Here is a 144,179-nt window from a genome sequence, read left to right as displayed (position 1 = left end):
ATTAAAAAAGAGTCATAGTCATGAGTGAAGCTGTTCCGGAGCGTCTTTAACTGCCTATAAAATGCAATATTAAAAAATCTGGTTTTTCTAACTGGTTCCACCATTATGACCTTGGGCCACTTACAGCGTCTCTGTTTCCACATTATATTGTCCCTGAAACAATTCTAATATCATGGAAACATTAAAAATGAGTAACTGCTGCAATATCAGTAGCTTTGCCACTGCAGGTATGCACCTAACGAAGCTTTAAGATGGAAATAGATGGTGCTAGATTTTTATCCAAATATATGTATGAAATTCAGCATTGTTTTCCCCAAAATAGGAACGATAGCATCCCACTCTGTGATGGACAAACAGCCTTTTTTGGTTTATGAAATCAGCTGTCAGTAACATACGGTCCTCTACCAGCACAGGAGAGCTGTTGGCTTCCTTACCGAGAGACCGACGACACAACAGCTTAGTTGTGTCCCTCTGCCGGAGGGCTTTTGCAATTCGTAACTATCACGTTGCTGATCATCAGGCTTCTGTCTTCACTTACAGTCGGACTCGGCAGGTACAGTTCCACCGCCCCACTGGAGGTCACTTACCCCAGCACGGTCCCGCAGGGTCACGCGTACAGTCCTCCCACTCTCATCCCAGTTGCAGCACGTGTGTTCTCAGCTGTGCTGGTTCACAAAGTTCAGCAGGAAATCAGCGAACGGTCCCATTGATAAACCGGGAACTTTGCAAGGAAGAACCATCACAGTCCCCTGCAAATGTGGGGGGTTTTAATCTTGTACAATCCTAAGGAATAGATATACTAAACATACATGTACGTGATACTGCACATTAAAGGGTAAACGTGTGTATAACTGCCCTTGATATTTCTCTGTTATTGCTGTGATTTTCCAGACACTAACACAAAGGTTCAAACAGGTGATAGAAAAGAAGACAACTACTTTTACTGTTAGTTTTTTTTCAATTTATCGAAGTAGTGTACTCTTCTTTCAAATAGAAAAAGACAAATAAATCAGAAGCTTACTTAGGCACACACACAAAAAAATTGAAGGATCAAATCGGCTTTAGGTTTGTTTTACCTTTTCTATCCTAATCCTATCGTAGAAGTGGAAACTTTTCCCCATGCAGTTTCCTAGCATAGCTTTTATAGTGCAAAAAGTTGAAACTCAGGCACCACTTTAGCCACCAAAAATTGAAACCTGTCAATCAGAAGCTATTAATGATAAAAAACTCTATAAATATAATTGTGAGCCTTTGAGCAAATACATTACCAAGAGAGAGATCTGAGACTGATCAATCAAGCATTTGAAAACCTCATTTTTCACAAAGTGAGTTTCATATAAATGGAAATGAGTCGCTGTGGCAGTTGACACCGCGTGGGCGGCGGGCACGTGCGGCACAGGTGCTCTGGAGGAGGTGCCTTGGAGGCTGTCCAGCGTTGCACAGCAGTCCGCCTCCGGCTGCGGTTTCCAGCAAGTGACGGTGAGCCGCCCTGGCGTGCAGCCACGGCGCCTTTGGTGAACCTCCAGTCTCACAGAGTCTGAACTGCTGAGCAGAGAGGAAGTTCATTCAAACACAGGCTTGCCCAGGCCAGTCAGCTAAACCATTTTCCCTTTGGTGCCAGCTCGCTGTTTTACCAAGGCTTGGGGACAAAGTGACGTAAAATTCAATGCCTGATTGACGTTCAAATTATTTAAATTTCAACATACAAAAGATGACTTTTCAAATGAGAATTCCCTGCATTTAACGGAGAATTAAGAACTGGTTCATAGCTCCTGGAAGCCTGAAAGGCCAACCTCACAGGGAGTTAATTAGACACTGCAAAGGTGAACGCAGACCCTGGCGTTTTCTGTTCAATGCAAGCATGCCCATTAGAAGACTTTAATGTATTTATCAGTCAGCCCAGCAGGTCGACAGTGGTACTCTTTTTGTATGTACAGTAGACATCAGCTGGCTAACGTCACGACCATTTTGAAGCAGCCGGATATGGGCCTACGGAAGCTCCCCACAGAGAGCCCCGATTCCATGTATTTGAGCGGAGGCTGCTCTCCTAAAGGGTATTCCTCACTTTCTGCAGACATGCTGGTGAATCGGCGTAACCGTGTGAGCAGATGTTCATCGTTTCCACTGAATCCTGGAGTGGACAGCACAGCTCCCTTGAGGTTGTGCTGACAAGATTTACACCGCCACTGGTGGCGCGTAATTGCCGTGGACATTCAGAGTTTCTGCATGGGGCCCAATATCTGAGAGGCTTAGAGGCACAGCAGCAGAAATTCAGGCTTTAACCCGGCAGAGCAGCAGAGAAAAGGCTGCATGGGGGAAAGGGACTTTTCCTCCCCTGGGTTTTTGTAGTGCAGTCTGAGAACAGCACTAATGGCTTCCAGCTCACTGCGGAACTGACAAGCCTCCTCCCCATCCAGCTGAGATGGACACGGTGCAGATGGAACACTGAAGTGCAGGAAATTAAAAGTCACATTTCAAAAATGTCTCAGATTTCACTACTTGATTTTCAGAGCTTGTTTTTTTCTCTACAAATCTAAAGTGTACTTTAAGTATTCAGTAGAAAAGCAGGTGTTCAGTCCTCTTGAATTCTGAAAAAGCAAGTGGCTAAAATTGGATGCCTGTAAAGTGAGGAGGACCTAAAAATGAAGGTCACATTTGAAAAGAGGAACTTCACTCATTTGCCCAGAGTCCACTATTAAACTAATAAGTGAGAACGGTTTGTTTCCCATGTTTTCCACATGTATAGCTGAAATAACTTTCTCTTTGATGTACATGGCAGAGGAGGACTCAGTAGCATACTCTCCTGGTCACAAACCCATCAACGGGGCAGCACTAAGCAGAAGTAGTTAATATGTTATTTTTGGTTAAAGCTCATCACCTTTTTTCTGGAAGAGGCAGACACACATTCACCAGACTACATTAAATCTACCAGCCCTGCACTGAAAACGATCGCTTTCAAACCGTCCGGGCATTCCTTGCTCACATTGGAGCACAAAAGCTTTCCCCCAGCTGGAAATGATCAGTATGGTTATCGGGCGCTACAGGTGACATGACACAGATCCGTTTTGTACAGCTTGTGATAAATGCCTCACTCTCACTGTCAATATTTTGATATCTCCCGAGATGAACACAGGGTTCTTCAAGTGCCAAGAGAAGCACCAGCTATCTAAGGAACCGAACACTAAGGATCTGTAGGAGGTTGTACGTTTGCAGCTGTGGACACACATTTCCATCACCAGGGAAGCTGGAGCGACAACTCAGCCCCAGCTCTGCGTTGCTGACAGTCTCCATCGGCTGAGGAGTTCATCCAAATCGGTGAGCAGGGGCCATAAATGACACACAAGAATTGTTTTCTTCTCACAGTGGAGAATTTTCTTGCTCTAACGAATCCTTGGGTTTGCCATCTTATTTAAACTGATAGCAATGATATTCATCAGACTGCTAAATGTTAGTAGAATGTTTTCTTTCACATGATAATCATTTCAATGCCATATTTTCATGGGCCAGATGGCATTCCTTATGCTTTTATTTCTCAGAGATAATATCTACTCCAAACAATCAGCCCAAACTCCACTTATTTCAGCAATCTCACACTAGCTTTCAAAAAACCCAACCAACCAACCAACCAACCAAAACCCAAACCAAACCAAAAACCACAATGCATCTCCTTTCCTGAGCCTGTTGCAAACATGTCATCCTCTTACTGAATTGCATGCAGTCATTGAAGTGTATTACACTTGGAAAGTTTCTAGCAAATGGGATGGTTTTCCTTTGAGCCTTTGTAAGCATATTTTGGAACAACAGCTCTCAGGAGTGAAACACAGAAACTGCTCCTCGGAATAGCAAAGTGAGCGGTTTCCGTCACACTCCGCACGCTCTGCACCTTTATACTGCTTAGTCACTGCAGGTTGTGCGCATGCCGTTTGTTTCCAAAATCAGGGAGGAGGGAGGGAAGTATCCAGCTTTACACAGTGTAAGAGTGAAGGTAGAAGGTAATTTAGTCACAAACATTTCCATTTTTCTATTACCAAGACTACTCGTAGCTTCTCCTAGAGTATAATTTATGATCAGGAGACTGCTACAACAATGTCTTTTACATTTATATATTTCATTTGCATTGTATTAATTTAGACTGAGACTTTTTAAGCTCTTCAGCTGTAGCTCTAAGCTTAAGTGACTTGAGAAGCCCACATTTTCAGAAACATTCAGACCTTTCACATTTATGGTTCGCATTGTGTCTACTCTGGACGACGCAGACAGTTCAGTCCAGTGGATGGGACGCAGCTTTAGCCCGCTCCGAATGTAACGCAGTTAATGCAGTTACATCAGCAGGACCTCGAGATAATCAACAGTGCCTTACATTAGTTTGGGAACAACATTAGTGAGGCCAGCTGGTTTCTAGACCAGACGTGATTCACGTCTGGCTAGTCCGGAGAAGGGCAATAGTGAACCACAACTCTGCGCCCCTTACCACAGTAAATTCCAGAGTCCTCAATCACATAAGCCACATAATACCAAATGGGGCCGTTCTTTTTTTCTCTGAACGTGTTTGAGAGAACAAGTACTTGCCTCCCTTTCAGAAGACACATGATGTTATTTCTGCTTCTAGATTGGATCACCACTACAACTCTGCCTATTTGAGTGAGTATATAAACCCTCAAAGCTATCTCTGACACTTTCAAGATCCCTGAGACACTGCAGCAGTGATTTGCAGCTCTGTGTACAGGGGGTGCACAGTCTCATCCCTTCTAACAGGGATAAGGTGGTGCCTGATCAGAAGCAAAAGCAGCAAAGTAGATGGACACTCAGCAGAGAAACTAAATTAATTATCCGTGTTGCTGTTTGCGGCAGTAAACATCTGGAGGGTTCTTAGAATGGTTCAATTATTTGAAAAGGAAGGACATGAGAAATTGCATCAGAATTAATGCCCAGAAAAGGACACAAATGATAAAAAGGAGGTGGAAAATCAATATGTCCAGAAAATTTTCCTCTAAAAGATAAAAAAAATGCAAATATCAATTTGTTGAGCAACTTACAATGAGGATTTCGATCTGTGTTCCTGTCAGAACAGCAGCGACGAGAACGATCAGTGTTGAAGTCCACACAAAATAATTGCAGCTTCAGAAGGCGCTGACAGGAGGAGGCGTGGGCTCGACGGGAGAACAGCCATTCCGGTACAGAGGAACTACGAGCACAGTACTGAGAAGGTCTGCAGGGAATGACTTGCCCATGCAAGCCAAAAAGCAAGTGTGTTCTTACACAGCGCACAGCTAAACCGCAGGCCAGGACCGTTCTGGAGACACAAGACCAGAAGGAATAATGACATAAATTTACAGGAAATGCATCCATGAGTTGCTAATACACACACCAGTCCATATCCCGCTCTCAGATCAGGACGATCAGACTGTTTTCCAGGAGCCTGACCAGCCACAGTGGGTTAGTGTGTTGGGAACAGCAAACTGAACGTTCAGTCTGACCGATACCTTACACGTGTTCTGCCTCACACCGGTAAGTTGCCACCTGGGCCACACGTAGGCAAAGAGAGCTTGCTGATACCACTTAATATCTTATGATTCACATTAAATCTGCTTGTTGTTAAACTTCAGCTGGTATTTCTGGTAAAAGTATCACCAACAGCTCTTTCCAATCTAAGTCAAATATGTAATTAGCAAGTCCTGGTCTCCACAGATCTCGAAACACAAGACAGCAACCCATGTAATAAATGCGCTCTGGTCAGCTCCATCAGGTGACGTTGCCTTCGCTGCCTCTAAGCTGAGCCACAATGTCGTAAGCACAGCAGATCGTTTTAACATCAGCTAGAACTTCTCCAGTGCAAGTTCAGAAACTGAGAAACCCTATTTAATAAACTTGTAGGGGAGTCTGTATTAAATAGTTCATTGAATTCCCTCCTGATTCTAAGTGGAGACTGTTTCACCTTCACAGGATTCAATGGCTCCGCCTCTCCCTCATTGGCGTGACCTCTGTGCTCAGCTACGGAGTTCAAACTTCAGATCAAAAAAATCTTGACTTCACTCTTTTCCTCCTGAATAAAGCGTCTCTTGTATAATCCGCTCAGATTTCAGATTTTTTTTTTTTATATAGAAGTTGTTTCTTTTGGGGTTTGTATTTCTTTATATTATTTTTATTTAATGCTACATCCAACATACTTTGTAACTTCTTTCGGGAAAAAGAAATATAGATAAATTATATATAAATTATAAAGTATCTATCTCCTGAAAACTTTTTGTTCTTTCACATCTATGCAAAAACATCCCTGCTAAAATACTAAATTGCAAATTGAAAACACTGGCAAAAAACCTACTGGATGCCAGCAACACACACTTCCGCCAGGCTGAAAAATGCAGCACATACAAAACAAATTGCAGTTTAGTCATCAATAAGACGTACCAGCGTAAAAAGAAAGGTGCGATGCAAATGGCCGATAATAGACACTGAAGAAATTAATGAGCCGGTGGAGTCAGAGACATCGAGAACGTGCTCCTAAAAACAAATGCGGAAAAGAAGAACTGCAAGCCAGCCATGTATTCGGTGCTTTGTACAGGTAGTACAACCAAATATCAATGCATGAACAGAAGACATGCCTCTTAATTCTCTATGTTATGTTTAAAACAGAGCACTAGAAGATATATTCATCCTACCTGACTGTGAGCAAACCAGAACTGCGTGACCTGTAATATAATAAAAGAAGATGTAAAGAAGATGTAAGGCAGCATCTTGACAATTTTAAGAGTTTCAATTCAACAAGCCCGGATAATTAGCTGAGAAGCTCTCTGAACTACTGACAACTATTTTTTAACAAACCTAAAAATCTAAGGAAATCCTCCACTACAAAATATTCCCAATGTTATCGTAGTGTTTGCAACAGTGAACGCGGTGGCTGGAGAGCTGGAGCCTGGCCAGCCTGCTGCCAGCCTGGGACAGTTATGTGCAGCTGGCAACCCAGACTCAATCACCACCAATGCCAGCCAGCAGGCAAAATACAATGACTGATGTTTCCCTAGCACGTCGGTCCTGTGAAAACAACCTGTCCTCTGTTCAGAAAAGTGCACGGGCAGCCGCGCCGGTGCAGCCTGCTTGGCCTTCTCCAGGGTACTTGACTTAAAACAAGGTTTGCTAATTTTAAGTTAAAAACATTTAAAGCAACAGATCCTGGATCTGATTCATGTCAAGTGGATAAATTCAAAGCTAGAGGCAATGAATCTCCCAGCACGGTTTTAGCTTTGACTGATTCTAACAGTGCTGCACGTCTTCTTAATGTGAAAGGATGTAGTCTGAAAACTCTGGGCCATTTTTACTGTTTGAACAGCTAAGACTCAAGGTACAATATGTGCTAAAAGAGCTGATCTTTGAGATAGATTGCTATTACTTTTCAAAAACGCTCAAGTATTTAAAACTCGCAAGCAAGTCAAGTAAAAGGAAAGACACACAACAATATAACTAAATGGTCAAACCAAATCATTGCCACATACACTCATGGTGCTATTTTAATTAAAACTAAATTGAAAGTGAACTTTTTTCTCAGCCCAAGCAATACTAGTTGTCTTTAGCCTGGCTATTTTTGCAATAGTTTTTCCCAGAAGAAAATGGGGGGTATGTTTTTTTCTAATAAGAAATAATCTATTCTTTCACCTCAAATTAATTCAGAATTGATTGATGGGAAAATTAAACCTTGGACGGAAAGCAATTGTGGATTTTTTTTAGCCAACAGGGAAATGCTCTACAAAATTATGGTGTGCAGAGGCAGCTGTTGCTATGGAAACTGTTTTGCAACCTTAAATGTGACAGCGAGTACCAGGTGTCTGCTGTAATGAGACTTTAAGGTAATTACGAAATGTAAATAAAGTTTGCTGCCAAAGTGATTTAGTGACAAGGATGGATCAAAACCAGGTATCATCTCCGGGCCTGAAGGACAAACCCCTCTCTGGATGACAGGCTAGGGAGAAGGTGCAGCACGGTGATGGCCAAACATGGGCCTCCAAAGAGGCCAAGTGCTGCCCGAGGGACGGAGCCAAGCTGGGCCACACGGCAGGACTTACAGAGCACGAGTTCATGGTCAGCAAGACAGACACATCTCTGGGAGAAAAGAGACACAGAATAGCCACCTGCTTCACCTTCGGTCACTCACCTTCTGCGACACGCGGGAAAGTTCATTTTGCTCTCTTCACCAGCTGGAGTTCGGGGATCCCATGTCCATGGCTGGCTGGTGAGCAGAAATCGTGCCCTGTGACACCAGGGGTCCCAGGGAACTGGAGGAGAGGCTGAGGACCTGCCAGCTGTTTAGATGCAGTTCTTGCTACTCCGGTTTCAATCCCTTAGCAGAGAACTCACACGCCCTGCAGCAGGGACTCCTGTTTTCACGGCGGAGGCAGCGTGAAGTGCCCACACTAACTCACTTCCACCGTGTCCCACGGGTCCCACGGGGACCCAGCCTCTCCAGTCCCGCGCGGCACGCCTGCAGGCGGCGGAGCAGCACGCCAGGCGTACGGGACGCACAGGCTGCAGGAGCCACCGAGCCGCGCCGCGGCTCAAGGGGAAGCGACGCGCCAGTTCGCAGGGCCCCACATCCAACAGAGCTACAAGTGTACGTTTCCTTTAGTACTGGCTCAGCTTCCTTAGGATGCTGAGAAACAGTAACAGATTGTTTCCCCCCGTGCCCTGCCAGTATTACATATCAAATTTAACCTGCTGCTCTTCTGAGTTATTTTAGAAGACTATGATGCATTTATTCCTACATTTCAGCGATAGACTTCAATTTCCAAGGGTCAGGTTCTCAAAACACACTTCAGTAACTGGCATTATGGAAGCTACTCACATGAGCATTGCTGAGTCAGAGACCAAATCTGACATTGCTGAGAAGTCAATTGAATTTTCTCTAAATCAGGTCATTTTGGTAGATAAATCTTTACACCATTTACCTTGAATAAGGCTCTGGAAAGTTCCTCTTCTGAAATCAGACACTTTAGGATTCTTAGCTATTCAAACAAGTGCTCAGAAATTCTGAGCAGGTCCCTGTTCACAGGCCCGTCTCAGAGCCACGTCTCTCACTCAGGGGAAGAAAAGGGTTGCCGGCAGCACTGACTTCATCGCTATCAAGGACATTCCACTCCAGGCAGTCAGCACCATGGGAAGCGCAGGTCCATCTGCTGCCACCCCCCGCGGCACAAACTGACCGCTGCTTCCAGTCAGCGAGTGCCTGTGTCTAAGAGAAGCCCTGCAAGTTACACCTTGTATTCCAGACACGGCACCAAAGGAATGTGCTTTACAGCACAGTGTCAGAAAGTCAAGTAATGGCAACCTTGACAAAGAGCCAACACTAAAAAAAGTAAAAGCCTATTTGTATGTCCCTGTAGTGCTGACAAGGGAGGAGCGGGCGAGGAGGAGCTGCAATGGAGCACAGCTATTTATCTCAATTATTGTCTGCTTTTCCTAAATCAGTTTTGACAAGAATTACATTTCATAATATCTGTTATTCTCTCAGCCATGTTCGGTTTGTTTCTCTCTCTCCATATGAGCGAGTTCATAGATTTCTCCCTAAATGACGTCTCCTGCCACCACTGACAAAGAACGAGCCCTGAGCTGGGTGACCCACCAACACCCACACCTGGTGTTCTCGCGAAAGGGCAACCACACGTGGTGCTTTTCCCACTGAGCAGGGGGTGCCCGAAAGGAAGGCGTTTCTCTTGGGGAGCGCTGGGTCCACTGCACAGACAGGAGGTCTTATCTGCAAATTAGTCACACGATTTTAATAGCACATAAACAGTCCACAATAGAAAAAGCAGGAACCTACTAAAGTTAATTTCTGCCTAGGCAGTTTTCTTTAAAGAGAAAATAATTGTTTTCAAATTGCTGTTGTAAATTCCTAAAAATGTTCTCTTACCTCAAAAGCATCGTGACTCTTTCTTGATATCTTTGTCCTTTGTGGAGTTACAGGGCTCGTAAGCTATTGCATATTTGATTGCTTCCATATACAAAGAAATAGAACATTTTACATCTTCAATATCTAGAAGTGGCAGAACTCTGAGAGAATTACTCATAAATTAGGCTGTTTTGCTAACTGGGGAAACACACCTTTCTACTGTGATGCTGTCAGGAACACAGCTATAGGGAAACTTTGATACAATCCTGAGAAGAAAAAGGCTTTCAGATTCTCTTGCAGAAAGAGTGAGATATCCTAGCACACTGTATATTACATCGCCACCTTGAAGATACCATTTGGTTTAATGCAGCTATGAGGTTTGTTCTCCTCTTTCTCTGCCTTTCAATTCCTCGCCTGGTGGAGGTTCATCCTGAAGTAAAACCACTAACAGCAACAATCATTCCTTACATTGCTTTGCCTTTCACGTGGCAATGTTTTTCAACAGGGAAAAGCTATAGCTTTGCCCTAGCCTTTCTGTGCCTTAAATGTTCGAGCATTGCCATGACCAGAGCACCTTCAATGGCAATTTGGTTTGTTAATTTAGTTTAGCCCCTTAAGACATTTTTGTGCCGCAGGGTTTTTCATTTGTAACGGTGAAAAAAATACATAGGAGAAAAATATACATAGCTTTATGTCCAGCTACTGGTAGGAACACCAATTTCTCCTTTCAACCACACCAGTTATCATGCTCCAATAAATGAGAGTGAACACACTTTTCACTTCTTCGACAGTTTTCCATTTGTTTTGTTATCTAGACCTTGATAATTCAGTAGGTCTCCAGTGTTTCAGGAGGACGAGATCCAGAATATTATCACTGAAGAAGAATGAATTATGGCTGTTTCTGCCTTTGTTTCAATGTTTTTCCAAGCCTGTTTGATTTTCATAACCAGTGCCACCCAATCTCAAAATATACTCTGCTTTAAAGGACTTTAGATACGTAATTCACACTGGGCATTAAATGTTAAACGGCAGAGAGAAATTAGAGTGTTATTCAATGATAGAGAGTGAGAAAATATTTTTAAATGTTATTCAGTGCACCAAGAGTTTTATAACAGAATCGTATCGATCGTAATTATTTATACGGTATAATTAAGTTCAGCAAGTCATCAAGAATGCAGGTCATTATTGATACATTAACTAGTCCTGAAAGTGAACGCAGAAAACTGAATACAGAATAACCATAACTGACTATGAGATGACCAGCTCAGTGACCCAGCCTGATAGCGAGTACCGCACTGGAAGCCCTGGAGTAACTACAGATCGCAGAGTTGAAAGGCAAGAGGAGGATGAAAACTGGATCTACAAAAGGCAGATTGTGACCTGATCTTTTTTCCTCTTCACTGCTGGAATGGTAAGTCTACAACTACAACACAAAAGTATAAAACCCTCTGGAAAGTACCTGGTTCTGCCCGACAAGTTCTTTGCTAAGGGCAGAGGTCATCGTCTGGAAGAAGAAATTTGGAGGCACACGGAGTGTAACGTAAGGACAGAAAATTTCACATAACAGAAAACAAACAACTGTGTTGGACTCAAAACCAATTTCCTTTTTAAGTGGATAAACAATGACACCATGTTCCGCAAAAGAAACAGCTCTGTTGTTGAGAAGACGTCTTCTATGCAGTTCACAGGCCATATTTCAACATTTTCTTAGTGCAGATAGACACTCAGAGCTCCCACAGCACTGACCGTTCGCAGTTGCGCTTCCCTCTGTACTCACCAGCTCCTATGAGCCCGTGCAAGATGCTGTGGGAAAGATCACACGCTTCAATATCTGATCTTTCCCTTGGGGCATTTCTGCCACTTTGTTTTGAGACTATTCTCATATTTAATTAAACTTGCCAGACGACATTTAGATTTGCACATTTCAACCCATATAAATTAGAAACATAAATAGAAAACACTGAAGCATTCTGTGTGTCCTCCAGCCTTTTGTCCCTCTCGACTGCCTTTCTGCAAGGCAGTGTTCTCTGCCAGTGTAAAGCTTCCCACGCGGATTGCAGTTTTCCTCCCAAATATTCCTCCTAAATATCACTTACTGGCCTAAACTTTCAGTGGTTCATCAGATGAATTAAACTCAATTTTAGTAGAATTTAGGTTTCTTAAAACACCTTGCTCCATGGAAACATTTTATCCTAACATTTCCAACAGAGAAAGAAAAGCCAGTTTAAGGAAGGACGTGCAAAGTACAGAAGGCAAAATGGAAAGACAAAACTGCTGTTTGTACACGGCCTGACAATAAAAATCTAACCATCTAAATATGAAGCATAAATAACATCTGTTTCGGTAGCGCTGCACCCCTGACAAGGAACTGCGTATAGAGCAGCACGTTTCACAGCCTGCCCTTGCCATACGTCGCACATCATTGTCACACTGCGCAGACTTGGAGTTTTATTAAAGGATGAAGCGGTCAGAAAACATATTCCTGTGCATCACGACTTTCTCTCACGTGGATTATGGTTCTCATTACTGTTATTCATATTCCCAGACAGGAACTATTACAGCAGTCAGATACCGAAATGCACATAAAAATCCACATCCATATTTGCCAATCACAGCAAAATAAACAGAAGTTACACTGAATTGGTTGTGATGAATCAACAATTGGTAACGTTTCATACAGCAGAAAATGCTGGCTCACTGGTTATCGGCACAAGATTCCTGAACTAGGAAACTGGAAAGACAACTAAAGTTAATCTGGAAACTCCAGGTCAACCAGACCAACACTTGAAATTACGTCTTTGAATCCCAGTTTGTTACTGCCTCCAGAACTGGAAGACAATGCCAGTGGCATAAATGATGTAAAAAATGGCCTATATTACCTGTTAATCTAACTTCATTGAGGTAAATTAAACCAATCTGAATCTGCTCCAAGGCTTTATCACTTCAGGCCTGTCTTTTTTAATAAATCAAATATTATTAAAGAGACAATTCAATAAAGTTACAGTGGGGATATTTGGGATATATTTAAAAGCTCACAAGTTTGTGATTTCACTTAAAAAATAGATAACATGCTCCAACCCATTAGAGAGGAAGAAAATTCAAGTAAGGTGATTTGAATTCATAGATTTGCTAAGTTTATAAAATAGATTTCAGATGGATTTGCTTTCCTCATTGATGTATAACTTCTAGTAATGCCTTCAGTGAAGATCTTTCATTTATAATAATTTTAGGTTTCATGTCCTTAACCCAGAGCATAAAATTAAGATTTCTTCAGACTCATTTTCCCTTCTGTATTTTCATGAGCAACCTCCATTGGAAGCACAGAGCTTTCAGTCGCTCTGCTTGCAAACAGAGTGTGGACCTACCAAAATTTCCTCCTTCATATCCAAAGCATTTTAATGGAGAAGCCAAAACTAATATTATTAGAAGTATAGTAATGCCTTTGTCTGAATGCTGTCTGTTTCCTACAGCCGCTTTCTCCACATGCAGAAGATCCACAAGGATGCAGCTCATGTCACTAATGCCATTCAGCAATGACAGTCCCCCCGACCCTTCCCACCTGCACTGGCTTCCCCTGCTTCCTCTGCGCTTTCGTGCGCTGGACAGCTGGCAGGTGCGCGGGGGGGCTATAAATAGCCGTTTCCAGTCATTCTTTCCCTGACCTTTCTCTCCCGTTCCCGATGTTCCCCCTCAGGGTGGCCGAAGGACGATCTTGTCAGCAGCTTTGGGATGGACTCTCTTCTCTCATTTACACTCTTTTTTATTTCCCCCATGCAAAAATCTCAATAATACTTTCCAATGGAATTATGCATCATCGTTTGATTCATCATGAACTAGTGCTCTACATGCAACTTCCAAATTACAGCTTGTTTATACACCCACTGCACACAGCCTCAAAACAGCTTTGCTCTTTTTCCTCCCCATTGCACTCTTTATACCCTTCCCGACCCTGTTTCCTATGGCCAGAAAGAAATTGAAGACTCTCCTGTAATATTTTAGAGTTTCTATTCATTAAGCACTGTTAGTGTATGATGATTTGTTTAAAACGTCCCCTACTTTGTTTTCTAAGAAAAGAATATGCACAGAAAAGTGCATAGAACCTGAAGTGCATAGAGGAATCAGTGAAATCACCATCCCTTCCACCTCTTCCAACAGGACTCTTGAGTGAGAAAAAGCCTGGAAGCCATAGCTTGCAATTAGGAGTGTACTGCTATGAAAAGTTCAGTACATACAAAACTTTGCAACAAACCAATGTTTTCTGCTGCACGCACTGCCCGCTCTGTTTTCTGACTTCAATAAAAAGTAACAGTGCAATATTCTTGAATAAGACCTTAAAACCAGAGTTATTTGCAAATTTTATACAGTAGCTATAAAGTGTAACTCTTGCAAACTTAACCATCAAAACACATTCTTACTATAAAACTATACTACACACAGTCACCTTTTCTAGTGGAAAGCTTATTCAACACTGGAAGCACAAACAGACATCAGTTTCGAACCACTTAACATGTTTGAACAGTCTGTGGAAGCAGAAGTCAGAGAAACGCACTGTAGATGATCCTGGTGGAGACAATTGGTGTGAGGACGAGGGAGCTTACAGGTGTAGCTTGGAAAAGTTGAGTGAGGATTTACCTACCGATTCACTCATTCTTTGATGAATCCATTTATGCTGCACCCACTCACACCAACAGCTGTTAAACATCCAACCGGGGACGGCATCCATCCAACAGGGGGTTGTGCAAACCCGAGCTTTTAGTCCCGTGGTCTGTTCGCTCCTGGCACGGGCTCTGCGGTATTTATACCAGGTGTGCAATACGTAGCCAAGAGCAGAAAGCCCATTATCAATGGGTGTAAACTTGCAATACAGGAAAACAAACTTTCACCTTAACAATATTAAGTGGTCCACAAGTGGAAGGAGGCGGGAAGTCACTGATACATCAGGCAAGACTCACAACGTGTGTCACGATTCATCAAATACAACATTATGATTTTTCCATTAATATTAAGACAGTAGTCTGAGAGGAGACGATAGATCAGCATTTGTCTATAAAAATGACCTGATTCTTTTTTAATATGTACTCAGCAGTTCAATTGACGTCAACCAGATCTTAACCTCTATTACTTAAATGTATATGTGGTCTGCAGGGCGAATGCACAGTGTAGGTACCATACTTGCCCAGCTTCTTCGGGAATTAAGGGGGAAAAAAACTTGCAGAAAGTAAATAAACCTATAATATTTTCTTTCAAAGCTCTGGATGAAACTTCAGCTGACAGCTTAATCCTGACAAAAGTTACTGTAAATGTCTGATATTTTCTTTAGTTTCATTTCACATCTCCAAATGCTTAACCTAAGTAAGAGTCTGTATACTCTGAGCTTCTTTAAAGATTGCTTCTAGCGTTCTCCAGAGAGCAAGTTTTTCTCCCTAGGACTACACAGGCTGATGGATGATGACCTTTTTTACAGTAAGACCGCACGTCAAGTCCATTGGTATAAACCAGCATGTTCAGATTCGGCTTCCCCTCTCAGCTGATCAATACAGCAGGATGACAGTTCGCTCTAGAGAGCACCATAGGAGTTATGTTTTCTGCAAAACTGTTTTAAGGCTACTTTATAATGAAGGCAACTCCTATATTTCTTCAGTTTTGCAAGACTTTTAAATTCACACATCTTTATTGTTCAATTTCTTGAAATATCTGGTTTTAACTCCTATAGTAGTGAAATATTCTGAATGGGAGACCTTTTGCAAAACTATAGGTGTGTTACATGGGTTTAGAGCAGTGATTCATAGAAAAGGTTCCTTTTATTGGGGTAGCAAACAGCCCAACAAGACCTCAGGGAATACGTACAAGAGATGACATTCTGCCCAGGGAATAAAGCCTGAGGACTTGACATTTTCTCATCATTAATATTTCATAGAGCAATTTCTAAAAGTCGGGGCACCAGTCCTTGCATGCTGGCCCAGCTCCAGCTTTCGTAATTATTCCCTGACAGCTTCAATTCCCCTTTGACTTTGAAATATGCTCCTGTTCTTTGTACCCTCTCACTACTGGAAAGGCCGTGGTGTCTGTTGATGCACAGCCTGCTCCAGTTCCTCACCAAGGATGGTCCATGAGGTGCCAGGGGAACCAAACGGCGCTCTCAGTCATGCTCAGATATTTCCATTGGAGCAATGGGATACCTTTCCTCCCAACCCTCCAGTGAGGGGAGCAGGACTGTAAAGTGCTGGTGAAAGAAGCCATGAGGAAGAAAAGAAAAAAGCCCCTGAAATCTTTGAAGTTTAGTTCCCAGAGCAGAAGGCATGGGAAGAGCGAGCTGAGGAGCTGGCTCCAGAGCAGAAGGCATGGGAAGAGCGAGCTGAGGGGCTGGCTCCAGAGCAGAAGGCATGGGAAGAGCGAGCTGAGGAGCTGGCTCCAGCGCAGAAGGCATGGGAAGAGCGAGCTGAGGGGCTGGCTCCAGTGCAGAAGGCATGGGAAGAGCGAGCTGAGGAGCTGGCTCCAGAGCAGAAGGCATGGGAAGAGCGAGCTGAGGGGCTGGCTCCAGAGCAGAAGGCATGGGAAGAGCGAGCTGAGGGGCTGGCTCCAGCGCAGAAGGCATGGGAAGAGCGAGCTGAGGGGCTGGCTCCAGAGCAGAAGGCATGGGAAGAGCGAGCTGAGGAGCTGGCTCCAGAGCAGAAGGCATGGGAAGAGCGAGCTGAGGAGCTGGCTCCAGCGCAGAGGAAGGAGGACGGCATTTCAGGTTAGTCACTGTCCATAATTCTTCCAATGGCTTTGCAGAAAAGAAAATAATCCTTCAAGAAACATTAGTATGTGAAATCAAATTATAATATGAATAAGAGTTTACTAACGTAATCTAAGCAGACTTGATATAGGCTGTGCAATACAGTTGTTACACAGCAGTTGTCTTCTTGTTTTTCTCCTCAAGCCTTATGCCTTCCTATTTGTATTTCCTCTGCCCATCCTTCCAACCTCCTTCGTATGACTGCTTTAAAAACCCATGTGCAAAGACTGGCCTCTCTACTGGTACAGAGAACCTTGGAGTCAAAGCTCCAAACTCTTCCAGACATAACTACAGCAAAAATACATGCAAATTTGAACATAATTATGTTTCTTGCACTAGTGGTTTTATTTGTTTTTTAGTAACAAATTTAATGAAAATAATATTAGCCACACAAAAGCCTGGAAGCAGAAGGAAAACTCCAGAAATTACCATGAAGTTCTGCTTTGCCCTTTGGCCCTGCCACAGACAGAGCCTGGATAATCGCAACGTGCTGCCAGATTTCACTGTAAGATTTTAATCTGCAGATAGAGAATTTGGAGTTGCTTAGATATGATGCAAAATACTCCTGAAATGCTCCTGCCGTTACCTGGAAGTCACCTTCTCTGCACAGCAGTAACCTGCTTTGGTACAACCACAGCCCTTACACTCTGCAATATAAGACGATCAGTTAATCTGTATCACCTCTGTGAAAGAAATAATGTTTTACAGACAAAAATATGGTCAAAAAGTTAAAGACCACACTCTACTGCTTTGCACAGTATCTTGCAGAACGTAGAGTCTCCTCTGCAGTCAGCAGCACCACTCGCAGCACAGAGCCTGAGCGTGAGGCAGTCCTACACGGCTGTCCCGCACCTCCGTGACCAGACCTCTCCCAACGCCTGCCTCCTATGGCTTCATCCCTGAACTGTGCCTCTTAAGAGCTTGAAATATTGATACAGTTTTATGTATTCTAAACCATTGTGGAAAACCTACAACGATATGCATACAAAATACCAGTCATAACAAGAAGACAGAAAGGCCATTCACAGGGGCACCGCGGTTAGAAGCAATAGCACTGCTGAACAAAGAGTGGCTCCTGGCAGATGTAACTTCATCTCAGAGAGTTCTGACAAGGCCATTTGACAAAAGACGTGAACTCCAGAACCACAGAGCACAGGGTAGGGGTCCGTGCAGCCCTCCCAGAAGCCTGAGAAACCACCTCACAGAAACAGAGACAGTGTTTGCAACGCGCAACTCAGGAGTCTCTGTACAGCCACACATGATTTTTAAAGTGTCCTCCTTGACTTACTGTTTTCTCAGATGTATACAAAGAGTCATAAAATAAAATCCTTAAATAATTATTTTTTATGCTCCTTCTTGAATACACACTTTGACGCTATCTAATGCTAGAGCCATACTAACTTGTTCCACCTTGAAATGCCAGTCTGTATATATTGCAGTCCAATGCTTTGGCTGATGATCAGGATGCTTCCACCAGCTGCATCCAATGTTTGCATTAGTTTTTCACCTTTCCATTTCACTTCTTCCCCTGCACCAATAACCTCAATGTTTTTTCTATGACACCCAGTGCTGAAATGACCTTGGGATTTTTTGCAGCTTCCTACCTGGGAGAAGCACATCCCACAGCCCCAACCTTTGGTGCTCTCAGCAACGTCAGGTGAAGAACACTGCGTCTCATCAGCCAGGCAGCCTGCATCTGCTAACTGCAGGCAGAGCCAAGCGCTCACAAACAGGAGAGGCTGCTAAGCCAGAATCGTTGTGCAAAGTTTTCTGTTCACATTCTTGAAAGGTGAAGGATTCTGGACATTTTCAGAGAACATTAACAACTAAAGAGCAACACCAAGAAACCTGTCTGAATAGCTGACTTCACCATACCTGCAGAGCAAGTCCACCTTGTTACAGCTCCGTGTGTTGATAGCGAGTGCAAAGCAGCTTTCATGTTTTTGACACCTAAAGTCGTTACATGATAAAAGAGAAGTAATTACTTAACATTTCTCTATGAGGTGCCATACCCAAGGGATACAGCCGTTATCTGTCACTGGATCTCTAGTATCTTCTTTAATAGGAGTTTTGGGGGAGGGGAGGCCACCAAAAAGGAGCACCTGAAAGAACTAATTCCCTGCCAGTAACCTCAGCTGTTCCAGGTGTGCTGCTCGTGTGATTTTGTGTCCTGTTCTCCCTGCCGACTCCCTGAGCTGAAGACACGACCGGACACAACATTCCCACACATCAGCACGTAAGACCTCTTGTGTATTTTAAGACTGTCTCATTCAAGGCCTTTGTTGCCAGAAGCAATTCCCTTCAGCAGCCTGACACAGGTGACAGGTTTCCTTCAACTGAAATACTATCAAAAGGTACAGTCTTCCTCAGTCATCAGTGTGTTTCTGTCTGCAACATTGCACTCTGCCATGCGAACCAGAGTAACAGGCAGTATTTCCATGGCACTGATCAGCAGTACTGACAGAGTGATGGGTAACTAAAAGAATATTGGTGTGGTCTTGTTAATTTGACTTATAAATGTAATTGAAACAAATTAATTACATGGTGAATTAGATACCTCCCCAACCAGGATCAGTGAAGGCCCCTTAATCATCTGGGCATCTGCAGCAAACAGCTCCTGCACTATGTGTTCCTCATTCCCATCAGCGTAACTTCACATCATTTTGGCTTTCATTAAACAAAAGTTACCATGTCAGTGTCTCCAGGAACCTGTGAACAACAAAGCGAGGTAGCTGCAGCACCAGGAATTCGGAACAAATGCCCTGGAGCCAGCGCCAGCAGCGCCGCCCTCGGCCGTGCAGCTCACCGGGGCTCTGCCTGGCTACCGCCGCCTTGGTGCAGAAAACCGCCAGCTGAGGGAACTTCACTTCCCAAAAGGGTATCGAGAAAAGAAAAAGCAATACTCCTACCTAACTATGAAACTAAAATAAATGTGCCTGTTTCAACATTATTCGGAACACAAAAGAATCAAAGGTTCATAACATTAGAATCGAATCTGATTTCATTCATACAGAATTGCATGGTTGTTGGCTATGTTAAACATCATAATTCACTAGATTCATTATTAATTTAGTAAATTCAGAATAACAGTCTCAGAGTGGATAAAGGTCAGTAATTTAGCAACTAAATCTGAGTGAAAACTAAGCAAAGCAATAAAATGCCGTGGTGAGACGCGAAGCACGACTGGCCCTGAAGCGCGCTGGGCTGCGCGGACGCTGCCTTCTGCAAACGCCGCGATGAACCGTGCGGCCTGCTCCCCGCCCTCCGGGAGGAGCCGGGGAAGTCCAGCCCTGATGAATACATGCAGTCGTTAATGACGTATTTTTTCTGTTCCAGACTCACAGACTTTGGAAAACAGCCACTGTGTTTGAACAGCCTGCAGTATGTCACAGAATATAGAAGTATTATAAGCTGAAGTAATTGTCCTCAGAAAGTAGGGCTGTTTGTATTACTTTAATTTTCTTTTTGAATATTTATAACTATGCCACTAGTGCACTGTAGTGTGGATGAATGATCTGTATTTTATATTGATCTTAGGGAACTCGGCATAGGCCTTCTTTAATGTATAATTAAAAATTAAAACCTTTAGGGGAGCTTTTCATCTGACAGTTTTCTTCCCCCTGTCCTGTGCCAGTAATTAAGTTCTGTTAGCACATTCATTTTTTATAAGGACTTGGTTTATTACAATTTTCTTCAATTTTGTTGCCACAAAACACCAAACACTCATGCAACAACTTCCATTTTAAAAAGACCCTGCACAGTAATACGGATAATGTATTCAAAAGCATGTGTTATTACCGAGCTGTATTCTCTGAAAATCTGTACTGCATGTCCATCTGTCTTTACACGACATCTATTACAGGTACAAGCTACAATCTGCAGAAAGAAAAATGTAGATTTCATCGATCTGAAATCCACCTTTTAAGTTTAAAGCTGCCTGGTCTTACCTAGTAAATTCAGCCTACATGGCTGACAATAAGAAAGGACTGATACTGCGATACGACACCCAGTTACCACGTTGCAGTCAGAGACAGCTGCTAACCAAGTCTCAGTACGTCTTGTGCAAGAGTGTTCGTCCGTGCTGCCCCGACGGGACTAATGCTGCTCTTCGTATCAACGCGGCACTGGCCATCGCTGAGCTCAGAGCGCTTCGCTGGGGCTGAGCATCGTTAGCCCCGTTTCCCAAGTGGCCAGGTGCAGCCCAGGACCCAACTGTAAAAACAAAACGCCCAAAACCAGCAGTTTCTCCAGATTCTCACCAAATATCGTCACATTAGACTTATTAATACGCAGAAACAACAGCAGCAAAGTGCCTCAGCAATGTCAAACAAGCAGGGTATCGAACTCCTTTACGGCCTAAAATATATTTGACTTTCATCTCTGCTTGTCAAATCAGAAATCATTAGTCTACACTATAAAATCTGGTGCTTGGCGCTTCCCGCATTGGGGTGGAGGCCTGGAGGGAACGCGGCCGAGCAGATTAATGGACAGGGATGGACAGATTAAAATTAAATGACCTGAGAACAAACTTCTTTTTCTCTTCCTACCATGTCCTTGCATAGTGCTTATTTCCACTGCTCTGCACTTTCTAATACAGCAATTTTCAGTTCCTCCAGGTTCACAACAGACTCGTCCAGCCTATGAACGGCCCCTGTGGAGCTGTCCCCTCTCAGCCGCGGGACGGGCCTGGGCTGCTCTGCTGCTGCAGGCGCCCCTCCCCCGCCCGGCACCCAGCCAAAGCCACCTGGGAGAACAAAGCACCGCACTGTACATGCAGTTCTGACACCCCTCACACCTGCAAAAAGTTATTTCTGGCTCTGTAGCCCTTTGTGAACCAGCGTATTTCCAAGTCATCCAGTGAGGGAACCCTCTCCCTGCTGCGGTGCCAGTAGAAATGCTGCACTTACGCTCTGCCCCTCTCAGAGCCGTAGCCCAGGAAAGACGCCGCACCTGCACGGCCGCATTGAAACATACAACAGTGGAAAAGAAAGAATGCAACACTCCTTTCTGTATAGGCCACACGTTCCCACAGGGATTAACACAAGCTGTGTAAAAGGTATTATTTCATGGAAAGCGATACAGCCCCCAGTCTCAATTATAACAAGCGCCATTCTACTATGCCCCTTTACATTACCTCTACTCGTGACAAACGCATGCTTCCGCGGTCAAAAATACTTTCACAGCACTGCAGCTGGTGCTGCTTTGTTTCACTGGGCCTGACCAAGCAGCTCTCATGGGGAAATTACACTGAAGCAGAAAGGAGAGTGTGCGTGTCGACCCAGTGAAACAAATCTCTGTGCTTTTATTTTTCTTCTAGACAACTTCTACATTCTGCTGCTTCAATGTCTTTTTGCATGACCCAAAGATCCTCGATCCCAAAGGGACATAAATTTTGGCAACTTTGTTTTCTGTTAGCTGTTAGTGTGAAGACATTGGATTTTTACTTTGATCCATCAGAAGAAAATCAATCTTTCTGAAGAAAACCAAGGAGACAAGTGTATACTGACAATCGCTGTTCTTTTGACTTTTTCCTGTTCTTCGGAAGGCAGCAAATGCCTCATCCTACTGTAACACTACTTGCATTAAAAACCAATATTCTCCTAGGTTTTCCATCTTGCTACTTAAGGCAGATTCCCTTTTCTGTTAGCTCAGGCTCTGCAGTGGTCTCACCACATGTGAATGCAAATATTGCAGATTTTCTGCCCAGTAATCAGCACATGACTGAGTTATAAATCAAACCTCAGATGGACTGGAGCAGAAAACCTTTATTCGTGAAAAGGCTTAAAAACTGTAAAATTCAGAGTTGAACCTCGTGTCCAAACTCAGCCGTTTGTATATTCCCCACACGGAATCTGAAGCAGGAACCTCCTGTGAATCTGTGGCACAGGGATCGGTGCCTGGCAGTGAACCCGGTGTGTGCGATCCACACTGTGCGCAGGAGCGGCCCGCCCTGGCGCGGCAGCAGCTGGTGCAGCGCTGTGCTGTGCGCCACACACGCGGCCGCAAGGCGGGCGGAGGACGCTCGCCCGGCATCCTCGCCCTCCCCTGTTCTGTCCAAGCAAAGTCGTCACATCTTACTTTCCTACCTGCCAGTCTGCTGCCAAAGTAAGAAAACAGAGAAAAAATACTTTCGTCTGGTTAATAACCCCAATCTCAATTAGAAAACTTGGAAAATGGCCTGAGGTAAAGTAAATCATGATTCAAAAATTAATTTGCACTGGGAAATATGCAGAAACCAATATATTGTCAGTACATTTTCTCACATGAGTGTGCAAAACTCTTATTAAATTGAGAAGGGAGAGAAAAAAAAATCAACAAGAAAGTATATGAAGACTAGTTATATCAAGTCATCATGGCAGATATTGTTCTTTTTTCCCTGGGGTCAAACAATGAAGTTGATTTAAAAATTCTGTTCATCTACCTATATTAAAACTAACCATCGAAACCACGTAATCTCCCTCAAATTAGAGCCTCTTTGGTAGTCTCTCTGAAGAGCAGAAGCGCAGGCATTGTAACTGACACGTCAACAATACCATAAATGGCTTTTCATCCTGTAGAGCTGACAAGGATGTAATCGAAATTCCATACTTAAGAGGCAAGGCAAAGGAAGCAAGACAGCTGCTACAACTGGTTCTGCTAAAAATAAATAAAAATAGAAAAATAAATGGAAACAACCTCTCTAAGAAACTGGAAACAAGCCCCCACAGGGAAGGAAGTGGCTCCACTGACGGTGGCAACAGTGTCACAGAGAGTAATGGCACCTGTCATTCCTCTTGGGTACTTGCAAAATGAAAACAAGAAGGGTGTTTTTAGGGAACTTTTAATGTACACACTCTAGAAATCTCACAGGGTCCTTAAAATCTGCTCACTTAATGCTCATTTTCAGAGTGAAATCAGAAAATAGGAGCTCAACAAAACGGACCAACAGACCAGTCTCTCTCTCGTCTCGTCCAGTTAAGGACTGAGTGAGAGCAGCTCCAGATTCCATACTCTGGCAGTGCTGTGACCGCCCCAGTTTCCTGGGGCGCACTCCCTGGGTCTGGGTGCCGGGTGCCCTTTGCTGAGGAGTCCGTGTCAGACACCTCGGTGCTGCCCCATGGAAGCAACCTGCCCCGGCCCCGCGGCCCTGCTCCACGGAGCACAGCGAGGAGACAAGTCCAGCCTGGCAGGGACGGTGCTCTTTGCTCAAAGTGGTACTGCTCCTCAACACACATAGGCAACAATTTTCCATCAGAAAAATGCCAGTCCAGCAAAATTCTGCAAGGACGAGTCAGTGCAGTCAGCTCTAGTGACTGAAGCTTTCTGGCTCCCTGCCCTCCCGCCTGCCTCCTTGCCATCCCATCTGTCCCAGCTCTTCACAGCACTTCCCGGTTCCCGGCAATCAAACTGGTGGCCTGGAAGTGCCACCCTGAGCTGACATTCCCAGGGCATCATCCCCACAAGAACGGCAGGCATCGCGGGTCCCCATCGATTACTGTCATGGTGGTTGTTATTTCAATAGAAACATACCTTTGGAAGAGCCGATGAAGCACATGCTGGGTGTCATCAGCAGGGCTTCTGTCTTCCATTACACTAAAGCCCAGAGTTCCAATATAAGCAGCCAGGGCCAGGGGTCCTCTCAAGAATACCATTCATTTCCTCACTAGACACATGTTTACAATTAAAAGACATGTTTACAGCATAATTAGCTACTGTCAAGACTTCATTAACTACTGTCAAAACCAGAGAAAATTAGAACTATTGATGTCTTGTACAGTGATTTCTAAATTTTTTTTTCATGGAATAGGACAAGAGGGACAAATGTAACAGAGAAGAGGAAGGGAGAGGAAAGATTTAGTTCCGAGAAAGAGCTTTTTCCCTGGTAACTAAATATGCTTTATTATTGACATGAGACTTACAGCGTGGTTTACCGCACATACAATGTATATGTTCACTTCAGTCTAAGTACAGTTTTGACTAGCTATAGGAAATTGAGAATCTCACTGTGCCTCCTATAAGAGCAGGGAACCGGGATGCAGTGCAACCAGAAGAGAATATTCAGGATGGCCGCGGTAGCTTATAGATCTCCTAAATCATTTTCAGGGGTGGCTGTCTGATTAAAAGAAGAGTACTTTAACTGTGTAACAGAAAAGTTTTCCAAATGAATTTACTATCAGATCAGGTTGTGGCTGGACAGTGAGCCCGTTTCACTGGTGGTGTTACACGGGTGGTGTTACTCAGTTCATGACAGACACATACGTTTGTTTCCTCCGCAATGCCTCTCTGCACTGAGATGCCCTGACAGCCGATGCTCTGGCTCCTGTACTTCCCAAAAAAAAAAGAAAAAACCCAAGAAAACCAAAAACAAACAAACAAACAAAACCATGAAACAACAACAAAAACCCAACACCACCAAAACTGGATAATATTTCAAGATGTCCCCGCAAAACGTAAGCCCTAACAACATTCCGTTCCTTTTACATTCTGGCAGGAAAAGCCTTTGGGAAGCCATGATTTTTTGTTGCAGAAAAATTACCTTGGAAAGAAGCTCTATATATCTAGTTCTTTTTCTCACTTAAAGCAGTGCTAACATTAATGCCCTTTGTTGTTCTTCCCGAGATTTCAACTTCCGTTAAACCACACTGGCACATGTAACAAGGTTAAAGTCCCAAAAATGTCACAAAGAGAGGAAAATAAAAATCAAACCAAACGTACTTAAAGATCAGCGTGAACATCCATACCCTCGTGCAAATGGAATTGCTACAGCTTGTGCAGCCTGCCTTTTGAGTACGCGGTTTGTTCCCAGCCGCGCAGCTGCCTTGTTTTCCCCAGAGGGGTTGCCCAGGAAAGGAGAGCCTTGCGTTGCCATTGCTCCCGAGGAACACACAAACCGTTTTATTAACTGTTCTTCCTCCAGTAGCGCGGTGGGCAGGGAGACCAAAGCATGCTTTTATACCCAGCCTAATTAGATAACTACCTTAACTGAGCCACTTACTATTTCATTTATTTCTGAAGCTGCTAATGTTTATAGCACTTGAGTGATTGCACAAAATGGATAAAGAGGACCCAAGGATATTCTAGTGCAACTATTAATTTGCCATGCTACAGACTTTGCACGACTTTGGGATATTGATTTATGTTGAAAGGGCTATTTTCATTGTAAGAGCTGCAAACCCTTTGAGAGCAGCCGGGTTGTTTGCTCTCCGGACGGGGCGCTGACAGTCTGCCCAGCATCAGCGCTGAGATTTCTCTGGGAGCCAGAGCAGAGCCCAGATGATTTAATCAAGAACAGTGCCATTATAGTAGTGCCAGACAAACATTAGTTCTAGTGATTCATAGAGCACCTCTGCTGTCATCTTACCGCCCATGAAAGAGCCATCAATTACCTGCTAGCAGTTCACGAAAATAACTCCCAGCTTAATTGCAAATACGTGTTAAACGTTCTCTGAATCCAGCCACTTGAAGTTTTACGGAATAAATTTTCACTTAGCTAGTTTTTCATCTGATGACAAATCAGTTTAAAAAGCTTAGTATTTTCCTAATGCTTCTAGAAGCTGAGTCTCATTAACATCTCGGTAATGTGTGCTGCAAATTAACCAAAACCTCAGCAGTAGTAATAGAAAGGGCTGAGGTCGAACACAGATCAGTTGATTGATTAAATACCAGTTTATTTGCAAGCACTATTGCTTCAGCATAAAATAAAGCTTTTCTCCTATTTTATTATTACTACAAGTGAGAGAAGCCTAATTAAATGTAATTTAAATTACATTAAATATAATTTAAATTTCACTTTTTAATAGCTAGTAGATTATAACAAATAAGGAAAATAAAATTTACTGGATTTCTCTGTATTTTATACCTGAATTTAAGCTATTCACATTGCTTATCTGATGTCAGCTTCAAAAGAGAGAAACACCGAGGTGAGCCAGAGACAGGGCAAAGACACAGGCCGTCACAACAGCGCTGTGTAGACAGCCGCCCGCAGAAGTGACTTTCCTCCTTTAATCTCCATTTACAAAACATCAGTAATGTTTAAATGCTGCTTCCTGAGGGCTTCATAGATATAGTGCAAGATATTTGTGCAGACCACGTTTGAGTTTAGCCCTTAGAAACAATGGCTTAAAATGGTTTCATTATTTGAAATTATTTGTAATCTTCAAACTTAGGAACTTTCCTCAAAAAAAAAAAAGAAAAAGAAAAGGAGTAATTGAAGTGTCAATTATTGCGGTTACAAGTGGCTTCATTCCAAGATACTGCTAGAATAAAAATCCTTAACAAAAATGCTTGTTTCAAAACAGTGACCAAAATTTCTGGAGAATGAATTTCTTCTTGGTTCCGTCTTTCAAGCTGTCAATGAAGTTCCAGTTCTACCTGGCTTTGTCTCGTTTTCCACGCCAGCGCTGTCCCGCCACCATCGCCCTGCACACAGCGTCTTACGAAGCGTGTTCCCAGTCAGAGTCCACGGGCGGCCGGGAGGGCAAGCTGTCATCGCGCCGACTTGAAAATACTCAGTAAAAATGGTGAATATTTTTGTTGAATCAGCCTTAACTGAACTATTTGAAAATATTGGATAAACATAGTTTCTTTCTATACTCTCCAGATACGACCATCAGTCAAGGCATTTGGACCGGCAGAACCAGTAAACACATGAGGAGAGAGCCAGAAGTATGCATTTAAAGATAAAGATTTCTCGTTTGTAATTACGGCCTCGGACAGGACTAAATGAGCCAAACTTCAGGGAGATAAAATAGTTTTTAAACCAACATCCTAACAAGCTCAGTATTTTTCCTATTCCTAGAAGGAAACGCGATCCCTGGTTACACATACAGCTGGTTTAAGGGCAACCTGAGGAAGATGCAAACAGAACACAGAAAAGCAGTCATAAGGAATTGGCTTGCTCTGCATTTCTTCATGTGGCAGTTAGCAGAGCAGGAGTTGACAGGTGGCTGTATACACCTCTAATTTGGTGCTGTGCTGTTGGTATTCCCAGAAGGTTTCTATACAGTTTCCTACTTCAAAGAGTCACATTACACTGTCACTGGGTAAAATTTGCTACATTAAAAGCCTTTTCAGTGAAACAATAATCACTGTTTGCCGAGACAGTCTCCCACACGAGTCAGCACAGAAGAGAAAACATGCTCACCGTACTCTAATCTGCTTTAAGCTGCCATGTAGTCATCTACATAAATCAATACACCCAAATAGACAACAACTGTTTTCACTTCAACATATGCATAAAGATGGATGCACAGTAGCCCTGCTCCTGCTTATTAAGAGCACTATTTGCAGTCCTACAGTTATGAATCTGTCAGTTAGTTCAGTAGAGAAACCTGCATCTGGAGATTTATAACTACAGGACAGAATTGTCTTCAGGCTGCAACGTCGCATTCAAGGTTTCAGATGTGTTTTCAGGGGCTAAAAAAATAAAAAAATAAAAAATCTTGCTTCCTAATTTCCGTAATTTCCATAGCAGATGCCAAACAGAAACAGCATCTCAGAGTGTTCGACTTCATGGAGTCTGGTGTCTCAGACTAGATCAGCAATCCAGAGTATTCATTATTATTACAGATTCAGTGGCATGTTTTATCATGGCTAAGAGGTGTTCATGACGATGACATGCCCTAGTTCTGATCAAAGACATTATATCCCTGCTCATACAATCTTTCTGGACAGTTTCATTTAGACAGAGAGCTCATCCTTGCCATAATCCAACCTATAGTATTGTGGACTTTATTAATAAGCCACTGTGGTGCACTCCAGAGCCAGCTGCTCACTAGCAAGTTAGATGATTTTTATCTGCAACTTGTTTTTAGAAAGACCCGTGGCAAACGGCGCTGTCCTTCCCTGTTCGGCACCCGGGTGCGAGCGCCGGCAGCCGCTGGCTGCCGTCCGCCTGGAGCGTGGCCCCAGGGCAGAGGCGGGCAGGCCGAGACTTGTGCTCGTGTTTCCGGGAGTCCCCAGGCGCTGCTAGAGCTGAGGTACCGGCACAGGCCACTCATTCCTGCTCATTTGCTGTAGGAAAGTTTAATTAGGAAGCTTTCAAAAGACATTTTAGAAGAAACGCAAGCACTTAATGTTCAAGTGTGCCTGATGCTCTTAACACTTGCCTGTGTATCTCCACGTTAAGCACAGTGTGAATCCAGAATTCCCAGCTCAAGAGAAAGAACCTTCAAAAATAGGAGCACGCCTGATCCTTGACTTGAGAGGGCCAGGAAAGCACAGAGTGTCCAGTTAATTTAATCTTTAATACCTGTGCTATCTTGGTCAGCCAGGACAGCAAACCACAGCAACTATCTGATAGGTGTTTTTCAGCTCCCACTCACCCTGGTATCAGAGTGACATACTCTCCAGGCTCAGCTCAAGGAAGAACCAAATACATATTGTTGCCATTCAGCAACCAGAGAATAATTACTTTCAGGCAATAGCCAGTAGGGGTTTTCAAGAAAGGGCTATTGAAAGCCCTGGATCATCGTCTGAGTGATCTGAACAAATCTATCTTCTCCTTGTGCTTTGGTATAGCCTTGATTTCTATGAGATGTGAATTAAATGGACTATTTTACAGGGGAAATGTAAAGCTGTGCAGAGCTCTTAGCCACCATTCTGCAGAGCTGCCAACACCTTTCCCTCTCCCAATACTTAGCAGGAGCTGGGAATCGTAGGGCGGGCATCAAGGACCACAGGCAGGAACAAACCAATACAGGATTTTTTGCATGTTCTTTGCTCTCATACCCGCTGACTCTGCAATGCCAAAAGCACGTTTTGGTATTGCCAGGACTTTTAGCCTTTTCCATGACTTTACAGCTCACCCTGCTCTAACTTAATTCTAAGGATCAAGATGAACAGATAGATGATATTTTGCATCACAAGCAAAAATTGATTTTTCAGTTTTTCAGATTTGATTTTTGTGACCATTACCCCCTGTTGTGAGAGGTCTAGCCATGGGGAACTAAGGAACCCCCTGAAGTCCCAACACATGTCCCACTGGGCATGGAAGCAGAGCACCAAACTACAGACTTGGTATCAAGTCTTCTTGTTGTTCACTAAAAGCCTTTGGATACAGGGAGCTCCAATATCTCTGCCATGCAATGATTAACGTGTTTTCTGACACAATTTTCAGGTGCCAGCTTACAGGGGCAGTCAGAAGAGCAATTCTCCTTCACCAGGAAGTGCCAGCCCAAGCAACCTTAGGCGGCTTGAACAGAAGCTATCCAATGTCAAATAAATTTCCTTGGCAGCTGAATAATTCCACTCTGTCAAAGAGGAGGAATCCATTCACCTGTCCTGAGTCACCTTGGTGGAAATGCCCAAGGACAGCAGCGGTTTTTAAATGCAGAGTTGCAGGAAGGTCTAACCACATGGCGAGTATTAGATTGTTTCCTGCACACTAGAAGCAGTTGTCAGATTGGGGTAGGAACCACAGATGAAAGTTTGGCCGCAAGCCTGGAAGGTGAAGATCATTTGTAAGCCCTTCTAAAACAAGATCTGAATCAAGATTACTTCGCTCTTATCAGTCTGGATTGTTGGGTTTTTTCTATAGTGCACTGCTTTCACCTGATTTCACAGGTAGAAAATAACACTAAACTGCAGTGGAAATACTAGACGGCCAGATACAGAGCCTCCAGAATACCCATCTTGCATTAGCACACAGTAACCCCCCATTACAGAACTAGAAGATAGATTGTTCAAAATATGAAAAACTAGAAGGCCCAAGATAAATATCAAGGCCGGTGATCATCTGTATTTTTTAGCTGAGCATTTCACGAGCTCTGGAAGTCTTTGTTGTTGTTCACTGTTCTCTATGAAGCTCCACTTTGTAATGAGGGACAACCGTGAGATCAGTTTGGTACTTCAGCTTTCAAAACAAAGAATAAATCATTTTAAAGCAAGAAGCCCTTTTGTAAATGCTGTATGTAAAGGGACTAAAATCCGCTTGAGCATGCAAAAATATCTAAAAGACATGACCGTATTTTAGACACAAATCTAAATGCCAGCGAAAATGAAATTAGAAAGCAAGTTCTATTATAATTATCTGCAGAAGAAAAACAAGGCAGACTGTTGCAATGCTGAGGCACCAGCTGGTTCACAAAGAAACTCTTAATCTAGACAAAGATGTCAAGAAGGCTTGAAAAGATCTGCAGTAACCTGTGGTCTGCATTTTAAAAATCAATACTCCTTGACTTAAATCCCCTTTGCAGGCACACAGTGGGACACCACACTTTGATCACTTTCCTATAACAATCAAAAATGCTTTGTCTGTATAAATAGAGTTGAGCAATTTTTAATCTCTGGAAGAGCACAATCAACAGAAATTTCCATTTGTGAATCACTTACTACGGAAGAGCTGTACTGTACCAACCTGCTGATGGGGAGGGGAGCTCAGATCTGAAATCCGAGCCCTACTTTAGATGGATGGAAGTGAATTTCGCACATTTCATATCAGTGTTTTTCGGATCTCCTGTTCTGACGCACAGCAGTTTCAGGATCTGCCCTGTTAAGCTACAATATTCATTTCCCAAGCACTGAAATGTTCAGACATATCATTAGTGAAGACAGGAAGGTGAGGCCAAGAATTACATTGGAAGATGGAGTGGTATTTCTGGTTTATACTCTTCCATCTCAAAGATACACAACACAGAGGCTGGCATCCTCATCACCAATTTGAAGCTCCGCTTAGCACTAGTTATATGAAAAGAATATTTTCTGATTGTAGTTTTACCAAAATGCAGAAACCTAGAAAATCCCACACCCTCATTGTCTGAAGTCTTTCAAATCCATCCAAGACAACACGGCGCCCTCTGCAGGGATGTCTCCCTATCACAGCTCCGGGGAGCGCACGTCTTGGAGTTGCTCCGCAATGGAAAAACAAAGTCACTTCTTAGCATAAAATTCTTTCTGCTGATCTTTGAAAGAACACTGTAAGTAGCATAAGCTGAAAGGAATACATAAACTAAATAGAAATAGTCTCTTTTAAAAATAATAATAGTTTTATTTTGTCTAAAAACTTGGAATTCTAGTAGATGATAATATGCAGTTCTAAATTATTTGCTACATTAGTAATGGAATTAAAGGAACAAATAGAACGTATATAACTGCTACCTAAGCGTTTAGACTCAAGGGATGTTTGTTAATAGTTTTTACAGGAATTTCACATGATTAATTGTTATTACTCTTGGCAGGAACAAATACCATTACAAACTGAATTAGCACTTAGAAAGTCAGAAAGGAGATTAAATCCCACATTACCAATTTGTACCAAGCGTTTCCTTCCCTGGCACCTGGACACATACACTTAAAGCCATAGCACTAAAACACATAGCCGCAAACTCACAGGTTGTAACGCATGCAGCAGTTCAGACACAGCGTGACAAAACTTGTTCTTAGCCTACTTTTTCACACAATGGAGAAGACAGAGATATGAATTATTTTTCATTAGCTGCATTAGAAAATGAGTTTTTAAAAAGTATTCACGAGAAGTTAATTCTTTTAAGGGATTTACAAACATACATGAAATTCTACTCAGTGCTAACGTAAAACTTACTGAACTTCAATACTCACATTGAAGCGAGGCCACGTTGCAGTAATACATCACAGTAAATTTTGCCAGCAGACAGACTGATGACAGTGACAGGAGTTACCTTCTTTCTGAATATGTAAAACCCCGACAGAAAACCAGAAGTTTTTATCTGAGGAAGCAAGGAAAAAGATTAATAAAGTTGTTATTTTCCTTCCTTTGTGTACAGTACAATGCAGTGGCATGAAAACCCCTTTAAAATATATCGCTGAGCAAGAGGAGATGTCATCACAATAGAAGTTAGTTTCAAGATCACAACGAAGTATTGTTTGCTGAGCTGTTGTGTGCACAAGCACAGGCGCATCGCAAGAAGAGCCAGAGGCCAGGAACGCATTGCAAAGAGCGAGTTTTATTTCAGTCACCGCCCTGCTGGGGACCTGTGAACTCTCACCCGCGCTCCCGGCAGCGGTGACGCCGGCGGGACGCAGGCGCCGGCCACTTCGGCGCTGCGGGAAGATCGCCAGGCCGGCTGCGCTCACCTCTATTTCGAGGCTTAGCGCAGGTGCAGCCTCTTGCTGTGCTCTGCTCTTTCTCACAACAAAGCAGGAATCTCAGACATGATAAGGTACTGTAGGGTTTCTCTCAGGCCTATGTTATCTAACACAGAGGTTCTACTTGTCAAGCACACAAGGTCAGTAAAACAATTAGTGTGATGTATGTGCTTCCTTTATACCCCAGCTGCGGGTCACTTGAGCATGTTTACCCTCCTCCTCCTCACCCAGTCTTCCGCAGTTCCCATACAGCTAGCTATGCCCTGCATCAGAAGCATGGCAAATAGATACATGGATTTTATACACGTGTGCATGCATGTGTAATAAACAAACGTGTCATGGTCAGTTTGCTTTATGTAGCAATTCTTTTATTCTTTTTAAAGTACTGAAAAGGAAGGTTCTAGATATATACTCAAACTATTTCACTAGAATTCCACAGCTCAGGAAGAGTGCAGCAAACATCTGCTATCTCATCAGATGAGATCTCACCCTGACAAGCCACAGAGCATAATGGAGTTAATAACCCACGTGGCAGTGCTCCAAAAGTAAACCTGGTGAATTTGTTTACAACCTCCCAAGACTACCAGCAGACTCTGGCCTTGCAGACAAGATTAAAGGAAGTACTGCCATTATGAATATGCAGCCTTTCAACAGTTTCAACATGAACGGGGGCAACATTTCATTGATATTTTAGGCATCTAGACTTTTTCCTAATATGCAATATCGTTTTCTCTTAAGAGAAAACATCCGATTTTTCTACCTTTTCACAAAATGCTTGATGGCCCCGGCAATCCTGGGTCCCCAGCAATCCATGGGTTCTCTGCCTTGCCTTTGCTAATGTGTTGGGAAGAACAAGCAAGAAATCTTAAGGCAAGAGACTGGATAGGTGTTGTTATCCCAGCAGATCTCACCCCCAGCTGGGTACTGCAAACTGCTCTGAGCATAAGCCTAAAAGATGTCAATGCCTCAAGACTCCAAGATGCAAGAGAAGGTTATCACTGATCACTAGTAGGGAAGCTGCAGCTATTCATTGTCTCCTGAGAGGACAGACAGCCATGCAAGAGTGGGTTAAGAGAACAGGGACACTTTCCTGACAGCTGTCCTCACACAGCCAGTGTCAGCATGAGAAGGATAAGCCATGTCCACAACTGCCCTCTCCCCTAAGATTAAATCAGAAGGGAAAGAACACTCTGCTGCACAGAGCAAGAGGGGAGAACGAAAAACAGAGAGAAAAAGCAGATTCAGCCTCGCTGTCCCACTGGACAAAATCATTTCAGGAAGCGAGGAATGAGAAGCGAATCGGCGTCATGTGGTGCGTCCCTTCGTGAGGGGCTGCAGCACAGACTGGCTCCTCGGCTGCGGCTCTAAGCGGATTCAGCTCCAACAGCAAGATAAACACGGGTTACACAGAGCGGCGTGTCTGCTGCACTGCTGATGAGGAGCAGGCTTACACACTGCATTACAGTAGAAAAGTGAGTGATGTTTCTCTCAAAACCTACCGCTACCAACATATTTTGATTTCAGATATTCATTAGGCAGGAGGTTATCCATTACATAAACGAAACACTGACACAGTTCAGCCTTCCCTCTGTGTTGCCATTGCTGCTTCCTGGCACTGGGAGCCTTCACCAGGTTATTTCAGGGTAGTAGCTGTCTCCTGTGATCACAGTTTGCTGCAGGGGGGATACGCTCCAGGGACTCTTGCCCTGTGACAAGGAGTAAAATTCAAGAATTAAGCTGCTCTGATGCTCAGGTTGATGTTATAGGGAAGGCAGATTTTCTTGCTTTGCTTCGAAGCAGGCTTTCATTGGTTTGTTAGCACAGCATGTATTGAGCCATATGGCCTCAGGTCCCTGGCTTTCACTTGATAATTAATTTTAAAGAAAACCCAATATCTTACCCTCTAGCTTTCAAAATCTGGACACAGCAACCCAGATACACCTCAGGGAACTGTATGATTATGTTCCCACAAGTGTGTGTTTATAATTAGGAGTACAGCCTGTAATTTACCAAGTGAACCGCTCAAAGTCGATTTCTCCATTGCCACCAAATAATATTGCCAGCCAAGTCCCTGGTCACCAGAGCAATTCCAAAATGGGTGAGCAGGCAGCGCCCAAAATATTACAGTTATCTGGGCTCCAAGTAGAGAAGTTCACCAGGAATTAGCCATGTGTTAGAAAATGGACGCAAAACCATTTGGAAATGAAATGTATACTTTCATTCCTGATAACCAGCTGAGAATCTAGTACGCTGGTGGAGCTGCAGATTCAATTTTCTTTGCTTGTGTCTTTTTCTGACTTGAGGACAGAGACGCGCGAGCTCGGTGCAGCTGCTACGGAAGCAGCAGAGCGTGGCTGTTCCGGCGAGCTGCAGGGCACCTCGGCCCTTCCAACGCAGCTCCGACTCCGAGGGCCTCTCCCACTATCGCCCTTCTCCTTCCTCCTCCCCACGAGAGACCAGAGCCAAACACTTTCTCTGGCAGAGAGTACAACAGCCGGCACTGACACACCCACGTGCATTTAACAGAAACTCTTATCACAGTAAGGCCAGTTTTCACTGAAGCATCCTGACATACAGAAAAACCCACTTTTGTTTCCTTGAGAGCAAGATGAATATTACCATTCCCATTCTACACACAGGGAAAGAGAAGACAACTTTCCACCACCCTGAGCACCCAGAGCAGGGCAGAACGCCAGGAGGAGGCCCCAGAACGGCTCTGCAGTCACTGAAAACATCATGCACAAACGGTCCCGTCAATAATTCAGTCTGGACAACACACACACCACCACAGTTCTGCTCAAAGCCTCCCTTGGGCTCTGTTTGTCTCTTTTGCTTTTAAGTTTTCTCCATTCTATTTACCTCCCCCACCCCCATGGCTCTTAGCTGAATCACTCCAAATTTGGGCACACAGATTACATGGTTTTCCTCCATAATTTAGGATGAAAACCATGCTCATTAGAAGAACCATATGGCCTGTTGACATGACTTCTGCAGTGCTCACTAGCATTAAGCATATAAGTCATGCTGAGAATGAGATCATAAATTTAAAACCAGCTTTCAAAGATAATAAAAAGAGCTGATCCATTGTTGTGTGTAGATACACCTCATTAAAAATATATTTAAAAATAAATAAATAAATAAAGGAGACATTTAGAAAGGCTTCAGTTACAGCTGCTTATTCTCCTTACTTGCTTCGTAACTTAACCCAATTCCACAGCAGCCAGCCGCTGGAAGTGTGCGGGCCAGGGCACCGCTCTTTGACCTTACAGGGACACAGACAGAATACGGCTCTGTCTCCTGCAAAACTTGTTACCATGTAGTAGATAAAGCGTTCAATTAACGTGTTACATGGGACTTGAGAAGCCAGCCATTTAGTCTAGATGGTAATGAGCCCTGCATATCTATCTCACATATGTACGTTTTTTTACTCCGATGTTGCTGTAACTCAAGAAGTACCTAAAAGATTGAAAGGAAAAAATATTTCTTCTAGTTTTCACCTTGAAGTTCTGTGCAATCACAAGTACTTTCTATGAAGCTTTTATCTTTTACATGACATATTTAGTTATTTTCTTTTCAGAGGTCCTTTTCCCCATCATAACGAACAACTCTTTAAGTAAAAACAATATATACAGCCAATATGAAACCATCACAAAACCAGAAAGTATGCAAAGTACCCAGAAATAGAAGGAATTTTGTAACTGATTTTAAACTACTTCCTGATCCACTCACTGTCCTCTGAATATACATGAGGTCTCAGTGAGGTCGCTAGGACTGCACTAGAGCCCAGATGTTTGCCCAAATGAGCCCCACATGAATGAAGCCACCAGGCTTTAATCCTCACCTCACCATAACAGCCAGGCTGCTCCGATGGTCTGCAGCCTTCACTGCTGTGAGAAACCTTTTACTTGGGAAAAAACCTGGGAGAAGGAGCAGCTCTTTGCAGTGTGCTTGAGCACACCGAGCGCTGGCCAGCCGCCTCTCCAAGGAGTTCAGGAGGGACACGCACACCACCCCACCGTTACTGACATCCAGCAAACTGACGACCGCAGGGCAATACAGCAGCAAAGGAGTCAGCTGTGTCTTATTCACTAGTGACTATGGACTTCATGAAATATTCGGTAAGCTCAATATTCACAGGAACAGTGATCCTGCGGCAGAGCTGTATCCTACTTCTACAGTCTCCCAAGCAAAGGAAAGTCCGGGCTAAAATCTGGAACATTTGAAATTTTTGTGTGTATATGGAGATTTGCTGCCTCATGTGCCTGCCAAATCTGGATGTGGACAGGGACAACCATAAAAAGCTGATCTGTGAAATTACACTTCTGCTAAGTTGAAGCACAGCGTCTTCTCTGGGTCAGAATGCAACAGGCAGTCAGACAGCAACTGGCAGGCACATACAGAAAGTAAATCCCAGCCACTCAGAAAAGCGAGATGAAATAAAAGACATCTTGCTTGTGTCTACAGCTCTGAGACAGAAAATAGATAACTCACTCCCAGAATCCAGTCCTGCCACCTGGCCCCTCATGTGCTGCAGTTATTCACAACACTTCTGTGCCTCGAATGGCCAAGAGCTGAATTTCTGCAGGCACTCAGTGCTTGAAACGCAGGAATCCCACAAATGCCAGCATAAAGCAACTGCTGCCATTTCCAGCCCAAATCAGTGGACTCTGCGGATGCGTCCTTCGGCACACTAAGCACTGCCGCCGGCTGCTGACCGCACGCACGGGCCGGGAAGCCGGGCCGAGCGCGCTCTGGAGAAGCGCCTCTTGCAGTTATTGAGGAAAATCCGTTTTCCCCCGGCACAAAGTAATATTTTGCGTATACTGTTCACCAGTAACTATCTCTGAGCCTCAATATGACTGCTTGTTCCTGGTAATGACTTGTCCACAAAACGAGTCACACTATTTTAAAGTAATAGTAATTATTTTTTAACCAAGTTAATTATTTCAGCATAGATAGTTAAAAAGAGTTGAGTTTAATTCAGATGCAATTTGATTTTAGAAGTCAGTTAGGAATATGCTGATACTAAACTGCAAATAAAAATATCAAACAATGGAGTTTCGACCAAATGAAATAAATCAAAGCAAGTTTATATATAGATAGGCCTTTAAAGGCTATACATAAGGTAATGATATACCCCAATTATTTTAGCAAATGTAGCAATTTCACATTAGCTATATTGTTAGAGGTGCTTTAAAGGATTACAAATGGTTTATATTCACGTCTTATGTAACCCACCTGAGGCCTGAATGTCAGTAGACTGACTCATGAGAAGCTTATTTAAATATATTTTTTCAGAAACACACAATCTTTTCTCTCGTACAAAACTCCATTTAATCTAAAAAAATCAGATCTCCTTCTGCAGCTTTAATCATAAATTAAACCCAAGTTGTAAGCAAAAGCAAATCTCTTTTTAAGGCTAAGATCGCTAGCACACAGCAGAGCCACTAGCCTGTCTTCCCCAGGCAGATGAACACAACTTGTACTTTGCTTGTGAGAAGATGTTTCACAACCCCTCGATTTTCAGTGTAATATGTACCAATTAACATAGTCTCCCAACTTAACAAGAACAGCATTTACAATTTCAGTAAATCACTCTTTAGAGTGTTATCATGGACAAAACTCTGCTGCAACACCAAAGACAGAAAAGCAACCAAACCAGAGTTCAGCCGCTATGCAGCCTCCTAGCTCTTTGACAGCCACAAAATCCAGATCTGAATATTTCAGTCGAAAATACCTACATCTACATCAAGACTTCTCATCTAAAACCATTTATTTTATTTTATTTCTTCAAGTATTTTCCAACAGATTGAAAAAGCCGATATGTCACCAGTCAGTGAAAGACAGCTAATAAAAATTGCACATCTGCCTCCTCACTCCACACCCCCCCCCAAAAAAAACGGATTTCTGGTGTGCTAACTATCAAGAAGGGATAGACCTATATTAATTGCTAATAGCTTCCGCACAACAATAACAACTTCAAACTTTACATTTCACAAAATAGGAGAGCTTAAATCTTAAAGAGCCTAAGTCTTGCATCATAATGTTGTCTCTTGTGACAACAGTCAGAATCTCACACGTCTTGCGTGTCTCATTCAGCTTTCAGCAGAAAACGGCTTCAGTTCCTGTGTTATTCCTGCCGCTTTGGCAGTTCCACATGCAGCCGCGTCCCAGGAGCGCAGGCGGTCCTTGGCCACGGGGGGGTTTAGCCACTCATGGCTTGCAGAATAACCAAATGCCAGCGAAGATGAACTCTTCCTCTGGCGTCTGTTTTATGTTCTTGTTCAGATGTTCAGCCAGCTCATCTGTATAGTCCAGTCTCATTGGATAATGCAGATGACTTGAATAACTCACCCTTACGCAGCTTCACAAAGTATCACAAATTCAGAACAGAAAACTGGAAGTGTTTCTATATTTTTAATGATATCCTAATCTTGAAGATCATCTTCCTGAAGGTGTTTAATTAGATTTTTTCTGTATTCACGACATCACAAACAAAGATCATTCTACTGACAGTACAAATTGTTGTTTCATCATTACTTGTTGCTTCCTTTTCTCTCTAGTACATTTATGAAGTCTGAGCTCACAAAAATGACCCTGAATAATTTGCAGATGAAGTGCACTTGACTGAGATGCTTCCTGATATCAACTCCAACAACTTGCTATCGCACCCACTTCAGAAAATAATTTCTTAAACTAAAAGAGTTTGTCTTGAACTCCCCATTTGCTTCTGCTATAGATGCATTGTCCAAGAGTTTATTCTTCTGACAGTTAGAAACTTTACTTCCAATCCAAACTTATTCACTGCTGGTTTATGCCCATTACTTGTGTTAACATTTATCTTGCAAAATTCTTTCCCTGGCATTTGTTTTTTAGGCATATTTATAAGTAACAAATCTGTTCTCAGGCTTTGCTTTCCTGAGCCAACCGAAGCTTCCTCACAATATATATTTCCTGTTCCCTGATGAGCCTCACGATTCCTTCTGCACCTGCTCCAGACTGCACCAAAAGGGCTGTGCATATTTGCCCAGTTAAGGGCTTACCAGGGACTGGAACAACAGCCCTCAGAGTCACTTGCCCGCACCCAGGGTGAGAGGAGAAGCAGCAGTGCAACGCCAGCCCGCAGGATGCTTGGGCAGCACAAGAGAAGCAGGCAAGCATCCCGCACGTGGGGCCCGCTAGCTCTGCAGACCTCCCTCAGCACAACCCCAGCGCTGACACCGCAGGGCCCTGCTGGCACCCTGTGCTGTCACAGCATCCCACCCGCGCTGCTGCAGCAGCCAGCGCCACGGGGCCAGCGCCACGGGGCCAGCGCCACGGGGCCAGCCTGCGTCCAGCGGGGCTGACACTGGACACAACGCTAAACCGCTCACTTCTGATCGGCCCAGTCAGCTCAAACCTGCCACAGCAGCCGCACAGCCAAACCCCAGCAACGCAGGGCCACAGCTGGCAGGTCCCGCTGCAGCCACGCTGGATCCATGCAATGCTGGTCAGGTATCTCTGACAGTGCGGCCCCGTCCCCCTGCTGCTCAGGTTATTCACCCACGAGTAACAGAGGGCCAGCTGTACGCCCCTGCGGAAACATCTCTGTATACGTTTTTGACTGCAACACGCTGTCTCATACTCACCCTAGACTGCTACAGTGCAGAAACCAAAACCAGCCATGTATATTTCCTGTAGGACTTGGCTATTGGTTACAATAATTAATGCCTTTCTAATCAGCTATTGATTTTTCAAGATGGTTGTTTCTGGACAGCAGCCAGCCCCACATGGCAGTAGCCATGAAATGTCTGAGGTGGGTGCCAGCAGCCACATTTTCCATGTCCTCCCAATACTGGAAATGCAAGAGCAACACAGCCCAGCTGGAAGGAGACCTTCGCACTGCAATCCAATTCTACCAGTCCCCAGAGGCCTAATACAGTTATTTCAGTTACGTTCTTAGGCTGTATCCATTGTCTGCCATTTTTCACTTCCACAAATACAGATGATACATTATACAAGCTGCAGTCTACATGCCAGATTTTGAAATTCTTTAGCAGCTGTTTCAATCGACTATAATGCCACAATGCATCAGGGTGTTGAGACAGTGGTGTGTACCTCTATGTCCCTCTGGCCATACCCATCTGCTGTGACATTTGCCTGCTGTATTTTTCCGTCTAGGAGAAAAGCCAACCTCTCAGTCACATTGCGTTCAGTAAAAAGCTATGCTGCAGGAACTAAACTATCAGAGGCAAAAGGAGGGACAGAAAGGAAGAAGCTGAGATTAGCTACATGCTGCATGTAGTTCCTGGCCTTCACAAAAGTCACAAATAAAGTCTGCCACTCTATAGGGACAGATCAATAGAAGGCATTCTAGCTGAAGGAAGGGAACAGAACTCCAGTGATGAAGTAGAGAAGAGAATAAAAAGAGGAAGAATGCAAAAAAAGAAACAGGAGAACTGAGACTCGTACAAATAACAATGGGGGAAAAATAAGAGGGAAGAAAGTAGAAGAAGAGTAGCAAAGAACATGGAAGACAAGGAATGAGACTTTAAAAGAAAGAAAAGTGACTTGATAGACAGAGGATGAGTCAGAAAAGATTCCTGATTTCATATGCAGCCAGTTCATTTGCAGAATAATTGCTCACAAGGCTGAACGGGCTTTGGCAGCTGCATAGCTTGAGATGGCAGGCCTCACCGTTGGCAGAGAGAGCAGGAAACATTGCATGTGGTTGAAATGAGCTGAGGAGGAATTGCAAAAGGAGATCTGAGACTCCTGCATTCCACAGAGCTACACGCACACTAACTTCCCTCATTCCTGTGTGTAGAGAGGAAGAGATCCTTTGCAATGCCTGGAGAACGAGGCAATGTCTTTCGTAGGAAGCTGTATTTTAGTAGGTCTCAACATTCAGAAAATGAAAATTTCTTTTGCAAAGACTTTAAGAGATTGGTTACCATTCCAAAATGAACAAAAGGGATGGTCCTGTTACTGCATAGATGCTAAGCATGATTATATTTCTTTCAGTTGCAGCTCTAGCGTAAGCAGCTCCTACCATTTCCATTCTGGCTGCTGCTCAGCTCTGTCCCAGGATTCCCCCCCCAGTCTTTTGGGACAGCAGCCAGTGGAGTCCTACTGTGAAACAGGCCCAGAGAAAAACCTGCCCTCAAAATCATCCCTGCTGCGAGAAGAAACGGACACAAACCTCTGAATTCAGTCTGAACCACCAAATCACTCGAGAAAAGAAAAAAAAATATTACTATGGAAAGTAGGAATTTATTCCCTGATGCAGTGAGCAAAATGGCCTCACGGCTAAAACACAACTTGGTTCTTAGTTCTGTCAATGGATCTTTTGTGACCTTGTCACTCTCCTCTGTGTTGTTTGTTCAACCATGGCAGGGGCCACTCTACAGAAGAACAAGAGCAGAGCACAAGTCTGGGAGCAAGCTTTTCCAGACCAGGACTCTGGCTATCTATCTTATTGCAGTGCTGGCTGAGGAGAAATTGCTAGTGTCAGCTGAGGTAATCAGACACACAGGCGAAACAGAAGCTTTAGACTAAGATAAAATAAAAAGGTGTAATAAAAGAATGGTTCCAGTGTGGTGGATAACATGGGAAACGCTAAAACTTGCTTTCAAAACAGAGGCTGCTATTTTCGCCCATAAGGAAAACAAGCAATTTTTTCTCCAAATCACCAGCTGCTAATAGTGCATAGTATGAGTCAACTAACAGAAATAAAGCATTCTGTAAAATGCAGCTTACATCAGCTAGGGAACTACAACAGAATCATTACAATTCTAAAGATAACATGACATATATTTTCTGGTGTCCAGTTTACACCACTCAACTCTTGTGAGTGACACCAACAAACACATTGTGCTAACAATAACACAAGGTGCGTGATCCAGCAAAGGGCTGCAGACAGGCACACTAATCAATGAGAGCCGCTGAACCTGAAAAACAGGCAGCCTTGGGAACGTTGGCCTTGTAGAAGTCTACATGGGAAAGGCGGAATGGTGTGAGTCTCCAGGCACAGTCTTGCGGCTGGGTGCCTGCGCGGCCAGAGCGCCATCCTCGGGGAGGTACCCAGAAACGGACCTGCGCAGTGACGCCTCACCCGCCTGGCTTTCTCTGCCACAAACAAGTGGAGAGCAGACAAGGGGCTGTCTCTTGGCCTCGAGGACAATCTGTCCAGTTTTCCTACTGCTGGCATTTGTCCTCTTGCTCTAATGAGATTTGCAAATCAGTAAAGAAATTCTACTATAAAGTATCTATAACCCAGGGAAAAGCAAAACAAAACTATGTGATGAAGTATACATTTGCTTTAACACAGCTGCATCACTGCGCAAAAGATGCAAACATCTTCCTAAATATATCACAACATTAAGTTCTGCTCTGCAATCGAACTCACTTTAAAACTGTATTTCTGCTATATAGGAGAATAAGAGTTTGTTTGCGAAACTACCCACAGAACTGCAGTTTCCATCCCTTTCAAACCCCTCTCCATGAAAATTCTCATTCTTCTCCCTTTATATTCTTCTGGTTGTGCTTTTAATTTCACTCTTCCTTCAACAAGATTATCAGCTTCTTTTTGTAAGGCAAGATAAATGAAAAGTATTGGTCTGTCCTAGAGATACCAATTTTTCAATTTTTTTTTCAATTTTTAAATGAGATATTTCTGGCCAAAAAAAAAAAAAAATCACCATACGCTGGCCTTTCATATACAGGGGAACTGACAATTAGCGAGTAAATTTCTCTCAGCAACACTGCAGAGATGCACTCAGCTACACACCGAACAATTCAGTAACAATCTGGGAATCAGAAGCATGTGAAGCCTGGCTCTGACAACAGGGCTGTAATCAAGCAAGATTAGAGATCTGATGACTCAGCAAATTAAATTTCCATAAGGCTTTGATTTCATTGACTATATTTATATCAACTGAAGAGAAAATCTCAGAAGTCATAACACGGATTAGAGTAGTCTAATGAAGCGCACAGCAGAGGGGAATCAAATCAATAGCATATATTCTGTTTCTCTTTTTTTAACCAGTGATTTGATTAATCAGCGAGACAACGGCATTCTTGGCAAAAACCTCCAGGATAGTGTATTTTGCACTGGGTGCACAAGCAGGAACTGCCATTGAGCAGGAAGCCCCACAACGCAAAAGCCCACACGTGGGCAGCAAAATAACCGAAGCACTGTATAGGTTGCACTGACAAATGCAAGAAGCTACAGGTTGAGCACACATTAGGTCAGAAAGCGGACTACAGCAAGCTTCCAGCTTCTTCCAGCTACCAAGCTTGGATTAAATTAATTTTGTGCCCACTTTTCTCACACGGCTACGTACCCATCTACCACGGACCGCCCCCCGAGAAGTCCGCTTCCCTCAGCCTGTCTCCAAAGAGCAGTAAGCTGTGCACAACATCAGCTGCTTCTGGTGGACTGCACGCTGTCACAGGCTGTTCGAGAGACACAGCCACCGTCCAGGCAATAATCACTCACTGCTCAGTCCCCCACCACTCCCATCCTGTCTGCATAATTAAAAATCTGTTACCTTCTCTGACTGGGGTAGCAATTGGCAGCTCTCTCATAATAGTGCTCAGCAGACATAGGGCTTTAACAGATGGCAAGACAATGACGCAGGTCAAAATCTAAATGTGATGCTACAAGATCAGACTGGTCCAGATTTGGTAACAAACAAAATTAAAAGCACGACAATTGTGGGATCAATAAGATAGAGACAAAACAATAAATTAAATGCATCTCTCATGCAGTAGGGAGTGGGTATAATTTGTAGATGGATAAAAGTAACAAGCCTGCTTGCCTGGTATGTTGCAGTACCTGTAGAACCTCTTTATATGTTTCCAGTTTCCCTAGCAATGATGCTGCAGAGCAATACCAATCAATAAAACAGCTCTTCATGCTAAACAGCCAGGCACTGAGAATTCAAAGATGTAGTTATGTACATTTCACTCAAGCAGTTATGCTGTACTGTTATCAGCTGGTTCTTATAGAGGTAATGTACCACAACTGAAACTGAGAACTGAGACTGTCTCAAACACGCTCTGATTTTGCACCTTGCCGCTTTGCTAAAAGTGAAAGCATGTGTAAGAAGACTAAGTAATTGGATCTTCTGTTTTCATCTATCACTGTCAACGTCCAGAGAAGACAGGCTGAAACAAAGAGACTGGGGAGCCTCTGAGATCGAATCAGGATAACTCAAAATAAATACTCAAAAATGGATGTGAAAAACAATGTCAGGAATTTCTTCTCTTATTTATGTTCGTTAACTTTTAGTCAAAAGTGTTTAAAATACCAGCATCTCACAAAAATTGTGCTTCGTTCATATCAACTTATGCCTTTGGTTTTTGACTTTCTTTGATAAACAACAAGTACACCACATGATGGATGAGTACCTAAACACGATGTGAAAGATCCCCATAAAACCACTAAAAACGCATTGCATATTTCAGCACAAACCACGTATCAGGTCTCCACTCTGTCTGGAATTAGAGGCGAGGAGCACCACAGCAATTATTTCACATCTAGCTCTTGCGGTCTGGTGTTTTCTGCTGCTGTCTGTCACCATCTGAGGGTGGCATTAAATCACTCAGACCCTGCAATAGCAGTAAGAAAGTTATCATTTAGGATTTATTACCTATGCCCCCACAAAGTCTTTTGTGCTGCTGATATGTGAGGTAACTGAGTGAAATGGCAAATGCAGAGATACAGACAAGGAGAGCACTGTGTCCTTGCCCCCAGGGAAAGCCACATCATGCTATTGTAGGGCATTTTAGTTCATTCAGGAAGTTCATTTTCTTCCTCGGAACAAAGAATTCAGGTCAAGAATCATGGACTTGGGTTTTGCTTGAACACTTTTTATATGGAGCTTTCAAAATGCAGCTGAAGTATTGATCATGTGTCACTATTTCCCAATACATGTTTATCATAACAGCACCTATGCAAGGAGACAGATGTCAGGTATGGAGAGAGCGGTGGGGGAAGCTGTGAGGGACAATGGTGATGGCTGGAGCAAACAGCTGCAGGGAAGCAAGAAAGTACAAGAGAAACTCCTTATTCATTGAAAGCTGTTGCTCCAGCTGTTACACAGCCTGCACAAAAGCTGCTGCAGAATCAGTCTCCCTTAAATAAGGATGACCTCAGATCCACTTTGCTTCTTTGTAGCCCAAAGCACAACTCATCCAAGACAGACTGTCACCTTTGCAAAATATTTAGATTTAGTTTTACAGATAGAGAAATGACAGGAGCAAGGAACCCCCACTGCACAGAAACCTTGCAGCTCTAGTGCTGAAGGTATCCAACGGTGCATCTTCCTCGCTCCGTGGCTCAGCCTCCACACAAGCCCGCGGGTTCCACTCAAGATTACTACTGATCATCAGGATATTGAAATCAGTTTCTGAAAACTGATGGTGCCCCTGAGGTACTGGAATTAACCAGGCACATTCTAGATCCATAGAGCAAAAGCTTTTTCAGTGCATTATCCCCAATGTATCATAAAGGTGTTTCACATCCTCTCCTCAGTACAAGCTTTAGAATATTACAGAGGAAAAACTACAGCAAAAAATAAATATGCATCCAATGAAAAAAAAGAGTGGAGTTCATTGTTAAACTCCTAAATTCAACAAAGCACCTAAATAGATATCTAACTTCAGGGAGGAAGAGGGACTTAAGTAGTTATTTCAAGTCTTTGCTGAATTGAGGTCCTACACACAGGGATTTCCTCCTTTTCCCTTCCAGAATTTGAAGTGATTCTTCTGAAGCTACATGAGCATCTTTAAATAAGTGTTCAGCAGAAAGGATCCAGATTACAAGACAAGCTGAAATAGCATCAGTAAGTTCAAGCTTTTGATAAGGTTTACCTCTATTTCATTTTCAGACTACACAAAATGTCATACCCTGCTTGTTTTTCATATGCAGTTAATCCCACCAAAATCCTTTGGGACTACTTCTGAAAGTAAACTGAGCAGGATTTAGTTTTTAATCCAGCACCAACAGGAAGAGGAAAATATGATACAGTGTTTTATCCCTAGCAAAGAACCCTGGCACTAAATCCTCATGTGTGAGTAGAGCATCAGTGCATATCCTGCAGCTAAGCTGGCAACAGGGCAATTTCCTGTTTGTAATTTATAGTTTCGCCCAAATGACTGTGTGGAGACAGATGGTCACACCGAAAGAGGACAGTTCTGGAAAGAAATCTCCTTCCCTCAGGAGCACTTCACCAGATCAGCCTGGAGACTGCCAAAGGGAGGCAGCACAATCACAATACACTGAACACCACCTACAGGCTCTAGCTTCTATATCAAATTCTTGCCATCCAATAAATATAATACTGAGGAAAGAAGAGCAAAAAGACATTTCCCTGACTGGATAGGGCTTTGAATGCTAATGACTGAATGCTGAGACTAATTTCAAGTTTTTATCGTCTAAGAAAGGAAAGCTTTTCTGACTGCATTTTCTGCATCCTTAGGAGTATGCCCTGGGTTACTGATTATCTGGGATCCCATCACCAGGTTTTCAAGAAAGATACTCGTTTCCTTCAGGCTGCAATGGCTCAAGCAGATCAACTTTCTAAAATACAGGCCGTACGAATCTGATTTCAGCCAAGGGCCTTATTCTCCTTCCTAATTTTCCACTCTTTCTGACACCAATTAACAAGGCTTTTTTCGTTTTACTTTAAAGAGAAAAGGCAGAATTTTAAGAATTGCCTATGAAATATACGATATAGCTAGTATAGCAACCCATATATTCTTTATTGGAATCCTGAATTTGCCTTTCTCTGAATGTTCAATATGCCGGAAAGATTTTGACCATCATCAATAACTTCAGCTTAAAAACCTTCAGGGTCGTCAGGTAGTAAGAGTGATTTTTGGACAATGAGATGAAATCAAATGCTACTGTGATCAATAAGCTGATGAACTGACAATTCTGATTTTGATTAAAACAAGTTTCAGAATTAAAACTGGATTCAGAACAGTGGAAATCCCTCTCACATTTTACCTACCTGTTTTTCTTGTCTGCAGACTGAATAAGATGTCACTTCTTTAAGGCATTCATACGTGGCTGAGATACATTCTTCGTAAGCTTGAGGGCTAAGGAAAAATGTTTTAAATTACATTTTAAAATAGTGGATTACATTTCATGCTATAAATCATACAGTCTGCAACCTTGGAATCACACAATACATGTGCCTATACACTCAGTGAATAGTTAAGGCATATTGGAGCTCTTTTGTCCTGTCTCCCTAGTGATAATAAACGCAGATTTCAGTGCTAAATTTGGTTGCTTACTAGACTTATGCTGGTCTATTACAACTTCCAAATTACATAAGCAGAGAGTTTCTGAAACATGGCTTAACGGAAAAAACATGTAGAATACGAAGTGTTACTAGATATAAGAACTACTAAAATTTCCAACTGTGTAACTTCAGTAGAAGAACCAGAAACAAGATGCCCCATCCCTTAGGCATTTGCCTACTAAAACAAGTCAACTTCTTGTTCACATGGGAGCTTCTTTATTCCCAGTCAGGTGTTCAGGGTCAGATCAACACAGTCTGAATGGCACTGTGTCTGAATTATATTAAACTGATTTTGATCAGGCATATACATTAGCAGTCCTATCTGACTTCCACAGCAACCAGTAAAACTGCCTTGTGACTGAATCCAGCCCCAGAGAGCTAAGATAAAATTAAGATTAATTGCTGTGGTAAATCTCACTTCAGTTGCAGACTCAGAAAAGCTGAGCAACTTGAATAAAATTACTGAGGAAAGTAGAACCAGGAATATAATTCAAGTCTGCTGACTTGTAGCTGTCTGCTCGCCACTCAGCTATTGCATGTAATGTGAGAGAAGGGAAATGGCATGCTGAATTAAGGATGTCAGACTTCTAAAAACGTAAATTATTCATAAAACTCCATACCAGGGAAGAGTTCCCTGCATTTATGATCAACTACACTCAAGCATTTAAGACAACAGCACCACTAACTTCCAAGTCATAATTCTCATGAACGAAGAGCATTCAAGGTGATATTCTTGGCTTGCTAAGAGCAGCTGATGCCCATCTGCTCAGATCTGTTTTGACAGAATTTAATCCCTTTGCAGTTCTTTTTTGTGTCTATTTTTTTTATAATGTTGTCTATCTCACTTCTCTTAAAAGCGAAACCCTGACCATGATCTCTGATGCATTCAGGTCGCCATGGACTCGTCTGTTCGCTAAAAATTTAGAAAGAGAAAACACAGTGAATGACCTGGCAAATTCTAAATCGAAAGAAGTGTGAACAGAAAACACGCAGGAGAAAGCCAGGTGTGTCAGCTGAAAAGACAGTTAGTTACAAAAGAAACACAGAACAAATGGAAACGCTGTAGACATCCAAGGCACATCCATATCTTGAATATCACAAGAATTCCTCATCATTCCACCCCACTAACCAGACAAGAAGAGTAGATGCAAGAAAGAGAAGAGATGCTGAGAGGAGCATCCCTTCCTGCAGAAAAGAATAACAGACTAGGAGCCTTTGGTTTAGCAAATGGGAAACGGAAGGTGCACAACATGGCAAACACTGCAGAGAGGGTGACAAAAGAATGATTATTCAGCCTCTTGCAATACCAGAACAACAGAAAACCCAGTGGTATCAAAACAAAATCACAAACGAGTTCTCCCTCACAATAAACAGTTAAACAGGAGTATTTATCACCCCACTGCATTTGAGAAAGGAAAGGTTAAAAACTAGGTTAGACACAGTCATAGAAGACTGGTTCACTAGCCATTTCCAAAGAAATCCCTAAATTACTGACTGTTTGAATCTGGGAAGATAAACCATGGAAAAGGTCACTCAGACGCACTCTTTGAAGAGTAAAGGTGTTAAAGGCTTCCAAAATCGGACTCAACATGATTGTTATGAAAAGTGAAAAACTATTAACAAATTTTGGACAAACAGATTAACCTCATGTAATTAAGGCAGATTTAAGTGACTACCAAAAACCAGTATGGGGAAGCAGTCCAGCAAAAGTTGGCATATCCTTCGAAAATAGAGAGCGTGTGGTTTAGATGTCCCTCATATGAACAGGTTCATGTAGATCATAACATATGATATAATAAGAAAATAAACTGAACTGAGTCAAGTGCAGACGATGATGGTCACTGGAAAATCTTGCAATATTGCTGCCTGCCGACACTACTTTCCTATCAACAGAGAAAGTAGATAAATTTGTTATTAGAGGCTTACAGGCTTTTAGCCTGTTCAGGCACCTTTAGTTTGACCTAAGAATGCCTCCTCCATTCACAGCTATGTGTTTTTAAGCAGAACCTGAATTCTATATTTCTGCTGCAGAAAGCCCTCAACAGCTAGGAAAAGCAATTTTCAGAGAGCCAGCTCCTTCCCTTTCAAAATAAATGAATCTACATCAGCTGTGAAAAGCAAAGAATGCTACCCTTCCCCTTTGTGTGACAGCTTTCTGACAGCGCCAGGGACAAAATCTGGCGCTCAATCTCCTCCCAAGTCAGCAGCAGACACAGAGGTAGACATCTGTGGAGAAAAAGCACAGCTTCTTTAAAAGCAGCATCACAGTATTCCCCAGATGTCCTGGGGCATCCTCTCTGTGAGGCATCCCAAGTAGTAGCATGGCTATGCCCTAAAGAAATCTGGATTAGAGCATGCTTCATGCATAGATCATTCTAAATTTATTCCTAGCTCAAGGACAAATACTATTTCTTTCTAAATATCACATGTGAATTAGGATCACATTACAATATCTGTATCTTCTATTTCAAAAGAAAGATTATTTTCCCCCAAAGACGGTTCACAAGCTGGCTAGAGCTAATTAAATTAACCTTGAATGACTCTCCATCCATACCCAGGCACGACTAACCAAAGAGAAGGCAGGAGCAGGAGACCTGCCTGGCTGCTTCTCTCTGACTTCCAAACCCACCATCAGTTTTTAAGGCTTGTTAGAAGAAAACGCTGTCTTCACAGCTGTGTCTGAAGACTGCTGGGTTCAGCTCTGCCATCCTTATCGATCCAGTTAAACCTGTATGGCTCGTACAACGCTGTCCCCGAGTTTCGCGTTGGGGAGTACATAAAGCCTGAATACATGGGGACTTGCAGTGCAATCTGAACTTGCTCAGTGCTGGGAGCAGCAGGCAATGGTCACATACGAGCAAAAATGGTGTGTTCTTTCCACCACTCACTTTACCCGGTGCTGCTTTTGAGAGTCACGTTCTGCAGTGAGGCTTAAAGAATGGAAACATTACCTTTGGCAACATCTTGCATAAACAGAGAGACTGTAACCAATGCCAGTTTCTACACAAGAGAGAATTTCTGACGGCTTTTAATTTTGTTAGGTACCAAGAAATCTCTCAAATTCTCCACTCAGGAATCACTTCAGTCAAAGTGGATTATCAAAGCAATTCACTTAATCAGCAAGTTTAGTGCGCAGTGGAGCCTTACAAAAAAAAACCAGCTTATATAACTGTAAATAAGAATTTCTTTTCAATTATGCAGAGACCCCTGCCTTGATTCCAGGTGATTAATTGCAGATGCACAGAAATATTGCCTTGTAAACAACACATCCATTTCCCTTCGGCAGCCAGCTCCCTGGACTGAAACAACGTCGCTAATAAATCACACCGCTCGTAGAGCTAGAGCCATATCCACCTTCACCCAGCACACACCTTTGCTGCCATGCGTATATGTGCAATACAAAATGTTCTCCGAGTGCTTTTTAAAGGTGAAGCAACAGCAGTTTAAGAAACAAGAGTGACTTTACCAAACTAAACACAATATGAAAAACCTGGGGGTGGGTGGGGTGGGGAACAAAACCAAACCACCAAAACCAGTAAGTAATGTCACCCAGCTCAGCGATCATTACAAATCCTTATTTCTCCATCTGTTCCTACCCAGCGTCAAGTTATGCTGTTTGTTCAAAACACTATGGCAAGAATCTGGTCAATTAGGTCATGATTAGGGAAAAAAGTCACATCTAGCAAAATACATCAAAGCCTAATTATTACTGATACTAATAAAATAAAATCGTAGGCATTTCTCTGCACAAGGCCTTTTTAAATTGAGATCTAAAAGTAGACAGACGACGAGCAGACTTAAACAATTTTATCAGTGGTTGATTTATTTCAGCTTTCTGCTCTCCCTGGTTGCAGTTCAGTGCAACCCGTAAATAAGTTGGGCTGGCGAAGGAGATTGAATTTTTGAGGCCGGAACAGTAATTGAGGAATTGAACAGCCTGGTGGCTGAAATATCATCTCCTGGGACATAAGCCTTAGACCTATTAGCAGCTGTCTATACTGCTTTTCCAGCCATTGACACATATAACCATGTCAACATATTGAACTGATCGATGTTCCTGTCACAAAAGGACAGATCCTGCATGTGTTCTGGGCTCCACGATGCTGCTACTCTGAGAGTACGAGCATCTGAATTCAGTTAGCTTCCTAAATGACAACAAATGCCAACATTTTACTGCAAAATAAGTTTCCAGTCACTATCAAGTTTCTCTCAAAAGCTGTTTTTCAACACTTAAAAGGCATCCAACCAAATCTAATATTTAGAAGGTTAGAAAAAAAAAAAAAAAGTCAAACAAAGCTTTCAAGCTGTGAGCTTTTACAGCACAGTTACAGGAAAAAAAAAATCTTACTTCCAAAATGCATTTACTGTATCTAACCTCTTGTTTCTCAGCTCATTTGCAAAATTACTGTTACCCAAAGAATCTCCAAGATTCTTCTCTTGCCAAGTACTAACGAGTCAGATCTTTCAAACTACCAGAAGGCTTAATTGCCTGGGAAGAGAATTTGCACCAGTTCAGCACAATTCGAATATACAGAAAACAGGAATTTTCACTTTTTTCAAACTGTATTATTCAGCACTTGCAACGGAAAGACCAAAAGGGAAGCCCAAGAAGGTTTTTGTGCTTTTTTTCTTAAAAACAAAACAAACAAGCAAAACAAACAAACAAAAAACCACCACCACCTACCACCTCACTTTTCCAGTCCTTCTCTTGGGATCAAAATTTGACAAGAAAACAAGAGACTCCACAGACAACTGAAGCGACAAGCGACGGACTGCAAAACCAACCCACGACCAGAGGTAAAAAGAAGTATTTCCAGGTTTAACTCCATGTGGAAACGTGGAGATGACTCGGGGGAGAGCACAGGCCCGCAGAGGGCGCCCGAGCTCCGTGTGGGCGCAGCCGCCATTTTGGGGCGGCCCCGGCGGCGGTTTTACCTCAGGAAGGTGCCCTGCCCGCAGACACCCGCTGCCGCCGCCCCGCCGCTCTCCCGCCTTCGGCCACAGATGCACGTTTGCTTCAGAGCTCAAAACGCAGAAAGAAATACTTATTTTTCTCCCTCACTAATTTAGCATGCCATAAAACCTAAAGCAAACATTTCTACGATGGCATTGTTCAGCGCAGGCTTCCCAAGCACAACAGAAATTGTTCCCCACACACTGCCTCTGCGCAGTCAGGTTTTGGATAGTCATGATGTCAATCACACACCGAAAAAGGCTGAAACTTGATAAAAGACAGAAAAGGCACCTCAGGGGGCTCGGGCAGCGCTGCGGCCTCACCGGGCCGCGGGCCTACCCAGGGCTCTGCCGCGCAGGGAAGGAGGCGGCAGCCAAAACCTGCCAGCACAGGGTTAATCTGCTCCTGAAAACAAAGCCAGCTTTTGAGATCATTAAAGTGATGGATTAAAAGGGAAAAGAGGGAATAAAAGAAACAGACACTTCATAAATCACTATTAAAATCTACATTTCCACTTTTTGCACACTCTGTAAGAAAGAAAAACATACATCTGTTTTTGTTTTGTACAAAAAGGTGACGGCAGCTAAAACTGAAAAGCACAGAGTATCACATTTGTCCCCATCAAGCCCATCACACCTGGTTTTGAAGAAAGGCTGCTGATGGCATCAAGCACAAACACAAAACTGCAAGACTTTGTTGGGTCTGGTAAATGCTAAGCAAGACGGACTGTATACTGGAATTAAGCACTACCAGTTATTCATAAATTATTTTTCTGATTAAATATTGGACCAAAGGTACACATCATCACGTCTCGTAACAGATTGTACTCACAGCACCTTGTGCTCTGCTCCTACTAGATCTCAACACAGACGGGATCAGTGATTCGGATGTATGACACTGAAACAGATCTCTAATGAATAAACATGTGCTCCTCATTAAATACAGTTTCTCCAACGTGCTGTTCAAGGGGGAACTGATGACGGTCCCGCCTTCCCAAGGGCTGGGCACCGCTCAGCCCCACGGGACAAGGGCTCCCTGTGCGCAGGACACCGTGCCCCCTGCAACCAGCACCTGAGCTGGAGCTGGTCAGGTGCCACGAGGAACGCATTTCCTTCCCGATACTTTGCAGTATTTCTGCATGACCACCAGATTACTGCTCAATTGGATATTTTCTCTCCAAGTCTTGTAAACAAAACTCAAAATCTAAAGGAATGTTCCGTCAGCCTTGGCTTAGTTGGAAGTTTTCATCCTAAACAAGCAAAGAAAATAACAGCTCCTCACCAGTCTTTGAATAAGAGCAATTCCCATTAGAAATGCCGTTTGACAGCCAGCCCTCTAAAAGAAAAAGAGAACCCGCCACTCCTCCACAGCTCAGCAGCTCCTTGGGAAGGTCTCTGCCTGCCGTGGTTCATGTGCAGATGAGCAGGATGGGATCACCAGCCCCACGCTGTTTTTCGGATGCAATTGTTCCATACTCACCATGTGCTGTCTCAGCAGCATTCTGCTCCAGCTGACACTGACGAGAGAACACAACACTACCGCAATTACATTTGAAGAAACAAAAAAAACCCATAAGGGCACCTTCAGAAGAGGTGCTGTAAGCATATTACTCGTGACATCCTTAAACTCAGCTACCTCCTACATATACTTGCAAGGCATACACAGCAGGCCGCAAGTCTCAGCGTCTCAGGGAAATAGCGCGTCTGCGCAATGATGGACAACTTCAGTGTTCACCTTCAAGTAGCCCTCGCTTGCAGTTACACCAGCGCACAGGCTGCACTGCGGTCACAGGTTCAGCGACTCGAACAACTGACAGCACGTCTCGGATTTACGGCTGTAGCGTACTCTCCAAATGGCTCTCAGCTGCTGCGCAATGACGGCTTCACTCACAGACCTCCCTAGGAAAGGGAGAACGACCCCACAGAGACACTTACAGGGCACACAAACGAGTACTGCAGTTCATTTAAAGATATGTGAACAGGAAGACTACAGTTAGTGTGTAATATAAATTTAGATATAAATTTAATGCTAAAAAAACCTCATATGAAGTAAAAAGATTGTATACGAATACTGCATAACATTCAATGGGATCCTTTCTCTGCTTTGCACGGATTTACTTTACTATTTTTGGAAAAAATTAAAACTTGGCACTCACTGAACATATCTTTAAAATTCAATTAAAAATAAATATGTAAGAAGATTTTCAGATAAAGTATCCCTCTTCAAGGATTAAGGACATCAAATATTGTGGTAAAACAGGCCACACAAAAAGCGCATTTCCCAAGCTGAAACACTGAGTTACCTTACGTAGTCACGTATAAACACGTTCTGTGAAGGTCTCCCTTCACCGTGTCCAAAGATTATACTAGAGCATCTCAGCGATTTCGCCCCATGGATATACATTTTCTGGCCAACTTACTGTATGCGTCTGAGTTGTTATTTATATTACAGTTTTCAGGGCAGATACTAATATTGTACATCTAAAAATACTTACCACCTACCACCTTATCAGCAAATTTAAATTACAGCAAAATTTTCATTTCATGAAAATCAGAAGGAATTACATATTCTTATGACTAGAATTCAGTTCTATCTATCTCACTAAAATAATAATTTTTCTAAATATCTGAACTTATAAGAGATGAGAAACTGAGTACAATGCCTGTTTATTTCATACATTCCCCACTGCCCCTTTTCATATGTTCAAACACGACTCTTTTCTCAACTACACAATACACACGTAGGTGGTGGGTATGAGAAACTTTTCCAGGGCTTGACACACAACATATTCAAGTTTGGAACAGAACTACAAATTACTATTTTTCAGGATAACCAGCACTGACAAGAAAGTAAATACAGTCGTAAATTCCTTCGAAAGGCTTCTCAGATCACTGTTGTAAGTAAACTGCAGACAGTTTAAAAAAAACAGAGTATTTATCTCAGTACTGATGACACTGTCACGGTTTGAGGCAAGGCGGCAATAAACCGTGGCAGATGCTCCCTGTTACCCCTCACCTCCCGCCACCCCTTTTTCCTTTAGATCGGAAAGATGATAGGGAAGGACGAAGGAAGAGAGACTTAGACTTCAAGTTGGAAGGGGTTAAAGGCTTTTACTAATGCTACTAATAAATAGAGAATATATATACAAACTATACAAACCCAATCTCCAGCGCCGGACGTGGCGTCACCCCGCAGCAGAGCTGGGGCTGCGGGGCTGGCGGCTCCCCGGAAGTCCCGGGCGGGACTGCACCGCAAACGGGACCTGGCTGCAGGATGCAGGGCCTGAGGCCTGTGGATCACAGGCAGGCAGACAGACAGACAGTGTCCTCTCCAGATGCCGGCCGTGGTCAAAGAGAGAGTGACCCTGTCTGTGATCACCCTCTTATATACGGGGCATGACGATTATGGGATGGAATACTTCAGTTGATCCTCAGTTGGTCAGTTCTAGTCACCTGTTCCACCCACCCCTCCTCAAACACACCCCTCTCACAACAGAACATGGGAAAACTTATCAGTCTTTCTTGGTTACCATAGTAACAAATCTAAACATGAACTTCAGCATTCCGTTGGTCTCTTATCAGCACCGAGTGCAGCATCCGAGGAAAAATATGCAGGCTAAACCTCAGAAAAGTAAAGCCACCTAGAAGAACTGAGCTGAAAGAAACATCACTAAAAGAGAACTGTCTTGTTTTTAACAAAACCAGGACAGACACACTGAATAAAGAGAAATCCCACCACAATATGCAAGATGTCTGTGCTTTAACACGATCTCCTTTTCTATCAATATAATCCCACGTGTTAGGCAAAAACAGTGAGAAGTGTGATTTATTGAGCGTCTCAGCCAGCCTGATGACGTGTCAAATTTGAATTCAGGTAGGACAGGAGGATGACAGGTCCGCCTTCAGACTGGCTGCTACCACCGTTCTACTTCCCAAACAGCAGTCAGGCCTACAACGCCAGGCTTAGCTCTCAACTGCAACGCAGTCCTGGGGAAAACGACTTAGAAAGGAGACAAACCAAACACTGTATGTATTCCTAACAAACTGAAACATTTTCCCAATAACAAGAGTGAAAATCAGTCCGGGCTGCACTGGACTGATGAAAAATAATACATCCTGCCCCACCTTGTAATCATTAAGGCAGATTTTTATCTGCTTTTGCCATTACAAATGAACAACAGACAAAATAAGAAATGCTCAGGGCCAGCATATTTTATTCCTTGAATATCAGGGAAAAGTTATCCAGAAAGAGCATGTAACTTTCCAAGAAGCCCACAGCATCCCAAACAATATGCCATATTCTCTGACAAGGTTTTCTCAAATTACATAACGGTGAGCACTGCCAAAAGCAGTATCCACCTTATCTTTTTTATAAAACAAAAAGTAATTCAAACTCTGACTACTATTCCTTAAAATGTATTTTTCTTCAGCTTTAAGCACAGTTCTGAAGGATTTCAGGTGAGGCAGTAGGGAACTCTTAACTGCTGAAGAGATAGAAGTAGAAAATATAAGCATTTTAAGAGTCTTCTTCCATAGCCACATCCTCCTGCAGCTCCTGCACCATTCTGTCCTCCAGCTGTTTTGGTGTGCCTTCAAAGCAAAGAAAAACTTCAGTTCAAGAGGTCTCTCTAAACCCAAGTAAGAGTTCTTCTGTAAACAAAATACACATCTAGTCTAGGTGAAACAGCCGAAAAACACTGCTTAAAGAGTTGTTTAGGAATAAACCCATCACGCTTTCAGGTGTTTATTGCTAACCTCTATCACCATCCAAAACTACTGTAGAATTGTTTTAACAGAATAGCTCATGCTGGTTTTATGAAAACTCTAAAATGCCGTCAAATACATTTTCATCTCCAGGACGACGAGCTTTGATAAAGCTGGCGATACCCAGCAGAACCTCGCAAAGGACTATAGAAGTGCATTACTTTTAACAGATGGATGGCCTTCACACATGAGTTTTTACAGAAAGATTTAAGCCCTCCTGACGGCTGTGTTGGACGGCAATAGCGTTAACTCTCAATAACAAGACCAAAAAGACCTCTTCACGATCCAGCAAGAACAGCAGAACACCAAAAAGGCTGCTGATGTTTGACACGGTGCTGTACCGCATGCTATTGCGCATCATTCGTTTAACATGAACACGGCCAAACAAAGTAAACACACACTCAGGTTTATTCTTTGAATTCAGATGGGGTTTTTTTCTTCCCTCAAAAAACAAGGATCAGATTAAGACAAAATTTAAATACATCCTGACCAAAACCTTGTTTCACATCTATAAAATCTTAGACTATAGCTAGTGCAAACTGGAAGGAAAAACATAAAACAGATTTCTAGTTAACGTCTAGTAATATGTCACATCTACATCCAGAGACAAAATCACTTGTAATTTCTATAAAACAATAGCTCATGGAAGCTTTAACTTCTCTCCATTACTCTAACTATTTAAAAAAATAAATCTTTATAATCCCTTTTTATCAACATCATCTAACACAGGCTTAGTGCTTCTCAGAGTTCAGAAACCAGAAAATTATTTAGGAGCAACCAGTTTCTCCAAGTGAAAAACTCAATTCGCTTATAAAAAATATACATTATTATATCTCAGCTAAACACAGATTTTAGTGAAAACTTGTAGAATTGCCACGATATTTTTAAAAATGTTAGGCTGAAGAAACACTGAAGAAACAGCATTTTCAGGTAAGGTTCATCATACACAGTGAACAACAAAAAATCTACTCTCACAATTAGCTAACAAATTTGACAAGCAGAGCTTAACTACTCTATTTTGTATCAATCCATGGTACAGTCTGTTGAGTTCAAATAATCAATTCAAAAGGAAGATTTAGAGAAATGTATTGGTTAACAAACATGCAGTTCACAGAGATTATTGATCTGCAGATTTAGTCACACAAAAATCCCCACAAACGACGGTATTTACCATTAAATTGTACACACAAGTTAACCTAAGCAAACCAGGTAGAGCAAGTTCGTACCTGCGTGGGGAGCCCGAAGAAGGTGAATATTCTGTTTGACTTCCTTGATGTCTTCTGCCTTCTGCAACTCTTTGCTCTTCTTTAATCTGGGGAAGGGGAAAATGAAATTTCACTACCTTCAAAGAGGTGATGTATATTTTTATTTTAATACATGACACATCCTTATCTAAAAGTATGTCAACTGAAAATAACTAAGATTATGAAGACATAAAGGTGAAAAGTATTTGAAAAGCAATTCAAGCACATAATAGATACAGAGCCAGATAAAAAGCCAGCACTATATAAACTCCTACCAAAATCTAAGACTCCATATCAAAACAAGCAAATACAACTATTATCATGGAGTGTGCAGAAGCCACATTTCATTGGACAGCCAATGACACATGTTAGTTTGTTAGCGTAGTAGAGCCCACTCCAATTATTTTACCCCATCACTTGGACGACTGTGTATGTACAACACAATCACTTAAAACTTTTGCTCATCATTTCTCTGAAAGACTGTCTGTCTAACGGATACTTGCAAGAGTTCCCATAATACAAATACTTCTCCTCACCTGTTCATAATAAATCTTGCCTGGCGTTTTTGCTTTATTTCCTCCACTCTCTTCATTGCATCAACTGAAATAAAGAAGTTGGTTTAGGTGTACTTACAGCTGAACACACATGCTATTTTGCAGGGCAACACTCCTGGTATTCCATGATACCTCTATGCCGGAGGCAACTCTTCGACTATGTAACATTACTCCTTCTTCAAAGAGCAGGGTAAGGGAATAGTCTGTGTACCATAATCAACTGTATTTTAAAAATTATTTATGCTTCCACTTTTCTGCCTACACATATTCTCTACAATTAATCTTCACCACGAAAGGCTCTTACTCCACTTGAAGTCAGATGCAAGTTACCATCTTCTCCTTTTTGGCATTCACACGTGACATAAGTAACTCTCCCATTTTATAGCAGTTGATTTATTAAACACACTGAAGTGAAATGAGCAGGAACAAAGAAACAACTGCATCAGTGTAAAAGTCTTACACCAGGAGCCTCTTAAAAAGCTGGACAAGCACTAAGGTTTTTTGAAGATAATAATTCACCACAGAGGAACGCTACATCTAATTTCCTAACCACTTTCTGAAGAAAGGTAAAATCAAGTGAAACTCCACATCTGTTCACTACTCAAACTACCCCCACATAAGAATTTGGTGATGATTCCAGTAATTTCAAACACAATCACTACAAACTGTCAATACGCTAAGAAGTCTTCTGGAAACATGTTCACATAGAGTAAAAGTTCACTCCCTATGTTTTATCTTTTGGTTTTTTTCTAATATGACTCACCAGTCTTGTTCCACAACTCTCTCTGGTATTTCACTGGTTCATTTCTACGTTTTTCAAACTCAAATGAATTATCCTATATTAAGAAAAAGTAAATATAGATTAAATACAGAAGTGTATTTAGATCCATACATTATTACTACAACATTCACTGACAGAACTTAAAATCTTATGTGATTTCTTTTCCCCTCTCGGAATCTCAGTTCCTCCCTTGTGACAACCTTTAGAGATTACTAAACTAGAGGGAGACAGAGTGGAGTGTTTGACCTCAAAGTGTCAGAAGCCATAGTGACTGTCTGAAGAGAACTGTTTGAGTACAACATCTCCCTCAGCTATTTTCTTTTTAGCAAGACAAAAGGAGCAGAGAAGACCAATGTGGTGTAGGAAACAGAGCAGACTGGACAGGTGCAAGGCTAAACTGAAAACCTGTAGAGTCAAAAGCATTTAATGCAAGTCAAATAAGTTCTACTCAACAGCCTGTAATTTTGAAAAGGTTTGAAGAAACCCCCAAACCCAAAAAAAACCACTATTTCATGTTAAGAACATTGAAACAATATAAAATAATTTGAAATTGTGAAATATTTCAGCGGTATTTGGGTAGCTGGGGTTTTTATCTTTTTTGGCATACTTAGCTTTATACTATCTTTAACTGAGGACTTTTGTCTACCCACAGGTTCTTTTTTGTAGTGGTAAAGCAGAGTTATTAGATCAGCTGCCAATCTTTACTTGAGCTAAAGACAGCTCCAGCGAGAGCGACCGCACAGGACAGGTAGAAATGGCGCGTACACACTCACAAGCCAGGCTCCACAGGCACACAAATGTTAGTTTGCACCATGGGAGAGCAAAACATCCACAATACAAGTCGTAGAGCACATCACACACACACATCTACATGTCATTCTTATTTACCCCAAATTCATTTTTAGCCAAGCGTGACACAGCACCACATCAATTCACTACAGTTTATCCTACACTGAGACAGCTTTTACCTATTTACAATATCCAGCATTGTTCCATATCAGAACACACCACGAACAGCAAAAAGCAGTCTTGTGAGAGCACGGATGTTCGAAGTATCACAGTCTTGTAACTGACATGCACAGAGATATACTACAGCTGCCTCGTACTGCCCAGGGGATCGTTTCAGTTCCAAACAGGAGGGGACAGAATGACCGACTCCTCAGTCACTCCCAGTGAGAGAATAAGACAGTCCTGTGGCAATGCCTTGTGAATAACCACCTGGCAAGGCTCTGTCCCTCTTAACTAAAAAAGCCTTGAGACCCAGGAAAACACATAAACATATTTAACCTCTATCCAACGTACCTGTTTAAAGCAGCAAGAACTGTCACCTTCTCACCAACCACAGGATTTCCAAGTGTCACAAGTCTATTTAGACACTCGCCCCAAAGCTGGATTATGAAAGAATGGATACCAACCAAACTACAACAAAGCACTACATTTATATATTGTTTTAATTCTTAGCATACATAGATATATCTCAAAATCGGAACGCATTGTCACCTATTTAGACATGTGTATAGGAATTTTAAATAAAGATCTTGTTTTCAAAAAGGTAATTCAAGAAACAACTTGTATTGAAATTGTAACTATTTTAAGGTCTTGTATGCTGGTTTTGAAACATTTGTATCTATGCAAGGACTTTTCCTATACATTGTATACTTTAAGGAGACTTCAAAAGGTAACCACCCTATGTGTCTACATAGAAAGGCTTCCTGGGGTACCTGGTAACCCAGATGATCTGATTGTGCAGACATAAAACTACCAAATGTATACGTACAGACAGCAGGAGATCTATAGACACAAGGGACTTGGGAACCAGCACATATTACTGACCCAGCCACCTGATACACCAGCTTCCACACTGAGGCTAAGATCGGAAATTCCAAGCTATAGTCAAGCTAAATGAATAGCTCATGCTCAAGAAACCTCTCGCATTCTCTTCCACAATCCCTCTTTTCTCCACTCACTCCATCCTCCTTGCCCATCTAATTAAATGATAATGCATTAAGCTCGCTAACCTAGCCTGCTTGCAAGCGGAAGACGAGAGATTCCTGCCATTTCAGCGAGCCAGTGTGAAGTGCAAACCAGTTCATCTTCTTACCACTGTCAATTCTTTGCCAGCTGCTTTCCGGAATGCTTTAGTCCATCTCATCTTTCTGGGATTTCGCTTCTTCTTAAAGTTTCTGTGGCATTTTGATTTGCAGAATCTAAATACCTTAAAGAATAAGGGGAAAATAAAAGCTTACCGTCAAATCATATTATTCCTGCCTCGCTGCAAGTGTGATATCAAACACTGAAGTTTCTCTAATACTGCTCATTGAAACTTACATTCATCTTTCGAATTTCAATATTTTTAGTTCAAATACAGCTATTAACAAACAGAATGTCAAGTACCATTCTTGTTTTTTCATTATACAGTCATTTTCATGGCTGTCAGGGACATGCACAAATATTTATAATTAAGATGATTATAAATAAAATACACCAAGTTGTGCGAATGATCACCTGCAAAAATAACAACAAAACCAAATCTGTACTGTAATAAACAATTTTCTATACCTGTCAGCACTTTTTAGATACAGTGCCATCCTGACAACAACAACAAATCCTCGTGCCTCTCATACAACGTTTTTCAATGGAATACACGCACCCACAGAGAAAAAGGGTCTGTCTTCTGAAACGCAGCTTTAACCCCCCAGGACTTCCCTGCAGCAGCAGCCCTAAGCACGTTAGTTAAGTCCTGCACTGAATTTACCGAAAGCTGCTAAAGCGCAGGCCAGAACACCCTAACCGACCTTCCCCCGGCCCCTTCCATTTCCCTCCGTGTTCTACAGAACGTCAGACTCCCCCCGGGCCCCCGCCGCCCGCAGCCCTGGAAGCGCCTTACGTCCGTCCGGCTGATGTTTTCAGGCCTGCTAAGGATGCGTAAAAGAAAATTCACTATCCACACTCGAAATGTCACTTCTATTAGTATTGAAATTATGTAACTAACAGCCATGTTAAAGAACAACCCCCTGTCCCAAACTGGCCCAAATCCAGCAGGTATTTTCTAGTCAACAGGAATACGCAACAAGATGGCAGTAGAATAAGGGCCCGGGGGAAGAGACATAATCATATCCCTATTTACAGTTCTTAATCTTCCCTAAATTTGTGCATCTCTTTGAACTATCCTGGGCTGTCTGGTACACAGAGCAGAGCTGAAACTCTACTAAAAATACTCAAAATTACATTCGTTATCCACGCGGTTTCGAAAATCTATTTTTCTTCAACCATGCTCTCCTTCCCATCTAACAGTCACTTCTAATGAAAACAAATAGAAAACGTGAAACCTCTAGTAAAGGTAACCATCTCCAAATATTTTTTTACATTCTTCTACTAGTTTTTTTACTTTAACTCAGACAAATCTGTCATTATGTTTTGCTCGTTCACACATTACCTGTTCACAACTAACCTGCTATTTTGCTACTTAAAAACAAAACAAAACCCAAAAAACCACCACCAAACAAACAACAACAACAAAACACACGAAACCACCACACATCTTGTGGCCATTTTCTAGCAAATGGAACTGCGTCAGCTGACATCTACCTCTAAACTCCCCAGGCCGCGGCTCAGCTGGGCACCCGCTCGAGGCCGTATTCGTTTTGACGTCTAGGCACGGTGAGGAAGCTATTTGTTTAAGCTTCATTTCACACCGGGGTCTCCGATGCCCCATAGCAGTGATATGCAGTACAGCACAGGACGGGGAACTACACACAACATTTTATGTACAAAACTGTCACCATAACGTCAAGCCTAAGGTGTTATACACATCCTGTTGTGACAGCCTCAGTGGGGTGAGTCACATCAGACACCTGAGTGAGTTACAACCTTTAGCAGAGTACCGTGACAGAGGCATAAATCATTTAACTTCAGTACGCAATGTCTGTCATCGAGATTGTCCAAAGCTTTAGGATCACCCGCTATTAATCTGAAGCCTAAAGTCAGAAAATTAAAGGATGAAGATTTTGTATTGCTCTGCAAAGCATCTAATTTTTTAGTAAAAACCGAAAACAAATAATTCAGCCCACGCGCTCGCCGACAGCCACGGCAGCTGCCAGACTACAGAATCGCTCCGGTAGCGGGTCCCGCGCGGCGAATCCACCAGCGCGGCGAACGCCCGGCAGCGCCTCACCCCGCGGGCAGCGCCGGCGCTGCTCCCGCCGCGGCCAAGGCCGCCACACGCCGGGGACGAGGGCACGGGCCCCGGGGCGCCTTTGGCAGCGCCCGCGACCGACCCGCGTGAAGACGGGAACGCGCGCGTGGGCGGCGAGAACCGCGGGCCCGCAGGGCGGGTACCCTCGGGGCGGCCACCGTCCGGCCGGGCCAGCGCAGGAGGCCGAGAGCGCCCGCCGCTGGGGCAGGCCCGGCGGGCAGGCTGCGAGGGGGAGCGGGCCCCGGCCCCGGGCGCCGCCGCTGACCGGCGCCAGCCCCGCCGTCCCCCGCGGGCGGTACCTTGCAGTCGTTGCGCACAAACATGACGCCGTGGCCCGGGTAGATGGGCCCCGAGCAGAAGTAGCACTTCTCGATGCGCATGGCGGCGCCGCTCCGCAGGCCCCGCCGGAAGGGCACCCTCAGCTGACCGGAAGCGGGGCGCCCCCGGGAGAGCGGCCACGGCGCCCCCTGCCTGCTGGGGGACGCCAGAGAGCCGCGCAGCAGACGCATGCGCAGACGCGCCCCGGCCCGAGCCGCCGGGGCCTCCGCGGGCCCCTTGCAGCGCGCCGGCGGCGCTGTCCCGCGGCCGTGGGCACGGGCGGCCCGCAGCGCCGCCCCCGCCGGCCCGAGCGCGGGCCGCCCCGCACGGACAGCGCTCGCCCGGCAGGAGCTGTGGGGGCTGGGAGCGACGGCGGCCGCGGCTCCTGCAGCTCCCCGCCGCTGGGCGGCTGTACGGGGCCATGGCGGCCTCGGCTCGGGCCGCCGCTGAGCGGCGCCGCCCGGCGCTCAGTGCGTACAGCAGCAGCCCGACACGGAGCGGCACCCGCCCAGAGCCCTGCACAGGAGCAGAGAAACCCACCTGAAAAACGCGGGGCTCTGTGCTGCCGGGGCAGGGACCAGACGGGAGAAGGGAGAGACAGCTCCTGCTGGACATCGGCCTCCTTACAGCACAACGCGGGACCGACCTCCACCGCACCCCAACGAGCACCCCCGACCGGCCCCCCGGAAAGCGCTTCTGGAAGAACCCGTCATTTTTAATGTGGGTGGTTTGGTTTGGTTTGAACATAAGCATAAGCTTTTCAAACTGGTAAAGGCACTGGCAGGCTTCAACCCCCACAAAGCACAGGGAGGACCGTGAGACGTGTGTCTTAGCAAGAGCTCTTAAAAAAAATAAAGCATCAGCCATATATAAAATGTGGAAGAGATTATTGCTGAAAAAATGAGCAACTGGGCAACAAGGTTATCCCATGAACAACGCTGAGAGAACAGCCGGGGTGGCAGTTCTCACTGCTGTGCGTGCTTTGCAGCTATAGAAAGCTTCCTTTATCGGCCAACCAGAGCCACAATTTCTAAATCATCGCTCAAACAGGTTACTGAGGGGAAAAGAGTGAGAAGACTATCAACAAGGTCAGTTATATGGCAGAAAACACGAACACACCACACTGACTCACCAGCTACACACACCGGCCAGGTGCCTGCTAACTGCAATCCACTACCCTAACAGCAGGGTCCGTCTACTGATTTCAGCAGAGAGAAGCCTTTTGAAAGCTGAGATACTCATGGTCATCAAAGTATTAAAAAGAAAACCAACCAAGCAACAACACTGCTTACACAGAAATAAAGCTGGAACGAACTATTAGACAATAGTGCATCTTCAGAAGTAAGACGACTTTTCTCTTTCCCAAATGACTACTTCACTGAAACATACTTTCATATCTTAATATGAAAATTAAATACAAAGATTTGTGACCAGCTTGTGTTTGATCTTCTCTTCCTTCTCCATAGAAATGCAAAATTTCGTTCACAGAGTGAAAAATGAATGAAGCTGAAACGGCTCAGTATTAACATAAGGATAGAAACGGTAACCTAAGGAAAGGAAAGGCAATCAGACAAATTCTTACATGTAAGTTGATTTACTCTAGAGTTCAGGAAAAAAACACTTTCAGGCTCCGTTTCCATATTTGTAAGATCAAGTCTTCTGCAGAAGAATGGATTCTTAAAGCAAAATTCTATGTACTGTCTCAGACCGATGGCTCCGCATGCGTTACTCTAAGGGACCTACTAACCCTCCTGTCCCCCCTGCTGCAGTTACCTGCTCATTGTGGAAGGACCTAAATGCTAGGCCCTGTGCCTTCCTACATGGTTTGCAATCGGAGAGGGTCTTCACTCTGTTCTTCAGTCTTAGGACACCAGCCCAGCCCAGAGTTTGAAATCTTCCTCACCATTTCAGGCTTTACCACCACAGTTCCTGCTTCTCCATTTAAAATAAATTAATTATATAAGTATTTGGTGAAAAATCCGTGTGTTGAATTGCACGTGCCCCTAGGGCAGATTTTGCTTTCCAGTTTCTAGAACAACAAAAAAGGCAGTCAGCTTGGACTTATATTAAGAAAGCGGGAAGGAAGAAAAAGCCCTTGCTTTAGCACAGAAGAATCACAAACCTTATCAGCACAGAACTCGTCTCCAGCCTTTTTGAAAAGCAGACCTGAGCAGACCCGAGCCACGTGCTGTTGCGGGACGCAGCCGAGGACAGGCGACTGGTGGCCAGTACTCACCCCAGCGCTAGGAACAGCAGCTCCACGCTGGCGCACAGACAGCGGGACAGGACGGCACAGGACCTCAGTCTCGTGCTGCACGCCCAGCAAAGGCTCTGTGCCTGTGCGAGAAGACGGCAACCCGGCTGGTAAGAGGAAATAGCAGACAAGCATACACAAAGCGATCTCATGAGGGAAGCTGTGAGGACACCAAGTTTTCAGCTAGGGGCAAAAACAAAGAGTAAATAAGTTTGCTTAGGTCTAGGTCTGCTATGCTTTGGCATTTGCAATTGCCATCCCTCTCTTTCAGTTTGATTACTTTGAGTTTCCTGTCCACGTGGCTTTTCTCCCCGCGTGGGCTCTATTTGTTTCACTGAGGACAGCTTTTTTCCTGGCAGAGCACTGTATGGCGAGTCTTTGGTGGCTTCTATAATGTAAACACTGGATTACAGGATGTCGCCAACACCTCCATCAGACAGATGAGATGTGAGAGCACAGTGTTCCTACAAGCATCCACAACTGCATTTGCCCCCCTCCTTTTTTTCATATCAAGGTGCTGATCTCCTCTTCAAGTTCAGACCATTATGTGGATTTGAAGTGCTTATTCCTGATCTAAAAGGCAATATAGATTGAAGGTTGCTGGAGTCAGAATCCAGATTAATTATCAAAAAAGAATAGGCACTTCTGTTCCATTAACAGTTATTCACAGACAGAATTAGGTAACCAGCTGAAAAACAGCCTTGCTGGAAGAAGAGGTTTCGCAGCAAACTGAGTGGCTCATTTGTTTGATTTTTGATGCAGATTACCACAGCAAGAATTGTTCCTCCAAACAACTCAATACCTTAAACTCTTAGCAAAGCCCCGTGTTACAAAGATTCATATACTTGTCCAAGTTCCTAATAGAAGTAAAAGAACAGTTCATATAAACTGTCATATACAGTCACATAAAAGAACAGACAACTCTCAGGCACGGGCACTTGTGGGATCAGGTCACAGAGCCTGTCATCGTGTCATTTGGAAGACACTTCTGGAGGTCAGCTAGACCGAAGTCCTGCTCAAAGCAGAACAAATCACACCAGGCGGCTCAGGGCCACAGTCCACTTGAGCTTTTAGTGTCTTCGAGGACTGGAGATGCCATCACCTCTCTCGACTCCTGTTGCAACTTCTGGCTACCTGTATGGTGACAGTTTTTACCTAATGTCTACGCAGAATCTTCTATACACCAATTTTTCTCCATTGCCTCTTTCCTCCCCCTGTGCCCTCTGAGAAGGGTCTGGCTCCATCTTCTGCATACCCTCCTGTAGTTCAAGACAGCAGAAAGGTCTCCCTTAGCTTTCCCTTCTTAACCCTAAGCAAAGCCAGTTCTCTCTCCTCCTACCCCTTGTGCTCCAGCCCCTGGATCTTGGTGGCATCTGCTGGAGTCCCTCCAGTTTGTCCAAGTCTTTGTTCTACCAGGGTGTCCAAACCAGGACACAGAACTCCAGATGCGGTCTTGTAATTACTGAATACAAGGGAAGACGTACATCTCCGACCTGCTGGCCTTGGCCACAAGGACATACTTCTGGCCCCTGGTCAATCTGCTTTTGAACAGAATGCCTAACCCCTTTTCTGCAAAACATCTTTTCAGCCAGTACTACCGCATGGGGTTATTCCAACCCAGATGGCACAAGCAGTCACACTTGCTCTTGTTAAAATTAATGTAAGTTTAGTTCAGTTCGTTTCTCTTGCTGTCAAGGCACCTCTGAATAGCAGCTGTGCCCTCCAGCATATCATAACCTACCTAGTCATCTACACTACTCTTGACGGAAGCAGCTATTCTGAAAAATAAGGCTCCTTACCTTTGCAGAAGCAGTAGATTTTACAAAATATATTGCTTGATTCCCTTTGCTCTGAACATGCTACATGCTCACATTAGCAGCTTTCTGAATGCCTTCTAAACACAGAAGTGTTGCCTCCGTTTTCTTGTACGGGTCTGAGCTCCTTCTGGCATCGCCCAGGACGCGCCGGCCCCTTTCCGCCTGGTGTGGTCAGTGCCGGAGCGTAACAGCAACAGGACCCTTAGATGCGTGTGAACTGAGGACACATAACGCATAGGGACAGTGCAAAAGGACACAGCTGATACTGAACTGAGACAACAGTAAATGCTCCAATTCAGTTCAACAAATGCTGGCAAGGTTCAGATCAGGAATGTTTAACTATTTCGTATAAGCACCATAAGGGAAATCCCAAACTTTGGTCATTACAGATTAACATTTTTTGTTCGACACTGGATGGAAATAACTTTACTTGAAATGACAGTTTCTCATCACATGAGAATTCTTCTTTGTTTTTTAAAAACAGTGCTAGACTAGTAAGAATAAAGTAATTCACTGACAAGAAACATTTACCATTATTTCTCATGAGAGCTCAAAAAGGAACCAAAGTTTTGTCACAGAATAATTCTAACACATAAATCTTATGGCACATTTCAAAGCCTGTCATCAAAGCAATTTAATGTAGACTCTCCTTATAAATAATTACATATAATACGTGTGACACAAAAATGACAGTTTTGGCATTTAATACTCAATATTTAATATCCAATCTAAACATAAGTATTCAAAAGGAAATATTTTTACACCATTTCAGTAGTCACTTAGCTCAGTAGCTGGTTGCAACAATCCTTACTGTTTCCAGGACCTGGATGGAGCTATAAGCACACAAACTCCCAGTAAAGTTAATGCCTGACGAAGTTCCCCTGCAGCCCTCTGAAAAGCAGAGTTACAGCAGAAGAAACTCAGACACTGAAGTACATTAAAATGTATTGCGTCCTACAGTAGAGTTGGACGTTCTACTGGTCAGAAACACGATGCTAAAATCAAAAGGCACTTGGAGTTAAACTGCAGTAACTCTGGTCCACAAGCATTTTAGAACCTTGGTATCGTATAGCAGAAAAAAACCTCTACAGTCATTTAATATAAATTGCTTTAATCTCTGTCCTAGTCCCAACGCAGGCAAATTATATTGCACTTTTAAAATATCCTGTGTAGGCTCTGATAAAAATCTAATATTACATGTTGCGTGTGTTAAAGAACAATGCCTTACTTTATAAAATATTTTAAGAACCAGGTTTTAACACTTATTCTTGCATTATTAATAACCAGAGGCTACGTCAAACATATATACTTTTTTATTAGCTCCTATTCTAGAAACATTTTTTGTCCTTAAAAAACCATTTGTTATGCTGTGAATTCATGTTCACAACTGGTATCGATGTTTGCCTGAAGCTGCAGGAGCTAGAGCGTTTAAATAAATAAATACATCATTTCTAAATAAGGAATAGCTTTGGAGTTTCGTGAACAAACTGCTGCGGAAGGTCTGTTACAAGACTCAGTCTGGCACGTTAGGACTTTAACTGGCAATACTTTGCAGGGTAGGAAACCGTTTGGTAGGCACTTCTTATAAATCAGGCTGGGAAAAAGACCCCAAAAATACTGATTGTTCCTTAAGTTGCATGAATAAATAAAATGATCAAAAAGTAACATGATCCACTGAAACCAAAATTGGCATTTATGTGATCTGTAGGAGGGGAAAAAGAAAAGCAACTCTCTTCGTTTTTAAACGCAACGTAAAGGAAATGAACAAGCCGTAAATGAATATACGATAGCCAAGATGTACAGGACAGAAAGGCTGGCAGAATAAAATAAGCATTATAAATTTATAGAAATACTGATCTAGACAGGACTAGTATCTCAGCTGCATCTCACCAGAACACAATCATAACTCATTTTTCAATTCAAATTTGAAGAAACTTTCCAAATCTGTGTGTGGTAAAACAAATTCAGTGCAAAGCACCAGCTCTCATGAAATTCTGCTGTGATCTAGGTTGCTCCACATTCCTGTTAAAACATGAGTGGTAATACAAAAGAAACATAACAGCAGATGCACAGTTATGCCATTTACATATAAAATATGTGTGTGCATGTTCTAGAAATTCAGATGACGTCAGGAGGTCCCAGAGGCTGTGTTGAATATATTTTACATAGTACAGTTGTAGTTCACATGTTCGATTTCATGACATACCCAAAGTGCTCTACATATGCAGCCCAGGCTTTTCTGGAGTTTTTTCTTCTATATAGAATAGCTTTCTTTGGGTTTTCATCACTAAAAGCCAATGGTTTGAGAGAGCAAGGAAAAGCTACTCTCAGGCTTTTGTGGAAAACATAGGATTTGCTCTTTAGGATTGTTACTGACTGATAAAATTACTAAATGTTTCTCTTCAAACCAAGAACCATGTTGGTAAGCTTGCTGTTGGCAGAGACCGAGAGCTGTCACGGTATCTAATCTAAATGCCTCGTCTGTGTAGTTAACGGAGCCTTCAAAGGGCAACTAAGAATCCTTCCATTCAGGAGCCAACCCCTTCTCACCGCCCACACAGGAAGAGGTTTATAAATTTGGTAGTGAAAATTCCTCTCCTTCCCTTTAAAGCAGATAAGTAGAGGAAGATTTGGTGCTACACCAAATTATCATTGAAGAACTACACAATGTGATTTGTCCATGAGTTGAACAGCTGAACTGCAACTGTACTATAACTTAGCGCATACATTAATCTTAATTGTAACTGACTTAACAGCTGCATTTGCCTTTTTCTTGCTCCTCATTCAGTTGTTCTGTAGAGCTGTGCCCATTGGAGCGCACCACCCCTTCTGGGATCCAGGATTTATCCACACACCGTTCCATGCGCTTCATAATGAGGTCAAGCAGAGTTTCAATGGCTTTGCTTACGTTATTCCCATTAGCTGCACTGGTTTCAAAATACGGTATTCTGCAGAAGACAAAACCCACAAACTTACATCACACAGTTTATATTCACAGGAGAAAAAACGATACACGATTACTGCCACATACTTAGGAGTCACAAGTGCTGTTACTGCTACTGCATAGCACAGAGACACTAAGCGGTCAGTGGTCTGCAATGCAAAGTAAATTAATGAAACGGCTGACTCTGTAGGTAGCGCGGAAGGATAAGCTTTAATTTACATCACGGGGTCTACCCATCACTTACAGAGACACTGGTCAGCCCGAGCTCCCCAAGTTATGCTTCTGAGGTCTGTTTTTTTCAGCTCTGTTCCCCACAAGAAATGCAATTACTTTATATGGCCTTGTGTGCATAAGCGCTCGCGTTACTGATTTCTATCTGCATCAGCTGGGGCGTCACTGCAAGGGAGAGAACACCGGTATGGACGTTCCCCCGCAGGCAAGGCCGTCAGGACTCCTCACGCGGTTCTCCTACCACACAAGGTGACTGTTTCTTCTGTCGACACCTCAACTATAAAACATTTACATTAAAAAAAAACCAAACAAAAACAAAAAAAACAAACGTATCTATCTATCTGCCTCAGTGCTTAGACAACCTACGTCTCCACTAACGTATTTCTGGGCACCTTGGTATTGAAAATACAGGGTGTTTCAGAAGGACGGACCCAATTTCAAAGCAGCAGTGATTTCAAACTGGAACACCCTGTGCATTGCTGGTTTTCATTATTGTTGTGGCATAGGATGTTTCAGTAGCGGGTCTGTCAGCTTTGACCTTCTGCACTCGAGTGCTCCCTACAGAGTGGTGCTGGAGTGGCCACATTAGTGTTACTCCTGAAGTGACTGATATCACCACTTCATAATTTCTTGAGTGTTTCTTACTTAACTTACAAGATTCAATGAGTGGTCACAAATATCACCTTACTGCCTCAGTGTGTAGGTCTCCTGCAATAATTTTCAAAATGTATCACCAGTACAAGCCCTTTCTACAGGAAGAGGATATTCACTATCTCACACTTATTGCAGCAGGATTTGTCTCGTCCCCCCTCAGCGGTGACTCCCAGCAGCCGTCCTGTCCCGCCCTGCCGGGCAGAGCACGTTTAACTGCCTACAGATCGGATATCATCTATAACCTTGGCTTCTAGCTCCCTGTTCCTAAATGGAGTTGGCATTTTCAGCCACTAAGATAAACATTTCATGCAAAGAGATCTCTTTCGAATTTTTAAGAAATGGTCACATGCCATCTGCTGCTGTTTAAAAGATTTTGCTCCTTCGCAAGCAGCTGGTTACAGTATCCTAGGTACTTGCTGTTTTCTGTGTGCCACGGACCTCAAACAAGCATTTTGACAGGAGAAGGAAAAAGAGATAATATTGCACTAAACCCATTTGTTTCTAATGGATAGATTGTCTCTGATTTGCCTCCAATGACTCTTCAAGGCTGGGGAAAAGTAATTTGTAACAATGCGATAGGAAATGGCACGGCACCGACAGGACTAGACCCGCAGAAGCACTGAGGACCTAGTGTTCACCCTATACGTGCTCTGTGGGCTTCACTTTGGACCAGCTCTGATCTGTTTCTCCAGACTGAATGCGGATTACTGGTTGGAGCACACAATCTCATTCAGTTTTCAATTGAGAAGGAATCAAGTTCACATGCTGGAAAGATTGCAGATGCCTGCAAGAAAACACAGCTGACCCCTCTGAGGTCAAGTCACTAAGAATTCACCTAAGGTACAGTCCTAACAAAACTGTTCGAGCAGCTGATGGAAGATTGAACGGGGAGCGGGCAGAGAACTGGGGAACCGTGGTCTGGACCAGCACTGCTCTCTGTGGGAACCCAGCACTCGGTACGCAGACGCTCCCAACGCTGGTGCACGAGTCCCGAGGCTCTCAAAGAAACTCGGGCCATGCCAGAGACAACAGCTACCCTACCACCAAATTCTGTAAACCACTCAGCTTGTAAATCAGGATGTCACTGCTTGGTATTATTTTTGCTTTCCCTAAAAGCTGGTGTGACACTGATCACCTCACCAAATGCTCTTTTTGATTTCACTGCATAAGAGACCCGGGTGTTCTGTGCCCCATGGAAAGCCTCAGCGCAGGCAAGCACAAAAGATTAGACCTCCATCTTTCACCTGCCTCTCCAGTTCAATTCCACCTCTTTTCCAGAATGTCTGAAATTTACCTTGTTCCCTGCCAAGGAGATGAGAAGATTAAGCAATCTCCAGTGCAAGATTATTGCAATACTAAGTATGAATTTTTTGGCAATGCAGAAAACATTAATCTCGGACAGAAAAAAAGACATCATCTGGCCAGTTAAGCACTCTGATTCTCACAATAACCCTTCAGCATACGGAAAAAGCATTACAAAAAGCATTTCATTCTGCCTTAAACATAGCAATAACTGAAAGAAAGTTACTTACCCATATTTTTCTGCAAGTTCCTTAGCCTCGTCTTCTTTCACCATTCTTTGGTCTTCCAGATCACTCTTGTTTCCACATAACACAATGTCAGGGTTTTCACAATATGCATGCATTTGTAGCTGACCTAACAGCAACAATGCGAACACGGGTCACCACCTACTGTCACACACGAAGCTCATGAAGAACACTACCACATTTCGGAGGACACTAAGTCCTTCAGGAAAACAACTCTCTGAAAAGCAGAAAACAAGTATGTTCTCTGCTGTCTCACAGGACTTCTGCTATTGCACTGAGGAGCCAGAGAACAGGTGGACGCCCACTACCGTGTACCCAGGGAACCAGCCCGGGGAGCAGAAGCCTGGCAAAATTAGCACAGACGTTGTGCACCTGCAGCTTAAGGAGTTATGCTCACCAAGTATCCCAGTGAGCTGCCAGGAAAGGACATACTTCCCTCTCCTGATGGACGACGCAGTTCAGGAACACCTTTGCCTAGATACACAAGCCTAGTAACATTTGCCTTCCATTGAGTTTTGCTGACAAAGCTTCAGGTGAGTTGAAATAGAGTTTTAGGTAGGCTTTCCACACACCCGAATTACTGAGTATCATCAGAGCCAGGGATATGCTGTTCTCTCAGCCTGCTCTTATGTAGGTTAAGATTCACGTTCAGTAGGCAAAGCTGAATTTCAGGTAAGCACCAGAAGCCACCGCTAGCAGCTATAACAATTATGAATGCAACATTGACTTCATTTTACTGAGAGAGCTATGAAAATCAGTACTTTCAGTTCTATTTCTCAGCGAGACTCCATATTTACAAGCATAGTCCCCTCTGCACCCATGCAAAGAAAGAAAGAAAACAGGAAAAAAATAGAGAAATGCCATACTTATCCAGTTCCTGACATTTAGAAAGCTTTGCTCATTCGTCAGATCGAAGAGCAGAAGAAACCCCATGGCATCTCTGAAGAAAGCTGTTGTCAAGCTACGAAACCTAGACCAGCAAAGTGAAATTAGTTGGCTCATCTGACAAGTTACTTGGAAAATATAATTCCATACAGTCATGAAACTGGGGTCAATTAAGACTGAATTAATTACAATGAAAAATTCATCGTAATTGTTTTGCTGAAGTAGGAAATGCATGACAAGAATAGCTGAAATAACTGTGGTCTAAGAAAGGCCTAAGGAAGTCACGGAGACATCTCACTCGAGCGTGACAGCTTTAGACACAGTCTTCTACTATAAAGCATTACTTGATCAACATTCAGAAATTAAGAATAAATTCACATTTTGAACAGAAATTTGTCCCCTACACATCAGGTCTTGATTTTAAGACTATCAACCAATAGGGTGCTGGTCTTTCTGACAGACAAACAGAAGAGAATCCTTTGAAGTAACTTCACTTGTCTGACTTTCCCAAGACCTCAACATATTTTCAGAAATTTAAGGAAAAGTGAAAAAATAAAAGCTTAAAATGCATCTATATGCATTGACAATGAAAAAACAAATTGAAAGTTTCCAAAAGACAAAAAGCAACACTTATAGTCTTAATGTTATTTCCATCACTGTTAACGTCAAAGTAAGAGCACTTTCCCATCTTGAGTCATGCAACTAAAAGGTACCAATCAATAAAGAGAATTCATGTCCTCTGTTCCATTTGCATCGAGCTTGATGACAACGGCCTCACTTGCTGAGCGGGGTGACGCGTACCTTTCCTGCCCGGCGGTGTCCCAGAGCTGGAGGTGGATCCTCTGTCCTCTGCCACCAACACCGTCTGGCCCATTGGGCCTGTACACCTGTAAAAGGTAAACTTGCAAGACTGAGTGGTAGCAGTCCAGCCTCCATAGGACACAAAATAAATGACATTTGAAGTTATTAAAAGCAGCAGAAGTAGCACTGACAATGCAAAGATCCCAACTACAACTCAATCCTTCCGCTCTGCAAGACAAAAGTAATAGGGGTTGCACTTTAATTTTGCATCCAATTGAATATTGAAAAATAAGAGTGAAACTGGAGAACTGTATAAAATAGACTATGGGCTCCAAACAGATATCCAGAGTGACCAGTAAGTTTCTTTAGCTTAATTCTCATATTCTGATTTTCTGGTTGGTTTGGTGTTGGTTTTGTGTTTGTTTGGGGTTTTTGCCTTTATTTTTTGTTTGTCTGGTTTGTTTTTTTTGTTTGATTGTGGTTTTTCACAGAACCCCAGAGTGTCAGGGGTTGAAGGGCCCTGGAAAGCTCATCCAGGTCAATCCCCCATGGAGCAGGAACACCCAGATGAGGTTACACAGGAAGGTGTCCAGGCGGGTTGGAATGTCTGCACAGAAGGAGACTCCACAACCCCCTGGGCAGCCTGGGCCAGGCTCTGCCACCCTCACCCACAACAAGTTGCTTCTCAAATTTAAGTGGAACCTCTTGTGTTTTTGTTCTTTTTTTGTTCGTTTGTTGTTTTTTTGGGGTTCTTGTTTGGTTGGTTTTTTGTTTGGTTTGGTTTTTTGTTATTATCTTGTACTGAGTTCAAATTGAAATATAAGAAAGAAAGAAACAAATCAAGCAATATGGCAATATATTTGTACTACTAACAGAATTGCATTAGGAAGCAGAATGTACTCTTAGCGGCCAAAAGATTGCTGAAAAGAAGAGCTGAGGGCAGATCTCATCCTATCGTAGGTTAAAAAGCAGAAACTGGATGATAACAGTAAAAGCTGAAGAGTTTACTCAGCCTGAAAATATAAATAAGGGCATCTGTTAGCTTTGGTAGGATCAGATAAAAAGAGATGCGTTTCTTGTTCACTTCATGTTGGGTCATCTCCTCTACCGTCAACTGCTGTTGTGCCCAAGGTTACCAGAAGTACAAACGCATCTTTAGAGACACATAAATTTGCTGTATTTGTGGATTATGTGATCCAGGTTATGACACCTATACCTCATCCTGAGTTACGAAATATGCTGATCAAGTAAACCTACCGTGGTTACTATCCCACAAAAGGGAAACTAACTTATTCAAGAGACCGGTCTGCATTTGACCAGACACTCACTCCTTGCACTCCCGCGGTGCACGTGACCCACCAAAAGCCAGTCTGCACAACGCCCACGACAGCACCCGGGCTCGTGGGAAACCACCAGACTACACCGAAAGGCCTTCAATACCTCTGCATAAGAACGAAGAAAGACTTGTGCCAGATCCGTTTTTCAATGCAGTAAGGACGAGCATCTAATTTGCTATCACAATGCAGTGCTCAGCTTCTTACCAAAAGCACATTTGCCAATAATTCAATAACAATTCAGGAGTTTAAAAAAAAAAAAAAAAATCTATATAGATAACCTTATTTTTCACAATTCTTCTCAGGTAGTAGTAACTGCTTAGGAAGGCAGATCAGCTCCATGTCACATCTATCCATTTCATTCACATGTTTTAAAGTGGTTTTAGAATTAACATTGCAGTCTTTGCCCACTAGCTATTTCAGTTCACAAAAAGCAAAACCTTCCTCATGGAGGGGGTTCAACAATACAAGTGCCACTCCAGGGACCATGTGCACAACCCACAGAGCAGACACGCTCATCAACACTTGCTGAGCACTAAAATGTGTTTGCTTAGAATCAGCTCTTCTTACTTCAACTTGGGGAGAAATGGGGTGACAACACTGACAAAAATGACCAAGCACAATGAGATCGCTTCCTCGTCACAGGATGAAGTGCACAGTAACGACTGACGGCATGCCCAGACATCGGGATTGGCAGGTTCACAAAAAACAGATTCTGCCCACCACCAAGACAGACACCATTTTAAAGCAGCACACTGGCTGTGAAAACTCACCACTCTCTTTTCCCGAAAGTCAATGCCCACTGTTGTGATAAATTTGGAATTAAATTTGCCATCCGTATATTGGTAAAGAAGGCTGGTCTTTCCTACTCCAGAATCACCAAGTGCTAGAAATTTTATGAGGTAATCATAGTCCCCGTCAGACATAGTGAGAATTCAGGAGACACCTGCGAAAGCAAGGCACAAGGGATTAGTTTGTCAACGACTCCGCCAAGGCTCCTTTTGACACATGTTTAAAAGACAAAGCACTACTTGAACTACAAAGCATCCAGCAGTGGAACCAGTTCTGTACTCCTTAACACTGGTTTCACATTAAACCCTTAATTATGCCAATTATCAATATCAAATTCAGCTGTGACCAAAAAAGTACACAGTTAATTTTATTATATCCCTTTTACTAGAAAGAGAAAGCAACACAATTTTAACTTCTTCAGGAAAGACTGAAAATGCAGTCAAAGTATCCAAGACACCTGGAACATGAACCGCAGAAGTGGTTTGAATTTGCATGGAAGCTGGAAAAAGCTACTTAAATGTACCAGAAATGCCATTTTGACCTCACATTCACTGTGACATTATTAACATATGCAAAAAAACCCCTTCCAGACTGCTCACTATATTTAAATAAAAATGGCAATAATTTTCTGTTAATAGCCATTTTTCAGTCTTGAAAGTTTTTTCATGTGAGAAGGAAAAATAACCAAGCAGCATTTCATCGTTGTTATTTGGTTTGGTTTGTTTAGAGGACCAATTTTCAAAGTTTTTAAAGCGTTTATCATTACGCTAGTTAATCATTTAAACTAAATATTGATCCCGAATTGCCATTAAACACCACACACATCTTCCCATGGCCTGTACACATTTCAGAAACGTCTCTTCATCCTCTTTGTGCCTTTGAAAAGAATAACCATATTAGATACAGTCTGACCGAGGTGCAGTAACGGCCAGAGCGTGTAACAGGAATCACTGGCACCAGAAGGACTGATAAAGTACACCAGCACTTTCCTGTTGAGGAGCTGCCGAGCCTCCCTCCCCCACAAACACCAGCAGAGAGCTGCCTTATGTTGTGTTCGAAGACCTGAACATTAAAAGACAAGCCTAAAACAACCATTCTAAAGGCAACATGAAACTGGCATTAAATTACCTCTTATGACGGAGGGAAACAAATACCAAAAAATAAGACAGATGATGGAATAAAATAATTTCTTTTTAAAAATAAAATCTGCTGTTTCAACTGTAAATAAGTATTTTTGGAACTATTTGTAGCTTGAACTAGATAAAATTATTAATTTCAAGTCAAACACTGAAGCAGTGGCAAAACACCAATCAATTCTTGAATATCAACTCACAGCTTGAGGTTTGTAACAAAGTCCGCATGTCAAGTCACTCAGTCGCTACCATCACGCTAAACCCATAACTACGTCTGGGGTTCCAGCCGCGTGTCAGCACCGCTCTGGGCAGAAGACAGGACTGCGGTCAGCCAGCCCAGCCCCGCTGCGCTGCGGCCAGCGGCACAGCGCCGGACCCGCGCCCGGCCGCCCCGCACTGGGCAGGCAGCAGACAGCGCCGCACCCGCGCCCGGCCGCCCCGCACTGGGCAGGCAGCAGACAGCGCCGCACCCGCGCCCGGCCGCCCCGCACTGGGCAGGCAGCAGACAGCGCCGCACCCGCGCCCGGCCGCCCCGCACTGGGCAGGCAGCAGACAGAGCCGGACCCGCGCCCGGCCGCCCCGCACTGGGCAGGCAGCAGACAGCGCCGGACCCGCGCCCGGCCGCCCCGCACTGGGCAGGCAGCAGACAGCGCCGCACCCGCGCCCGGCCGCCCCGCACTGGGCAGGCAGCAGACAGCGCCGGACCCGCGCCCGGCCGCCCCCGCGGGGCAGGCAGCAGACAGAGCCGGACCCGCGCCCGGCCGCCCCCGCGGGGCAGGCAGCAGACAGCGCCGGACCCGCGCCCGGCCGCCCCGCACTGGGCAGGCAGCAGACAGCGCCGGACCCGCGCCCGGCCGCCCCCGCGGGGCAGGCAGCAGACAGAGCCGGACCCGCGCCCGGCCGCCCCCGCGGGGCAGGCAGCAGACAGCGCCGGACCCGCGCCCGGCCGCCCCGCACTGGGCAGGCAGCAGACAGCGTCGGACCCGCGCCCGGCCGCCCCGCACTGGGCAGGCAGCAGACAGCGCCGGACCCGCGCCCGGCCGCCCCGCACTGGGCAGGCAGCAGACAGCGCCGCACCCGCGCCCGCCCGCCCCCGCGGGGCAGGCAGCAGACAGAGCCGGACCCGCACCCGGCCGCCCCCGCGGGGCAGGCAGCAGACAGAGCCTGGCACTCCCCGCCCGCCCCAGCGGGAAGTCTCCCTTCCCAGCCCAGGCTATTTGACATTGTGCCACCCATGACAGCGGAACAAGAAGGGGCTTTTAGGTGACAGAGTTCACACTCACTGCCACGCCACGGCCACCTAATCCACTTTCCACTAGTGTGTTTTAATACAAAGTTTTGCAGCAGAGTAAAAGACTGACACACACAAAAAGCCCTGCAGTAATAGTTACCAGTGAGCTTTTCACATAAGTAACAACTGCAGGCCCGCATCTGCCACACAGGTCTGAAAGAACAGCATATTCAAGTCAGCAAGTTGAACAGGCACCCACACACTGACATAAGAACATTCTAGAAGAAATTAAAAGCCCTGTTCTATTAGAGATGCTCACACAGACCAGCAAAAGGGGTTTTTGTTCCTTCTCCCCTTTGGAGAAGGAAAAAAGAGTACAATCAGATAGCCTAGCTCGTAGGTCTATAACGTCTTTTCATTGAAATGAACTAGAAGAAAGGGGAAAACACTTCAAAAAGCAAGCAAGGTGGTTTTAACTAAAGACAGGATTTGATTTAGACTTCCATCTCATATAACGTGGGGTTTTTGCCCTCAGGTGGTCACCAAGGGCAAAGGGCTGTGTAAGCTCCCTCTCTACTCAAGTATATGTTCTTTCAGCCTCAATACCCCTACATTAATTGTTGCTTACAAAGGCTCAAATGCAAATCATAGGGCCAGTATATTATATAAAGACAAGCTAGCTTCATGTCTTTTACTGTGCTGTCCCACCTGTACAGAAGTATTTGCCTTGTTGGTATTCTGTTAGCTAGCTAGATGTACATAGAACATACTTTTAATAACAGATACAAACGATAGTGCCACATAGTCACTTCTAATTTATGTTGTAAGAAAGCTAATTTGTCAGGTGCCTTGTGCAAGACTTTACGGAGGGGGAAGAAAGGGCGCTCGGGCTCTTACTGGGAGCTGTAAAGAAGCTGTTGGGCAGAGCTGGGGAAAGCTCTGGTTAACGGAGGTCAAGGGTAGACCTTGGGGAAGTAAAATGCAAAGGCATTCTTAGTGTCACATCAGATTCGTAGAGCATCTGTTTGGACAAACACGCCACATCATTCAGACCACTTAAACCTCAATTTTCCATATGGCCGGTAACAAAAACAATTTGCAATGACTAATAGAGGACTAGGAACCCTTCACAGGAAGGGCATTAAATGCCTTCTAAGTAACTTGCTTGAGAAGGAAATTTTATCCTTAGGCTTTTGAAATGCACACACCTCTCACTGCGCCCCATAATGTCAATCTATTATTCAAATATCTCCAGGGAGTGGTTCTTGTGAAACCCTGCACAGTTAACCTGTCCTTGGAGACATGCAAAGAGCTATTTCCATAGCAGTTTCCAGCCATGTCCTCCTCCCTGTACAAATATTTAAGAAGTGATCTCCACCCTCTGCTTCCAAGGCCTGCAGTCCTAGTGCCCAGATACATCCAGCTCCACGCAACAGATGTAAGAATATCTACCCAGCAAAGTATATTCATAGCAAAAACTGCTCTGCGGTTCCTAAAAGTCATAGCCCTGTTACTAAAAATCCATGCCATTTTTTCCTTCCAATTTTGCCTTTTTAAATTTTTTTTATTTTTTTAAATTGGGCTTTATAGCTTCACACCTTCCAGTCCTTCCCTCCACATTTCTATTCCCCATATTATCAGGAGAGCGGGAGGTAGAAAAGGAAGAATCTGAGAAAATTGATGATACAATTATAATTCATCAGGTCACCAAAATACAAACAAAAAAAAAATCTGAATTCATTTTGGAATGATCATTCCCAAATCTTGCTTCTAAGAGTAAGAGCTCCTTGACTGAAAAATTTCACTGATGGACAGTTTTAGGCTCTACATCAAGCCCGCCAGGGTTTTGCCTTCTCTAAACTCCTCCGTAAATCCCATTCAGCTCTGGCTTTGCGCCTCATCAAGGAGGCGGACGGACAGGGGACGTGCTCAAGTGCTGGGAAACTCCACTGGCCCTGCCCATTGCCGGCAGGACCCCCAGAGCCATCACGCCAGCTGTGCCCGTACAGCTGCCGCTCTGGGGCCGCCCCGTCCGCAGGGCCAGGTCGCGGCGTGCCGAGAAGGGATGCTCTGCAAAGCCAGGGCTGCTCTCGTCCAGTGGATTTCCTAGTCCAAGTCACTTTCACATTAACAGGCTCATATTTTTGCCTCCAGGACACAAATATCACAGCCCTATTGTGTGATGAAACATTGAGGAGTACGGCAGTGTTGCACCTGGAGAAATCAAAGAAAATGGCTTGGCTTGTAGGATTTCCCCGGTGCAGTCTGGGAACAGGGAACATGCTTCCTGAACTGGCTTTACACAAAACATGCAACTCCTGTGTCGCTACAGAGCCGATGGAGAGGAAATGGAAAAAGGTAGAAGGCACAGAGAGACGAATAACTGAAAACACAAGCCAAACCAAACAAACAAAAAGCATTGAGCTGCAAATAAAAACGTGTACACGCACGCACAGAGCGTAAAATTCAGGAAATCTGAACATGCTCTCAATCGCACAGTCCTCAAGCACATCAGTCTAAAGTATACCACTTACCCCAACTCTGCTAAAGGAATAGTTAGGGCACACGGGAGACAGCACTTCCAGCAGGAGTGTTTTCCTAGCGCCACCTCTCCAGCACGCAGCCAAGAGGCTTACGTGTCAGCCGTTGGCACTCCTGGCCACGGGTCTCAGACACAGCGCTGTGCCTCGTGTCCCCGTGCCTAAGGAGGGTGCCGACTGACAGCACAACTGGGAAGCAATTACACAGTTCACATCCCATTTATTCCTACAGGCAAACAGCATTTCAGAATACATTTGTGCATGACCTACCTAGGAGCAGATGTAAACTATCTGCTAAATCACTCACCTTAATACAATTACATTGTTCCAAACTGGCCATAAGGCCAGTGACTAACATGGTAGGATACACTACACAACTACAGAGAGACATGATAATACAAATTTACCAAAACACAGATATTAGACCAATAATTAATTAATATTTTAATATACCACAGCATTTCATCACATTATAATCATGTCATATTTGTAAATACACCAGGAAAAAGCCAACACTATTTCAAGTTCAAAAATTCTCTCCAATGAACATTTCCCCAAACACGGGTTTCTTCCTAAAAAGCAGTTAAGGCTGCATGCTTATGATTGAAGAGCTGACACGGGCATTGAGAGGAGTCCAAATCCCACACAGACAGAACAGGAAGATACTGCGGATCTCTTGATGGAGAATGTGTAAATACCAGTACACGGTAATAATGCATTTCTGCAGGTCTGATCATTCTTTAAGTGCAAGTAAATTCATACATAAAAGTTTCTCACACAGGCACTACACAGACTTAAACGACTTCAAGAGCTGTCTTCCATGGCAGTTGATCTGTTAAAGCAGAGGCACTGAGGAAGTGACGCGGACCTCAAAGGAGCTGGTTCGCTAATCCTGTCACACCGGCACCCTCATCACGCTGCAGCAAAGCAACAACGGCGCTCCTGCCCCGCGCGGGCGAAGCGCAACCAGCGGCCTCGCCCTGCTCGAGGGCCCGGGGGCACCCGCGCGCTCGCACAACCGGTCACGCCAGAGACTCGCCGGCTCCGCGGAAACAGGGGACCGGGCCTCGAAACAGCGCCCTGCCCAGCCAACACTTCATCGGAAATGCCTTTGGCTAAAGGCGGCCAGACACGTACAAACGTAACATAAACAAATTATGGTAACTTTATTTTAGTAGACTCAAGTAACTGCTGTGCTGGGGGAAGAGTTAAGAAATAAACACTTCACTGAAATATGGTGAGCTGCACTATTTTTTTCTTAAGAAAATACACGACCTGGCTTGCTTTAATTTTGGCCAAAATAACCCTTTCTGCAACTTCTGGGACTCTTCTGTAACATAACAAGATGGAAAATAACCCTTCCTGTTACAAATGAGAGGAAGAGATTCAGTTGCTCTGAGTATTTATCTTTTGGTTACTCTCAATTGCTTTACTTGACAAGTTTCAGCTATGACCTCTGTAGTTTCAACTATACAGGAATTCTAAGGAACTACAGGATCAGTGTCTAAGGATTGTCTCTTTCTTGGGAGGATCTAAGTCATTCTAAGGGTGCTCAGGATACATATAGGAGTCTGAAAAAATACATGCAAAAAAAGGGGCTGCAAGGCTTTAGCTTCGAAACGCTGATGTCACTTCTGTCTCAGCTGAAGGATCTCCAGGACACTGTCAGCACTGCTGGAACTGCAGAATCCTGCAGAGCACAAAGAACTGACAGGCACACAAAGCACCCTGAGAATGAGCTGTAACGGGAGCTGCCAGGCATAACATCACGGTCACCCCCAGAAACGGGGCACAAAAGCGGCAAGTGAAGCAACAGGTCTGCAGCTGCGGTGAGAGAACCTTGCGCAACACGCCAGGCAGGCAACAGCAGATTCTGGATTCCATTTCCAGAAAACCAAGGGAAACTGGGAACGGAGAAGCCGGGAGGGGAAACAACAGTTAGTTTTGCAGCTACATCTGCATTTCAGCATAACCAAAGCAACGAAAAGGAGGCTGAATTTCAAAGAACGGCTCAGTTACATAAAGGAATGAAAGACAGCATGCACTGGAAAAAAAAGGAAAATAAAAGCAGGAGCGTTGTAGGTGATGCTCCAACCTCACCCACGGGGAAGGATCGCTTCTCTGCAAAAAGCACAGTACCATCTCTGTCCCCTCATGAGTTTCTGACATTTTCACATGTTTCATAGTAAGCAAATACTGTAGATAAACAAAAATCTGCAACAATATCTGACAAAAACAGTGGAACTCTCTCAGAGGACCTGTCCGCCTCCTGGGAACGAGAAGGTGCTTTCAAGTTGTAGCAAACACCTGTACCATGTGAATAAACTCCAGAGCAGACCGGGAAAAAACAAAGCCTTTTTTTTTTTTAAGAACGGCTCCATACAACTTATTCCTGGCTCACCCATTCAGCTGCTCCTCTGACAAATACATTAAGCCACAACGGCTGACGAGTTAACAGGCCACGTTTTTCACTAACTTGTAAACAGGAAACTGAGAGCGATGCCCAGATCCTTCCCTGAGGTGGCACTGCGGACTGCTCTGGGCCCGGCTCAGGTCGACCTTGCCACCTGTAACACATCGCTACTCTGTCCCTGCTCTTTACAGCATCAAGGAATTATGAATGACAGTTTTACATACATTTACACAGTTTCCAGCTCTTTCCGTAAACACAGAAGCCACCATTTCACCCACAAAGCTGGTCATATTCATAGAAGGAGGGACATGTCCAGAAGCTTGCCCACCCACTCGATGCAGCAACACTTCCAGACCCAGAAGGGCAAGGAACAAGCATATACCTCTATTTCTGCTATCAGAAATAGCCACTGAAGGATAAGGGAGAAGATAATAAGAATCACACAGGATCATAAGAATTAAGCATTTCTTTAAGGAATGGTTTGGTTTTCCTGGAGATACCAATCGCCAGCAGACAGCTAGAACAAGCAGACATATGAAAAAGCAGAATAAAAGGTAAAAAAAAAAAAATCTAAAAACTGGCAAAAGCAATTTCATATGTGCAGGTAGAATACGAATGAAGCAACATCTCAGGGGAAACATGTGCACGTACCCATGCTAAATAAAGTATTACATTGTATGCTCTGCCTACATGGATGATTCAGATTGGCTGTAATACACATTCTTTGTTTAAACCTATTAAAGCACACACTGTAAACAGCCAGAGGAAAATATCTGCAGCTTCTTTAAAAATATATATATATATATATATATATATCTTTCTTCTTCAGGGCAGGAAAGTTCTCAGCTGCCTTGCACCTTGTTTTGTAGGGCAAATATCTGGAATACAGATAATGATTCTCCAAAAGGTCACGCTGCCAAGCTTATGAAGGATACAAGACAGACGCTGCATTAGAGGGAAATAATTTAGCAAAAACAAATTATCATTATTAGGTCAATTAAAAGACTATGGAGAAGGTCAGGCAACAGACAATCCGAAAATACTTTCTAGTCACTGTTAGACGAAAGTGAAACCTACACAAATACGATACAAATGGGACTATAAGACTGTTTCACTCACCTAACATGATGTGGGCAAGTGTACAAAGGGGAGAGGCAGCAAGGAATTTCAGTGCAGAATCGAATCCACCTTGTCATCTCCGTATTGGGTAATACCCGCTCCTCTTGTTTTCCATAGCAGGTAGAATCTGCTCCCTGATAATTCTGGGGTTTGGTTGGAAGATGCAACAAAAGCTTTTTTTTTTCCAGCTGCCAGCGTTCTTTAGCATTATTGCTTTTCTATAATATTGTGATCTGTCATTTTTGGAACAAGTTGCCTGACTTAGTTCAAAAATAAACAACAGGGAGACACAGTATCCAGCATTTCTTACATTTTGTTCTGGGTATTTTTTCCTCAGGAAGTTAAAAGTTCTCATTACTTATACGAGTCTGAAATTTCCAATGATTCTGATGTCCATCAGAAGTTCGTCTGCCTACACCTGCCAAACGGAAACAGGGAACAAGGCATCGCGGACGCTTGGAGGAGGAACCTTGATCTGCGACAGCAACAGACAGTCATTCTGGAGCACGTTTGTGTCTCAAAAGTATCACTCTTAAACTCTTCTAACAAAGCAAAGCTAAACCGACAGCCTGGTTTTGTGGGTTTTTTTCGATAATTGAAAAGTAAGCCCGTACTTCGAACGGGTCACCGTACCTTTCACCCGAACAGCTCCAGCACGGCAGCGCGCACCAACACCGCGCAGGCCGTCCAGGGAGGCCCTGCAGCCTGCCCAGACGCCCCGCCCGCCGCGGCAAAGCGTTCGCTTCGGCTCCTGTCACAGCACAACTTCTTTTCTAGAGCCTCAGGGAATGGATAACTCAGAAGCAGCACCGATTAAGCAGGCTGAACTGCACAACACGGAGCTGCCATTCAAAAAGCCCGCTGTTTTTCAACGTGAGTTGCCAATACTTCATGTTACTGCTCTGATCAGAATCCCATATTACAGCACAAATTACAGTTAAATCTTGATATGCAGCAAGGACTGCTCAGACAAATGGCACAGCCCACTAGAATTTCTTACACTAATTCTTGTAACGGAGACATACACGAGCCCTGCAAGGAAAGCAAAGAGAATCACAAGTCCACGCCGGACAGGCCTTCCTACAGAATTCCTCCGTGGCATTTCGTGCAGACATACAGTGTCCTCAGCTTTCCCTTGGACTGACCTACAGCAACAGACCATTTCCTACCCCTCCCCTCAGAAGCCTTCAATGAAAACTATCTTCAGAATGTTTCTGCTGTAGCTAACAAATGGCTTAGCAGCCGCGGGCTTACAGAACCACCACCTCTGTAACCCCGTTCCAGAAAAAACACAGTTATTCTAAGAAAATAAATTGCCAGTCAGACTGCCGTAACTGATCCAAGAAATGCAGGTTCCCTGTAGCAAAACGCATCAAGGACACAGTGGATTCAGACTGTGCTTCCCTGACTTAACACTAAGTATAAAGTTTTGCATCCTTATGAAGAATCTGGAAATCTCACACAAACTGACAAACCAACTTCTTATAGAGATTTGCAATTTTGTACATTCTACATTATGACTGAGAAAGGCATCAAACATCTGAACTGAAAACTGGGATATAAAGGTTAAGTAGATATGAAAGAATCTATTCAACTCGGCACTTCTGTGCACGAGTCACAAGAAACGGGAGCGTGCAACGGCACCGGCCACGGGAGTCGGAGCGAGAGGCTCCGTAAGGCACCGCGTCCTCCCCCACGGAACTCCCGCCTCACCAGGATCCCGGTTCTGCTCCTGTTTACACAAACAGCTGCAACATAGAACATTAAACCTGAATTTGTGTAAAGAAACTTTACCACTATGACACAGTGTTTAAACAAAATTCAGAAGCAGGAGCTATATTATTTCCTAGTTAGGAAGTCAAATATTTTAGACCAAAGAAATTTCTCCTTAAAAACTTATTTCTACTTCCCTTTGACTAGAGCTTATTTCCCTCATTCCACTAGGATATACTCCAGGTCTTTTTCCATTAAACGCTTTTAAGATTTTTTGAGTTCATTCTTTAAATTCTGTAAAGTTTCAGATTTTTGTTGGTCTTTTTTTCAGATTTTTTTTTAAAGGGAAAAACCCCACTATTTCTCTTTGATGCCATTCTTAGTGACATGTTTAAAGAATTCCAGGCGAATTAGATTCCTATTTTGCCTTTACCAGGCTTAATTCCTTAGGGTGTTTTATTTAAAATAGTGTTGTAAATGAAAGACATGCTGGAAAAAAGCAAATATACTGAAACCCACGGGGACTATGGTGAGGGTAAAGGAGGCAGCACCACATGCTAGAGCATTGGCTTGCTCTATACAACAGAATCCCAACATTATCAAAATCTAATCCTCAAGTAACTTAGGCTAATAGAAATCATTATCCTAACATGTACTAGAAATTGTTTCTATAACACACATTCAAAACGCACATATAATGCAATAATTGAGAACCATTATAAATAGTATTCAATGAAGCAACTATGACAACCAATCCATCCAGCTCAGAAAAAAAAAATCACTAAGTCAAGGACCAATGTTTAATAAAACCCTTCCTAACAGTTAGTTTTACATAAGCTTTTTCATATACTGAGGATGTCTCTAAGGAAACAACAAGAAAACATTTATTTAACCACATTTTTGAATTTGTCACTTCTTTCTCATCAGCGCAAGTCAAGGGCTGACGATCAGGACTAGAAAAATCATCTTAAGGTACTCTCTGCTAGATATCAGTTAAAACCCTGGGAAAGCCTTGTGACCTTCCCACAGAAGTGGAGGAAAAAACTGGTTTCTGTTCTCCCAACAACTCCTCCTCAGTTATTTACAGTCTACAAAACGGGAGCTTTGCTCCACAGTTAGAAAAATGCTGGCAAACACACGGGCTGGAAAGGATGCCTGGTCACAAACCCATGCTTGGGGTGGCAAGGAACGGCCTGGTCAGACGGGCACATCATCCGGAGTTTCTTCCAGAGGACACACAAACCAACAGTAATAACATCCCACCCCCATATCGCCTTCACCATAATTAATTTTAAGATAGAAACTATTATTATACGGTTGAAGGCGTGTGAACTAGGTGAGCTCTCACGGTTCCTAGCAGTCCAATTTCTTTTCCTAAATAAAAATAACAGACTGTGCAACACACCATTTTTATTCCTTTTATCATCACTACATTTAGTATACATGAGAATAACCACATTAGTGAGCAACCCAGTTAAAAGACCCAACTAAACAAAACACCAACAAACAAATAAACAAACAAACCCCCATACGATTCTAAAGGACTGTTTCATTAAGTACGTCTTTATATGTTAATGAGAACATAGGAATACATGGAGAGGGAAAACATCTAAGAAAAATCTAAAAATACTGAGTTACTTTGTTCTGTATTATGAAACGTTATTTGTGCAGGACACTTTACGACCAAAGGTGGTTCTACCTTCTAACTAGAACAAAAGAAGGAAACGTTGGCTGATGACTTGGGACCAGAAAGGGCATCTTAGAGTTACTGAATCCAGACACTGGTCACTGCGGTCTTTTATTTTAATCTTAATGATAAACTTACCTGGGTGTTTCTTTAAATCTGACTGGCTCCTTTGGGAAAAGCAACCACCAAAGATATTCCGCAGACCTGCAGTTTTGCTGTTTAAACCCAAAGCCTGCGTTTTACGTAAGCCAGCATACTTCCCAGTTTTAAGTTTACTTTTCCCTCCAGAACATGAGGATGCAGCAATGCTGAACTGCCTCTCAAAATCAAAATATTTCAGGCAGTTTGTCACAAGTACAGCAACACTGTTTCAAAGCTCTGAACAGAGGAACAGTTGGCACACAGCGACTGTCAGCTCAAGGAAAACAACGTAATCCCATGAAAAAAATAAATAAGAGAAAGTGTTTACATACCTATGCTCAACAGCTGCAAACGGATCTGTAGTTTTCCAAGGGTACTTCAGTGATGAGTCTCCTCACACAGTTCAGATCTCTTCAATACCATAGTCATGCAAAAAGAGCCATTTCTCATCTACAAGTGGTATCAGGAGAGAAAGAAAATAAGGCCAAAATACTGTAGCTCAGAATAATAGCGCTAAAATTCACACTGACATGCAAAGCCGCCAGCCCCGCACAGCCACCCTACCCACCTAATCACACTCAGCTGCTTGTCATGTGGTCTCGCTGCCCGATCAAGTGATCTCTTTTCCTCCTTTTAAAACTAAGCCACGTCGCTAACTAGATCTCCCTCAACCAGGTAACAAACACTAAGCCTTTGTGTAAACCACTGACCTTCCTTCTTGTCATAAAGGGAGGAAGTTGCAGTGTGTTACATTACAAAAAATTAAAATACAGCAAACACAGTAGTGTACTACAATGAAATAAAGTGAGCACCAAAAGCTCCAAAAACCTGATCAAGAATTTCAGTTTTGAGTCTGGTTTTATTTTATGCCTTTAGGGATGGTAGAAAAAGTTTCCAATAACAAAGTTGGCACAGACACCAGAGTGAGACCATGTGAGAAGGAGCTGGCAGGATCTGGGGGGGCAGCAGGGGCGCTGAACCGCTCCTGGAGGCAACAAGCTCCAACAGAAGACCAGAGTTAAGAGGTTGCCAGAAACTTTCTGAATCCTCGCAGCTAAATTTGCAAGCCCTCCCCCTCACCCAGTCCTAAGAGATACATGCAGACATTTTAAACATTCACATAATTTCAAGGAAATAAAGTTGCTGATTTAACATGTGAGCCAACTCCTCCTCAACGACGAGTCCATTCACCACGGTCTGTTGACACAGGCACCCAGCAGGCAAGATCCATGGCTCTGGTGTCGGCACCACGGCCCTCGCCGGATGCAGGTCCCCCTGCTGGGTCCCGGGGCGGGAGGAACGACACAGCCCCCGCAGCCACCACGATCCCCTGGCACCGACACCCCAGCGGCGGAGCACGGGCAGGCGAGGGCAAAGCAAGCTTTGCACTCACCATGTCAGACTTAGCAGATGTGAGCTCTGACAGAAAACGGGTCCCCTTGCACAACCCTTTCTTGTCTCAGTTTCTTTCCTCATGGTGTTTCAAAAGCAGAGAAGAAAGGAAATTGAGAAGGTTTCTAAGACTACTTTCCAGTCTTCTAAGTTAAGAAGTGCTGCAGACAGCCTGCTGTAACATTTAACATATCCTTGATGTATTAATCTACCAGTAATGAAGACAACGCCACAAGCCCCGTGATTCACTTGTTTCAGTGCTCAACTCTCCCCCCTCCCTCCCTGCGAATCAAGGGCCTTCTTTCGGCCCCTTCCCCAGCGAACAGCTGTGCAGAGCCAGCAGACACGGCCAGTGCTGGGACACGTCTCGTGCCCTGCCTTAGCTTTTTTTCCAGATTTAACTAACATCCATTTCCATTACATTTTGTTACTGGTTATACTTTTTTAAATTCTACTCATTCTTGGCTTGTTCCAATCTTCTATAAATTTCACCAGTTTCAGAAGAACACAGAAGTCCCTTTTTTGCTCCCACATGCAATGAAAAAGGGTTCAGTTTTCAGCAACATTAACATTTTCAGTCTTTAAATGCTTCCCTGATTGATAACACCATATTTGCTTACTGAGAAGAAACATTCAGACCACAAGCGCCCGCGAACCTCTGGTACGTGCTGCGGAGCGCGGGGCGGGGCCGGAGCGCGGGGCGGGGCCGGAGCGCGGGGCGGGGCCGGAGCGCGGGGCGGGGCCGGAGCGCGGGGCGGGGCCGGAGCGCGGGGCGGGGCCGGAGCGCGGGGCGGGGCCGGAGCGCGGGGCGGGGCCGGAGCGCGGGGCGGGGCCGGAGCGCGGGGCGGGGCCGGAGCGCGGGGCGGGGCCGGAGCGCGGGGCGGGGCCGGAGCGCGGGGCGGGCGGGCGGGGCCGGAGCGCGGGGCAACAAGCCCGCTGGCCCTGCAGCACGTGGCCCCGGGAGGCTGAACACAAACTGCCTGCCTGGAATTCTCAACCAGCAACGCAAATGGAGTCCCGGCTCTTTGACACCCAGATTTTTGCCATCTTTAAGGGGAAAACAACTCATAAATAATTCCCAGACTTCAGCATTTGATTTCAGGACAAAATGAGGCTGTTTACCTTTCCTCTTAGCAGCTTGGTGTGAGGCATAACAACTAATTTTCCCTTCCGTCTTCCAGGAAAGGGTTTTATCTGAAATAGTGAGACTTTGCAGGAAGGTACAACTGATGCAAAGCTTATTTTCCGAGTTTGAAATTACATTGATTTCAAACTGCAGAGTTAGTACCAAAACCAGAGGGCCTCAGTTTACAAACTGGGAGGACATCACTGTTTGGTTACCTGAAGTCTCTGTTTTTAAACAAACACATTTGCAGGTCTCAGCGAATGCTGCACAAACAGCTGGGCCAGCCCTGCTGCGGTGGCAGGAAACGCCAACGGTGCAGCAGGACCTGGCACAGGAACCGCTGCGGCCCGCCCTGAGCCGGCCTCCCCCGAGCCGACCTCCCCCGAGCCGGCCCGCCCCGAGCCGGCCCGCCCCGAGCCGACCTCCCCCGAGCCGGCCCGCCCCGAGCCGACCTCCCCCGAGCCGGCCCGCCCCGAGCCGGCCCGCCCCGAGCGCCAGCCCGCCCCTCCCCACTACCCGCATCTCAGGGGGTTACAAGCGCTTGGACGTTTTTCTAAGTTTATGTAAGGGATCAAAACTACTCCAGTGAAGTCCTGAAACTGTGAAATGTAGTTTTGAACCTACAGGTCTACGTAGGAATGGCTAATGGCTAATCTTCCCATTGTTTCCACAAACAAGTTTTATGAACAGACTGTATGAGCAAGATGACCTGAATGCACGGAATTTATGGCCTTCTTGTAAAAATGATCTCTACGGGCCTAAGAATTTAGGAGGAAATTTGAGGACAGTCAAACACAGTGGACAGTGTGGAGCAGTCTTCATCACAAGCATCAGAATATTTGCCTTCAAACATTCCATGCTCTTGAGAAAATCTGCAAGTGTCCAAACTGTCCCGTAGTAGGTGCTTCCCCAAGAAGAAAATGCTGGATTGCTACGTGTCTGACCATGGTTCTCGCAGGAATTCAGACATTTGCCACTGGAGACAGAATAAGGGGAAGAGGATCTAGCAACAGTCTCCTCTCTGCAGACATTCCAACCCCCTGGACACCTTCCTGTGTCACCTCATCTGGGTGTTCCTGCTCCATGGGGGATTGCACTGGGTGAGCTTTCCAGGGCCCCTCAACCCCTGACGACCTGGGATTCTGTGATCTCAGATAATGCTACAGAATAACTCGTCTCCATTTTCAAAGCCTAAAGCTGTTACTAACAGCAATGTCAACTGCCTCCACCGCCCCCAGTTACCCAGCTCTCTTGGAGGGCTCCTCTTCAGCACTCTCCTCAGTTAATGGCTTTTTCCTACACACATTTAAAGCTCACCACGCCCTTACCAACACACATAGTTTTCACATGTGGGTTCAACAGATGACCTGCAAGTCTATGGAATGACAACTAATCAGCAGGCAGCCAAGGATAATTTTGTTTGTCAGCATCCACAAATCTGACCCGTGCCACAAAACCTCTAGAGGCAACGAAAGAGGAAACCTGGCAACTGCAGAGCGGGGACAAGCAGCCACCGGGACACACTGCCTGTGAACTGACTGGGACGCACGGCGGAGAGCTTCAACGAGAGCCAGAGCACACGCTATACAGCAATCACCTCACAGTGAGAGAGCAACCCTACAAAATACAAAGAGAAAACATGAGAAAAAAGTAAATGGCGAAAAACATGAACATATTAATTGGTGCAGACGGATTCCTACAACTGTAAAACAGAATTACTGTTGCTTCCTTGGAAGAAAGTCAGCTTCTTACAAAAAGACACTCCGGAAAAAATTAGAGGGGATGACAGGATGCACTGCAAAGGAAAACTGACCAGCTGTCACGTGAAAGAGCTGGGGGACTTACTGCTGCAGCGGTCCGTAAACGCTGCAACACGCCAAACCTCCAGACAGCACTAAAAAGATCTGAAAGGAGGAGACAAAATCCTTTATATTGATTTTTTTCTGCTTGCCTCTCACCAATATCATTCTAAGAGGAAGGGTGGACAGCCCATACTTGAGCATCAGCTTTCACACCAGAAATGTAATAGCCAAACTTTCCAGCGTCAAATCATGAAATACCCCTTCAGTGATTAAAATGGAAGTATGTCAGGTAAACCTTCCTGCCACGCAAAAGGCCCATCTGCTAAGTATTTAGTTATACTATAGATTAAAGTAAAACTTCCATGTTCTGTTGTTTCAACTATCAGCCATTCTAGGCAGTTTCTAGTAGTGGTGACAGAGCTTTCATTTAGCACTGCAAAAGATCAAGTATGGGTATGTTTAAGGTCAGTAGCATTTTACATGGGAAAGCACTTCTTAAAAAAGTCCCCTGCAGGAGAGGCTCTCAATGACTGACTTCAAGAGTTACCAGGTTTCTTCACATTTTTTAAAAAAATTGAAGTTGTTTTCATGGAACATGTACTGCCTAACGACAGCAATTCTTCCCAACAATGGGCACTTAGGGAAACTTTAGACCAAACTCCGTCAACCTTTTTTTGCACTAAAAACATCAAAAAATTGTTTCCTAAAATAAAATTTGCTTATATTTGAAGAACCCATTAGTATCTCAGGAAAGACTGGTAAAATTGCCCTAAACAAGCAGATCTAATTGATCTGCCAACACTGCTGGGCCACGAGCTCTCTGGCTCCACCACCCCGTCTGCGCGGCAGCAGCCGCGGGCGCTGCTCCCGACCCCCGCGCACGGGCAGGGCAAGCAAACCACAAAATCCTGAACCAGGTCCTGTCTTATTACAGTTCTGAAACAGTAGAAAGAAAACAGTAGAAAAAAATACAGTGTCCATGTGCAAGGCGTTAAGACACCAAGAAATGGTGAATAAAAAGTTCTGTCTTTAAAACGGCAAAAGAATGTATTAGTGTAAGAACAAACATGATGATTCATTTTGACTGAAATGAACAAATTTATCCTTTTGCATGTAGGAAACGGTATTTTGGTAACATTCACACTATTCAAATTACATCATCTGTACTTAAACCAGGAACATTTAACCTAAAGATGGATGAATTACTCAACATGCCCCAGCTGTGAGGCTTATGTGGGTTCCGGGTTTTGTAAAACTTACGCAGAGGGCGGCTGATGGCATGAAGAGAGCACCCAGACAGCAACGCACGCAGCGCCCCGCATTCCAGCCAGGGGCTGCAAAATCATCTGTCTCTGGAGAGTTACAAATCTCATTTTAGATCAGCCATCTTTACCCACATATTAAAAGGGCTGATGACTAAGTGTATTTTTTTAATTAAAAATGCAGTAGCTCTACAGAAAGCTGTTGTACCAACATAAAGGAACATGTGCACTGCATATGCATATTTTCAATGTTTTACAATCTATTCATATTAATACAGTCTTGAAAGTTGCTTTCATATTTATGTTCATTCCTAATCTTAACTGATATGCACTACCTGATTCCATACATCATTGCCAAGTAAAAGACACCGCTTTTTAAAACTGATCTCAGCAGAGCTCCGGTTTCGTCGCAGCTGGGTTTTCTTTCCAGCACAAGAAGACCCTGTCCATATCTTTTGTAAATCGACTTAACAGGGCAAGCGGTCCTTCACTCTTCTCATCAGCTGACAACAGTGTCCTTCATACCTTAAATTTGCTCTCAGGAGGTAAAGTTGAAAAGCTGGTTATTTGCCCTGTTTGACAGATATAGACATATACCTCTTATGACTGCAGCAAAGTATTCCTTTTGTCCTCTATTACTGTTCAATCTTCCATACAACGAAGCACATGAAATCTCACTAAACAGCTGTGATGCTTGTTTTTCACCTTTACCATTTCTTAAACTGTGAACATCGTTAACATTAGAGCTCCTTCATTCGTTCGGTGACTCCCAAAGTTAAGTATAACTAACCTGACTGGTTGATCTTGTCTCCTTCAGGGTGTGCAAGAGGAGTAGGTGGGCTTCTACAGGTGGTGGTTCTGGAGGACACTACCGAAGTGTCCTTTGAGTTCCACCGGCCCTATTCAACTCCCTGTGCAACCCCCAGTTACAAAAATGGTACTGCTCCCGTTCCTCAGGGTCCCTCGGGATGCTGGGCTGCAGAAAAATACCACACGGCTCAGCACACCACCCTGGAGACTGTAAATGCAAGAGGGACTCCGTGGAGCAAAGCCCCAAATTTGCAACGCAAAAAACAAAGCTGAAACGAGGACGTGGCTCCGAGCCTGGTCTCCTAAGGAAACAAAGCCTCTTAGAGAGGAGTAGAAACATGGAATTTCTGTCATCTCTGCCATCCCTCCCAACAGTGGAATCCGTGGATCAGTTTTAACACTCCTTCACAGAGGGGAAGAGGTCGCAAAGATACGAAGTTCCTACACACTTCACGAAAAACTGGCGGATGGATAAAGGACAGAGCTGCACGCCGCCAGCGCCAGCCGGCCGCTGCGGGTGTTCAGCTGCACGAGGGGCACCCTCCAGCTGGACAAGTCGCACAGGCCAGCCACAGCGCGTTCCGGGACAGCCGCTCCATTTTACATTTACCTTCCCTTTAAAGACATTTTCTGTTTAAAAGCAAATTAAATTTTAAGCACATCTATTATTAAAAATTAAAAGTTAATAGAATAAAAACTAGTTGACTTTCACTGTACTGGCATTAAAATTTGGGGAATTTTTCATGTTTCGTTTCCAAACCTACTGGAAAGCATGATGCTGCTTTGGCAGCACGTTCTTTTCATAGGTCTTCCAAAGCCTGCTCTTCAGCTTCTGCTGACACACAGCAAGGTATCATCCCCATCTGCGCACTGGGTGCTATATCCAAACTAGCAATTCTAGAAAAATATCAGATAGAGTCACCTCTTTTATTTCATAGCTAAAGAGCATTAAAAAAAAAAAAAAAAACAACAAAACAAACAACAAAAAACTGCTACTTGAACAATTCCAATTTAGGGCTGCATTTATCCAAACTAAAATTATGAGAGTGTTGCTACCATATTCAGAAGTATAATCAAATTCAGACAGGATTGTTTGCAAACTTGGATGACACCATCTCTGTACAAAGATATCTATCCTGACACCATTGTAATGCAGGAAAGAATGTAGAAAAATCAAGTATAGCCAGACAGTTCATGCCCCAGCAGAAAAGACCTGTCAAGCTGAATTATTGTTAGAGGAGAAAGTCAGCGGAGCACGTGCTGCTAGACGGGTCTCAAAGTGCTGGGTGAGAAACACTGCTGCAAACGGACGGTACCAGCAGGGCTAGAATCTAATCTGATACCTCTATTTTGGGTCACATTCAGTCATGCATAACGTTTGGTTTGGAGCCAAACAAGTAAGGGGACGAGAATTACGATTAACATTTGCAATTAAAAACAAAATTAAAAATCCTACTTTTTGCTGTAATCCACATTCTGAACGTTAGCTAGGCTTCCAAGCAGACTTGGAAAGCACCACCCGTCGGCAATAACTATAACAGCAACTCCTCTCTCATGCAAACCTCGCTAAAACAGTTCCGCAGCAGAGGCAGCGCCCAGAACTGCTAGCCTGGAGTGTCGTGCTGAAGCTCCAAAAGCCTATCACTCTCATGTGTGACGCACTCATGACCGTGTTAGTCATGCAATTATCAGCAGGCATTTCCAGAAGGAATGTAATTTCCCTCAGCAACTACTCATGTGAAATGTTATACTTGCAAGACTGACTGACACACAAGAAAACCACAAAACTTGCATTTTTTTAATCATAAAAATGAATCAAATTTTCTTTTCCTCCTACCCAACACACATGCTTTATTAGTTTTTATCACTAATAGTAGCCTTCAGTCTAGTCCAAACATTCCCATTCCCCAAGGATGTTATTGGAAAGAACTGTTTTCAGTTCACAGAGCAACCTTTTTCCTTATGGCTCTTTGGCTGTGCAGCTATGAGAACCAAGTGGAATATCCATTAGTTATGAAAATGAGATAGGCCCTCAGAGTGAAACTTGCTCGAGCTGGAGAGCACACGCCGTTCACTTTCATGGTTGTATAGCAGCCACTGTGTCAGCACAGCCGTTCTGAAGTGTGTCATTAGAAACGGAAGGATGCTTGGAAACAGCAGTACTTCTGCAAGAGAAACTTCATTGCTTTCTAATGGCATATGCTGCCTCATGGGTCAATATGCTTAACAGAAGTACTATAAAAATTGTGTATCAATTGTTTTCAATTTAGTTTTGTATTTGCTGTTTCTAATTCAAACCTGAAAAGGGGTTACACACCTGAAAGCTCACCTACCCTTACCAACATAATTTGGTCTGATAAAAGGCAATACTTCTACCCATGGAGCTCACCTTACCTGAAACAAAAAACATCTGAATCTTGGGCAATACTCAGCTATTCTGCTACTTCTTCCTTTATCCTTCTATTACCTTTCCAAGTGATGGCTACACACAAGCAGTAACATGGCCACTGCAACTGCAAACTCCAAGAGTAATTTGGAATCGGTTACTTGGTTTGTGTAGTGGTCATCCTTACACCCGTCTCCAGTGTTCTATCTGCACATAAATATTTCAGCTAGGTATACTCCTTACAGTCCTTTCATTCACATAAATCTTTCACACAAAGAATCACTGCAGAAGTGTAGAATGATTTTCAATATACCATTTGCAAGCGCCAACAAATCTAACTTTTAATTTAAAAATGCTGCTCATTTAAAAACACTCATTTCTTCCACTGCAAACCACAAATTTCTAGAAAAGCTGTACTCCTCCTCCCAAGCTTGTATCTTCCTTGCGGCTTCCTGCCCCCTCCCTGCCCTACTGCCAGTCTTCGCACTGTCTTCCAGAAGTGCCTTTGTCTAATGTGGTTTAGTCTTACCGATTTTTGGCAAACATCTGACATACAGAAAGAGAACAGCTATGGGAAATGGGTTTGCAAACTCAGGAAAACAGCACTGCATTGGTGTACACTTCGATATTCTCTTCAGAGCCACAAAAGCAAGGACATTTGCTTTTTTCTTTTCCTTGCAGCACTTTAAAATTCTGAAGAACTTGTCAGGTCAGCTCCAAGGGCTAGCCAGCAAGTCAGTAAAAGGGATTCCAAGGCCCAGTATTATGCAAAACTGTTAGAGATTTACAGGCGTTTTTTCAACCTCTTGAAGCCACAGCAACATCACAGGAAAAACATATGCTGGTTATATGTAATTTTTTTAATCTATATGCCATAACTTCACCTTCAAAGCTTACTAGATTGGAAAATGGATCACAGACATTGAGAGTACTTATTACAATGATCAAAAGTAAATTCCATTGCATTATGTCTGAAAACAAAACAGGAAAGAAATCAGAGGCCAGGACTTCTCGTTCACTATGGTCTTACCTCAACTGGAAGTAAAAGGCTGTGATCTCAGCTGACTGAATGTGGCTCAAGTCAGTGCTGCCTCCTGACAGGGATGCAGCTTTCAGACTAAGACAACCAAAAGAGAAATGAGGAAAAGAAACCTCATAACCACACGGCTATTCCCAGAGGGAGATTAGTTGAGAACATATTTGTACAAATAGAAAAAAAAGTATCTCCAGCATGAGTTGTATCCGCAAGACGAGCAAAAGCAAGTCCTTGAGCACTTGACATGCCCAGCCCAGCAAATGCTTAGCTACAAATGTCTAAGTAACCCTTTGAAATCATTGAATAACAAACTTAACTATATGCAGGATCAGATCACATGTGCGGTGGAGTACAATAACTCAGCTTTAATACAGAAGAGAGTATGTGATGATTAACTATTTAAATCATAAGTCTAACACATCCTAAATGCACCTTGTTATAATTGTCTGCTGAGACATTAACAGGGGAAAAAGAGCTGTCCTTCCTTATACTCCATCCCTAGTGCCAGTTTTGCTTGTTTCTAGATTATATTCTTACCAGCCCTGTGTGGACAACGACAGACTGCTCTTAGTAATGGTGCTGAGCTGCAAGTCCAGGGTTATGCTGAAAACTGACGGACTGGTCAACGGTCACTCTGCCAACACAGCAGATACCTGGCAGTGACAGAACCACCAAGAAGCCAAAGACGACACACAAGGATTACTGCTCATTATACTTATTTCTGTAAATGTCAAAAGCTACTTAAAAGTTCTTTTATCTCACCAATCTTCTCTTAGAAATAAAAGGAAATGTGTAGTCAAGCGATAAAATAATGTGTTCCCATGTTTAACGATAGTGATAAAAACAAATGTAGTCTGGTCTTAGATATCTGGTCACAGATAAGAAATTCTATTAACTGTAAAAATAAACCAGTGTGAGCTGTAGCACAACTTCCCCACTCAGAACTCCTTTGTGCAGGAGATCAAGTAGATGTAAAATTACAATCCAGAACTAGAAACACAGGAACATGCTGTTCTTTCTTTTCATCTTTTTAACCATGCTTTTGAGACACCCATTTAGCATCACAAATGCTATTCCTACAATTGTGGATCAACATTTGAAATTCATGTTGTACTATATGCTTTTCCCAGCTGGAAAACACTGGAACAGTAACAAAAGTAGTATAAGGCTATGAAAAGAAACAAGGGCTGAGAAGACAAGTCCACATAAGAATAAATTTCCAAGACAAGGCAGGCAGAATAGATTGTAGAAACTGATTAGTGCTGCTAATGCATTTTATGCATGGAAATCAATAAACATTTTGTAGATGTTAGATAAAAACTGTAAGTATAGAGAAACATCACCTTGCTAGTGATGTCTAGCAGAACTCCTAACTTCAAACACGCATATGTGTTATCCTGATGAAAAACTCAAAATAACTATCATTAGAGAAAATGCTGGAGGAGTCACACAATCAGAAAGCTCAAAATACACCCGATCCATCTCTAGGGAGAGATAAAAATTAAAGTTGGGTGGTTTTGACAGTTCTAGGCATGTCCTTTATACTTTGCTAGCACCGTAAAAAATACTACTTGTATATTAATACAACCTAGTTACTGACAGAGCTAGAAAAACCAAGATGTTTTTCAGATGCATTTAGCTTTCTTTAGATGCAAGATCATCGAAGCATTATTTTAGACCTCCTGAACCCTCCCAAGCAAGCAGACTGTCAGACAAACATGCAGCATCCAGAAGGAAGCAACAGACCTGTTGATACTCAAACAAAAGATTTAAGATCTTGTTCAACAGGTAGAACACACTTACATTGCTCCATCAACAATTCAGCATTTGTAAAGGCCTTTTCTTTTAAAATCAGAGATGTACCATTTCTCCCTTTTACAAAAGAAACGCCTGTCTTGAGCTGCGGGAAACTCCTACATCGTACAGCTGCTACACGCGAAGGCCTGAGAGGGACCATCAGCGCAGTCGCGCCCACGGCAGCGGCCGTGAAGCTCAGCACACGTTCGAGCTGCGGAAAGGCCGAAGCTTCCCACTTTCTTTTTTGCTCTCAGGATAAGCCCCCTGGTTAAAGCCCACGCAGCGGGTTCCGAGCAGCGCCCACCCCACGGCTGCGGGCCGGGGCGCCCGAGATGACCCATTAACCGCATCCCTGACCCCCCGAGCGTCCCGCAGCTGCGGCGGCCCCGTCGGAGCGGACACGACCCCGCACCGCGCTCGCTGCCCCCTACCTGCTCGCCTCCCCGGCCACCGGGACCCGCGTCCCCCCGCACCTGCCCTTTTTTGGGCTGCAAAGCGTCCGTTTTCCGCCAAGGCAACGCCACTTCCCGTAGGGCCCGAGGTAGGGCCGAAGCGGCCCCTCCCGGCCGCGGGGCAGCGGCAGCAGCACCGCCCCGGCCCGCCCCCGGCCCCCCGGCCGTGCCGGGCCCGGGCGCTGCCTCCCGCCCCCCGCTTTGCTCACAGCCGGGCCGTTTCTAACAGCCTGGCTCCGCAGCCGTACTGCTCGCTTTCCTGAAAGACCACGCACGTTCAATAAACTTCATTGGAGGAAAAACAGGGTTTGAAGAGAAAATACGCGGTGTCAGGTAACGCCCACCACCGCGGACTTCGTGATTTCTTCTGCCGCCTGTTGGCTCCCTCCTCACAAGAGGAAAGCACGTTCTCTTTGCTCAGTTTCTCAATACACCCGCTCTAGAGCCAGCAATCTCCAGGATTCAGCAAGCACATCTTAGGCTCAGCGGCACCAATAACCCTTCCTGACTGTGCCAAGATTTCCAGCAGTTATACTTCGAAAAAAAGTGCCTACTAGCCTTTTAAAAATAGCCTTCAATATATGGTCATCTTGTAAATAAAAAACATTGCTGGAGTGACCACAGCAGTTACTCTGTTTGCCCTCATCACAGCCTTGTGGCATTACCTAACGACCAAACCACGTTTATCATCATCAGCTGCAGCTCCCAGTCCACCTCTTACTGCCATCCTCTCATCTGAGCTCGTGTGACATCTGCCCGCTGCCTCCAGCTGTCACACCATTCCTGGCTTTAAATAAAAGCATATCCAGGCAAAGGTTTTCTTCCCTTATGCTGTTCCAACAAGATTCTGTGTTAAAACCAAAATCTGACACAAGTTGTTCCCACAATCTACAGGTTTTCATTTTAGATTTACTAAAGTCTTGAAATACCTACTGATCCAGTTGCCCTGAGTCTCGGGTTCTGTTCTTTGTCAGACTGATCCACACCTATTGCGAGATGAACACTGTCCTACTGAGCTGAAGCACTTCTCCAAGTACAGTCTGAGCCACAGTCTTATTAAATAGCCACCCATTCTTTCAGGAATGATCATATGTGTATGGAATGCATGTGTATGTGTACATATAGGTGTGAATATACGGAGACCAAAGGTGGGTGCAGTTCCCTTCTCAGACATCAGTACAACTGCACTCCCAAAAGAACTGAAGTATTAAGAACCGAAACCATAACAAGTGGGTAAAAACGGTATTTGTCACTTGGAGGACCAGATCAGAGACAATCCCAAAAAAAACTATGAAGCGTAACCGTACAGAAGTGACTTTCTTTTTCCAGTTCTCTGGTGGTTATTTGAACTTATACGGGAAGACGTACCTTTAAGCATTCACAATTTTATACACATCTAAAGATTCACGTCCCTGCGGGCTGGTACCGAACACGCGCACAGTCACATCTTCAGCTGGGGCACGGTGTCACAGCACGGCCAGGTTGCGGAGCAGGGCGCTCAGCCCGGAGGGACGTTCCCCGGCAGGCGACGAACGCTCCCACTTGGTGAGGGACTTGGGCGCCATTTCCTCTCGGGGAGGCGCGAAGCTCCGGGCGGTGAGGCAGTGCCGGGGAACGGCGCCGGGACAGCGGCGCGGCTCACACGACTCCCTCAGGGCCTCTTCTCCGGCGCGGCGACCGCCGGCGGCTCCGCCGAGCCCTGTGGCGGCTGCCGGGGCCCGGCGGGCGAGAAGAGCGGCCGGTAGATGTAGAGGCCGCTCAGCACGCCCAGCGCCACGGCCACCGCCACGTGCGGCAGCGGCAGCCGCCCCATGCCGGCAGGGGGCGCTGCAGCACCTGCACCCACAGACACGCGCGTGAGGGGCCGCGGCCTCTCCCCGGCGGCACCTCCGCGCCCAGGCGGGGAAGGGGGAGCGGGGACGCGGGCAGAACGCTCAGCGCTCCCCGCCCCGCGGGTGCTTCGCTCCGCGGCCCCGAGCAGCACCGTGCCAGACGCGGCACCCCTCACCTGAAAGACGGGAGACCACAGAGCTGAAGCCTCCCGTTCGCTAGAGCGACCGGAAGAAAAATGCCAGCCGTGCCCCCGCCGCCGTGAGGTCGCGCATGCGCTGCCGGGCCGCTGGAGGCCCGCCCCCGCGGATGGAGGCCATGCGGCTGCGCAGGCGGCGGTCGGTGCTGTACCGCGGCCCCGGGGGAGCCGCCGGGCAGCGAGGCGCCGGTAAGGGCGGCGGGAGGAGGGGCGGTGGCGGACCGGTGACGGACAGGTGACGGACAGGTCCCTCCCGCAGGCGCTGCCGGCGGGCCCGCGCCGCTGCTGGCGCTCACGGTGGCGCTGCGGACGCTCAACTGCTTCCTGGTGCGGACCAGCTTCGTCCCGGACGAGTACTGGCAGTCGCTGGAGGTGGCGCATCGCATGGTCTTCAAATATCCTTCCCGGCGCCGCCCGCGGGCTCTCCTGCCGCCAGCGCCCCCGGGGGCACACCCGCAATGCGGGAGCGGGGGCCGCTCGGGGGGGGATCGGCGTTAGCTCGGCCGGTAACAGCGCCTGCTTGGGCCTCGAGGGGCAGCGTCTCATCCTGGACAAGTCCAAGGATAACAGAACCCGAAGGAAGCTTGGGGTCTCAAGTTGTTCATGATCTATCCTTAATAGTAATAATTATGGCTACTTAACTTGGGAATGGGCACACGGCTTAAGGGGCTATTCATACCCGCTGATCTTTGCAAGCATCTACAAAGCTTTACAGCTGCTGGCTAAGGATGACGTTCAGCTGCTGGTGAGTATAATCGATTTAAAAGCATGTATTTATATTCAGTGTATTTTTATCATTGTCCAGGTAAAATACAAAGCCTTGAATCTGGCAGTTAGAGAAGCACGAGCACAGAGAGCTCCCTGAAAGGCTTTGTGTGGGTACAGAGCTCAGTCGTGGGTCACCAGTCAGTACCGGTGCCTGTGACTGCAGAGCATTATTCTTGGCCTCCATCAGTCTCCTTGAGTTTCATACTGACATTGTTTGCCACTGCATCGTAACTGCTCAGTCGTTCAGTTTTCCAAAGCGTTTAGTAACATATATTTGTACTACAGTCAGTAATAACAGCCCTTTTTGGGGATACCTTCTGTTGGTATGAACGGCAAAGAATTCTACTTTCAACTTCTAAACACATTCAGTTGAACTTTAGACTTCCTTTGTTTTGGCAGAAATACCCGTCTTATCAAAGGACCTTACTTGAAAAAAAAAGTCACAAAAAGCTACAGAGAACATTCAGTAATTCACTGTTTTCATGTCTGAATAGTCATCCACTAATTCAGTAGTCCTCTGTTTGAGATTGGAATTTAACAGGTTTGTTGCAAGTATGATTTTCTCTCTGTTTACATAGATATGGGTCCCTAGACTTGCACAAGCAGTGCTGGCTGCTTTTGCTGATGTGAAGCTTTACTCCTTAGTGCAACACCTTGAAAACGCAGAAACAGCAAAGTGTGTGGTGAGTCACAGCCTTTAAAAAATAAGCCACACCATGAAGAATTATCACCCTCACTTAAAACCACAGAATGTTTTAACGTTTCTCCTTGTGCATCCTCTTGTTCATAATTATTTCAGTACTTCTGCCAGCTGTGTTCCTGGTTTACATGGTATTCCTGTACCAGAACTCTAACAAACACCATGGAAACTCTTCTTACCATTTTTGCTCTTTCCTACTATCCGATAAAAGGTTCCAAGATGGGGAGCAGGTGAGAAACTTTCTGGTACTGGTAATTTCTGGCTTGAGGTATCACCAGTCTACTGAAACTGTTTAAAATACTATCTTTTATCTTAAAATATAAGGCCTCCAAAACCACCTCATTCATGTAGCAAGACCTCCAGATCTTGGAAAGAACAACATTGTGGTATTTCCTCTAAAAATGTTTTTGAAGCCGTGATATAGCTGGTATATAAAATGATTATTCTCCAGTTCCCTTACGCAAAGTATCACTTTATGGGAAACTATATCATTTAAGATAACAAAAGCTTGTTTGGGTTCAGACCTAGATGAATTTGCAGTCACAACTTTCTTTACCAGCCATGTATTTTAAAGCAAGTATGTGCTTCCAGTTAGCAACTGCATTGCTAATAAAGCAATTATATAGTTGGCAGCCTTCCAAGCAAAACAGTATCTGCAGTATGAAAAGCTTGTGGTCAGAGACATGACAGTATTTAAATTGTTGAAATGTCACTGTCTGCAAAAGAACTGACCAAACTTTCTGATAAACTTCTGTTCTTCTTGTGTTCCCTCATTCTAGTTGCAAATATTTAGCTTTGATAGCACTTGCAGTTGTTATTCGTCCCACTGCTGTTATCCCATGGATACCTTTGGTCTTCAGTCATTTTTTGCAGGAAGAGAGGAAAGCGGACTTCATCCTACACCACTGCATTCCAGTTGGGTACGTTCCTTGTGAGTTTAAACTGAGACTTTGCATAGTTGTACCTTAAGATTGATTTCACCACCACAAAGGCAGACAAACCAAAAAAGCCGATTCCATGTAAAACACAAGGAAAAGAAGAGAGTCCTTTTGCTCAGGTTTAAAGAAGGGGCATGCTTCCTTCAAATTAACGTATATTCTGCAAAAAAGCACTATGAGAGATTTCATGAGGATGGGACATGAACAGCATTCCAGCTTAATCTGGGATTGTGCCAAGGATACTGGGTGATGGCAACTAGCCACTGGAAAATGGCCATGTGTATGGATGATCTCAAAAAAGAGATTAGAAATAGCTACTGAGGGAGTTTTGACAGCTGTTTAGAGAAGAGTAGAAAACGATACAAAAGTAATTCAGGCAACACCAGTGCAACCAACTTTCCATTGTTTTCAGGTTGGTCACAGTGGGAACCTCTTTGATAATTGACCGTGTATTTTTTGGTGAGGTAAGTTGCTTTAAACTTGACTTCTAAGAAAAAGGTTGGGTTTTAGCACTGTAACGTGGACAGATGCTTCAGACTTCTCTAACTTCTGTTAATTCTGTGACTGTCCTGTGATCTTTAAATATATCCTAGGCCATAAACCCTTAAACACTGACTTCTCAGTTCTTTTAAATGACAGCTGTTACTTAAAATCGGGACGCTCAGCTCTCAATACCAACAAATGACAAAACTTACACACTTCTGTGTTTAATTGCTAAATATAGGAAGTCTGTGATAAGTCTTAGAAGAACTATAATTATGAATAAAGATGCTGTATCATTTAAGGACAGTGAGTACTGTAAGCCAATTTAGCTGTTAATTTTCAGTTTGGATTTGTATTTAACATCTTCTCTCCCCCACCTCCCTTAAATCTCCCAGTGGGTACTGGTTCAGCTGAACTTCTTGAAATTCAACGTGCTGCAGAATTTGGGAACACGTTATGGATCTCATCCGTGGCACTGGTACTTCACTCAGGGCCTGCCAGTCATCTTGGGTACCCATCTGCCTTTTTTTATTCATGGCTGTGTGCTGGCACCAAAAAGGTATCGCCTCTTTCTAGTGGCAGTGATTTGGACAGTGTTGGTATACAGGTAATTTCTCCAAAGTGTAACTTGTATCTTTCACCGGCCGTGTTCTTTTCAAAGCTCATATCCTCTCTAAACAAAATAACACAGAATTCAAGCTAAGTGACAGAAAACTTTAAACTGTTAAAGTAGTTTAAGAAATGCAGTCAACTCTACAATATTGTCTAGAATTCTGTGTAATGCTACTTCTTGTATCATTACCTAATATGTATTTTTAGAATTGATTAGACCTTTAAAGAATAAAATAATTCAACATGAAATTAAATGAAAAATGGAGAAAAAACCCAGCATCAGTCAGCTAACAGGTACTTAAGCAACAACAGAACTAGTTAGAAAACTCTTTACTAGATGCTTGTTCATGAAAATAGCATTTCATTTGGTTTAGTACACCCCCAGTAAGATGAGCAGTTCTTAGGCCTCTAAAACTTATTCCATTCACAGGTCTAGACACATCTCTTAACGTTTATCATGGGACTGTATGCCTCATGTTAAGTTATGTAGAAGAGAAGGTAAGCTGTTTCTAAAGCATCAGAATTAACTGTAGACTAAACAAAAGGGGCGCTTTCTGGCAAAAAAAGATATGTCAAATAAATAAATACTAAGTAATAAATAGTAACTACAGTAGTACAGCAAAACAGTAGTGAGGCCACAACTGCTCTCTCTTCTTTCAGTCCAACTCAAAACTGGATGTAGCTCTGTTGGTTTTAGGCCTTTTTTGTCTCTCTTAGTCTTGCAAGAACCTGTTTGGTTCCCATGACACAAGTCTTGCAGTAATCCCCAAAAAAGCCCCCCAAACGGACATGTGTAAAGTTATATTAGCAGGGGTGAAAGTTACTTAGCTAAATACAAACATGTACTTGAATCTTAGCTTACCATCCACACTTTTTATTGCGTTGTATTACAGAAAGCAAATTGGTGAAGAACTACCTAAGTTATATTTAATAGTCATACAATCAGACCACTTAATTGCTATAGTAGTAGCCAGGTACTTTTATTAGTGTTTGGTTTACCAAATAATCTTAATTTGGATGTACTCTTTATGTTCTTAAAAAGTGACAATTTGCACTTTCACTGCTTCAATGCCAAAAGCTTTTAGTACACGTAAGTGTCTTCCAGTCCTCCATGCTCCAAAACACATTTTGTCAACAGAACCAATACATTTAACTCTTTCACTGTAGTATTATATCTGTTTTATTACAGCACGCTGAGTCATAAAGAATTCAGGTTCATCTATCCGGTACTACCATTTTGCATGTTTTTTTGTGGTAAGCATTGGTTTAAAATGTCTTGGAACCTTCTTTGTATATAATTGTTACGTAAAGAGAGACCACTAATGTAGGTATTTGACAAAGGATGCTTCAAACTAGTCTAACCTTTTCTTACAGCTAGGGAAAACCAACCAAGCACAACCACACACTACAAAAGCACCAGAATGAGGAACAGCAAGTGACTGAGACAGAGCTGGAGAGTCCTTAGCGTGCATAAAAGTACTTCCTGTGAAACACGGGAAGATTGTCTCAGCGACTCCCAACTTTGCAGCAATGCCACCCTTGAGGTGAATTGTGCTCCGTGGGTCCTGTGCAGTATTTTTCCACCTGCTTGTCTCAAATACGCCTCTGAGTATGCAACAAAAAAATTAAAGTATTAAAACCATAGAATTATCCTTTCCTAGACTGAGGTGTGTGAGTAGCTGGAGGTCACCTCCCCACGAGTTTTACAGTAGTTCATGTGGTAGCTTTTCCTTCAGACACAGTGAGGTGAGTTTGTTACAAGAGGAGTAAGGTCCCTAAACCGATGTGGGTAACTTAAACATTAAAGAGAATTTGTCGACAGTTTAAACTGGCAAGCGTATTGCTTTTGCTGAGATTTTTCCAACACTCTTGGATTATTCATTTATCTTTTTTCCTGTTTTTTTGTGTGTGGGTTTTTTTTTTTTTTTCTTTTAAACACAGAGAAGAGCCTAATAAGGAAGTATTTTGCAAAAACAGGCATATAACTACACTAGGGTATCTACAGGAAAAGTAAAATCTTGATGTAAAGTCTAGTGTACTGGAAAGTTACAAAGGAAAGATTAAAACTTCCAGAACATGAAGCTGTATTTTTTGTTAATATCCCTCTTAACTGCTACGTGTATAAGGGGATGAGGTCATCGCCTCCACTTATCAAGAGCTAATTATCGTCTCTTTGGATACTTTAGTAAAGAAAAAAATGACGAAAGTGATTTCTGCTATCTTGGTGGTTACAAAGAGGTCTTTGCTCAAAACATTATAAATAAAAGCAGGAAAAAACCCCACATTCATTTCCAAGTCACATCTAAGAACACTTAAAAGATAAGCTAAGAGCATTTCCCAAAAGCAGTAAAAAAATGCCTGTAATAGAATGTTTCCACCCATGTTTAAACCACAGACTAATTAGCGGACTTTGTTTTCATCTGAGATAAAGATCTGCAACTTGTCAGAACAGACCCCCGAAGACTAATCCACCTTATTACTGACTGCCGAAACAGGCCTGGTCTAACTTGTTTATTGGGATTCAGTAAAGGTGGTCACAGCTAGGCTGCATAAAATATTTTTATCAGGTATGGGCTTAACATTTACATTCAAGAGTTAATAAGGGCAAAGTCTAACCTTTAAATTTCCACTTAAAGAGTAAAGACTGCAAGAACACCGTATTAAAACGCCTCAAAAGCAAGGTATTGCTGTCAACTGGGTAATGGTTTTCCAGTAAGTTACGGTACTGTCGAAAACACTAACAGTTCCACACAGCGTTTATCTCTAAAACGTGCCCAAATGTTTCTCTAGGATATTCTTTGAAACGCCTGAAGACGTGGAAGAAACCCGCAGCAAGCCTCCTGCTGTTGTCCAGCGCGCTGCCAGCCCTGTACACAGGCCTGGTCCACCAGCGCGGCGCCCTGGACGTCGTGAGCCACGTACAGCAGCTCTGCGAGAGCTCCGACAGGGCCCAGGCCTTCGTCTTCTTCATGATGCCCTGCCACTCCACTCCGTTTTACAGGTATCAAAGTAGCTAACAGCGTACTGCATTAAAATCCAGACACTTTAGCAGAAATTAAGATTTTTTTCTTGCCCTAAGCTTAATAAATTGAGATGGACAGATGTATACAGGAAGAATTTTGATTTTTCATATAGTTAATACAGAATGTACAGGGAAAATAAGCCAGATGCTTATACCAGAGGATAAAATTCAGCATCTCAGCTTTATTCAGTTTTTGTAAAATAGCTTTTTATGAGGATATGCAGCAAGTCTTAGGATGTTTGAAAGTAACTCATAGTGCTTCATTACAGTAACTTTTGTAGCAAAACTAAAGACTTAATTGTTACAGTCAAAATGTATTCTATTTTACCTTTACTTCTGCTGGTAAAGAAATGTAATTACAACATACAATGACTGAATTCACTATTCCAAAAAGGTTGCAAGAGATCCTGGCAAGTAAACAAACCATTGAAGCAGACACAAACAGCGAAGCTGATACAGAAAAGTAACTTTGTAAGAAACTAATGTTACGCAGATGGTATTTTTAATTCAGATAAATCTGCTTTCTGTGAACTGCCAACCGCATAGTCACAACAGTTCAGAGCCAAATCTACTACTTCTACTTCAGCTTTCATAAGAACTACAAAAAGGGAAGAAAATGTGATTCGGGGTGGGGGGGAAATCATTCAATCTGGCTTTGACTGAGGTATCTTTACGTGATGAGTAGTTTCATATCTTAGATATCGGTCAGTTTATCCTAAAGCGTGTGTTGTTTTGTTTTTCTCCCTAGTCATGTTCACTGTCCTCTAAGAATGAGATTCCTCGAGTGTCCCCCGGACCTAACTGGAAATGAGAGCTATATTGATGAAGCAGATGCATTTTACTCTAATCCACTTGACTGGCTTAATAAGGAGTTCTACAATGATACATTATTACCCAGCCACCTGATCTTCTTCAGCGTGCTAGAACAGGTATGGTAACTGCCAGATGAAACAAACTGCTTTTGAGGTCAAGTTACAAAATTAATTAAGGGCAAGTTATAGTTAATATTTTTGAAAATTGTTGTCCATAACGTTCTAAGACACAGCTTAAATGAAAACTGAACCCTGTAGTCCATAATATAGTACAGATACCATTCCAGTGCTAGGTACTTAACATTCACGTATGCCCTTTCTGCAAATTCTACATTCTATAAAATATTGTTCTATGGAATTCTCAAGCCATATTAAAACCAATGTGTGGTCTGTTCCCAGAACCATACACTTGTGTAAGCAACAGTGTCTGGTGAATACCCACTCCGGACAGGATCAGACAGGATAGGTACCGCTTTTTCTAGCAGTCTTTCCTAAAATAAAGGGTAAAACTTCCAGGAGACAGTTGAATTGATGGTTTTCAGAGGAGTTGAGAACACTGTTGTGATGCTCCCGACTACACTTCCTGACTGTGGAAACTTATGCATGTTCATTTACAGGAAATATCATCATTTTTGGCTTTAAGGGGCTATGAGAAAACGGCCACTGTCTTCCACACTCATGTGCCTGAAGGACGAGTTGGAAGCCACATCTATGTGTACAGGAAAAAAACTGAAATGAATCACAACAGAAGATCGGTTTCTAGACTTAAGACCTAATGAGGTCAGATTTGCACAGCAGTACTACGCTTAGGAGATCTTGTACTGCAGAAAGGAGAGAGTAGTGAGTCTGAAACCGGGTAAGTCCAACGGGGAAGGCTGATTAGGCAGCCACGGGCTGGAAGCACCTGAACCTCTTTCTGTAGGCAACGTCAGCAGTAACGGCGGGGGGGGTACTGACCTACCTTACAACACGAGAAAGCAGCAGTAAGACCAAAGTTACCATGTGGCTACTTAAACAATAAGAAATTAGACAAGACCGGACCATTTTTATAGAACTGTACAGCTAGGCTAGGTTTGTTTTATAAATAAAGACTTTTATGCACAATGTCTCTTTATTTTTCCTCTACAATATGCAGATATGCAAGACATTTCAAGTGCTTAAATTAGCAAGCTGATTAGAATGCAGCACAGCGAATTCTTCACAATTCAACAGGCTCCTGACCTCTCCCCCACCCCCATAAAGACAGGAAGCAAGTGGAAGATTACAAAACACTGACAAATACATTACCAAAACGTAGTCCTGTTTTTTGAAGGATGAGATGAAGTTAGTATATCAAACATTGCAGTTAATTGTTGGTACATTATGCATGACTCAAGCTTGAACTACACTAATGGAATGCAATTAAGCATATTTTTCATACACAAGTCATTGCACGCCTAGTTTCTGGAACAATATTGCTGGCACCCCAACTATTGTCACCTCCAAAGAACAGTTAAAGCAACAGCACAGAATACGCAAATTAGAGAGCTTGACTTCTGCCTTTTAACAAAAACGTGTAAAAATCAAATTAAAGAAAAAGCTTGCATCTTGCTGCCTTGTTGAAAAACAATTAGTTTCCAGAGAAGATGTAAATTATTGATTCTAATCTTATTTTTACCATAAATTATTCAATATTTTGGATCAAAGGGTAATTGCCCCAATTCTATTTCAAGGTTTGCCATGTGTCTTCCATTAGTGCGACCATGTTTGTGCCATTTACCTTCTCTTTTATTACGGTGGTGGTACTTCTGAGCTTGTTTTTCATGTCTGGAATTTTCAGTTTGCGTGAAAGAAGGCCTTTTAGGTCGACTGCAAGGAGTAAACAGAAGCTTATTACTATTCTTATGAAAGCATATCTCTAAAAGCATTTTGAAACACAGTTACATTGTCAACAGCTTTTAACATCCTGAGGGTGACTGAAAAGAAAAAGCAAATAGTTCTATGAAGTGGTCCTTTCTCTTGTAAGCAAAGTAGGGGTCAGGTTGGTTTGTTTAAATCATCAGTAAGCTGGTGTGTCTGAAATAAATGCTTTCTAAAACCAAAACTGCTCTGCAGCTGGTTGCCCAAAGTCCATTTTAGAATAAAGCCAGCTAAGCAGCCGTTTGATGATCCCTACTGCGGTGCTCGCCTGCACTCTCAGTCTATTTCTCGGTTACTCTATTACATTCTGCTCTATAAAAATAATGAAAACTACGGGCCCTTAGGAAAGCATGCTTTGTGTGAACATGGGCAATGCAGAGGTTTTCACGTACAGCAGGCACTTCTATACAGTGAGGGGGCACTGACAAAACGCCTGCTCACCTGCTGCAGTTTTTGATGCCATCCCATTATACTACATGCTGTTCTCGTATGACTAGCAGCTCTAGCCTGCGAGGCTGAGGTGATTTTCATCCCCAGTATCATACAAACTCCTGTACAATACTATCAATAAATGAATTTTAAATTATGTTTTTATGCAAACTGAATTAAAGTACTTAAAAATTAAATATTTAATTAAAAATTAAAGTTCATTTCAGTAACAAATTAGTAAGAAGTAGCTGGACTATAAATAAAAAAATAAATCCTATGTCATGCGTTTGCCAAAATTACACATTAAAAAGGTCGCTTAGTAGTTGATAGGAATGTCATCCTTATGGTTCAACTTTTAATTAGAGAAAGTACTACCTCACATAATATTTAATAACCTCAAAGTAGTTAAGTATTCAGACTTACTGCTGCAATGAAACACATGAAATAATAAATAATACAAGGCCAAAAGAGAAACCTGTCTGAAGAACTGCACCTTGATTGAAATACTAAATATGCTTTGCACTGAACACCAGCACAGGGAAAAGTTCTATTATGGCTACAAGGCCAACATCTTGTGGATTATAAATTAGATAATACATCACATTTTTTCTTACCTGATCAGAATAAACATTAGCACAAGAGACTATATAGCCAATTTTGTAATAGCAATGATACTAAAAGCCACATAAAATATAATAATATATATTAATACATAAATGTTCCAGAAAGAGCAAGTTACACACAATTTCTTAAGGCTGCTTGCTTAATTTTCTTTCACCAAAGCCTATGCAGTAGAAACAGTGCACCCAGTCTAGCTCCATGATCACATCTAGCGTACCACACCTGCTCTGCGGGAGCCCCGAGAATACTGGAAAGTAACAGAGAAGACAATTCATGCCAAGAACCTTTGTGAGCAAGTCTGAGTAAAACGCAGTGAGGGTCAGGATCTGCACTCGAGCCTGCCACCTGAGTAGCGCTGCTCCGGGCAGACAGTCTAACTCGGTTTTACACCAAGCTACAAGAGAGCAGTGGAGTTCCTGAAGAGCCATCAGGAATACCTACCGGAACAGGACTTTGAGACTGCTCAAATATATCCAAAAACCTCATTCAGGGAAGGACGACAAGGAAGTCCTAGTTAATGCTGCTCCTGAGCTAGTTATTCACTCCAGCAGACAGGCAACCGTAGCTGCTCCATCTAATCCTACTTGCAGTTACACAGTTTTCTAAAGAACTCAGTAGAAATATTAGGTTGTGCTCTGTACAGTGGAACTGTAGTGCCTCCCAAACTAATGCCCCCCCAATTTATATAGAAGGACCTACAGATCCACTTTATGTAACACAAGCTAGTATTGCCATTGAGTCCTTCAAAGAGTGTTCTAGCGTGCACATACACATATACATACACCCTATTAGAACAAGGCCACTAGTTGCCTTTACAAAGACTACTTCATTTTGTTAACAAGTTCAGGAAACGTGGAAACAAACCTGGGTCCATATTGGGGTAAATTATCATAATGAAAGTAGTATCTGTAGATGTATTTGTCCAAATCCTTGAAAACCTTTTCATTATTATTTTGGTATTCCTTCATATCTTCCAGGTAATCCTTGACATCATTAACAAAATCAGTGAACAGCATCTGGTCATGTATAAATACCCCATTATGAAAAAACTTATTGATGAAGTTTTCTAGTTCTCTCCAGTGATGAAAGTCATGTACAACTTGTTGCAAATACTTTCTCATTAGCCGATTAAATTCATCCACCCTGATAGGATCCGATGCACTGTTGAAGAGACTAATGAATTCTTGATGAGCACATTCAAAAATACCAGAGCAGCCCTTTAGGACAAAGTGATGTCTTCTATTACACAAAGGATCATGGAGACACTTCTGTGAATCTGTATCTTTCTCAAAGGTTGTATACTGGTGTTTTCTCCCGTCTCTGAACTCTCTTGGCATGCTAGCTCCCCTGTCCTGCATGTGCTTCAGACTCTCATAGGAGTTATGTTCTCGGTAAAAAGTTCGAGCTTTCTTGTTTGCCTCATGTCTTTTATCATTTGACTTCTTCTTTTCATCAAAGATGTTCTTTGTGGTATCTCTGAAGTGCCTGAATGTAGACTTTACAGAATCTGAGAATTTCTTCAGGTTTTCTTTCACTGCTTCTTTAGCCTGCTTAATCTTTTCTTTATGGTGTCTTACAAACTCTTTTGTGGAATTTTTCATAGCATCGAAAGTTTCTTTAACAGAACCAAAAAACGATTCCTTTGATTTCTTTTTAGTCTTACTTTGCCCTTTAGCACGTTTCCTTTGTCCCTTTTCATTCATTTCTTGTTTTTCAGTTTGGTCTTTCGCTTCAACATACAGCTTCTCCCATAAGTCAGAACGTTGTTGCTCAAAGTTCAGCTTTTTTTCTAGTTCTGCTAGTCTTCCTCGCAGAGTTTCTATTTCTTGATTTTCTCTTCGTGCATCATCATCAGCATTGTCGGGTGTTTGACGAGAACTTAACTGTTCCAGTTCTTTTTTTAGAGCTTCTGTAACATGACGTTCTCTGTCCAGTTCTCTCCTTAACATCTGTGCTTCTGCAAAGAGTGTTTCCTTCTGCCTAAGAAAGTTGTGGTTTCTTTGCTTTTCCTCTTCCAAATGTTCCCTTAGTTTCTGATTTTCCATTACAATAGACTCAGTGCTGGTACCTTTATCTTCTAAGTTTCTAATTTGTTGTCTTAGCTTCCTTAATTCTTCCTGAAGTGAGGCCAAAGCTTTTTCTTCCTTCTCTAGAGATTCTCTTAAGTGCTGATTTTCTGCAGCAAGACTCTTTTTTTGAGATTCAAAGGATTTCTTCTCCACCTCAGTAGAGGTCAAACATGTGGCAAGATCTCCCTTGAGTGACTAATACAAACAATAGGAAAACAAACAAAAATACTACAATTAGAATTGTTGCCATTTCAGCTAGAAAGATGAAAGACCAAGGTAGCCCAGACTGAGGTTACTTATCATTTTGGATGCAGTGACACAGATGTCGCAGCAAGATGCAAAAATAGAGCCAGGCTGTTCATCTCAGATACACACACACAAACACTTTCTCGGCAACAATGACCACGTGAGAGACTCCCCTTCCAACCGCAGGCCACCAGCCCTCGCCTTTACTGCTTTAACTAACCGAAGGATGGCAAACTGGGAACATTAACTGATCCACCTTAAAAATAAACAAAAATGCGCGCGTTTGCCATCGATTTATGTTCAGGAAACTGGGTTTAGAGATTACAAAACAAAATACAAGAGCAGAAGCAAGGGCATTCAACAGTTGAGGCAGAAATTCAGGAACTGATTTGAACCAAATTTGCTGCTGAAAATGCACATTCATGTAACTATATCCCAACTCAAAAGGATCTCCCCACTCTCTTGGCGTCCTTGACAAACTCTAGATCTAAACATACAGAATTATATATAAATGCTATCAGCAACATGAAAGGGAAAAAAAAGACACGCCCACACAAAGCACTCCCTAATCTTCTCTCTGAATGATCTAACAGTACAAAACTAAAAGCACAGGTTAAGTATTGAAAAAAACTAATAAACATTGCCAATTTAGAAAGCAAGTCCACAAAACCTGTAGGTTTAACCTCTAGTAGGCTTTTACCAGCATATTCTACCTCGGCTGTCTTCACTAATGGCACCTGATGTCACAAGGAAAGACACAGTCTCTGTGTCCGGATAACTCCTAGACTACATACATTAATAACATTTTATTTAAACACATTCCAATAACAAGTTAGATCGAAATACCAAATCTTTGTCAAGAATTCAGGGGACATTAAAAAAAACACATTTTCAGAAAGAACTTACTACAGAAAAAATGTAATAGATTTGTGTGATAATTGAATTTCAGTTTGTGTAAATTACACACATAATGACAGAATAACCGCATCACTTCCAGCTCAACTCATACTTACCCCCACTTTATCTCCTGGCCCGTGCTGGCACTGGTAAAGGTCATCTTTCATATCCTTTAATTCACGTGTCTTTGTCACCAGCTGCTGACGTTTCTGGATCTGTATTGTACCTACAAAGATAAAAACTTTTGATAGTCTGACTTAAATCAGTAGTTAGAGGAACAGACAAACTCAAAGACCAACTTAATTTTCAAAAAGCATGCTTACCCCGCAATTAGTAACTGTTTAGCTGCAACAAAACAGAGATTATAAAACCAGATTGTTGCACACTGATTCTGTTTCTTCTAATGATAAATAATTTCTCAAACAGAGCCAAAAATTTGCTTTTCTTTGATGATAACAAATGAAGAATTTTGGAACACTACACAGAAATCAGTTAGACACAAACCAACAGAAGTTATGCAGGACAGAATGTGATTTTTTGGTGGTGGTTTTTTAGTAACACGCAAGACGATCAGGATAGAAGAGAGACCATTAGTCCGTGCATTATCCACTCCAGAACTACAAGTTACATGAATAAGAGCATCTTCACGCAGTATTTGAACTTCAATGCCCAAACACAATCGTCACACACTGCTCACAAACCAGCAACTATCTGCAGGCCCTGTCTTGCCAGTCCTCCCCACGAGCGAAGGCTGGGGGGTGAGCTCATCTCCCGTCTTTCAGCCGCCAAACAAGGGCTGAGACGCGCTATTTGTCCGAAAAAAATACCTTCATTGTACTAGCCACTGATTCTTTCCATCAAGTACAACTTCTCTGCTGGTACTTCCCTACCTGTACACATCTGTGAATACGAACACCGACTGAGTTTTCATTTCTTTAAGATTCTCTTGAATTGAGCCTACAGCAGATGGCAACAGGTTTTATATACTTCTTTCAATACCAATGCAGCATATGCAGAATTCTATTTCTGTATTTAAAGGGGGCTGTATTATTAAACATAAGAAATTCTATAACTACTATTATACTGAAGAATTTTTTGTGCTCTCAGTTTCTATCTAATGTTATCTCAAGTATGTACTTAAAAACAGACAATGCTCTATTAAACCAAGTTGAACCTCAATAGTTCAATTCAGCTACAGAAAAGCAACATTTTTACACCAATTATTTTAAGTTTGCAGAGTCCTAATACATACTTATTGGAAGCAAAGATCCTTGCGTAAGTGAATTTAAGTACACTGGCAGTAAACTTCTTTTTAATTTTTGTGTTTTATAGGTACTTTTGAAGTCCTAAGAATTCAAAGACTGCTTCTGAAAATTCATAGTTTTGTGTAAAAGGGTCATGTGGAGAGGAACCTGGATTATAGAAAAAACACAAGCTCTGTTTTCTCTCCTTATCAAGAATCATAGTTTAGATACAGTAAGCAAAAATCACATTTGGCAGCACAGAAAACGTAGCAAAGACACTCAAAATGCACATAATGAGGTACCATTCCTCAGTAACTGGTTTGTTTCCAGCTGGCACTCTAAGTCACATTATCCTTCAGATTCTTTAAGTAATCTATCCAAATCCCTAGCCCTGCAGCAGTATCTCCTTCTGCAGATTCTGGTTACAGGAAAACAACACCTCTCTGAATGCCCGTAAGAAGACTCTTCTGGCCAGGGCGCTTCCCAACTGGAGCTCTTCCAGCTGCCCGCTGTCCTGGAGAGCTGCCCTCCTCCACATCTCCTTCCTAGAACATCATAAACCAGGTAACTCCTTGTAATACTGATTAGGAAACAGTTATTGATTTAAACCTAGTGCTAGTTGCTTTCTACATCCTTAGAAGTCTCAAAGGGGTCCTAGAGCTCTGTCTAAAGGGAAAACACTATCCTGACACACCACTGCCCCCCAAAAATAGTAATTTCATAAAAAGTAACCCTTGCCAATCGTCTTACATGGCAATTGGTCTAGCACTGAAAGACTGCTGTGGAAAACGTTCATTCCAAGCCAAATCACAAAAATGCAAAGCAGTCCTCTAGGAAGATGGATTTCTCTTTGCAGGTTTGTGGGTCTTTCGAAAAACAGAACAAAAGCACACAGGAAGATGGAAAGCAGGATTTGATTTCCTTTCTAGTGGTAGGAAGATTAGTTACCACGTAACCATGAAGATCTTTCACTTGAAGAGGCAGAAACTAAAGCCCCGCAAAGCTGCCTTCTTTCTGCTGAGAATGCTGTCAGCACTGTCAGCGATGACAATTTTTATTTAGAAGTACAGATTCAATGAATGAACAAATCAAAGTGCATTCATTAATAAAGATATGATCCTGAGTACATTTCCAAAAGCTGTTTCCCATCCATAGATCTCAAAGTCCTTTAAAAGGATAGTATTTACCGTTAACCCCAATTTAAACACCATAAAACGATTAACAGAAGTGAAACCTCAAGTTACCACCACAAAGCACTATCAAACGTCGGTCTAGCTGTCGTGCTCCTCACTGCTTCTAGCACGCCAGCATCTGTCAGTCAGGTTTTACACAGCTACTACTAGCGGCAGCTGCGAAATAAAAAGTATTTTACACGACTGGATTAGTTATTCCTATAATCCTGCATACACGAGTATTTCTTAAGACCTGATTTTTTTTTTTCATGTAAGTATGCACACATATATGGATGTGTTTGTACACATACACACTCACTATTTAAAAACAAAATCTGAATGCAAGCACAACATCCACAGTACATCACTCGTGACTCTTACCTTCAGGTTTACCTGAGAACAACAACAACAACAACAATCAGAGTCGAGTGAAAATTAGTATAAATCTCAAAACAGATGTCAAAATTTAGAACCCTAAAAATTAGTCAAAATCAAATCCAACTTGAATCATATTCCCAGTCTCAAATGGAAACATAAGTCTTCTTATGAAGGCACATTTTCATATGAAACCAAAACTACTCAGGAAAATGACTATTAAAAATAAATGCTCTCTATCATTTTTATTGGAATACATGTATCGTAGAAGATCAGGATTGCACAACGTAGACTTAGATCTGCAATGAGTTCTGCTGTTTTGTTAAACGTAGTAACATGTACAGGAGGTAATATTAAATGTAATAACAGTAGAGGAGTAGAAAAGCCCATCTCATTAACAGGTGGTCAAAGGAGTGGTGTCACCATCAACATTCTGGTTTTTTTGACCATGGGGCAAACCTCATGGTACCTGGTCTCCTCAAATCAGATGGGCTTCATCTTCTAGGAAGAGCAAATGGACTATAGCCCATAAGTTGGCGGGGCTATCAGGAGGGCTTTAAACTAGGTTTGAAGGCGGAAGGGATTGAAACTGGGCTCTCCAAAGATCAGCCTAAGGATGAAAAGCCTGAATTAAGAGTGAAATCAGCAGCCCACTTGAAGTGCATGTGCACTAATGCACGCAGTAAGGGCAACAAACAAGAGAAGCTGGAAGCCATCGTGCAGCAGGAAAGTTATGACATAGTTGCCATCACAGAAACATGGTGGGATGACTCATATGACTGCAGTGCTGCTATGTGTGGCTACAAGCTCTTCAGAAAAGACAGGCAGGGTAGGAGAGGTGCAGGGGTGGCTTTATATGTTAGAGAGTCACTCGACCCTGTTAAACTTGAGGTCAGCAGTGACAAGGTTGAGTGCCTGTGGACCAGAATCAGGGGGAAGTCCAACAAGGCTGACATCCTCGTGGGTGTCTGTTACAGACCGCCCAACCAGGACGATGAAGGAGATTAATTATTCTACAAGCAGCTGGCAGATGTCTCAAAAATCGACGGCCCTTGTTCTTGTGGGTGACTTTAACCTGCCGGATATCTGCTGGGAGCTCAATACTGCACAGAAGAGGCAGTCTAGGAAGTTCCTAGAGTGTACAGAGGACAATTTCCTTCATCAGCTGGTAAATGAGCCCACCAGGGGCAAGACCCCGCTAGACCTACTGTTCACAAACAGAGAAGGGCTGGCGGGAGATGTAGGGGTTGGAGGCCGCCTGGGGCATAGCGACCATGAAATAATAGAATTTTCATTACTCAGAGATGCAAGGAGAGCCATTAGTAAAACCTCTACGCTGGACTTCCGCAGGGCAGATTTTTGCCTATTCAGAAGTCTGGTTCAGAGCATACCCTGGGAAACAATGCTTAAAAACAAGGGGCCCAGGAGGGTCAGACACACTTCAAGCAGGAGGTTTGAGCGCACAGGACCAGGCTGTACCAGTGCGCCGAAAGGCTCGCCGGCGGGGAAGACAACCGGCTCAGCTAAACAGGGAGATTCTGAATGAAATCAGAAATAAAAAGAGTTCAGCGACTGTGGAAAAAAGGGCTGGCTACTTATGAAGAATTTATGAAAATGGCTAGATCATGCAGAAAAAAAAATCAGGGAAACAAAAGTGCAATTTGAAGTTAATTTGGCCAATTCTGTTAGGGATAATAAAAAGTCCTTCTTTAAATACTTTAATAACAAAAGGAGGGACAAGAAAAACCTCCATTCTCTGTTGGACTTTGAGGGAAATATAGTTAACAAAGATGAGGAGAAAGCTGAGGTACTTAATACCTACTTTGCCTCAGTTTCTACCAGTAAGACAGGTGGCCCTCAGGACAGCTGGCCTCTGGAGCTGGTTGACAGAGATAGGAAGCCAAATAGCCCCCTTGTATTCCAGGAGGAAATAGCTGGTGACTTACTGAGCCACCTGGATCCTCACAAGTCATTGGGACCAGCCGGGATCCATCCCGGGGTGATGAGGGAGCTAGCAGAAGAGCTCGCCAAGCCGCTCTCCATCATCTTCCAACAGTCCTGGCTCACTGGGGAGGTCCCATATGATTGGAAATTGGCAAATATTACCCCAATCCACAAAAAGGGCTGCAGAGCTGACCCTGGCAGCTCCAGGCCTGTCAGCCTGAGCTCGGTGCCTGGCAGGGTTGTGGAGCAGATCATCCTGAACGCAATCACACAGCACCTTCAGGATGGACAAGCGATCAGACCCAGCCAGCATGGGTTTAGGAGGGGCAGGTCCTGTCTGACCAACCTGATCTCCTTTGATGGTCAGGTGACCCAGCTGGTGGATGAGGGGAAAGCCGTGGATGTGGTCTATCTGGACTTCAGCAAGGCCTTTGACACTGTCTCCCATAATATACTCCTGTAAAAGCTGGTGGCCCGTGGCTTGGACAAGTGCACTCTCTGCTGGGTTAAGAACTGGCTGGAGGGCCGGGCCCAGAGGGTGCTGGTGAATGGGGCTGCATCCAGCTGGCGGCCAGTCACTGGTGGTGTCCCCAGGGGTCAGGGTTGGGTCCAGTCCTGTTTAACATCTTTATTGACGATTTAGATGAGGGGATTGAGACCATCATCAGCAAATTTGCTGCTGACACCAAGTTGGGAGGGAGTGTGGACCTGCTGGAAGACAGGAGGGCTCTGCAGAGGGATCTGGATAGACTGGAAAAATGGGCCCATTCCAATGGGATGAAGTCCAACAAGTCCAAGTGCCGGGTCCTGCACTTTGGCCACAAGAACCCCCTGCAGCGCTCCAGGCTGGGCACAGAGTGGCTGGAGAGCAGTCGGGCAGAAAGGGACCTGGAAAGAGATTGAAGTGCTGGAGCGGGTCCAGAGAAGAGCAACAAGACTGGGGAAGGGACTTGAACACAAGCCCTATGGGGAGAGGCTGAGGGAGCTGGGCTTGTTCGGTCTGGAGAAGAGGAGGCTTAGAGCTGAGCTCAGCACTCTCTAGAACCACCTGAAGGGCAGTTCTAGCCAGGTGGGGATTGGTCTCTTCTCCCAGGCATCAGCAATAGGACAAGGGGCCATGGGCTTCAACTCTGCCCGGGGAAATTGAGGCTGGAGATGAGAAAGCAATTCTGTGCAGAGACAGTGGTCAGGCATTGGAATGGCTGCCCAGGGAGGTGCTGGACTCACCGTCCTGGAGGTTTTGAAACTGAGATTAGATCATGGCACTAAGTGCCATGTCCAGTCAATGGGCTGGAGTTGGACCAAGGGTTGGACTGGATGATCTCTGAGGGCTTTTCCAACCCAGTTGATTCTGTGATTCTATGATTCTGTAATCTGTGTAATGCTTAACTTCAGGGAACACACTGCACACAGAAAAATTGCTGCTGTCCCGGATTCCCTAAACCACTCTGGAACTGCAAGGACAACTACAGCGTATTTTTCTCCACTGGAGAGAGAAAAATATTGATACTATGAACTCCTGTAGAAAACATGCCTTGCTCTTACATTTACCAGATGAGCACATATGGGACAAAAGCCTGAAATCGCTCTGTGAAGGGTGTCAGGAATGCTAAACACTACCACAAATTTATTTCAAAAGAAAAGATGTGCAAAATGAAGGATACACACCGCAGTATGAGAACAACAAGAAATTTCTATCTTGAAGGGCAACAGAAAATTAATTTCTTTTTATTTACTTTAAAGTGGCGTATATTACAATTTCAGCACCGAAGGGCCTATGTTATCCATATATTAGCAGTTGCTTTTTCTCATTTTTAGGTTTAGATTGTTAGCAGAGAACAAGAAAAAAAAAAAAAGAAAACAAACAATCAAGAGTCACAATAAAACGGTATTTGTTATGCAAGATCTTGATTTTATGCATTTTATTTTCTATGAACTCACCATAGAAGTGTCCAAAGCCCATGCTGATTGCAACCACCAAAGCCAGGATGATGCATCTGTTAAGGCCACCGCCGAACTGGCGTTTGTGCTGCTCTTCCTTGGGAGGGTCGGACTCGGGTTCTGCAGGTGGCCCACCCGCAGCCTCGGAGCTGGACACCAGCCTCTTCCTAGCCCGGCGTTTTCGCACTGTGGGACTGCACTGGTTGCCAGTTTCATCACTGCTCGATTCATCATTGCTAGCCTGAGACGGAAAAACTGAAAGACAACAACAGCAGTCTTTAAAATGCATTAATTGGTGCTTTAAAACATCAATTTGGGTACCCAAATCCAACATGTTTATGCAAAATGTATTTGGCAGTTTTCTTAGGGAACACTAGTAAAGCAAAATAAAAATCCTCAATGTGATTGGTAACGCTGGATATTACACAAGGAATGCTTGCTCTACAAAGTGAAAAATTCCTTTTTTTTTTTTAAAGAAAAAGATAGAGAATCAACAAATCAGCAAAAAAAACCCATATGGTTCTTGCCTATACCTTATCACTCACTCATTAGAAAGTGTTTCTTTCAGGCAATCCTGCCTCTTAAAGCACCTACATGTACTGCCTCTGCAAATACATGTGAAGTAGATAGGTTAAGAATTCAGCTTTCCTTCTCTTACATATATTGAGACTGAACTAATTAATAACAATAGAGCAAGAGAAAGACTTGCTTAGAGAAAGCCTCCTAAAAGACAGACATGGCTCTATTATCTCAAAAAACTTCATTCTGTGATCTACATGCAGCTGCAGACAAAATTCCATTAAAGTTCCATTAATGTAGGTATTACAAATATCCAAACAAACTTTTGCATTGCAAATTTATTTAAATAAGTAATTTTGTTCACTTTTAATATCTGCCATATACTACCTTTCAACAAAGCCGTTTTCAACCACTACTGCACAGGAAAAGAACTACTTGGGTGCTCTGTGTTTGTCTCTCTCTAACACTCTGAATCCAAAATGCTTCTATTACCTGGCTGTTGTTTGGAAGACTGAATCAGCCAAGACTTGATAAGAACAAATTCTAACCATAAAAAAATATCTTTTATAGCACTTTTTGTAAAATAGTATTTATGATACCACTTGTATGTTCATATTCCTATGGCCCAAAAGCCATTTATTCTACCTGGGAAAATAATAACAGAGCTGTAATTGCTTATTGCTATTAGCAGTACAAACGCTTGCTGCATGTACTGTAAACAAGCTTATATAATCCAGTATATAGGTAATGATTATTTAATCTCCCTTGCTTGAACACATAATTTTCAAGTGTAAGGCAAGTATCAAGGGGAAGCAGTAGCAGGGTGAAAAAGCAGCTTTCAAATGTCTGTGTTCACACGCCTGAAATAGATGCAACGTGATCAATGAAGCCTCCAGCACATGACAAAGTGCTCCTGCTCAGACAGTTCTAAATGTGATGCCCGCAATTACACAATGCTAACGCCCCTTCTAGAAATATGGTTGTTCATTCTCGTCTCAGAGATCATCACTCAAATATAAAAAGATAAACACGGAGTTACTGTCCTTGAAAATTTCACAGCTGAGAATCATTTGTTTGAGCAAAGCCATGCACACACCACTGAACAGACAAGAATGCCAAGCAGTGCTAAAGGCATTACCAGTTAAGATTCTTCCCTGAAAATAAATTCCAACTGCATGGAAGTGATTTTATCAACTCCAGAAAATATTACCAATTAGTATCTGGAATACATGATACGTATCTGATTTCTGACTCTGTGGACAAGCATCAGGTCAGACTAAGCAGACATTGCAACAAGGTCACATCACTTCAACAGCTACTTGACATGCAAATTTGCAGATTCTTAAACCCAAAAACCAACAACAACGCAAACGAAAACCAACAACCACCACACAGTCACCAGACAATCGGAAAGCAAAATCAACAAGCTGTGAGGCACTTAGAGGCATTCATAAGCACTTGCTGGCAAGTTGTCAACAGCATTACACTTCGAGGCAAGAATGACATTGCCTTACAGCTGCTCTGCAAACTCGGTACAAAGCTGTACTCTAACGTTCAGAGGATGAAAAGGAGTATAAATGAAACAAAGTGTGACCACAATACCAGCCTGAAATTCTAGCTTCTGCTGTGATTTTGAAATGTCGGGTCTACAATGGAACCCAGGTGAAGTAACAACATCAGTTAAGAATTTCATTTTCTTTGACATTTCTGCACAAACACATCTCAAGCTTAGACGCAATTTATTTCAGCATTTGAGCACTTCCGCTAGTTCAGTTAATTCACCAGGCAATACTAAAACATTTCTGTTTGTGTGGTGAAGACAGCCTAAACAGGAATTAGTTTGCAAGTAAAAGCGGCAGAAAATCCTTGTAGAGCGTTTTAGTATCTACATGAGGAAAATCTGAAGCTCATCCTTTTCCAACCCAACAGAGAACTCAACAAGAAGTACATGGCAAAGATTTCCATTGCCAAAAAGTGGCATGAAAATTTTGGCTGCTAAAACTTTGGCATTTAAAATAAATGCAAAAGTACTCCAGACATTTTCTGTACTACTTGGTCAATCACATACACAGCAATAAAGACCACGTTGAAATCAGCTTAAGTTAGAAGGAAGAAATTATTTTTGCCAGTCACACATAAATTTGGAATCCAACAAGAACTATTCATTTAAATGGTCAAGCATACATATTAAAATGTATTACAAAGGTTACTGATGCCCATTCCAAATTTACATGTAAGCTTAACATTTTTCAAAAAAGCAAATAAACCACTGACAGTTTAGCTGAATTCTTCAGTGAGGATGGGCTCTCAGCATCTGTATGGAATATCACTACTGTAAGACTAAGTCAAATTGCTACTGATAATTTTAACAACACTCCATGCAAACCGTAAGCAATCAGCTTTACACAAGCTGATCAAATTTAGTCACACCACCTTGGAAAGGAAGACTGCGAGACACATGCTGTTTCACCTCATCTCCCCATCCCCTCACACAATCAGGAATCTTCCTCAACTTCTCCAGCCAACTGACTTTTGTGCACAAAACCATGGGAGGAAAAAGAAATACATTTTTAGAACTCGGTCCTAAAAGAAAGTCAACTCAATTTTAAATTAAAAATTAAGTCATCCAGAAGACAACAGCTTTTTTATGAATCATCACTGGTCATAAGTGTAATTTTCTCATTCCAATGGATACTATACAGAAACATGAACATTTAATGATAAACAAAGATAAAACAGTAGTTTAAGAAAAATCTTGCCCTTGTAATAAACTTACTCAGAAAGGTAAAACTCGGTAACACAAAACTGTTATAGAGGATAAATAGAACAGAAAAGACTACAAATAAGCAGCCAAACAGAATGAAAAAGGAGGACTAGAGAGCTAGAGAAGAGTAATACAAGAGTAAATTTTTTCTTTTAGTTTGGGTTCATTGTTTTTTGTTTGTTTTTAGTTAGCCAAGTATTTATATCTTTCCTCCTGAATACTATGAGTTGCATTTCTGACAAGTAATGAGAGTATTTTAAATGCAGCTTTTTCCAATCCGTGGCAGATAAAACTGACACCAGCGGCAATGTAGGCCCACTGATGAACGAGGTGGGTGCCCTGGTGACAGAAGATACAGAGAAGGCAGAGTTACTGAATGCTTCTTTGTCTCTGTCTGCTCTGCCGGGGGCTGTCCTGGGGATCCTGCACTGCTGAGGCCCCAGAGGAAGACAGGACAACGGAGGAGTTTGCCTGGGTTGATGAGGACTGGGTTAGGGAGCAATTAAATAGTCTGGACATCCATAAATCCATGGGTCCAGATGGGATGCACCCGCGGGTGCTGAGGGAGCCGGCTGAAGTCACTGCTGGACCGCTCTCCGTCATCTTTGCCAAGTCTTGGGAAACGGGGGAGGTGCCCGAGGACTGGAGGAAAGCAAATGTCACTGCAGTCTTCAAAAAGGGCAAGAAGGAGGACCCGGGTAATTACAGACCGGTCAGCCTCACCTCCATCCCTGGGAAACTGATGGAACGGCTTCTCCTTGGTGCCACCTCAAGGCATGTCAGGGATAAGAGGGTCATTAGGGGCAGTCAGCATGGCTTCACCAAGGGGAAGTCATGCTTGACCAACCTCATAGCCTTTTATGAGGACACAAGACAGGTGGATGGATGGATGGATGGATGATGGCAGAGCGGGGGACGTGATCTACTCTGACTTGAGTAAGGCATTTGACACAGTCTCCACAGCACCCTCACAGCTGAACTGAGGGAGTGCAGTCTGGATGAGCGGGGAGTGAGGTGGACTGGGAACCCCTGAAGGGAAGAAGCCAGAGAGTCGTGGTCAATGGGCAGAGTCCAACTGAGGCCTGTACCCAGTGCAGTGCCTCAGGGGGCAGTGCTGGGGCCGGTGTTATTCAATATATTCATCAGCCATTTGGACGAGGGAATAGAGTGACTGTCAGCAAGTTTGCTGATGACACCAAGCTGGGAGGAGTGGTGACACTGGAAGCTGTGCTGCCATCCAGAGACCTGGACAGGCTGGAGAGCTGGGCAGGGAAACATTTAATGAAATATAACAAGGGCAAGTGTAGAGTCTTGAATCTGGGCAGGAACAACCCCAGGTTCAGTGTAAGTTGGGAATGACCTACTAGAGAGCAGTGTAGGGGAAAGGGACCTGGGGGTTCTGGGGACAGCAGGGTGACCATGAGCCAGCACTGGGCCCTTGTGGCCAGGAAGCCAATGGTACCTGGGGTGGGTTAGAAGGGGGTGGTCAGTAGGTCGGAGAGGTTCTCCTGCCCCTCTGCTCTGCCCTGGGGAGACCACACCTGGAATCTTGTGTCCAGCTGTGGCCCCTCAGTTCCAGCAGGACAGGGAACTGCTGGAGAGAGTCCAGCGCAGCCACCAAGATGCTGGAGGGAGTGGAGCATCTCCCGTGTGAGGAAAGGCTGAGGGAGCTGGGGCTCTGGAGCTGGGCAAGAGGAGACTGAGGGGGGACTCATTCCTTTTTACAGATATATAAAGGGTGAGTGTCAGGAGGATGGAGCCAGGCTCTTCTGGGTGACAGCCAGTGATAGGACCAGGAGCAATGGGTTCAAACTGGAACACAAGAGGTTCCATTTAAATATGAGAACAAACTTGTTGGGGGTGAGGGTGGCAGAGCCTGGCCCAGGCTGCCCAGGGGGTTGTGGAGTCTCCTTCTGTGCAGACATTCCAACCCGCCTGGACACCTTCCTGTGTAACCTCATCTGGGTGTTCCTGCTCCATGGGGGATTGACCTGGATGAGCTTTCCAGGGCCCTTCAACCCCTGACACTCTGGGATTCTGCGTGATTCTGTGATATTCTACGTAGCTACGAAGGCAAGCAAAAAGTTACTGTAGTCATTCTGCTATTAGTCCTCATGACCCCAAAAATCAATTCTCTCTCAGTTGCCAGTTATTTATGCCAACTCTATAAAAGTGAAAAAAAAGCCAAGAGAAAACCTACAATTATTCTATGAACTAAAAGTCACTTTAATTCTCCAAAATACTCTAGAAATTTACTTTCTATTTAAAAATAGTGAACACTTAACAGAAGAGAATGCTTTCAAATAAAAAGATTACAGAAGTACATTTGGACAAGGTTTTGGAGTTAGGGCAACTAGAGTTGTCCTAGAGACTGCAAATATTTGGACACATACTCAACAAGACCAATATTTTTTCTCCTCTCCACACAAAGAAAGGTTCCCTAAGCCAAGATTTTTTTTTTCCCAGTGACATCTTTGCATACAGTTGCTTAGTAAATTATTGCTCTTACCAGTTTCTAGATGGGAAAATGCGTATTGACTGCTAGAGGAGGAACCCATGTTAAAATCGTCTGAACTTGGAGCTTCTTCACCATCAGCTGGAGCTTCCTCCTGACTTGGAGTTTCTTCTTGTTTTGGAGCTTCAAGCGTAACTATGTCAGAATCATCGCTAATAGTTCCAATGCAGAATCCATCATCAGGGATGTTTTCATTCTTTTCCTAGGGAAATGGACAATGTAAAATTTATTCAGGTACATGTAACATCAAGTAATTTTTTAAAGAGTAAGAATTCTTAATGCTTTAAAGAAAAGGAAAAACCAGTATCTTCATTTTGATGCCTTCAAAACATTGCTTGGCATTGTCAGATGGGGCTTACAGAAGCACCTGAATAACATAAGGTAATTTACCTCTGGAACTGTCTGAGTTTCCTCAAAAGCAGAAAGAGTATTATCTACCACTGGTATCTCTCCATCAGTGTTGCACTGAGCTATATAAATAAAAAGAGCAAAAAACAAACATTGGCACTAAAACCAGTAACTCAACAAATTATGCCCACTCCCACCTAATATTAATATAAGCATAATTGTGACAGCTTTTTATTATCTACTCAAATTAGGGAAATTTTCCTAAAAATACTCAATCTAATTTTCAATATCCCTCTAACAAACATCAGAATCCAAACTGTCATTATGTAATACAGTCATGGGGGATACTTCAATTCAAATGCTCAAACTGACCATAATGCAAGCAACCTATAAATAAAAACCACAGTTAGATAAAAACCAACACTACACTGTAAGCTGATACCACAGTACTCCTGTATGCTGGGATAATTAAAATACTTTCCAGCTAGTTACTGGAGTTTGAGCATCTACTCCTCTTTCTACAAGGAGAAGTTACGAATTTGGAAACACGGCCAAGCTCAAATTTAGTCAACTAAACGCTGAACCTGTCAAGTCTGTGTTCTCATACCAATATTAACAAATTCAGTCTTAAATTTAGTAATTAAAATAAGTGGATTTTCATTATATTAACACCCACCAGACTTACATTTCCAACTCAAGAAATGCTAACACAGTGCCACAATGTTACCTTACAAGTGTAAGAGCATTGATGGCTCCTTCCAAATTACTCTTATTTGGTCCATGTCATTATTAAATAATGTTTAAAATAGAGTTTATCAAGGTCACTTCTAGAAACTATTTTCCAGCAACATCAGTACATACTATTCTATAACACATCTGAAGTATTGACAAAATGAAAGATATTCTACTAATTGTCTCTATTTCAAGAAAAAAATACTTTCATAAAATTGGTGACTGAATATTTTCCATGACACTGATGAAGGAAGAACTTTGACAGAGGCCTACAAAGTGTGCAAACTCTATTAAAAATACTAATTTTGTGGAAACGCTACAGGCACCTATTTTATGGAACTGCTCCTCTTTTAACATCTAACCTTGCAAATCAATTGGTTGCTCCTCTTCTGGCAAAGAAACATATTCTTCTGAAACAAACTCATGGTTGTCGTTTGTGCTTCCATTTTCTGAAGTCACCGTCTCTATGTCAGAACCCTGGAGTTAAAGAGTTTTAAATGAACATTACAGTTATTGGGGTTTCCATCAGTAAAGTAGAAGGGTTACAGAGGAAACGGGACATTAATAATAAAAACAGAAGAGAAGAATAAAAACCCTTAAAACTGAAGAAGAATTTAAGCAAAAATAAGCAAGAGAAATACCAAGTAATTGAGAAGAGGGAAACAGCTGATAGTGTGTACCACTTATGACCATGATCAAAAAAAGGCAGAGGAGGAAAATTCCGGGAAAAAAAAAAAGACAATTTAGGCCTTAACTAACAACTATGCTAAGCATTTTAAATAATTATTTTCTATTAGCTTTATTAGACCTATTTATTAAACAGAATCTAAAGAAACAAAAGAGATTTTCAAATGAGTTTTGAGTATGGGATCTAATTCTTGCACATATGTCCATACATTTTATGTAAACACACCACTGCCTCCCCCCAAAGAAATGGACCGTGGGCAGCACCACCATGAAATCCAACAAGTACCAGAACCAGGAAAAATACATATCATTCTACTCCATCTCAATTCCTGTCAGCAAACGTGAACGGCTGTTTTAATAGTACATCTCTGACACCAGGAAAACAAACATTTATCCAATCTCCAAATTGGATTTCTGTGTTTAATCCAGAAAGGAGCCTCAGTTCTTGGTCAGCTGCCAGTCCGCACCAACCTCAGACTGGACCAGACCTGAAGACAAACAGCGCTCAGAGGCCGCAGGGCGCTGCAGGCAAGCACCATGGGTAACAGCTCTAAATATTTAATCTTCACACAGTAATTTTTGTTTAAAAGAACTGATGGAACACAAGTAAGGTTATTAGAAAACTATAAACATGCAAAACATAATTGAAAAATACTAAGTCATGCTGATCCGTAAATAACTTGTGCTGTTTTTGTAAACAGAGAGAGTTATTTTTGTAACAGCAGGTGTGAAATTACAGTAGTAGTAATACTTCCAGATCAGTTTCCCTAGGTGCTCGTTTCAGGACTCAGGCAAACATGTATGTTTTTGTTTTTAGGAAGAGACTACTCCAGGAAAATCAGATACCTCACAAAGAGTTGCATAAGATACATTCTGCAATCACATTACAAAGCTATGTTGCTTTTTAAAAGGCTTTGAAAATTAACTGCTTTGGCAATTTGGCAAATACTTTGTATTTCTTAATTTTGACTACAAAAGCATCACAATTTGAACCACAAATGTTTCACAGAAATTCACCATTCACTTATAAGTAACTTACTAAAATCTGAGTGAAATCTCATGAAAGAAAATACAAAACTATTTGTATATACACAATATACACAATATCTACGTATTTTGTATATACAAAATACACAAAATTGCTCTCTGGTGTAACAGAACCATTACTTTTGTTTCTTAAGTTGTGAAGAAGAACGAATAACCAAAATTTAGTTTGCCACAACAAAGCAAACATCAGGAACGTAGCTTAAAGCAGACTACAGTTTCAGCTAAAACAGCACGACGCCAGGCTGAGGGCAAGGCGCGCGGCCCTTCCGCAGACGCGCGGTGCGGTGCGGTGCGTGCGCGGCCCAGAGCCGCCCTGCGCGGCCCAGAGATGCCCTGCGCGGCCCAGAGATGCCCTGCGCGGCCCAGAGCCGCCCTGCGCGGCCCAGAGATGCCCTGCGCGGCCCAGAGCCGCCCTGCGCGGCCCAGAGATGCCCTGCGCGGCCCAGAGATGCCCTGCGCGGCCCAGAGATGCCCTGCGCGGCCCAGAGATGCCCTGCGCGGCCCAGAGCCGCCCTGCGCGGCCCCGCTCCGCCCCAGGCGCCCGACCCAGCGGGTCTCCTGCTCCTCTTTTGGTGACAGGATTCCTGACCTGCCACCCGACACAAAACAAGGACAAAAGCTCCAACGATCTCTTAAATATCACCTTGCTAACAACAAAAATGAAACGATGACCCAACATTTATAAGCCACAAACCATATCTCTTGCTTTTGAAACGGAACTGAGTTTCCAAAACTTAAGTACAACCAAACGCCTGCAACGTGCAACGGCTTGCTTTCCAAATTACCTAGATTTGCTTTATAATCTGCAGTGACTATTCCCTGTTTTCCTGTTCCTTGAAAATGTTTTGGGGCAGGAAACAAGAAGATGCAGACAGCCAATATCTGAGTGTCATTCCAGGAAAACAGTTAACCCATTTGCTCTGAGGATTCTGGCTCAACAACCTACTCCCTTTACCAGACAGTGCTAAATGCTTAAAAAACACAAACCAAACCATACCACACTCACACACCAACCAAGATCTGAAGTGATACAAAAATCCTGAGGGCTAAAGAAGAAAAGTACATTGGAGACCCACACTAACAGGTAGGGCCCTGCAGAGTTTCTGAGCAACTTCAGGCCTGCCCCGTTTACCCCAGGGGAAAATCAGACACAGCATTAATCTTTCCTAACTTCAAGTGTCTACACTCGAGCAAATTGTTGAAGGCACCTTTACAATAAATACAGTCAGTGGAGTCAAGACAGCACATCACTTGATCAAATATAAGCGTTGACCTTAGCATAAGAATTATTGGTCTCCAGACTTCATTGATTGTATTGATCTAATCTATACAATGCAAACTTAGAAACTAACATCAGATTCAAATGCCTACCCTGTAGACAACGCCTAGGCAACAACACATTTCATCCCAACAGACTTTTTGTCTCAAGCTTTATTCTACTAGGAATCACAAATCACTTTTGTTTTAATAAAGCCACAGTCACTTTATACAACTAGTCAAACATCAGAAGATGGGAAACAAACACGCAAATTAAACCAGTGCACACAAACGTAATAATGACTTTACAAAGAGTTTTACCCCAAGACTTGAACAAAGAATGAGGGAATTCTAACATTTCATTCCAAGGTATGACAAATAAGGGAAGCTATAGCAGAGATTGGAAGATGGACAGAAACACAACTGAGGCAACACAAATCTGATGGACCACCACACATCAGTTGAACAGGTTTTAAGAAACAAGTATTTTGAGCCATGATTCCCAAACTCACAAAATTTTCTTGCAGAGACGGCGGGAGGGCTGTCAGGGAAGGATAGTGGAAGGAGGTATGGAAGGAAAAGGAGAAATAAATTAGCAATGGACAAGCTACACAGAATGTCAGCGTTTTCGGGAAAGATGGAAGACAGGAAAACACCTCACTAAAATTCTAACAATTCTCCAACGTAAAACCTTTGGAAAAAAAATTATTTTAAACAACAAAATCTGTATCAGCTATAGTCAAGGATACACATTTTTAAAGAGCAGTTTTATGTTTTCTTACTTATAAGTCTCTCTTCTCTATTCCCTGTTGATACACAAGACCAATACAAAACAAAATTACAAAGCTGAAATAATGTTTTACGGCATATGGTTAGTCTTAAACAGAAGAATTTTGTTAATTGGAGACTGCGTACCTCGTGATTGATGACAGTCCAGCCACAAGATGAATCACTGTCACTGGAACTCTCAGACATTTTCAAAGCACGCTGCAAGTAAAAGCAGGTTCTTTTAACACGCCAGATTTAAAATTTCTCTGTAGCATCATCAGTTAAGTCATGCTGCAGTAGGTAAAGAAATTTCTGAATTGTTACATGCACAGGAACTACAGTTTATTCAATAAAAACGCCTTTTTTTTTTAGAGAAGACACGAACTAGGATCTGTTGGAACTAACTGTCTTCAACTATGGGCAAACAATAATGTTTCATGTTGCTTTCATTCCTTTCAAGTACTATGAAAAATGCTGATTCTGAAGAAAACTGAGAGAGTACCTGGAGGGTACAGGAACAGGATGAAAAACCAGAAGTACAGATTTGACTCGTTACAGCGGTGCCAGCGCACTGACAGCTGCTTTCAGAAGAGCCGTCTGGCTGCAGCTGCCTGTTCGTCACCTCTCCTGTACCAGGAACACAGAGCATTCATTATTGCCACACACTCAGATTATTTTTTAAAGTTCTTAACTAATGAAAAGACTTAAAAATAAATATCTAAAACTGTTAAATAAAATTTACTGTACGTTTATCTGGGGGGGGGAGGGCGGACACAAAACAAAGCAAAAAAAAAAAAAAAAACAACCAACCAACACCAACAAACAACCTTCCCCAAAGCAGAACAATTTCCAACCAATTGTGTGTTACATTATCCATCCAATGTATTAAAACAGCAAAAGAAATAATGGTTCAATAAAGCTGTCCATTCATTCATCTTTTTATAGAAAAGCAGAGAATTCTGATAACTTCAGACATCTGCTTTATTTCCCGCAACTAACTACTTCTGGTGAGAACACAGAGAAAAGCACCTATTCGTTTAAATTTATTTACTCTCTATTGTTAATCCTGTCTTTACGCCCAGTTCGTTAACATACAAAATATACAGAAACATTGAATTAGAACACCTAAATATGCCACTGTGGCTAGTAATTGGAACAAAAAACAACAACAATCAAACTTCCAATTCCATTCAGCTTTCTTAAAAAACACATCAAACATATGTCTTCCATCTCTGCATCATGGTAGTTATCATGTTTTGCTAATGTAACACTTTTTCCTCATCAACTTCAACTAATACAGTTGGGGTTCCGCTGTAAAATCACAACTACAGTTTATTAAGCAAAACTAGTCACTAACAATCGACTTAGGTTTCAAACTTACAGAGCAATAGGATTTCTACTTAGTATAAAGCCCTACTTTGAATATGGTTGTAACTTTCCTTTAGATCTTTTTCTTCCTTCATTGGTGTTTTTCCTGGGATCTCAGCTAGGGAACGTCAGGGCAGTGTGTGTTTGGGTTGGGTTGGTTTTGTTTTGTTGCTGATGATTCTGGTTTTCTTTTGTCACGCTTGTTTGGGTTTCTTTAATCATACTGTATTCATCTTACTTTTATTTCAAATTGTGCTTTTTTTAAAAATCATACTTCTCCAATCATCACAACCAATGCCCAAGTGGTCAACACTGCATTCCCGAGTTCTCATGAGACAATAACATCTGCTTGCTGCCATCAAATGGTTTTAACGGGACCAGGCGTTCAGCAGCAGCAGCATTCCTTCCAGGGGAAGGCAACTACCAGCACCAGAACTTGCCACCTATCAGAAACACCACTGGATATGTTGCAAAAACTGTACTGGTCACCTGAAATTGTCTTTCGAGAATTCTATTCAGTATAAAAACATTCCCATTTAATTATTCTACAGTTCAGTCAATGGTGCAATCACAAGAGTACCAAAATTCATAGTAATTAAAACCCAAGCGTTTTGCATCACAATAAAAAAAATATAGTTATGGGCAAATATAGTACGGGCAGCCCCATCCTTACTAGCAAGTCTGATCTCCAGTGTGGAAGAAATTCAGGCTGTGGCTTCATGACATGGCAATTCCAGTTTTAGTGCATCTCAGTGCTAGATGTAAAACAATGAAGTCACATAATGCAAACCCTTTAACAGGGAAAAATAAAAGAAATCTGTTGATACAAGTGCATTTACAAATTTTGAAAGGGCAAGTTTTAACAGCAGAGACTGTGCTGGACACCGTGGCGCCTGTCTTCCTCTGGCTAGCTCAGCATTTCAGCAGGAGCCCCGGCTAACTCCACAGGAGTGCCGTGCTGTCCCCTCTCTGTCCAGATCACAGACTGAGCACCGCATAAAACCAGTCCTACGGGATACACTGCCGTGGCCTCAGGCTCCAGAGAGCACTAAACATCTGTCTTCCCAAATGAAAGCTTCAGGACCTAACTATGTAGGTACCAGCATAATAAAAAAAAATTAGTAAAACAAACAGAGGAACAAGCAGACAAACAATCTTTATTTTCTGTGACTTGCTGACCTTGATAAATGGCCTTGATTTGGAAGTTACTTATCTTGTATTCAACCTGAATATCATACTGCATATTTAACTGAATACAGGTGACCAATCTTCAAAACAGAAAAGCTTCTAATATCAAGAAAAAGAACGGAATAGAAAAGAATAATTACAAAATCATTAACGTTCACAGGCAGAAGTGTTAAATCTATCAAAGATGATAGACAGATAGATAGATAGATAGATAGATAGGCATCAGACTGAAGGGCATCTCTAGGATTACTATATTCTTACAAGCACATTCAGCATACATACATGTGTGAAACGGTTATCAAAAGTAAAGTATGTTATAATTAGTTAGCTCTAAAAGAAAAAAGCTTTAAGAAAAAAATACCTAGGGACAGCATTTCCACACTTCAGTCATCAGCTAAACACACACTGTCGTAACTAAACCTGCAGGCCCATCAAGTCCCTACAGTAAAGCGAAACACAGAAGACTAATCTGAGCCCAGTGGCTAAACTGACCTATTCACAAAATCTCCCCCAGCTTATATTCGCTGCCATCAAATGACAAAAGACACATGAAGGCTGAGGAGACGTGCTGGATACAGCTGACACAGTCAAGTTGCTTTGGGCAGGAATCAAAAAGACATGAAGCCTGCAGCTTCCTAACGAATTAAGATGATGCTGATGAGTTCTAGTTCAACAACAGCAGGGATAACTGGAGGATACAGCAGAGTACTCCACATCTTCTGTATGTCAGGCCAAGCCAGAAGGGAAGATTGAAAAAAAGAAAAACACATCCCGCACACACAGCTTCACTTGTTTGGCTTCTCACTAAATACCTTCATTGCCACTATTTCCTAGGACAAATGTACAGTTCAGTTTCTTCTGTATTCCAGTTTAAACTGCAACGCTGATTCTAGGCCCACAAATGTCCTACACTCTCAGTGACATCTCCTTTCACATTTCCATCTAGACAAAATAAATATCCATCATACTCAGAATTCAATCAGTCTGTATTTTTTTGGGGGGGAGAAAGGGATCAAGGAATTAGAAATGTGAACTACTTTCCTAACCTTACTGAAATGCAAACCAGAAGCACAAGGTGTAACAGTTTTCAGCTGACTATACTGTTGATAACATAATACCAAGTTATCCCACATATCTATATAAAAATAAATAGGAGATACCACATCCTATTTATCCACCATGAAGCTGAATAAATACGAGTCTCAGAAAGAGTAACTATTCCAATCTAAACAAACGCATGCATTCTTCCATCTTAGAAGAGGATTTCCTAGCCTACAAAAACCTCAAGAAGCATTGACAAAGATGAAGAAAGCACCCATGGGAATCGGTGTTCTTTAGAGTTTACTGTGCTGTCATTCCAAGTAAAAACTCACAGTTCTCTTCCACTGCAGCTTCTTTGCCACACAGCAGAAACAAAACCGCATTACAGTGGTATTGTACTTCAGGGTTTTCATGCAAGCTTATTATTTCTACTAAGTGGTATAATTTCTTCCCCAAAGTAACATTCTTCGTTATGAATATATTTAGCAACCCATAAAGACCGTCTCCTTACTCTGATTTTCACAAGCCAAGTGTGGCTTCTAAAAGCCAACCCACTCCCAAGCCGGGCACTCCGTGCTCAGCAGGTGTCACATCACACCTGCCGCAGAAAGCGGCCCCGGGCCACAACAGTAACGGCAACAGTAACAGCTGCGGGCACAGCACACCTTGCATCAGCCTGGGAGGGAGATGATGAAAGAGAAGGAAGCTGGCAAACGCCCGCGGCCGGGCCGGCACGGCGGGAACGCCGCCCGCGGGGCCCGCTCGGCCGCCACCGAGACCGCGCCCTCCCCGCAGCGCCCCGGCTACTCGCCCCCTGCGGCCAACAGGGCTGCCCCGGCTCCAGCGCCCCCGGGTTCGCGCCGCTGCGGGCGGACCCTGCGCACGCCCGGCCGCCGCGCTGCCCGCGAGGCCGCGCACCGAGGCCAGGCCTGAGGGCGGCAGCCCCCCGCGGGCCGGTCTCGCCGCCTACCTGAGCGCGGCCCCGCTCGGACGAGAGGCCGCCAGCGGCGGCCGCCCGTGACGCCGTCAAAAACAACACCGGCCTGCCCGGGCCGCGCCTGCGCACGGCGGACGCGCCCCGCAGCATCCTGGCGAGCGTAGTCCGCGCCCTGCACGGCCCGCCGGCCGGCGCGCCCGGCCGACTACAGCGCCCAGAGTGCACCGCGGCGGGCGGCCGCCCCGCCCCCGCCGGGCCCCCGGCGCTTCCCGCTGCCTTGGCAACGGCACGCTCTGAGCGCGGGCCTGGCGGGCGCGGAGCCCCGCACCGCGGAGGCGGTACGGCCGTGTCGGACCGGGACACGGCGGGACCGCGGAGGGAGGGGAGGAGACAGGGAGGGCCTGCGGGCCCGGGGGCGGTGCTCGGCCCTGGGGGAGGCAGCTCAGCGGCCCCGACAGCGCAGGGAGCTTCTTACAGATGTAATCACAGGATAAGCAAGCAACGGGGCAGCCGGGTCTGAATGGACGCGCTCCGTTACATGCAAATAACGCTTGTACTAAGGGAAAGAAACAAGCAAACAAAAAAACCCCAAAACCAAACCAAAAGTGCTCCAAAGAACACCCCAACCCCCAACCAAAATAAAAGAAGTACAGTCTATGGACTAGAAATATTTGATCCTTCTAGGCTGAGGCAGGTGGAAAAACTCTGACTGCGAATTAACTAATTTTGAATGTTTCCCAACAGCTCAGTTTGGACTCGGCCACCTGCAGCCCTGCTGCTCCAGGAGCTGTCCTCTCCCAGCGCCGCCTGCAGCTGCAGGTAAAGCCGCTGCCCCTCACCGAAACCCCCCCTCATCCACAGGTACCTCCTGCACCCAGAGGCCTGGGCCCCAGCAGTGCTCTAGCGGGGCAAAACTATCACAAGACAACAACAGGCCTCATTAATAAAGGAAGTCAGAATTTCTTACTTGAGCTTTATCTAGGCTGGCGACTTAGATGTTTTCTTCATCTCTTACATGATGGAGAAACAACAAAAAAATATTTCATTGCACCTCTGAAGAACAAGAGGTTTTGAACAGCTTGTTCAGCAAAACAAAGGGACGTACCTTATTCTGGGCAGTTTTACCACATGCTCACCAAAGCAGCATTGGAGCACTTGCCATGAACGCGCTAAGCAGTAACTGTCCTATGTTCATTCACTCCCAATGGAAGGAAAAAAAAATGCATGCATGTGAATGTGAGCAAGGAAGTACGATATCAGGAGGTTTGTTTAGGGCTCTATTTTAGTGTACGTATTTCTATATATTAGGAAAGTCAAAACCAAAACCGAACCACCCACAGAGCCTCACTATATTCTTACTCTCATTCATATTTTTATTACCTATACTAATTATTTTTGTCAAACGTATTAAGATATATTCTATGCTCAAGATTATCACTAATGCAGAAATTGGTGCAAATTCAAATTTTTACCACACTTCCTAGCCAACATGAGTCCTTTTATCACTGTGCGTTGTTTACTAAGCAAGGTCAAAAGTCAAAGTGTTTAGTTACTCACTCTCCACTATGCATGTATTTCAATACACATCTTGAGCAACATTTGCTCTGACCACAGACATTTAACAAATGTGAAATTATTTGCCATGTTAGTTTAAAAAACTTAATTAAAATCTGTCTCCTTAGTAGGGAAAGAAGATGACTTCTGCTGAGAAGCTGCCACCAAGTCTGAACACTGAGCAAAACCAATCTCCTCATTGGCCTCTCTGCACAAATCCTGGCAATCCAGTGTTTTCCTGTATGCTGGACCCCAAAATATTTGGGACCAGTGTTTCTTTGGCAAAGCCTCAGGTTTTACTGTTTAAAACAACTTCAAGTGAATATGGTGCTATGCCACCTATCTCACAGATGGTACCCTGTACTTATCATCCAGTGGATCATACCTTTTCAAAACACCTACTCACTTGTGGGTCATCTCAAAATAGTTATTTAAACACAGCCATTGACAGAAATAGGGTATATGACTACCCCAATTTACAGCATACTCTCTAAAAATGCATCTGCATCTTTATGTCATAGATTTAGACTAAACACTCAGTTTAATAAAAAAAAAAAAAAAAAAAAGTCTGACTGTTATTTGGGTAATTCCGGGAATAACTGCCAATTTCTGATTTATTTTGGTTTTGCTGGGTCAAATAAGATGTATCAGAAAGGATGTAGCCCACTGGATGGTACATTTCTCTCAGTCAGACCTAAACCCAAGAAAATAAAACTTTTGAAACTGGTATCATAATTGTGTAACTCTGATTTTATAGAAAGAGTTAAGTATAAGTTAAGTGTCTGGTTTTAAAGCTTGAAATCAGTCTGCACATTCCTACATCACATGACACTAATACCAACATAACTCACGTGACTTTGATGCGGTGTACGCACCATCAGCTCAGCTATTAAGCTCAGAAGTTTAACATCCGTTTGTTCCCAATATAATCAGATAAAACAGGCAGATGTTGTTCATGCCACCAAGCACATCTGCTTCCCTAACCTATAAAGAGGACACTCTATTTCATAGCAGTAGAAAAAGATGCCTGCCTACATCCAAAATAGCCTCAAGTGGCTATAATCCGTCACTACAACACAAAAGCCCATATAGTTGCATACAGATTGTTCTAATAGACTCTGCCACCAAAACATAAAATCAGGAACTTAGAACCAGCATCTACTGCTTTGCATTTTCTTTTTCCCATTGCCAGTGTCTCTCCTTCTTGCCATTACACTCCACTGCGGCACTGAAGCTCCTGAGCTGCTGTGAAGAAGTTTCACCCCTTCCCTTGCAAGGCAGTGGGCATCTGCAGCAAAGAAGGAACAGCAGCTACCCCAGGTATTTCTGACTTGCCTCAGCACTCCTCTCAACACTCTGAGTAAAGCAACTAGATGTTAACACCTGCCACCTTCTGCCTGTTCCACAAGTACAACATTTACACAGAATAAAATATATCCGCATAATAAATACTTGCTTCTAAAGGCATAAATTAGTCATAAATGGTATTGAGGAAACAGACTGATGTGGAAAATTCAGAAGTCTGCTAAAACTGCTACTGAAAGGAGTGTAGTTGAAACGGTCACAATTTGGATAAACAAACAAAACCACTTCAAGTCCAGGTTTCAGATTTTCACAGTAATCCAAATGCCAACATACTATATATCTATATAAGCAATACAATTCTATATTACATTCTTCCATCATGCAAAACAACAGGTGCAGGACTTCAAAGCACAGTGTCATGCTTCACGCCATTTTACGATGCTTGTTACCTCACCAGGATGGCCCCTTCCTTGAGAACCTTTAATCACACCAGTATTCCTGAGATACGAGCCAATGTCAAGACAAGTTAAAACACCAGCTCAAGAAAAAGATATATTCTCATATAAATAACAATGTTTTTGAATATGCTCTACAGCTATATAGTAAGATTACTCATTGTAGTAGGATGGAAGAACTCACATTCATTGATAGGACGATTTATCACAGGATTAATTTACGAGGGGCAAGGAAAACCTCCATTCTCTGTTGGACTTTGAGGGAAATATAGCTAACAAAGATGAGGAGAAAGCTGAGGTACTTAATACCTACTTTGCCTCAGTTTCTACCAGTAAGACAGGTGGCCCTCAGGACAGCTGGCCTCTGGAGCTGGTTGACAGAGATAGGAAGCCAAATAGCCCCCTTGTATTCCAGGAGGAAATAGCTGGTGACTTACTGAGCCACCTGGATCCTCACAAGTCATTGGGACCAGCCGGGATCCATCCTAGGGTGATGAGGGAGCTAGCAGAAGAGCTCGCCAAGCCGCTCTCCATCATCTTCCAACAGTCCTGGCTCACTGGGGAGGTCCCATATGATTGGAAATTGGCAAATATTACCCCAATCCACAAAAAGGGCTGCAGAGCTGACCCTGGCAGCTCCAGGCCTGTCAGCCTGAGCTCGGTGCCTGGCAGGGTTATGGAGCAGATCATCCTGAACGCAATCACACAGCACCTTCAGGATGGACAAGGGACCAGCCCCAGCCAGCATGGGTTTAGGAGGGGCAGGTCCTGTCTGACCAACCTGATCTCCTTTGATGATCAGGTGACCCAGCTGGTGGATGAGGGGAAAGCCGTGGATGTGGTCTATCTGGACTTCAGCAAGGCCTTTGACACTGTCTCCCATAATATACTCCTGCAAAAGCTGGTGGCCCGTGGCTTGGACAAGTGCACTCTACGCTGGGTTAAGAACTGGCTGGAGGGCCGGGCCCAGAGAGTGCTGGTGAATGGGGCCGCATCCAGCTGGCGGCCAGTCACTAGTGGTGTCCCCAGGGGTCAGTGTTGGGTCCAGTCCTGTTTAACATCATTATTGACGATTTAGATGAGGGGATTGAGACCATCATCAGCAAATTTGCTGCTGACACCAAGTTGGGAGGGAGTGTGGACCTGCTGGAAGACAGGAGGGCTCTGCAGAGGGATCTGGATAGACTGGAAAAATGGGCCCATTCCAATGGGATGAAGTCCAACAAGTCCAAGTGCCGGGTCCTGCCCTTTGGCCACAAGAACCCCCTGCAGCGCTACAGGCTGGGCACAGAGTGGCTGGAGAGCAGTCGGGCAGAAAGGGACCTGGGGGGACTAATGGACAGGAAGCTCAACATGAGCCAACAGTGTGCCCAGGTGGCCAAGAAGGCCAATGGTG

General features: G+C 43.4%; 5 protein-coding genes across 10 annotated transcripts; 2 read left to right on the top strand and 3 right to left on the bottom strand.

Moving 5' to 3' along the window:
• Positions 1-57,139: 57,139 nt before the first annotated feature.
• On the bottom strand, positions 57,140-64,936 carry RSL24D1 (ribosomal L24 domain containing 1). Its single transcript, XM_065076381.1, has 6 exons — positions 64,780-64,936; positions 62,387-62,500; positions 60,268-60,340; positions 59,487-59,550; positions 58,933-59,018; positions 57,140-57,532 (listed from the first exon to the last, which is right to left on the bottom strand). Exons 1-6 carry the CDS (start codon positions 64,858-64,860, stop codon positions 57,459-57,461), a joined length of 492 nt encoding a protein of 163 aa, XP_064932453.1. The 5' UTR covers positions 64,861-64,936; the 3' UTR covers positions 57,140-57,458.
• Positions 64,937-69,478: 4,542 nt separating this feature from the next.
• RAB27A (RAB27A, member RAS oncogene family) lies at positions 69,479-90,484 on the bottom strand. Its single transcript, XM_021300866.2, has 6 exons — positions 90,367-90,484; positions 78,039-78,211; positions 75,932-76,017; positions 75,112-75,215; positions 74,231-74,354; positions 69,479-71,817 (listed from the first exon to the last, which is right to left on the bottom strand). Exons 2-6 carry the CDS (start codon positions 78,189-78,191, stop codon positions 71,619-71,621), a joined length of 666 nt encoding a protein of 221 aa, XP_021156541.1. The 5' UTR covers positions 78,192-78,211; positions 90,367-90,484; the 3' UTR covers positions 69,479-71,618.
• CCPG1 (cell cycle progression 1) lies at positions 90,367-139,659 on the bottom strand. 4 transcript variants are annotated; one of them, XR_010475307.1, is made up of 12 exons: positions 135,438-135,562; positions 135,083-135,154; positions 131,539-131,653; positions 130,487-130,566; positions 130,091-130,298; positions 127,251-127,346; positions 124,299-124,553; positions 117,739-117,848; positions 115,275-116,674; positions 113,221-113,309; positions 94,035-94,169; positions 90,367-90,484 (listed from the first exon to the last, which is right to left on the bottom strand). XR_010475307.1 is itself a non-coding variant. In XM_065076373.1 (11 exons), the coding sequence occupies exons 2-11, from the start codon at positions 135,140-135,142 to the stop codon at positions 107,678-107,680; spliced, it is 2,424 nt and encodes an 807-aa protein (XP_064932445.1). In that variant the 5' UTR covers positions 135,143-135,154; positions 135,438-135,562; the 3' UTR covers positions 107,224-107,677. The 4 variants fall into 4 exon arrangements, 3 of the variants coding, with proteins under 3 accessions (XP_064932445.1, XP_064932447.1, XP_064932446.1); XM_065076373.1 differs by lacking the exons at positions 90,367-90,484; positions 94,035-94,169 and adding an exon at positions 107,224-107,688; XM_065076375.1 differs by lacking the exons at positions 90,367-90,484; positions 94,035-94,169 and adding an exon at positions 139,503-139,659 and having other exon boundaries at positions 110,417-113,309.
• PIGB (phosphatidylinositol glycan anchor biosynthesis class B) lies at positions 104,187-112,565 on the top strand. 2 transcript variants are annotated; one of them, XM_065076377.1, is made up of 12 exons: positions 104,187-104,315; positions 104,386-104,521; positions 104,769-104,871; positions 105,473-105,577; positions 105,694-105,824; positions 106,374-106,514; positions 106,945-106,996; positions 107,411-107,622; positions 108,817-108,881; positions 110,418-110,628; positions 111,398-111,578; positions 112,079-112,565. In XM_065076377.1, the coding sequence occupies exons 1-12, from the start codon at positions 104,201-104,203 to the stop codon at positions 112,235-112,237; spliced, it is 1,611 nt and encodes a 536-aa protein (XP_064932449.1). In that variant the 5' UTR covers positions 104,187-104,200; the 3' UTR covers positions 112,238-112,565. The 2 variants fall into 2 exon arrangements, with proteins under 2 accessions (XP_064932449.1, XP_064932448.1); XM_065076376.1 differs by having other exon boundaries at positions 104,754-104,871.
• A 39-nt stretch (positions 139,660-139,698) lies between the features above and the next one.
• On the top strand, positions 139,699-141,725 carry PIERCE2 (piercer of microtubule wall 2). Of its 2 annotated transcripts, none has more exons than XM_065076383.1 (3): positions 139,699-139,807; positions 140,214-140,288; positions 141,155-141,725. In XM_065076383.1, exon 3 carries the CDS (start codon positions 141,164-141,166, stop codon positions 141,515-141,517), a length of 354 nt encoding a protein of 117 aa, XP_064932455.1. In that variant the 5' UTR covers positions 139,699-139,807; positions 140,214-140,288; positions 141,155-141,163; the 3' UTR covers positions 141,518-141,725. The 2 variants fall into 2 exon arrangements, with proteins under 2 accessions (XP_064932455.1, XP_064932454.1); XM_065076382.1 differs by having other exon boundaries at positions 141,152-141,725.
• The last annotated feature ends 2,454 nt before the right edge of the window (positions 141,726-144,179 follow it).

Source organism: Columba livia, chromosome 11 (genome assembly GCF_036013475.1).
Source record: "Columba livia isolate bColLiv1 breed racing homer chromosome 11, bColLiv1.pat.W.v2, whole genome shotgun sequence".
Taxonomy (NCBI): domain Eukaryota; kingdom Metazoa; phylum Chordata; class Aves; order Columbiformes; family Columbidae; genus Columba; species Columba livia.
The sequence above is the reverse complement of the archived record's forward strand: the minus strand, read 5'-3'. Positions and strand labels throughout refer to the sequence as shown.

Coding starts and splice junctions, on each gene's coding strand:
- PIERCE2 (XM_065076383.1), top strand. CDS start 141,164: ATGACTTCTGCTGAGAAGCTGCCACCAAGTCTGAACACTGAGCAAAAC.
- RSL24D1 (XM_065076381.1), bottom strand. CDS start 64,860: ATGCGCATCGAGAAGTGCTACTTCTGCTCGGGGCCCATCTACCCGGGC. Junction 59,551..60,267: donor AGAGTTGTGGAACAAGACTG/GTGAGTCATATT, acceptor TCTTTATTTCAG/TTGATGCAATGAAGAGAGTG. Junction 59,019..59,486: donor GCAAGATTTATTATGAACAG/GTGAGGAGAAGT, acceptor CCCCTTCCCCAG/ATTAAAGAAGAGCAAAGAGT.
- CCPG1 (XM_065076375.1), bottom strand. CDS start 135,142: ATGTCTGAGAGTTCCAGTGACAGTGATTCATCTTGTGGCTGGACTGTC. Junction 130,567..131,538: donor GCAACCAATTGATTTGCAAG/GTTAGATGTTAA, acceptor TTATTTATATAG/CTCAGTGCAACACTGATGGA. Junction 116,675..117,738: donor GGCCAGGAGATAAAGTGGGG/GTAAGTATGAGT, acceptor TGTTTGTATTAG/TCACTCAAGGGAGATCTTGC.
- PIGB (XM_065076376.1), top strand. CDS start 104,201: ATGCGCTGCCGGGCCGCTGGAGGCCCGCCCCCGCGGATGGAGGCCATG. Junction 106,515..106,944: donor CACCACTGCATTCCAGTTGG/GTACGTTCCTTG, acceptor CATTGTTTTCAG/GTTGGTCACAGTGGGAACCT. Junction 111,579..112,078: donor TCTTCAGCGTGCTAGAACAG/GTATGGTAACTG, acceptor GTTCATTTACAG/GAAATATCATCATTTTTGGC.
- RAB27A (XM_021300866.2), bottom strand. CDS start 78,191: ATGTCTGACGGGGACTATGATTACCTCATAAAATTTCTAGCACTTGGT. Junction 75,216..75,931: donor GACACCGCCGGGCAGGAAAG/GTACGCGTCACC, acceptor TTGCTGGTCTAG/GTTTCGTAGCTTGACAACAG. Junction 74,355..75,111: donor AAATGTCAGGAACTGGATAA/GTATGGCATTTC, acceptor TGTTGCTGTTAG/GTCAGCTACAAATGCATGCA.